This window comes from Sciurus carolinensis, chromosome X (assembly GCF_902686445.1).
Source record: "Sciurus carolinensis chromosome X, mSciCar1.2, whole genome shotgun sequence".
In the NCBI taxonomy this organism is placed as follows: domain Eukaryota; kingdom Metazoa; phylum Chordata; class Mammalia; order Rodentia; family Sciuridae; genus Sciurus; species Sciurus carolinensis.
In genome coordinates this window covers 117,854,148-117,980,803 of record NC_062232.1, presented here as the reverse complement: position 1 = coordinate 117,980,803, position 126,656 = coordinate 117,854,148, and the positions used below count along the sequence as shown (strand labels likewise).

At 36.2% G+C, this 126,656-nt stretch overlaps 1 protein-coding gene and 2 non-coding genes across 3 annotated transcripts; 2 read left to right on the top strand and 1 right to left on the bottom strand.

The window, feature by feature from the left end:
- Positions 1–20,155: 20,155 nt before the first annotated feature.
- On the bottom strand, positions 20,156–94,492 carry Mcf2 (MCF.2 cell line derived transforming sequence). Its single transcript, XM_047535728.1, is given in 29 exon segments — positions 20,156–20,993; positions 23,120–23,232; positions 24,767–24,876; positions 26,337–26,403; positions 26,944–27,022; positions 28,923–29,015; positions 33,021–33,242; positions 33,923–34,048; positions 34,874–34,966; positions 39,169–39,261; positions 41,509–41,578; positions 41,673–41,712; positions 41,715–41,787; positions 42,481–42,547; positions 44,793–44,881; positions 47,609–47,646; positions 50,364–50,411; positions 51,854–52,025; positions 53,175–53,366; positions 54,468–54,659; positions 60,722–60,841; positions 64,076–64,190; positions 64,517–64,650; positions 66,719–66,868; positions 68,548–68,664; positions 69,448–69,567; positions 86,487–86,577; positions 87,673–87,787; positions 94,392–94,492. Coding segments are annotated over 29 exon segments (2,997 nt in total). The 5' UTR covers positions 94,417–94,492; the 3' UTR covers positions 20,156–20,960.
- On the top strand, positions 56,638–56,711 carry Trnag-ccc (transfer RNA glycine (anticodon CCC)). The gene has a single exon. It is a non-coding gene; the product is annotated as a tRNA-Gly (tRNA).
- A 30,280-nt stretch (positions 94,493–124,772) lies between the features above and the next one.
- Positions 124,773–124,846, top strand: Trnal-caa (transfer RNA leucine (anticodon CAA)). The gene has a single exon. It is a non-coding gene; the product is annotated as a tRNA-Leu (tRNA).
- The last annotated feature ends 1,810 nt before the right edge of the window (positions 124,847–126,656 follow it).

The following is a 126,656-nucleotide window of genomic DNA, read 5'->3' as shown; positions in this document are numbered from 1 at the left end:
GGAACCCACTCATTTTAACCAATCCAGGTCCACATATCACTCTCCTCCTTTTCTCCTATAGCAGTTTTAAGGCAAACCTTTTTCATTCTCTCCTTGGGGATGAAATTCCCAAGTAAATCTCAACTTCTAATAAGGATAAAAGTATCAATAGGGAAGAACAGCAGGCACACCTTTTCTTATACATGTAAAGAGGCAAGTGTTTCTGGAACAGGACCAAGACATTTTCTCCACACCCTCACAAAATATGATAGAACTATTTCAAACTCCTGGCCAGATCATTTCATTCTAGTAGGAGAGCTACCTGATTGGGTAAGAGAAGGCTAGAGATAGAAACAGAGATATTCCTGATTCCAAAGACTTCATTCAAAAAGTTGCTTTACTGCATGATAAATATGAGAACCTAATCTCTAAAAACATACCAACATAGTGAACCTCCCTGTTGCTGTCACTCTTAATTTTTAGAATGGTTATAGTATTCAATTCTCTAGCTCAGTAACTATGACAAGGCTTATGTGCTGAATTCATAAAGTTAAATGGGTCCCATGATGTACATATTATCTGCTTTAGTAAAGACCTATATATAAAAGCCTATTTTCCTCTTGGATTATATTACACAAATAAGCATACATTTTCATGAGATTAAAACTCAGTTCTAAAAGAAACCAAATTAGGAATGCAAAAACTCTCTGAGAAATTCAGTACATGCTACTAGAAGGAAAAGTAGGCCCAAATCTTCATCATGTCGGTTTAGGAAACAACTTCCTTAATGAGACTCCTAAAGCACTAGAAGTAGAATTAAAAATCAATAAATGAGATGGATTCAAACTAAAACGCTTCTCAGCAAAGGAAACAATCAATAATTTGAAGAGAGAGCCTAGAGAGTGGGAAAAAATCTTTACCACACACAGCTCAGATACAGTACTAATCTCCAAAGAACTCAAAAAACTTAACACAAGAAAAACAAATAACCCAATCAGTAAAGGGGCTAAGGAACTGAACAGACACTTCACAGAAGAAGAAATACAATCGATCAACAAACATATGAAAAAGATGTCCATCATCTCTTGCAATTAGAGAAATGTAAATCAAAACTGCTTTAAGATTTCATCTCACTTCAGTCAAGAAAACAAGCAATAATAAGTGTTGGCGAGGATGTGGGGAGAAAGGTACACTCATACATTGCTGATGGGACTGCAAATTAGTGCAACCAATTTGGAAAGCAATATGGAGACTCCTAAGAAAACTTGGAATGGAACCACCGTTTGACTCAGCTATCCCACTCCTCAGTTTATACTCAAAGGACTTAAAATCAGCATACTACAGTGATGAAGCCACATCAATGTTCATAGCAGCTCAATTCACAATAACTAAACTATGGAACCAACCTAGATGCCCTTCAACAGATGAATGGATAAAGAAAATGTGATACTTGTATAATGGAATATTACTCAGCCTTAAAGAAGAATGAAATGATTGCATTTGCAGGTAAATGAATAGTACTGGAGAATATCATGCTAAGTGAAACAAGCCAACAACGAAAAACCAAAGGCCAAATGTTTTCTCTGATAAGTGAATGCTGATCCATAATGGGGGGGAGGGCAGATAGGGAAGAATGAAGGAACTTTGAAATGCACAGAAGGGAGTGAAAGGAGGGGTTGGGCGAGTGGGGATGGGAAGGGCGGTAGATTGAGACAGACATTATTACCCTATATACATGTATGAAAAGAAATTAAAAGAAAAAGAAATTCAGTGCCTGTTTGTCAGATGAAGAAACGAATATATGAATGAAATGGAAGGAGAAAAAAGCTATTAGTAACCACAATACTGCACAAAACTCCCAGTCATCTATAACAGGAATATTTGTCTTGAACATGTAAGGGATAAACCACAGAAAGGAAGGCAAATACAAAAAGGTTTCCTACATTCACTTTCTTCCCAGGATGTAAGGAATTATCACAAATTTGTACAAATACAAATGAGCCTAGAAGACTATGGTCCCATCCCTGTCCTTTGCATCTGCTGTGATTACAGGTTGCTCTTGTGCTTGTGATCTTCAGAAGCTGTATTTGCCTCTCTGGTCTGTACTTTCTGTCTTAATTAGATAGTTAATTTGTTGTTGTATCTTATTTTTATGAATTTGGTTCTTGGCATTTTTTTAGATTTCTTTCTCCTTAAGAGTTATAACCCAACAAATGACCTTGCAATGAAGTTTAAATTCAAACAGTTGTTCTTGGTCACAAGGATTTAATTTCTCCCAATATGCCTCCCCTACTTTTCCTTGTCCCTGCTCTCTTCCATACACTGTTTTTAGTCCTAGATGATCCTGCTTAAGATTAGAATCTCTGTTTCCTTTACAAAATGTAAATTGGGAATTTTACTGAACACTTACTACGGGCCTACTGCATGCATTTCATCACATAAAACCAATGGCATGCTAGAACTGACATGTACTAACTCACAAAAGTCAACGTCGACAGAAAAACCTTAAACAAAATAAATTTAATGGTCTACTTGAGCAGAGTGATTCATGAATCAGGCAGTCCCCAGAAACAAAAGGTTTCGAGAATTTCACTGCAGTACCAGGAAGACACAAAGAAGATGAAAAAAGTATATATTTCACTCGTTTGAGTGAAAGACACTAGTTAGATGTTAGTGGTTGGCTCTGATCATAGTGTCCAGTTTCATTTTACTGTTTATGTTGGGCTTTAGTTTCCTTATGAGGGAACTTAAAGCATTAGAGCAGGCTGCTGAGATAGCTCAGTTGGTAGAGTGTTCACCTTGCAAGCACAAGGCCCTGGGTTCAATCCCCAGCACCACAAAAAAAAAAAAAAAAAAAAAAAAGAGGTAGAGCAACCTAGTCCAGTGCCCCCCAATTTCATTTTAACACCAATTGTGCACATTCAGCAACTTCATGTTAATACCTTGAAATCCGTCATGGTAGGGGTATTTACGTTACAAAAATCAGAATGCTGCTAACAAGGCTTTCTGGTGTTTTTTTAGGAGTCTCCATTGTTTAAATATTTATCAACACACCATTGGACACTATGTAATTATTTGACTAAAAACTCACCATTTTGCAGTTCAGCTACTCAACTATTGCTAAGAAGCAGCACTAAATGAATACTCTAAATTAAAACAGGGTCAAGAAGCAGAATGTTCATGAAATAGAAATATTGAGATATCACAGCTTTAAAGATGTTCTCAGATGGCAACAGGTAGAAATTTTGACATAAAAAGCATAATATTTCTTAAGTGCAAATATTTCTTCTACACAACACATTCATCCATTGTAAGATTTATTTTATGGAGGTGTTCAGCTGTGCCAGTATTTTAGTTCATAGCAATTTGTAGATATTTATAAATACTGTGGAGAAGAATTCTTGACTGTTATTTTCAGTGAGCACGGAAGATACCTTAAAACAAAAAAATCCCACAGGGATGTATGGAAGGTAAATTTGATGCAGTTTTGCTACATTTCAATCACTAGGAGACAAGACAATTTATTCCACTTTTCCAGTACTGAATTAAAGTGAGCAGAATGTTTTGCAATGTGAACTATTACAAACATAAAAATGTATAGAGAATATCATGAATTCCCATGTGCTGACATACATCCACATCTCCGCAGCCTACCTCCAGCTGCCTCTCCATTTTCAGAGGAGTTGCCATTCTTAATTTAGTGCTCATCATTATCCAGAAGGTCCATATTCTTTTGCTCTAATTTTCCATTGAAATATTCATTGTCCTACATATTTTATAATTTTGCAAAAATGCTACCATATTGTTTCTGTCCTGCCATTTTTGTCTTGTGAGATTTGTTGATGACATTGTGTTTGACTCTAGGTCATTCATTTTCTTTTCTATATAGATTATTTTATGGCATGACATTCCATAATCAAATTATCTAATCTTCTGCTCATGATCATGATGTTTCCAAATATTTCACTCTCCCAAACAATGCTGCTATAACTATTCTGGTACCTGTGTGTTTGTCTGGGTCACACACTTAGGAGTAGAATTGCTAAGCCATAGAATATTTGCTTCAACTTTACTTGGTATTAGCAAACAGCTCACCAAAGGGTTTTACCAATTTATGCTCCCAGTAGTGGTGTATGAGAGTTCTTCTTTCATGCTCTTCCCAAAACTTGGATTTTTTTTAAACTTTTTAAAAATAAATCTATGGTTTTTAATTTATTTTATTTATTTTTATGTGGTGTAGAGGATGGAACCCAGTGCCTCACACATGCTAGGCAAGTGCTCTACCACTGAGCCACAACCCCAGCTCAATATATACAGACTTTTAAGATACTAATGATCACATGTAGAATGCCTATTTTTCATTGAGTTCAGGTGTTTTGGAACTAACTATTGTTGTTAAAATATAGGTATAATCCCATGTCCTTTCTGAGGTCAGAAAGAAATTATCTTGGCATCTAATATCAGAATTCAAAATGTCATTATTAGTTTTTTCCCTTTTTGTCATATTTATTATGGTTGCAAAGTTACAGCTCACTTAGTCTCTGAACATTTCGTTATCTGGTTTCCTGTAACTTGCCCTGTAAAAGGGTACATTCATGATCAAACTGTGCTACAGACTATTAACCAGGATAATAGTCTGCTGTGTTCCTCTCATGCTTCAAATCTGACTTTCTCTTCTGCTCCTCTATGAGGTTCCATTTTTTTTTTCCAGACTGGTTCTATTTGTTTATTTTGGTAGTAATCAGGTTAGTCAGTTGATCTAGCAAATACTTAGATGAAACTTATCTTTCAAATGGTTTACATTCTTCTTTGATGTGGGTTTCAGGAAAGTTTCATTTAGCTTAAGAAACTTATCTTCATAAAGCCCATCTTCATTGACTGCTCTAAGTACACATTATTGATCTTATTCAATGGACATACACTGGAATTTCCTCCTCAGAATTTAATGTATTTCTTCATACATGTAAAAATCAGGTCACCAATGAAGAATGGTGGGTTAGTCCCTCATCAAATGCAAGGAAAAATTCAAGACTTGAATATGCCATGAACTTTAAAAAAGAAAATGCATTTTTGAGTTAGATATCAATTAAGTAGGTTGCTTTTTCTCTTCCAGGTTTTTTTGGGGGGTGGGGGCCATTTGTGATGAAACCCAGAATTTTATACTAGTTAAGTACACATTCTACCACTGAGGTACATCCCCAGCCCTAAAAAAGGAATTAACATTTTAAATGAAAACAAAAACTACTTAACTGCTACTTTTCTTAATTTTCTTTTCAGAAACATAAAGTTTTTATCTTTAACACTGGGTTTCTTCCTAAGCATTTTGTCCCATAACTGACCATTCCAAATTAATGTGGAGATGTGTACCAAAATGTAATAAAAATGATGTGTTTTGCTACTTAATTGCTGAGACTTGGCTTATTAAGCACTGTAGTCTGCTTCCCCTTGTTAGAAGAAGGTTCCTTGTTAGAAATAGGTATCACAGTACCTATTTTGTAATAAGCATTTTTCTCAGAGAAAGTCTGTGATGCTAATTTCTGACTAAACCCAAAACAAAACAGACCTATTTTTTTCTTCAAGTGGAGTATTTCTTCTCTCACAAACTTTACAAAACATAATTGAAATTTTCTCTCATCTTAAGAAAATATTGTAGCACAGACAATGGGGTGCTTTTATAACAACTGTGTATTCTATATTGCAAGATTTACACATAATTTTGGAAATATCACAATAACATTTGCTACTCAGTCAATAGAGTAATAAAAACTTGAACACATGTTTTAATTTTCAGGGAGTTCTCTAGAGATGGATTGGCTTACTAATTTAGTAGTTTACTGATGGTGTTCCTCAAAAGAGCTCAAAATTGATGGGATGCTCATTAAGACATCAAAACAGTATCAGAATAGTTAAATTGAGAACTGAAATCAACGAAATTGAAACAAAAGAAACAATACAAAAAATTGACAAAATAAATAGTTGGTTCTTCGAAAAAATAAACAAAATTGATAAACCTTTAGCCACACTAACAAAGAGAAGACGAGAGAAAACCCAAATTACTAAAATTCGGAATGAACAAGGAAATATCACAACAGACACGACTGAAATACAAAACATAATTAGAAGCTATTTTGAAAATCTATACTCCAACAAAATAGAAAATTTCGAAGACATCAACAGGTTTCTAGAGACATATGAATTGCCTAAACTGAACGAGGAGGACATACACAATTTAAATAGACCAATTTCAAGTAATGAAATAGAAGAAGTCATCAAAAGCCTACCAACAAAGAAAAGTCCAGGACCAGATGGGTTCTCAGCCGAGTTCTACAAAACCTTTAAAGAAGAGCTCATTCCAATACTTCTCAAAGTATTCCATGAAATACAAGAGGAGGGAACCCTCCCAAACTCATTCTAGGAAGCCAATATTACCCTGATACCTAAACCAGACAGAGACACATCGAGGAAAGAAAATTTCAGACCAATATCCTTAATGAACATCGACGCAAAAATTCTAAACAAAATTTTAGCAAATCGCATACAAAAACATATTAAAAAGATAGTGCACCATGATCAAGTGGGTTTCATCCCAGGGATGCAAGGTTGGTTCAACATGAGGAAATAAAAAATGTAATTCACCATATCAATAGACTTAAAGTCAAGAATCACATGATTATTTCGATAGATGCAGAAAAAGCATTTGATAAAATACAGCATCCCTTCATGCTCAAAACACTAGAAAAAATAGGGATAGTGGGAACATTCCTTAACATTGTAAAGGCCATCTATGCTAAGCCCATGGCCAATATCATTCTAAATGGTGAAAAACTGAAAGCATTCCCCCTAAAAACTGGAACAAGGCAGGGATGCCCTGAACACTCCTATTCAATATCATCCTTGAAACTCTAGCCAGAGTAATTAGACAGACCAAAGAAATTAAAGGGATACGAATAGGAAAAGAAGAACTCAAACTATCCCTATTTGCTGATTATATGATTGTATACTTAGAGGAACCAGGAAATTCCACCAGAAAACTTTTAGAACTCATAAGTGAATTCAGTAAAGTAGCAGGTTACAAGATCAATGCTCATAAATCTAAGGCATTTTTATACATAAGCAATGAATCTTCAGAAAGAGAAATTAGGAAAACTACCCCATTCACAATAGCCTTGAAAAAAATAAAATACTTGGGAATCAATCTCACAAAAGAGGTGAAAGACCTCTACAATGAGAACTACAGAACACTAAAGAAAGAAATTCAAGAAAACCTTAGAAGATGGAAAGATCTCCCATGTTCTTGGATAGGAAGAATTAATATTGTCAAAATGGCCATACTACCTAAAGTGCTATACAGATTCAATGCAATTCCAATTAAAATCCCAATGATGTACCTTACAGAAATAGAGCAAGAAATTATGAAATTCATCTGGAAGAATAAAAAACCCAAAATAGCTAAAGCAATCCTTGGCAGAAAGAGTGAAGCAGGGGGTATCACAATACCAGATCTTCAACTCTACTACAAAGCAATAGTAACAAAAACGGCATGGTATTGGTACCAAAATAGAAAGGTGGATCAATGGTACAGAATAGAGGACACGGACACAAACCCAAATAAATACAATTTTCTCATACTAGACAAAGGGGCCAAAAATATGCAATGGAGAAAAGATAGCCTCTTCAACAAATGGTGCTGGGAGAATTGGAAATCCATATGCAACAGAATGAAACTAAACCCATATCTCTCACCATGCACGAAACTAAACTCAAAATGGATTAAGGACCTCGGAATCAGACCAGAGACCTTGCATCTTATAGAAGAAAAAGTAGGTCCAGAGCTTCATCATGTCGGCTTAGGACCACACTTCCTCAACAGGACTCCCATAGCACAAGAAATAAAAGCAAGAATTAATAACTGGGATAGATTCAAACTAAAAAGTTTTCTCTCAGCAAAGGAAACTATCAGCAATGCGAAGAAAGAGCCTACAGAGTGGGAGAATATCTTTGCCAATCATACTTCAGATAGAGCACTAATCTCCAGAATCTATAAAGAACTCAAAAAACTCTACACCAAGAATGCAAATAATACAATCGACAAATGGGCTAAGGAAATGAATAGACACTTCACAGAAGAAGATCTACAAGCAATCAACAAACATATGGAAAAATGTTCAACATCTCTAGTAATTAGAGAAATGCAAATCAAAACCACCCTAAGATTCCATCTCACCCCAATTAGAATGGCGATTATCAAGAATACAAACAACAACAGGTGTTGGCGAGGATGTGGGGAGAAAGGTACACTCATACATTGCTGGTGGGGCTGCAAATTAGTGCAGCCACTCTGGAAAGCAGTATGGAGACTCCTTAGAAAACTTGGAATGGAACCACCATTTGACCCAGCTATCCCACTCCTTGGCCTATACCCAAAGGACTTAAAATCAGCATATTACAGAGATACAGCCACATCAATGTTCATAGCTGCTCAATTCACAATAGCCAGATTGTGGAACCAACCTAGATGTCCTTCAGTTGATGAATGGATAAAGAAACTGTGGTATATATATACAATGGAATATTACTCAGCCATAAAGAATGATAAAATTATGGCATTTGCAGGCAAATGGATGAAACTGGAGAATATCATGCTGAGATAAGCCAATCTCAAAAAACCAAAGGAAGAATGATATTGCTAATAAGTGGATGATGACACATAATGGGGGGTGGGAGGGGTTAGTGTTGGGGTTGGATTTGGGTTTAGGGAGGGGGGCAGGAATGGAGGAAGGAAGGACTGTATAGAGGGAGGGGAGGGGTGGGAGGGGTGGGGGAGAAGGAAAAAAATGGCAGAATGAATCAAACAACATTACCCTATGTAAATTTATGATTACACAAATGGTATGCCTTTACGCTATGTACAAACAGAGAAACAACATGTATCCCATTTGTTTACAATAAAAAAAAAGCCAGTGCAAGGCTCCAAAGGCAGTCACTAAAAAATTCAAAAATAAGAAAATAAAGATCATGAAACATTAAAAAAAAAACAGTATCAGATGTTAAAAAATGGAAGATTCAGTCAAACCACGATTCTTCAAACCAATGTTTGCATCTCACCCCCCCAATATTAAGGCCTATGTTCTAGCTGCCAAATGGGCTATGAAGGAGACTATTAGGTCTGGTACTGTCAATCAAAGGACCCTTTGCAAAAGAAAGTGATAATTTAGAAAACAACTGCAAATATCTAGGTGCCTTCCAGGGTTCCTTGGACTCTATTATATGGAAGTCGACTTTTGCACTGTGTGGAAATATCTACTCATAGACATGGCTACTTAATTTCTGAAACTGCTTTTATTACTATCTTATAGATTTAAGTAAAGAAACTTTTGAGCAAATCATTTTACTCTGGCTCTGGCCAGATATCTCTCTGTCCTTCCCCCTCTCCCCTCTCTTTCTGTCTCTCTCGCACACACACAGTCACACAGACACACACACAAATGCACACACACACACACACACAATCATGAAGCAAGGCTGAAGGTAAACATTTAACTGAAAATAGTTAAATACTTATGGTCCCTTTAGGAGTTTATCACTAATAAATGAGAGGAAAGGGATTTTCAACTAAAAATGAAAAAAATACATGAAGAATTTAAGGCTGGATAGTTTTAATGTGGAAGTAATGCAACTACATTTTCATTGTAAGTACATTTATGATATAATTAAATTTTGAAGACTTAAAGGGAAATTGCTGCTATGTTTTATAGTAATACACATTTATAGCCTAATAAAATTAACAAAGTACGGTTACATTTGTAAATACATACAAATATGGCATTCATTGTACAGTGTTTAAAACATTCAAGACTATAACTATATACTTGGATCTACAGAACACAGTATCATTTTAAAATGATTAAAATCTCTAGTTTAATACTATGAAATTAAAACATTTTGTGCAGAGGGGCTCCATTGTTCAAATATTGTATCTCCTACTTTGGTTTCCTAATCACAGGATCAGTACATAAAAGAAATGTATTTTGACTTCATTTTATTGTTGCAAAAGTGTTAAGTGAATTATGAAACATATAAACATCTCCATGAGTAACTTCTAAATCCACCATCAAGAATTCCAGCAATGAGCATGAGAAGATTTATAATTTGTAGGCATCTTTAAATAAAATACAATTGATTTGTAATACAGATTGTTACAACAAATGATACTACTGGCATCATCTGTGACCTTGATATAATACATAAACCCATTTGAAAGATAAATGATATATTACATATACTTACAGTGTTTATTGTTCATCACAAAACAAATCACAGGAAAACATGCACCTATAATATGCCAATTTGATAGTCCAACAACAAAACATGATTCAAAAGACAGAAATCTCAAACTGTTGTCAGTGGTCTAGAACATAAATATTCAAAGCATACATTGAACAGTAACTGCAACAACTGGCCATGTGCTTCATAACAGTGATCGCAGCATTTACATATTTCAAAGAAAGCTGCCAATTCATGTATTACTTTTTAAAACCCCAAAAAGACATACGGTATAATTTAAGAAAACCTGTACTAGCATAGTTTTTCTAGAAAATTCAAGACACTGAAAAGTAGTGCCGGGGTCCAGCCCTAGCAGGGTCGTGGTGGTCACAGGTGATGGAGTAGGCATTGGCGAGGTGGAGAACAAAGCAACACAAACTCAAGGAATGGATGCTAAGTTCTAAATTTTATTTTTCCCAGCCAGCTTTTTATACATTGAAAGGTAGGCAGTCACACATGTTTTTTCAGAACAGGAAAAGGTCACAAGGAGGAAAATGAAAATATTTTGTATGATCATTACTAGACTAGACAAGGAAGTATTCTAATTATTCTAGTAATTATTTACTCGTGATAACCTATAACTAAACAATAAGACATATTAATATTGCTTAACTAATCATACAGGTTAAAGCAAGTTCAGCAGGGTTGAGTAAATGTCAGTTGTGTGGCTACTGCTGTGGTTAATAAGTGCTAGACAGTTTAAGCTAACAATAATATGACATCATCTTCTACTGTGTGAACTTAACACTGAGGAACTTTTTCTCCGGGGGATAGGTGGCCAATAATATTTGCAGCATTTAGTAAATCCTAATCTTTAAGAAATGGAATACCTTGCACTCTTGTATGTATACTTTGAAACCAGATTATAACATGTCCTGATTTTACATCTAAATATCCCATGGGAGATAAAGGAGGGTCTAAATCCAGGGGCTTAAGAGGCATCCTCTGTAAGGATGTCATGGCTTTCCATTAATTAAATAAGCATTGTCTTAAGGTGTTTTAACTGTAGGAACTCTATTTTCTTTATTTCTTCTGTTCCTGTTAATCCCTCCTGATGGGGTTGGAGTTATTTGCCTACATACTTCAGGTCATCTGAGAGTAGTCAATAGGGGATCGGCAGCTAGAATCTATTTTTGTATTTTCTCATAACATTCTTGGTTACTCAAAGTTTCATTACAAATGACTAAATCTGAAATCACTGTTCCATTAGAAGTCTGGTTCTTTATGTTTTAACCCTGGTTCTGTTAAGACCCCTGTTTTCAGGGAAAACACATAAAATATTAATAGTAAACCTACACATATTAAGCAAGTAAGGAAGGAAAGTCCGCAACCAAATTTCCAATACGATGAGACTTTGCAAACACCTTCATTAATCAGCGGAATCCTTGTCAAGCACTGAGGGGAATTGCAGGTGGCGTAACAAAGTAGACCTTTGTTACAAGAACATATCTATTGCAACTATGAATATTTAACTTAGTTGGTAGGCTTTTGACAGCATCTTCAATTTCATTACTTGAAATTGATCTGTTTAAATTTTCTATGTCTGGCTGGTTCAATTTGGGTAGATTATGTGTCTCTAGAAATCTGTCAATGTCTTCAAAATTTTCTTTTATTGGAGTATAAGTTTTCAAACTAGTTTCTGATTATCTTCTATCTTTCAGTGGTGTCTGTGGTGATATTTTCTTTTATAATACAAATTTTAGAAATTTGAGTTTTTTCCCTCTGTCTTTTGGTTAGTTTGGCTAAGGGTCTCTCAGATTTTTTAAATTTTTTTTCAAAGAACCAACTTTTTGTAAAAAACTTTACACCCAAAATACAAAAAACCCAATCAATAAATGGGGTAAGGAACTGGGCAGACACTTCACAGAAGATATACAGGCGATCAACATATATGAAAAAGTGCTCATCATCTCTGATAATTAGAGAAATGCAAATTAAAACCACCCTAAGATTTCATCTAACTGCAATTACAATGGTTATTATCAAGAACACAAGCAATAATAAGTGTTGGCGTGGATGTGGGGAAAAAGGCACACTCATACATTGCTGGTGGAGTTGCAAATTGGTACAGCCACTCTAGAAAGCAATATGGAGATTCCTCAAAAAACTTGGAATGGACCCACCATTTGACCCAGTTATCTCACTCCTTGGTCTATACCCAAAGGACTTAAAGTCAGCATACTACAGTGACGCAGCCACATCAATGTTTATAGCAGCTCAATTCACAATAGCTAGATTGTGTAACCAATCTGATATCCTTCAATAGATGAATGAATAAAGAACTGTGGTGTATATGTATATAATGGAATATTACTCAGCCATAAAGAAGAATAAAATTATGGCATTTACAGGCAAATGGATGAAATTGGAGAATATCATACTAAGTGAGATAAACCAATCTCAAAAAACCAAAGGACGTATGATCTCACTGATAAGTGGATGATGACACATAATGGGGGTGAGAAAGGGGCAAGAATGGAGGAAGAAGGAACTGTATAGAGGGGAAAGAGGGGTTGGGGTGGGGGGAAGGAAAAAATAACAGAATGAATCAAACACCATTACCCTATGTAAATGTATGATTACACAAATGGTATGCCTCTACTCCATGTACAAACAGAGAAACATCATATATCCCATTTGTTTACAATAAAAATAAACTTTAAAAAAGAAGAATAAAATTATGGCATTTGCTGGTAAATAGATGGAGTTGGAGAATATCATGTTAAGCAAAATAAGCCAACTCCCAAAAATCAAATGTTGAATGTTCTGATATGTGAATGCTAACACACAACAAGGGGATAGGGAAAAAGTAATAGTTCAGTAGATTAGACAAAGGAGAATGAAGGGAAGGGAAGAGGACAGAAAATAGAAAAGACTGTGGAATGAATCTGACTTAACTTTCTTATGTATGTATATAAATGCACCACAATGAATCTCCACATTATGTGCAACCACAAGACTGGGATACTAATTAGAATAAGAATGTACTCCATGTTTGTATAGATATGTCAAAATATACTCTGCTGTCATGTATAACTAAAAAGAACAAATTTTTAAAATAAAAATATTTCTTAAAAATTAAAAAAATATATTTAACTTAATGCTGTGACATGTATCTAAATTTCATGAATAAAATGTAAACTTCTAACACACCAAAACTACAGGAATTTTTAGCTTTGGATCTTTTTAGAATCTTATGACAGCTCTAAAGACCCCAAGTATCAATGCACAGGATTTCCTTCAGAATGTATCTTTTGGGTACATTATAGTCATAGTTAATAGAATTAATAAAAATAACTATTAAAAAGAGTTTAAAATCTCTGATTATGTTTCCTCTCCCAAGTTTTATTGATTTGTACTGAAAAGTTACCAAAAGAATACAGGTTAAACATTTCATTTGTAAATGCTCTAAAGATTTGAATTCAGATTTTCAGATGGAATCTCACTAGAGGACATGAAAAACTTTAATTGGAAACAAAATAGCACTGCTCTTTCACCTGGGGGAACTGAAAGGCGTGAAGATGGCTTCTTGGCAAGAAAGATACAGCTATGAAGGATAAAGTCTTACTCTCAAAAAGTTCTGGGAATATCATGGGTAGTGAAGGATAGACCTGACCATGGTGCTGTTTCTCTCTAATACATTTAGGAAATATAATCTAGCTCACACCTCCTATAGGAAATCTTAGTTTCAAAAAGTCTATTCCCTCTTTGATTCAAGGCAAACTCAGTTGCCTTGTGTTAGAGCAGCATCTACAAAATAAAATATTAATATTCAAGTAACTTTTAGGGCCAAAAATGTTGTCTATGCTATAACTTCTAAGACTCAATGTGAGAATTCAAAAGGTCCATCACAAATTCCAGGCAGTATCTTCTGGTTGATTATTTAATGTGAAAGTCATTATTTAGTTTGATAATTATTTATCAAGGCATCTTATTTTATAAAAAAGCTTCTCTGGCAGCAAAATAATTCAGAATTCACATCTATGATCACATTCCATAAGTATTATATGAATTATGTTTTGTGCATAAAGATAGTATGAATGAAATATGTTAACTGCATACGTAGCGGAGAGACATTTACATTTGATTTGAATGAAATCAAATGAAATACTCTATTTTTTAACTAAATGCTATTGACAGTTGCATGTGTCATCCAATGTTATTGTCTAATCTACTGATTGACAAACACTACAATGTTTTTTTATGCACTACAATATACTATTTTGCTCTATACAATGTAATATCAAGGCCTGGGATATTAGAGGATTCAACCAAACTGTCACAGAGTATTTATTTATCATGTCAACATTAATTATAAAAACATTATTTTAAAGTATTGTTGTTGTGGGGTGCTTTTGTTGTTATTGTTGTTGTTTGTACTAAGGGTTGAACCCAGGGACACTCTACCACGAGCCACATTCACCACCCTTTTGAGGCAGGGTCTTGCTACATTGCTTACAGCCTCGCTAAATTGCTGATACTCTACTAGAACTTGCCATCCGCCTTACTCCACCTCCCAACCCACCGGGATTACAGGCATATGCCACCACACCTGGGTTAAAATATTGTGTATTTTAATAATATCTTTACTCAGAAGCTTCTGAGAATAGGGACCAATAGAGACTTTGTCCTTTTATGTAGCAGCACGTCATACTGAGAAGAGAGAAATAAATGCTTTTAAGTGCTGCTATCAATACTTTTCAGATTACATTTCAACTCCCCCAACAGCAATGCAAAAAAAATGGATATCGAAAATGTGCACTCATAGAAAATAAAACTAGAAAATGTGATTTCCCCCCCACCAAAGTGTATGTATGTTAACAAATGTATAGATTAGCCCTACATCACCTGAAAAATATGCACAGGCCCAAAATAGATCAAAGTTATTGTTTTGCCATGTACTTTTCAAAGGATGCTAATATGCCCTAAGCCTACTGGGGTTACAGTAATGGAGTCACTTCCAATTAAAACTAATCAAATATGTAATTTTATGTGTCCTTCATTAGTTAGCTAAAAATTCATGTAATTAACTTTGTCCTGAATTAAGTATGAGGACATCTGGCTCTACATTTAAAATGATGACACATTATGGGGAAAACTATACTAGGTCTTTTTTCTTTAATATTTTTCAGTTGTCAATGGACCTTATTTAATTAATTTATTTATTTTTATGTGGTGCCAAAGATGGAAGCCAGTGCCTCACACATGCTAGGCAAGCACTCTACCACGAGCTGCAACCCCAGCCCCTATACTAGGTCTTAATGTTGAATACATATGTCAATACTATATGGAAGCTAGTGTTTTCACTTTTGATTCTCGGAGACATGAGCATCTTGGAGACACAAAAAAGGTCATTATTTCCTAGTAAATACATTATAGTGTTATTTCATGACTTCATTGGTTTTTAAAATTGGTTTTTAAAGACTGACATATAAATGTTAGAAAGTTCCTTGAGCACAAATTTCAATTGAGTTGTGTTTTTCTGTCTCTCTCATTAACTATTTCAAGTAAGCACAAAGTACTTAGAATGCCGGTCATATTTATTTTCGAACTTAACTCCTCAATGTGTTAACATGGAACAAGATAAACTGGGGGAAAGTTGAGTCATTAAAATCGATTGGCTTTTGAAAGTGTTCAAAATGGTACTGTTGTATAATTTATTCTATTCTAATAGGCACAGATTTTTAAAGTTGTAAAGTGCTCAATGCAACACATGTAATGTTTCTTTGCATTTGTCTGATACTCTTCTTTTATGGCTGGTGCTTTTTGTCTCATATAAGACATTATTAACTACCCAAAATTTATAAACATATTGTCCTGTCTCCCTTAGGATACTTTATGATTCTGGTCTTTATGTTTACATCTATTAAACTCAAATTAAATTTGTGTATGGAGTGAGGTATAGGAAACGGGTGCATTTCATCTTCCCTATGAAGACCCAGTTGTTCAGGACCATTTGTAAAAGCACCCTTCTTTCCCCATCAGTTGACTTGGAACTTGATTACAAATTAATTTTTTAGGTTCCACATATGCATGAGATCACGTGGAATTTAACTTCTGTGCCTGGTTACCAGAAGCTGGAGCAGCTGTGGGACTGGGCTGGTGTTGGTCAAAGAATATAAAATTTCATTTAGATAGGAGGAATGCATTCAAGGGAGCTTTTGTACAACATGATGACTCTAGTTAATAGCAATACATTGTATGCTTGAGAACAATGAGAGTGGATGTTAAGCATTCTCACCATAAAAATAAAATAGTTGAGGTAATGTTTATGTAAATTAGCCAGATTCAGTCATTCTACAAACTTCAAATCATGTTGTAAACAATATCAAATTTAATCTTTCCATATAAAATAACATTTTAAAATTACATATACACATGTCCATTTCTGAAATCTCTATTTTGTAAATATATTAATGCCAAATTGTATTGATTATTGTAGTATATATTAAGTTTCAAAATCAGGTATGTAAGTCCTCCAATTTTTCACAATTATTCTGTATTTGGTCATTTGCCTGTTCATATACAGTTTAAAATAAACAGCATCTTAAATTTTTTCAAAAGAGCTTACTGAGATTTTGATTTTTTTATTTATTCTAATTAGTTATACATGGATCTTGATTTTGATTTGCATTGAGTCTACAAAGTCAATTTGTGAAAGACAGGTTGCTTAACATTGAAATTTCTAATCTACAGACTTGGTATTTGTCTCCATTTTTCTTAAGGTCATCTTAAATATATCTTAGCAAATGTCTGTAGTTGTCTGTAGAGAAGCCTTGCACACCTGTTGTTAGATGCATTCCTATTTGTTTTACACCTCTAACATTAATGCTTTTTGAAATTGCATTTGTTCAATTCTTTGTTGCTAGGATACAGAATTACAATTTATTTTTGAGTAATAATTTTACATACTATTCCTTGTAAATTCACTTATTAGTTCTAGTCAGGATTTCTTACATGGAGATTACTTACAGTTTTATAATACACATAATCTGCTAATCATGGTAGTTTTGCCTCTTCTTTTCATTTACTTATGGCATTGGCTAGGAATCCCAGTATAATGTGAATGTCAGAATAAATATCTTTGTCTCATTTCCAATTATGGGGGAAACTTCCAGTATTTTCCTATTAAGATGTTAGGTATGAGTTCTTTTTTTTTTCTCTAAGTGTACCCTATCAAATTGATGAATTTCCCCTTATTTCTAGTTTGCTGTGAATTTTCATAATGAAAGAGTATGGGGTTTGTCAATTGCTTTTCTGCATCTATTGAGCTGATTATATGTAATTTCCCTATCATTATGTTAATGTGGTGAATTACTCTGATTTTTAAGTGTCTAATGCAGGTATTTAAAGTTACGAATTCCCTTCCATTTCCCTCCTCTTTAGCTGCAGCCACAACTTTGGTATGTTACGTTTTCTTTTTCATTCAATTTGGAATGATTCTAGTTTCCCTTGTGCTTTCTTCTCTATCCTGTGTGTTGTTTAGATGCCTATTGTTTAATATTCAAATACTTGGAGGTATTGATTTCTAATATAATACCTTGAGACTTTATGTGATTCCCATATCTTTAAACTTATAGGAATTTTTAATGAAACAATATATTATGATCTATCTTGGTGAATACTCCTTGCAGTCTTAAAAGTAATGGTGTATTTTGTGGTTGTTGGATATAGACTTTAAATATCTATCAATCAGTTCTGATTTTTAACATCACAGACTCTTCAGGTTACTAATTATCTAATTAATTAATTCAACAGTTATCTAAATAACCCAACAATTAGTGCCAGGAACCTTTCAGAGGTGACCCATATTAGAGTACTTAGGGTTTCCATGTGACCCAATATTTACATTGAGCCTTATCATCCTTAAATTGGGTTTCATGTCATTAATGAAATTTGAGACCATATAAATTACCCCTAGTCTATTAGAGTCATTTGAAATGGTGTACCATTACCTATAATTCAAACACAAAGCCAAAACTAACATTTCAGAATTATGTATATATAAAACAATAATCTTGGGGCTGGGGAGATAGCTCAGTTGGTAAAGTGCTTGCCTTGCAAGCACAAGGCCCTGGGTTCGATCCCCAGCACCCAAAAAAAAAAAAAAATAATCTCGTTTTCTTTTTTGTTCTGTTTTTTATGGATAGGTAAGTCTCACTTACAATACAATCTGTAAGAACACTGGTCTCTAAGGGTACCAGGAGAAGGGAGGAATAAAAAAAGAAATACTGATTTGTGTATCAAATTTTTTTGTCCTGTAGTTTGGGTTAATAGAAACAAACACCAGTTCGCTTCTCATTACTTCCTACTACCTTCACACATTAAGTCTTGGTTGCAGGCACAGGTATACTGTGTATGTATGTGTTCACATTCATGTAGCAAAAATGTACCACAGAGAAACAACATGCTCCCAGGTCAAAGTAAAAGTATACACTGGTAAAGCTTAACCTCAGCAGTTAATTCTGAAGGATCTCTTAAGACACCACAGTATCTGAAATCTCTCACAGGCCTATCAATGTTGTAGAGAAAAATTTAATGTTTTTAAAAAACTATTCACAAATATAAATCTATTGAAGGAAAAACTTAAATCCTAGTTAAAACAATAAATTGGCAGCTATATTTCTAAGTGCAGAGAGGTTCTTACTCTATGCCAGTGTCATATTTGGCAAGGATTTAGAAATTTTAGCTTCAAACAAACATTGTACTGTGTGTTCGTGTTATACTTGTAATTTTGGCATTCTAAAACCTGTATTCGTACATTAAAATCTGTGAACTGTCCCCTGGAATCGGTCTCCTTGATTTCTGCTTAGCTTTTTCACCAACCTAAATAATAAATGGAACAGTTGCCAACAATGGTGAGGAGATAAAAACAACCAGATTGCATTGCAGCTCCAATTTTCTCAAAGCTATTACATGTGTTCAAAAAGACTACCATGACACTATGCTTGAGTTCTTTGAGTAATTTAGAAAGGAATTAGGTTACTAGAGAAAAATGTTTATTACTTTAATTATCCATCATTAATTTCCACCCTTTTGCATATACTCCTCCACCTTTAGGGTTAGGGAACACAGTCCAGTGCAGCATTTCAGTTCAAGTTATTGACACCATGGAGACAGAATTGTTTTATTTCTTCCTGCTTTGGATTCTCTCACAATTAAACAGTATATTTGGCAGAACCATCTTTATAGTGGATACTATACAAAGTCAAATGCATAAGGATAGTATGACAAAGTTCAAAAATCAATATTTGAACCAAAAAACGAATTGTGGCTACATTGTAAAGCAGGAAAGCATGGTCCCTGACACTTCATGGATATTTATTAGATATATGATTTTGAATGACTTAACCAAATGCAATGTGATCTGTAGCCATTACAATGGCCAGATATATCAGCTAAATCATCTGAGTCAAAAGTAAACCACAAAAGAGCACGCAGACTCATTTGATTCTTTCAAAGCATCTTTACTCACCAAAGGTTAACATTCCTTTCAGTAAGCTATATAGGCATGGCTGAAGCAATGAAAGTCTGGTATCTCTGCTGTTGTGGACCATATAACAAAAATACAGACAAAGCAGACCTTTTGATTAGCTGCCCATGTGCACCAACCAGAAGTCATCACACGCAACATAGACACACCGACCACTGACCCTCAGCATTCTAATGGAGAAGCTGAATGACATCTCCATTCTCCATTCTGAACCTCTCTTCCTGCAGTCTGCTCGGGCTTTATATTTGCCTGCAGACTGTAAAGGTGTTTTGAAAAATTATATTACAAACTCGATTGCAAAACTTCTTGAAGAACTGCCTGCTCTCTATGACATAAAGAATTTACTCTTTACTTCAATGGTAAATGTGGTAGATGCAGCAGCTTTGTAGGAACAAAGTGGAGCAGTTTATGATAGGGAAAAAAACAGAACATGAGTTTATATAACCTGAAGAATTCATTTTTATTTGGAAAAAGAATTACAGCATGAAATGTACAGAAAATAATAGAGCACAACTGATTTGTTACATGAATTAGAAGCATAAACCCAGAAAAGAAAACAAAGCATGAAAATATTAAATTTTAAATACAATTATTTGTAAACTACTCTCATGAAAATTTTATCTTGGCACATACAAAAGGCAACAGCCCTGAACAGAATTAACTAATACCCCCCCCCCAAAGGATTTATGAACTCTTATCATTTTGCACAGGTTAAAGTAAGAGGCACAAAAGCTCTAGGTCCAATAAAAGCATGTTAAATCATAATGTTGTGCTTCACTTGACCGTAATCATTTTGCAGCCATAATTTTAACTTAGTTCATAATAAGCTAAATAATCCAAGGCACACTGATTGCATTTGGTTACAAAGTAGATAAAGAAGAAATTATTTTAAAGTCCAAAAGTATTCTGAGATGAGAAATTCTGCAGCACAATATCTTACATATTGAAATGCATGATTTTAAAAATAAAGAGTACCCTAATTAAAATGTTATAAATGAAGGAAAGGAAATAATTATGTGCTGTTAATTATTTGCATGTCCAAAGGAATCAACTTGAAAACAACATCCACATCATTTGGGCTGAATGTCTTTTGAGCAGTACTTTTTCCAAATAGGCTGAGGAGAGGGCAGGAAAGAACTACTTGCCATTGGACATAGCAGCTTCATCAAAATAGGAGAGCCATCTCTGACACGGGTCTCTACAAAGGAAGTGGAACCCATTATTTCTCAGTTATTTGACTTGATAAAGTGAAGCCAGAAGAACAGCTCATCCCCACTTCTCTGGGGAGATGTATAGAATGCACTATATTGCTCTTTCCCATGTTTTCCTTAGCATAACTCAGAATATTATTGGAAGAAGAGAGGAAAACCAATAGGTTTGTCTGTATTCTCATCCACTGGGATTAAAGCATTAATCGTTTTTGCATATTTACTTTATTTTTTGACACTATAACTGGAAAAATGGCTAATTATGACAGTTCTTGACAATCCCTTCATAGATCTATAGCAAAATTAAACACAGACTGGCTTCCTCTAAAGGAAGATGCCTCTCACATCTGAACAACTACCTTGATCCATTTCATTCTTAGACAGTTTAATTATGTAAATTAGTCTTCTTTGTATAATTATTCTAAACCAGTGGTTCTCAAAGTTAGGAGGCAGACCACTGTGGGGTTCCTGAGACCCTTTTTCAGGGTCTGAAAGGTCAAGCATGCATTAAGAGAGGATTTGCCTTTTTCACTCTCAGTCTCTCACAGTGGTGTTTTCTAAAAGCTACCTAGTACAACAGGTTAAATGCAAGAACAGATAAAAGAATCCAGCTCTTTCACTAGGCCAGATGTTACAGTGATTTACAAAAGTAAAATGACACTTTTCTCGCTAATGGTTTTGTTGCCAAAAATGTGACTCTTAAATAAAAATGTTGTTTATACAAATTTAAAATTGGTTTGTTAATTTAAAATAAATCTTATTTCTCAGCTTTAATTTGTCGTAAGGTAAATATCAATAGATATAACCTCCATAAGTAAGAGTTCTTTGGAGTGGTCTGTTTCTAAAATGTAAATGATTCCTTCATTCATGATTTGAGAACTGCTGGCCTAGACAATTAACTAGCAAATCTTTTTCTAGCTCTGAGCCTCAGTTCCCTCCTCTGTAAATTAGAGGTAATAAAACTTTATCTTTCTCACACTGATACTGGTAGAAGTAACTAAGAAGTCATTTAGTAAATGTAAACTACCAAATATGTATTACAGTCATCAAATTATTAGAAGAAAAACATCTATTACTTTTTTAAAAGAAAGCATTTCAGAGTCAATGCTATGCAGCTTTATGATTACCAATGCCATTAATATCCGACAACAATCAGCCTTCCAAAAATGAATTGATTCCTCTGAAGGGCACCAAGGAGCAGTCCACTGCAAAGCATCATTTCTACCCTGCAAGCTAGTGACTTCAGAGAAGCAGGAATTCACCGTAAGCAGTCAGTTCTAATGCCCCTCTACTTACTTGGTAGAATCCTAACAACTTGGAAACCATTTATTCTATGAAACACTTCTACCTCAAAGCAATACCCTTTAACTTTATGGGATACACTCTTGCTCTAGCATGCTGAGGTCTGGTATCTTTTGCACCTTTTTTGAGAACCCACTAAAATATATTCCCCAGATGTTATTAGTTTTTAACATGTAATTTTTATTTCCTACATTTTCTGATTTGGATTATAAACTGATTTCTAAAGTTTCCCCGAAGTTCCTTTATTCTCTAATTCTATCTCACATGCATAAATGGAAAACCCAGTGGTGGATAAAAATTATACACAACTATATATACACACATAAAAAAGTGCATGGAAAATGGTGATATCTAAACAAAGCCTGTGGATAGTACCAATGTCCATTTCCAGATGACATTACAGTATAGTTATGTAAGATATTATCATTGGGAAGCCCAGGTAAAGAATAAACAGGACTTCAATACTATTTTTGTTAACTTCCTATGAATTAATAATTATTTCAAAATAAAAACTTAAAGAGAATTCTATACACAAAGGGGAGAAAAATAATGAAAATACCTTTTTAAAAAAAGATAAAATTGGTAAATTTTTAGAGATCTGGAAAGATTAACTATTCAACTTCAGTAGGAGCTCAAACAAATTCTACATAAAGAGAGAACTTACTAAATGTTCATAAGATTTGCTTCAAATTCTCTGTCTATGGAAAGTACCTAATGACTTTAAGGATGCTGACAAAAGATTGTCCCTATGTGCTCCATCTATTTCATCAGTGAAACTACCTCAAGAATTTTAATTGAATATGCCATTACTAACCATTAGGGGCCTATCTTCTTCTTCATGGTCATCATAAGTAGAGTAGAAATAGTTGCTTGACCATTCCTCAGGCTCTTCAGAGATTGCTGCAGATTGTGACATCTCAGTCCAAACTATAAGAAAAATGTTGAGTGTAGTAGTTACTTATAGGTGCTGGTTCACTGCAAGGTGAGAAGTAAGCTAGCTGAGATATTTAAGGTTTTAACCTTCAATGGACCAAGATTAGTATCTTGCTCTGTGTTAGAATTGTAGATTAGACCACACTATTTTACAATTTTTGACCTTTCAGAAAGGGGCCAGTCATATACTTCTTTAATTTTTAGAAGTAATTTTTAATGGTTGTAAGGTGAGGTTGGTTGAGGGGCTGTTAAAAGTAATAAGTTAAATAGCATTTTAGGGAATAGTTACCCTTTCTTAGAAAATCAAACTGTTCTAAAAATTCTTTATATACCATTTTTTTTATTGGTTCCACTCAAATAGTACCTATTAGGTTCTTCCTGGTATTATTATTTTGGGTTGGCTTGTCTCTCGACAGAGACCGTGTGTTACACATTGCATGTCTCATAGGAGCCTGGATGTAGGAGGTGCTTAACTTAAGAAAACTGAATTAATTTAGATTAAGTAATCTAATTCTTAAATTAACAGAATCTAATCTTGGCTGTATTTAACTATGGTATTCATGTGATATTGGAAGTCATGTCAACCTTCCCTGACTTGGTTTTCTCACCTATCGATACTAGGCTCTCTTTTTACTGCTCCAGGGCCATGACATAACCTGAGGGAAGTGACTTTTAAATAAAAACTAAACAAGGTTATGATTACTTGTTCCTTCTCAACTAGTGTAAAGCCCTTCCAGACTAAGGACCATCATATTGAAGTACTGAGTCAGGCACCCTACTTGGCATCTCTGTACTGGTGTCCAAGTTGTTTAGGTAATACTGCTATGTGCCTCTATAGCACCTTGTAGCTCCTACTGTAACACTTGCCCCATATTCTAATCGTTTTTAAGTATCTTTCTACCCTCCCAGCTTTGTAGGAATGGCAGCTGAGTGCATTTTAATTACACTTTAGGCCCAAACTTTTAAACAATTCCTGGCACACAGGTCATATGACATTTGTTGAACTAAATAAACTGTTTAAAATCACTTTCATATAACAAAGGACAATAAATATTCCAACTGTAAATGATCCTTCCCTATTCATCAAACCATAGTAAGTGAAGGATGCACTGAAGCCAGCAGATGCATTTCATTCATCACTGCATCCTCTAATGGAGGGGTTCCCAAACTTGAGTATGGATCCAAATCATACAGAGAGCTGCTCAAAATTTCAGTGGCTAAGCCTCACACCTGGAGTTTCTGACACACAATGTCTGAGGCCGAGAGAGCCAAAGAAATGTGCCTTCCGTATAATAAGTTCCCAGGTGATGCTAGTGCTCCTGGTCCAGGGACCACACTTTGACAACCACTGCTCTGTAGTGCCCACCAGAGTGTTTTGCATATGCAAGACAGGAGAGCCTGATGAAAATGAGTTGGCTTTATTTTCTTCAGACAAAAATGACAGATTTTCCAAATTAACGATGGGAGATTAAAAAAAAAAAAACTTGCACAGCCATGAATCTCATCTAGGGATGACCATGACACATACCTGCACTTGCTTCTGCCTGAGCAGACACGACTGCCTCACTGGCCTCCACCATAGCACGGGGGTGTTCCGATTCAGTTTCCTGGACACTTAGAAAAGCTCCCTGTTGCTTTCTGAAATAATAATGTATAAAAATAAGTGAGTTTTCACAGAGCCTAAGAAATAATAAAAAATTAAAAATGGTATTTCTTCCACCAATACCAAGTATATACCAAGCTTCTAGAATTCATTCAAAGAGCAGATACTCTCCCCTTTTGAGGTCTGTGTGATAATAGTTCACAATATGCAAAAGCCCAAATCATAGGATCCAATCCAACAGGTTCTCTGTTATGAAAAGCAAAAACCAATCCTGTCTAGATCCAAGGCAGGTACATTGTGTATAATCCCTGTTGCTCTGTGAGCTTCTAACCTCAGTGAATCAGGTAAGGTGTGTGTAAATAAAGATGAAAACTTAAATTGATTTGTATTGTTGTATGTATACCAGTTACTATTAAGCCAACTACTGCATGAAACCTAAAGTCTTTACTTCTCTAATACATGATGAAAAGACTGAGTATTGTAAACCCCGGAAGATAAAGACTTTCATATATTGTCCTAAAGCCTCAGATGAAACATCACGTTGCCTCTGATTTTAGCTACTTCTAAAAGATGATGTTCAACAAAGGAAAAAGAATTTCTAATAAGTCATTCACAATGATCCCAACATCATGTAGATACTGCATGGTGAATCTCTATGCCAGGATTTTAGAATCAGTGTGGGAATTCTTACAATGCATATGCAAATGTTCTGTGGACAGTCTACCTTTTGGAATTCCTAGAAGCAGAACACACAGACCATATCTCTAAATCAGTAGCAGTGTGCTGTCATATAAGACTGCCACTTTTCTTAAAGACTTCCTGGCTGCATCTAGGTTTGGTTCCTTGCCAGGATCCATACCTTTGAACTGTATACAAAGAAAGGACAAATCAGCAACAAGTGACCTCCATTCCAGAGATTACAAAGCCATCTGGATGCAGGGGCAATCCAGCAGCTCAGGAGACTGAGACAGGATGATAGCAAGTTCAAAGTCAACCTCAACAATTTTGCAAGGCCCTAAGCAAATTAGCGAGACCCTGTCTCAAAATACAAAAAACAAAAAGGGGGGGTTGGGGAATGTGGCCCAGTGGTTAAGCACCCCTGGGTTCCATTCCTGGTACCAAAAAAAGAAGAGAGAGGGAGGGGGGGGGAGGGAGGGAGGGAGGGAGGGAGGGAGAAACGAAGGAGAACACAAAGCTATGAGTCAGTCCTTCATTGGCTCCCATATTCTTACAACTCTTTCTCCAATTATCATGATATACTGAGAATAGAGCACTTTAATTGTGTTCCAAAACTAGCCTGAGAAATAACTGTTAGGAACTGTCAGACTCCAACACAAGGCAGGTACTGAGAAAATGACATGTTTGTGGAATTTGATAAGTTATTGCTAAAATGATGGGTTGGTTCTTCTCTGAGACACTTTAATTGCATTGCTTCACATTACCTGTGGAAATTCAAGATTGCAAGAGTGGTAGTTCTTAAAGAATTATCACTTACTCATCATTCTGCTGAGGAGAAAGTGGATCCTGTTCTGTTACTTGATCCTGTTGCTTCCGCTTCTTAACTATAAAGAAAACAAAGCCTATGTAAGTATCATTCAGAAGTCACACTTCCTACTTGAAGGCCAACAACTTTTATAAACACACACACACACACACACACACACACACGCACAAATCTTTCAAGTACTGGAAATAACCAGAGTAAAGGCCAGTTTGAAGTTAGAATTTGGAAAGATACAAACCATGTAACATTTTATTCAAGGAGTTCACATTTCTAACAAGAACCTGCTCCCTATCCCAACTTTACCAGGCACTGATTACTTGAGGTGCTAAAAAGAATCATCTCCTGGGAAAGACTAGGAATTAACACAGTCAGATCTCTGTGCTGCTTTTAAACTGCATCTCAAGCAGAAGTTCATTTTTTTGTTTAACAAACCATTTCATTTTAAACAGAATAAAGTAAATATCAGTTCCATTCTCTGCAAAAAGTTTCACAAAATCTGAGTCAATTAGCTGTTACTATGATTGTTCTAAAGAATATATGTTTGCAAAAAACTTCAAATACAAAGAGAATGGAAAAAAAGAACATATTTTGAATTTACCTGTCATAAGCTCCTGTTGCTTCAACAAAATATTTCTTATTTCTTTTAGCCATGACATCTTCACATCTACATTCGGAGCCTAAAGATTAAAAAGGGTGGAGAGTATAGTTCCTTTTAAAAAAAAATGCTTTTGTAATAAAACAAATGCAATTAAGTATATCAAACATGATATACTCCTTAAAATACCATATTCAAATTGTAGCATCTTGATTCTTAAAACTTCTAAGGAAGGAGTAAAGCATTAGCCATCAGATAGATGAAATAATGCAGTTAAAACCATTATAAAATTGCCCTTAGATAATAACAGAATAATAACAATTGGATAGAATGCAAAGTGTAATTTCACTTATTTTCTTTTTGTAGGGAGGTTCTTTTTGTTGGGGGGGGCATACCAGGGATTGAACCCCAGGGTACTTAATCAATGAGCCACATCCCCAGCTCTTTTTAGACTTTATTTAGAGACAGGATCTCACCGAGTTCCTTAGGGCCTTACTAAGTTATGGAAACTGACTTTGAATTCACCATCCTCCTGCCTCAGCCTCCAGAGCCACTGGGATTATAGGCATGTGGAACCATACCCAACAGGGAGGGAAGTTCTTTTAGAAAGATTATTTATGTTTAGTTTTGGCAAAATAAAGCTCTAATACTTTCAAAATTAAAACTATTTGGAGAATGATCTTAGTGACTGATAATATGAAAGCTTTCATACATATCCCCCATTACTTACAAGATACGTTCATTAACTGATGCCATATATATATAAATTATATATATATATATATATATATATATATATATATATATATAATATATATATATATGTACTAGGGATTAAACCCAGGGGTGCTTAACCTCTGGGCCACATTGCCAGCCCTTTTTATTTAATTTTGAGACAGGGTCTCAATTTCTGAGGCTGGCCTCAACCTTGTCATTCTCCTGTATTAACTTCCCAAGTCACTGGGATTACAGATATGTGCCACTGTGCCTGGCCAAGTACTATATCTTTAAGCATTTTTATGAACTGTATTTTTATGAACCGCAAACAGTACAGAATTAAAACAAAAATCAGTGAGCATTTGCAACAGATAACAGCATAGGGACCAGTCACAATTCAGGATACAAAGATTTATTGAATATTTGATAACAAAATCTTTAAAGGATATGCTTTCTATCCCCTTCCATGAAGCAAGATGGACCTTATATCACATCTGGCCAGGGTTTTAACCATATTCTTTAGAAGCAGGAAGCAAATCTGAACTCTTGCATCTTGTAATCATGTACACTCAAATCCTGACAAGAGGAACCTAGAACTATTGCAATCTGTAACTAGAAACTTGATGGGGCAGGGAAGCACATGCCAAACTGCCAGCTACAGCTGATAAGTCTCGTTATGTAGTGGTGAAAACTTAAAGCCACAGGTTTACCTCATAAATTAAAGAAAATATGTGGGCTGGGGTTGTGGCTCAGTGGTAGAGCACTTGCCTAGCATGTGTGAGGCACTGGGTTGGATTCTCAGCACCGCATATAAATAAATGAATAAAATAAAGGTCCATCAACAACTAAAAACATATATATATATATATATATGTATAAATTAAAGAAAACATGTACTACTGCAAAAAAATGTTTAAATATACTACAAAGAATACTCAATAATAACAGTTAAGTGAAGAGTGGGATCTTTTGAAATGTGACCAAAATTATTTGCTGTACCACTCAGACTCCTTTCTTCCTTTCATTCTTCCTTCCTTTCTTTCTCACTTTCCCTCCCCCGCTCTCTCTCTCCCTCCTTCTCTCTCTCTCTCTCTCTCTCTCTCTCTCTCTCTCACAGGGTCTCACTATGTTGCCAAGGCTGACCTTGAATTTGTGATTCTCCTGCTTCAGCCTCCTATATTGCTTGGATTACAGGCCTGTGCCACCACTCAGATTTTATATCTTAATGCAGGTTAGTTTTCTAGAATAATTTTAAAATGACCAACCTGTATAATATAAACTTCTTCCTTTCCACCATACCAGATTTCAAACTTGCGGTTGTCACCTTTGACATATTCTGTGATTCCAACTTCATCCATCTAGAAAAAATAAGTCAAAAATTTCACGAGCATTTATTTTGAATATGAAATTACATTAAACATACCCCATCATATTCTAAATCAAACTGAACGTTTTATTTGGGCAAAATAAAAACAGTCATAGGCACGAGTATTTGTTTTCATGGAACTTTTGTCATGCTCCATTCCAGTGACTGGCACAAATGTTATAAATCTGAACATTCACACAGCCCCTCTAAGATTCCATTCTGTTATAAATTATTTGTGTGCTATTCAAGCAAATTATCATCAGCAAAGAATAATTAAACATTAGAAAAGTCACCTGAAATTAAGGAAATTTATTTAGTTTTTGGAATTATTATGTCAGATTAGTTAATGTTATTAATTTATTACTTATCTCTATCGAATCCCTACAAGTTATAAACATCCAATTTATAATTCTGGAAAGAACCAGTTAGGCATACAAAGATCCCTCTATTTCCACCAATCCTTCAGATCTATAGAAACCAAAATCTCTTATCATCAGACAGTGATATCTTCTTATAGCCAGTAAAACTTGTGTACACAGTATCTCTTCCTTACCACAGCTTTTCTTCTCCTCTGAATGTCTGCACTTTGCACAACTTTCTTTCTTCATTTGCTGCTAATACCTTGGTTAATTACATTTGAGGCAATTTCACTCCCTTGTATGCACATTCTCTTTCAGGTCTTTTCTCCCTTTCCTCTTTTCTTTCAGTTCCTACCTAATTACCTGAAAGACTATCTCGCAGTGTTCCACTTATGAACCCCCCAAATGGCCCTAATTAAAACTGATAAGCATTAAAGGTAGTGCTAGTGAGACTCCATATCAAGGAAAAGGAAAGCAATTATGCTTAGAAATGAAATGCATCCTTAATGAAAGAGCCCCTAACCTCCACCCTGAATGTAGGTGGAAGTTACTTTTAAAATGTTCCGAAACATATTTATGTTCTTACTGTACCACTGTAATCTACTTTTGCTCAATTATTAAGATGTAAGATGAATAATAATCTCACTCTACTGTACAACTCCAGATCATGTACAACCACAATAATGGGATCCCAATTGGAACAAATTATACTTATTCTATGCATGTATAATGGGTCAAAATACACCCTACTGTCATGTATATCTAGAAAGAATAAAAAATAATAATAATCTCACAATCAATCTTTTTTAAAATTAATTTTGTTTCATCACATGCTTTTGTCTTAATAATATGATAAGAAAGCAAACAGGTTTTGAAGTCAGAGAGGGCTGGGTTGGAACTCTATCTCTACCACTTGCTAGTTTCCTGGTGCCAGTTGCTGAATTTTTCTGAAATTCCACTTCCTTAACTATGAAATGGGAAGAACACCTACTTCAAAGAGCTCATTTAAGGATTATAATGTACATTAAATGTTAATTACAAAACAGACTATTTAAAATACGAATTCTTATGTTATAGGCACATATTAATTCCACTATTAAATTATAATGCACCAATAAAAATATGAATTTATTCCCTCTCCTTCCCTTATTTGAATTGCAATAGTTCTCTTATTTGTCATTGCTAACATAGAGTACATCTTTAGAGATTAAATGAATTTTGGAGTTGTCCAACACATAAGTACTATGTACATGTTTTTTAAATTAAAAGAATTGGTGATAATAGTAAACATGTGAACTGAGGAATCTGAAGAACTCAAATCTCTCCCTCTGATTAAGTGTGACCTTGCATAGAGTTTGTCTTTGTATCTAAGTGGCTGGCTTAAAATATAGCACAGGTTCATTAGAAAGACATGAACAGGTCACAAGACTTCAGCTTGGTATGATGCAGTCAAGACAAGAGTTCATTTAAAGTGAGAGGGAAGGTGCTCAGCAGTAGAGTATCTGCACTGGACAAGCCAACCAAGGGTAAGATTTTGAACTCAATGATCCTGATGGTTTACTAACACACTGTCTAATAATATTAGCAATTGCTTAATGGTGGAATCTCATAGTATGTGAGCAAGAGAAAGTAAGCACAAGACCTAAAAAGTTCCCTAATTTCTCAGTCTACAGTATCACCTATTTCCCAGGAATCCTGGTTTAAAACCTTGCAGCATCAACGACTCTCTTTTTTAAAATTAAGGATATGAGAAATTGTTGGGGAACCAAAGAAATATCCAACAGATTTTCTTCCTTCAAATGTCAAGTATTATTTATTTCTTGTATCTAGTAAATCACCCAGTTCATATGTCTACTTTCCTTTGAAATGTTTCCTGCATCTATCCAATGCTGTTTCCATGGTAACTATTGTATTTTCAATTCTCCTGACGTCATTAGCTCATATCAGTCCCTGCTTACTTTAATGTACTTGAGAAACATTCTGGTGGCATGCCCATCATTGTGTCAAACTAAAAGTAAAAAGCCAGGCATCGTAGCACATGCCTGTAATCCCAGGAACTTGGGAGACTGAAAAAGGAGGATCACAAGTTTGAGGTCAGCCTCAGCAACTTAGTGAGACCCTTTCTCAGAATAAAAAGTAAAAAGGGCAAGGTGGATGTGGCAAGGTGGTTAAGTACCCTAGGTTCAATCCCCAGTACCAAAAAAAAAAAAAACTAAATGTAAAATAGAAAATCAATACAAATCAGAAATGCTACATTAGGTAGTAACTAGGTCACCTCACCAATAAAGTGAATCAAAAGGATTTGGGTAAAACATGTCTAGGTAGGAAAGCAAAGTAACTTCCCAAGGAATAGGTACATACACAACAAAAGATCTAAACCCTGTCAGAAATAGATTCTGATTCCTTGGTTCTCAATGTTTATTAGAGTCATAAAAGACCCTTAGAGATTTGGGATTTTAGACCTAGACTGTGAGTATCACAGTAGCAACTGGGCATTTGTGATAATAACAACTGGAATTCTAAAGAAGCTGTGAAGCTGCTGTGGGTTCAGAAATAAAGAAGGGAAAATAGTGGGAAGGGCTCAGCAACCTGACCCTGGACAGGATCTTGTTTGGAACATCGAGAGGCAGCTGATCCTATGGGGAGAATCAAAAGCAGGGTCTGCTTATCTGGTAGTCCCCTTACATCACTTCTAAAGGCCTACCACAGGACACTGCCTGTCCTCTTTAAAAATGCTGGAAATCCCACTGGTTCTCAAATAAACTGGTAATGACAACTATGATAAAACATGCTCATAAAAATGACTAAATGATAGTGACTGGAAAATCAAGAGTAATAGTTTTTTGTATTTTGCAACTTTTCTGTAACAGATGTCATGTTGCTTTTAGAATTTAGAACTTGAAAGATAAAATATTAGGCATAAAGAAATCAAAACCAATTACAGCCTGATGTGAATTGTAGGTTCCTCTGGTTCTGATGGCAAAAGCAGCTGGAAGTATTACTGGGTTGTCAGTGACTTCCTCAAGTAATTTATTGTTTCCATTTTAATACCACATTAATATTTCGACAGAATGGCAGTTTGGTTCATAGGAAAGAATAATTTCAATGAATAGGACAGGACAAGAATGGAATGGATTCAGCCATAGGTAGCTTTGGACACACAGAAAGCATGTTGCTAGGGAATACAGGAAGGATACAGAAAGCAAGGTATACTGAGTATGAAAGTCCTCCATTTTTAAACTGCACCGAGGAAAAGGGAGAAATCCTTTCCTCCTCGTCTCTCCTGCAACATAAAGGCCCCTTGCTAACAAGATCAAGAGAGTGCTCATGGTGGAACATGGATCTCTCCCTGTCATTTCAACTTGTGCTCTGCAGATTGCTAGGGAGCCCCTTGGAGAATACCTGGATTGCAGCTGAGGGGGAGAAAAGAAGTAATCGAAGTTTTGTACTCCCTCACTCTCATTTTGAGCAAAGAAGTTCTGCTTTACCTGACTTCAGTAACACTTCTACTGAAGATTCCTTTTACACAAAGAAACATGTGACTAAAGTATAAAACCCACCCACCTGAACCGAAAAAGTGTACAAAATGGAGCATATATATAGAATGCTATTACATTACACAATTCAAATTGTCTTACTTTCAAACAGTGCTTAAAACTATATGATGGGTATCTGTCAGAGCCGTCTCCGGATTCAATGCGCCTTTTGCAGAAAACAACAGCTTTTTCATACAAGAAAAGGTGTCGCTGCATTGGTTTGAACCTAGCAAAATCCTTCATTTTTGTAGCACCTTTCTTGTGTCCTATCCAAACACTGAATCCACCTTGCATTATCATCTTGCCAAGCTCATTTAGGTTTCCCTAGAATAGAAAATCAAATCCCATTAGTAGAAGGCAAAGCTACATTCAAATCTCTGACATCAGCATTTTAGTGTTTAGCTTGACCTACTAAAACCCCAAAGCATAATTTGTATGTATGTTTTTTAAACTGCATTCATAATAACTTTTTAAATTAAAATGTGCCATGTAGCACATCTGTATAAAATTACTGTGGGGTGGAGGCCAAAAGAAATTTCCTTTTCCCTGGCTTCATATCAACTGCATGTGAGATGATAGGGTAACTCCCGCAGATTCCTAAATCCCGATAGATATATGACATATACCAGTACAAGTTTCCCCACTGGGTGGAGCTAATCTATTAAAAGGTTGCAAGATTCAAAGATGTCCTCCTTTTATTCCCTATCTGTCCCAGGCTAGTGCAGGCAGCAGTTCTGGGACAATACGTCTCTTTTGCTGACCCAAACATTTCTTTAATCGAGATCTCCCTAGGTCTGGACTTGGGAACAAGCTGTTGAAGGGAAGAATGCTGCAAATTCATTTGTCTGCTGATCTGTAATGAAGAATAATCAGTAATGATGCTAATATTTTGATCTCTATTTATCTACCTCTTCTATGTTCTTTTTCAGGTGATTTCAGAAGGGTAAGAAAGTGAGGGTGACAAGCTTACTCCCTTAAAATTCCAAGTATTAAAGTTGACTTACAATATAGCCATTTATTGCAATCTGATGCATGGAGTCATTAACTGACTTTAGTAAATCCAGCATTGTGTCAAGTGCCTCCTTTAATTGAGTAGATCCTTCACAGTCTTTGCTATATTTTAATAGCTCCTATAATTAGAAATCAGGAATTAAACTTAATATTAGGCACCTATTAACATAGCTGCAGAAAATGAATATATTTTTGGCTAACATGCACTCAAGCAGGAATCAAAAATAGTGTCATTTTTTGAATTATTTCTTTCATATGCTCTTTGTCACATTTATATATTTAATAACAATGTTAAAATTGGGAAAGAAGTAGAATAGTGACTGAATTGTATACAACAAAGGGCATTCAATGCTTTTGGAGCTGAAGAACAATAGCTATTTAGTCACATTAGAGATTATTTTTTAAAGCAATTATATATGTGGAGTTTTAAATTCTCTACAAACAATAACTTGTTTTATCCATGAAGCATTCATGGTGCACACAGAACAAAACATTATGAAAACACACTTTAAAGCAAACTCTGTTGTGTTCTTCCTTAACACAATATTTAAGTAAATCTTTTCACATTACACTAGGGGAGCAACCTTTGCACTGTTCATTGAGAAACCCGATATGAAATACAGTCTCAAAGAAATATTTATTTAGATCTGCTTAACAATATTAAAAGTTCTTTACTAAAACATTGTACATAAGTCAATGTACCTTGTATGGAGATTTAAATAGCTAATCCTCCAGATATTCTCAGCCTGTTGTCTATGCCTTTCCTTTGCACTGCCATCATGAAGGAGCACACTAAACTAACTCTACTGCCAACTCCTGCTTACCACTCAGTGAGCCTACCTATTTCTAGCACTTCCTAGTCAGCAACTTCCTTTTTAATGGCTTTGTCACATCTGACCCAAAAAATGTGAGTAAAAAAAGAAAGAAACGTTTCATGTAATTACCTTTAACAGTAACTGATATTTAGTGATTCGCTGTACTGGCTTGAGCAAATAGGAATCCAGACCAAGTCTGTGTTTTAATTTTCTCTGACATTCCTGCCATTAAAAGATAATTATTAATAAATTTAAATTAACACATTTACATGTAAAAATGCCAAGTGTTCTTTGATGAGACCCAATGGATGAATGTTGCTTACATCTCAAAGAACATTTATCAGAAAAATTACTGTTACATGTGGTACAGAAATTTTAAGATACTATAACTGAAAAACTTCAGTAAACAGTATTTCAAGGACTTGGGAGGTAGAAAATTCTAACATTTCAAAGACTAAAAAGGTTTCATATGTGAATTCACATTGATGTGTAATGTTTAAAAAGGTGAAAAAGCAAGGAATGACAATAGAGAAGCATGATTAAAAAGTTCTTCAACATATCCAAGAAAATTAAAAAAAGATTCAACTCCACAGGTCAAGGCCCAGAAAATAAATAGGTTGTGCTAAATATAAATCAGGCTGGGTATGAGAACAGATATTTCTTAAGATCACAAGAAAAATACAGCCCTCATCAACCGGTGCTATATTTCATTCAGTAATTGGCTCACTGCCACTATAAATATAAGGGTCATGACATTGGGTCCTGGGAATAGTGGAGGGCCCATAATTAGGGCAAGATGGGGATGGTGAGGAAGAAATAAGCATACAGGAAATTCAAAACACAAAAGGAACTAAATAAGACCCAAGACCCTCCACTGAATATGGATAAAATATAACATTCAATCTAATTCAAAGAATAATTATTAATTTACGGTTAAAGATGATGGGCTGGTACATGAATTTGGATTTTATCATCATGAAACCCACTAAAATGATGGAAAAGATATTTTTCACAAGGCAAAAGCCCAAACATGAGAAAATAGAAAGTACTGGCAAATTTGGGGCAATGAAAACCACAAGTGGTAAACAACTGAGCATGCTTGAGAAAAATGAATCTCAAGTTAGCAGAGGAAAAAGCTGAGGAACAGATCAATTTGTTACAGACGATTCCCCACCCCCCCAACACACACACCCTTTACAAAAACTCAGGATTACAGACATGAAGTAATTCTGAAAACAGAAGATAATCTGGGGTTGAAAAAAGAATGGTTGTTCAAAGTCCATATAAGGAATAATTAGAAACAAAAAGATTGTTTGTAAGGATGTGGAGCAATCAATACCCTCAATACATTGTTGGTGGGATTGTGAAACAGTGCAGCCAGTTTGGAAAACAGTCCAGTATGTCCTCAAAAAGGTCGACATAGAGTCATTATGTATTACCCAGCAATTTTACTCCCAGGTATAGAGTCAAGAGAAATGAAAACACATATTTACACAAAAACTAGTATAAAAATTTTCCTAGCAGCATCATTCATACTAATCAAAATGTAAACACACCCCAAATGTCCAGCAACTGATGACTGGGTAAATATAATGTAATACAATTATTCAATAAAATTTATTCTGCCATAAAATGGAACGAAGAACTGAAAAATGGTACAACATGGATGACGCTTGCTAACATGCTAAGTGAAAGAAGCCAAACACAAAAGATCATATATTACAGGATTCCATTTATATGAAATGCCTAGAACATGCAAATCTGTAAGAGACAGAAAGTAGATTAGGGGTTGCCTAGGGCTGTAGGGATTGGGAGGAATAGGAGGTCACTTGCTAAAAGGTACAAGGTGTTTTCTTTCTAACAGTAAAAATGTTCTTATATTGACTATAATCATGGTTGTACAACCTTGTAAATATAGCAAAACCACTGAACTATATACTTAACGGGTGAATTTTATGGTATTTTAATTATATTTCAATAAAACTTTCCAAGAAATTTAAATGGGCATGAAAAGTTAAAATAAATGTGAAAATCAAAATCTCTTAGATTAATATACTACTATGAACAACTGGGTAGCTGCCCTTCTCTTCCCCTAGAAGAATAATAGATAATAGATTAGAAAGGGTAAAGCAGAGGGCCTCTGGACTAAGGGATACAAGGTCAATTTGAGGGCAGAATACCATATTGAAGGCAAGGAGAGTGCCTGAATATCTATTTGCCAAGTTAGAGACTCATAGTGTTTGCCCCCAACATGGCATTCACAACATTGGCAGACAGATCCATACACATTAGGTAGCAGTTTGGGAACTCTAAACAACTGACAAGAAAAGGACCTAAAGATAAAGGTACTGAGGAATCCCCCCTAAGGAAACAACTTGAGACAAATCACACAACAATGCAGATCATGGCCAATAAATCCACGAATGCACAGGAACATTCCAATGAGCTTTTTAATGCTCACTCCTAAAGTAAGCAAACAGACAACTATCATCAGACATTTGAGGAAAACCTCTAAGATGAGTGGCAGGAACTAAATGAAGAAAAAGAAAAAAATAGAAGCAATTTGAAGATAACAGGATCTATGCAGACAGAAGAAACTATTCTTTGAAGTAAAATCTTGTGGCAGAAACCAGTAATCCTAGTGATTCAGGAGGCTGAGGCAGAAGAATCACAAGTTTGAGTTCAAGTGGCCCGGGCAACTTAGTGAGACCCTGTCTCAAGTTAAAAAATAAAAAGGCTGGGGATGTAGCTCAGTGGTAGAGTACCCCCGTGTTCAATCTCCAGTTAAAAAAAAAAAGGTAAGATTTATTATCTTCATATCAATAAGGAAAATACTGAATTTATGAAACTAAAACAGGATTGTATTATAAGGAACCAAGAAAGCAAAAAGTTGTTCTTTTCAAAACTAAAACATAATGGCAGAAATAAAACCCTCAATAGTAAGAGAGAAAGATATATTCCAGAAAGTCAGAAAGTACAGCAAGAAGACAGAGAGCTAGAAAACAAAGAAAAGAAAGCAGAAGACCAGTCCAAGATATCTATATCGAACATCTGTACAACAAAAATTCCAGAAACAGGGGCTGGGGATGTGGCTCAGTGGTAGTAGCATGTGTGAAGCACTGGGTTTGATTCTCAGCACCACATAAAAAAATGAATAAATAAAATAAAGGTATTGTGTCCATCTACAACTAAAACAATTTTTAAAAAAGAAAAAGAAAAGAAATTCCAGAAACAAAGAATGAAGAAAATAGGGTGGAGGAAATCATAGGAAAAAAAAAGTGAATTTGGACTGGCAGCTTAAAATTTAATATCATCAGCACAAGACTAGCATAATGAATGAAAATAGCACCAATAATAAGTTTTCCAAAATAAGTTTTCATAAACTCCCAGAGGACAAAAATTGGGTCTCCTGCAATAGAACAAAAAATCTGATGTTAATTTTAGCAATTTATTTAAATTTCTGTGGATAATTATTTCTTACCTAGAACTTTATACCCAACCACACTACCAATAAAAGTGTTATGGTAGAAAAAAGGCATTTGGAGACAAAAAAATTCTTAAAAATATTTATGTACATTGCACACTTTCTCAACAAATTACTGGAACATATGTTCCATCAAACAAGGAAATAGAAGAATGACAAGGACATGGCACCTAGGAAGCAAGAGAGCCTACTCAAGAGACAAGTGAGAGGTGTCTGAAAAATTATATTCACCAAGATTCCTGAGATGAAAGTTATGCATCAGGCCTAATGAGTCAAGGTGAGCTGGCCAGAAAACCCTAGGAGACACTTCTTCAAGAAAATAAAATTTAAAGAAAATCAATGTATATAAATATTGCAAGAGTACATTTTTATAACTCCTAAAACTGAAAGAAGTGTCAGTAGAATCAGGACAAGTATCTAGAAAATTAAGTGAGACAACTGTAAGAAAAACAAAAGGGGAGGAAAAGCAACCATATTATATCAAATGGACCATTTAAGCAGAGAAATAACAGTCTCAACAATTACATGCAGTATATAAATCTAACCCAAATTACAATATAACTATATTGGAAATTTTTGGGGAAAAGAAATATATATATATATATATATATATATATATATATATATATATATATATTCATGTGGCAGTAAAAGAGAGCTAAATCCTCTTCTTATATGGTAGGAAGGAGAAAGATGAGCAAGCTATTTGGAGATAAAGAGGTAAATATCAAAAGAAGTAGTTAAAAGCAATGGAAGTGGATGCTTCTAGGGAACAGAAAATATGTGTGTATGCATGCGTGTGTTTTGGAGAGGGAGAATTGCTCTTTAACTTACATGTATACATAATTTACTCAAAGTAGAAAATGAGTTTATAAAGAAGAAATATCTCAGTATTTCCCAGGAAAAAAAAACATATTCAATGCTTAAACAATTATCATACCTGGAAAAAGGCACATTCTGAGTACTTTTTCCAAATTGTCTCTGATCTGGGTTTATTCTGACAGTATTTTGCATATATCTGAAAATCATCCTTCTGTGACAGAGAACAAATTCAAACATATTAACAATTTGCAAATATGAACTTTTCTTATCAAGAAAGACTGAGCAAAAGTGAGTTAGCAAGGCATTACAGGGACTCTGACCTAAAGGAGCCCCCTTCGTATTCCAAAAACAGCATATCCATTAGACCTGGTGGTGGGACACATGATTATCTAAGTAATTTCTGAACTTCCACTTGCCAAGCTTGAGAATTAGGGGAAAAAAGCCTTCACTGTCTGAACTAATAAAAAATATCTTTTCATAACCAAGTAAATGTGCTCTTTCTATGCTATTTGTCTCTCGGTTCTCTAGTGAGTGAACTTGGAGCTCACCTTCAAGTCAGCCTGCCGTCCTTGCTTCATCACTGAGGCATCACCACTGCAGCACAACCCGTCTAGGCCTGTGCAATTTTCTCTCCCTAATCCTCATCTACCAGACTCATGAGTCATCTCTTCTACAAAGCCATTTGTCTGTACTCCAAGGCTACTACATAAGATGTCTGTTATGGTTTGGAAGATCTGGAATGACCCACAACGCTCATGTTGAAGGCTTATTCTCCAGTGCAGCAAAGTTCAGAGGTGGGGCTTTTGGGAAGTGAATGGATCATGGGGGATCTGAACTCGTCACTGGATTAATCCATTGATGGATTAATAATTTGGTATTAGTGGGAAATGGTGGAAACATTAGGGGGTGGAATATAGTTGAAGGAATTACATCACTGGGTGCATGCCCTGGAAATGTATTCTTGTCATGTCCTCTGAAACCCCACCACCACACCTTTCTGCCATGATATTCTACTTGCCTCAGCCCCAAAGTAATGGAGCCAGCTGACCATGAACTGAAACCTCTAAAATCATGACCAAAATCAATCTTTCCCTCTTTAAGTTGTTCTTCTCAGGTATTTTGTCCCAGCAATGAAAAGCTGACTAATATAATGTCCCTCTTTAGACTCTCATAGGACCCTTTGTGCATCTCTAATATAGGACAACTCATGCTGTATGCAATTTTAATGGTTTCCCTGTTTTTGTACCTGAATAATCTTTGGCTTGGTGTCCACATTTCCTAGCACAGCACTTGGTACAAAGTAGATGTTCAGTAGATAGTTGTTTAATGAATAAACACTACCATCAATAAGCATTTATTAAACCATTACTAGCTGTCAAGAACCCTACTAACCTCATGAGAGATACATACATAGGATATGAACCCTGTCTCAAAGATTTTCTCATCAAATTGGTGAGAGATTATGTATATGCTTGCGTAAAGATACACAGTAAATGTAAAATTTCCAGTGATTAGCAGTCTCTATGTAGTATAGTCCAAAGGGAAGACACACTGTTCTTGCTGGAGGAAGTTGGGAAAGAATCTGTCCACAGTTGAAATGTGTTTTAAGTTACATATTGAGAAACATGTTGTATAGAAAGTATAGTATAGTATAGAAAGACAGTGACATATAATATAGAAAGACAGTGATATGCAGTCCTTTCTTAGCCTTATTCTCTTCTCATTTTATAAACACTTTCTGGGACAAAATACTCATTTTGAGTTTCAACAATTATATCTATCAAAATGACTCCCAAACCAAAGCGGAACTGATCTTTCAGGAAGAGGAGGAATTAGAAAAGCAGAACAGGGTAAACAAAAAAACTATTTCTGAGAGAAAACTCTAATGGAAGAGAGCACAATCACTACCTAGGAAGTCAATTTTACTAAGCATACTCTTGGGACATGGAATAATGAGTCTCCCTGAATGACTTTGTTAAATTAAAAGAAAAGACAGCTTTCTGTTTTGTGAAGTTCCTGCGATAAATGCCTTTGTGGCTGAATGCCAGACTAGACTCATTTATAAGATTTTACACGAATTGTAGGGAAATACCAAGGCATCTTTTAGGTTAAAAATAACCAAGCCTAGAGTGGGTTTGCCAAGATAATCCCAACTCTCACATTTTCACAGCCAGAATGATCCCTGGATCTCTAAGATCACCATTCCTAGGAGCTGAGCCATTGAAGCCAAATATACAACACATGCTCTGGATACTCTATTACATCAGTTTCTACCGCATTACATCAGTTTCTACAACAAAACTTGGTTTTGCATTAAGTATTTACTAGAATTGATGTCACTTCTCCAAAAACATAAAGATATATTAAAAACCTATCTAATCTCTGAATATATTCTTGTAAATGAATTATTATTTTGGTGGCCTGTATTTGTATAATTAAAAAAAATAATTAGACTAACCCTTTCCAGGAAGCAAGGTCCCACTCTTTCTGGAGCATCAGAGCAATTTTCCAGGCTACTCATGAAAATGCTGTGAAATTTTCAGAGAAAAATGTGAAATATAATAAACTGGTCAATAGCCCTTTTAAAAATCATAAAAAATATTCAATTCAGCAATTACATACTTGTTATGGAATTCATATATTTCTGCCATATTTCCAAAAGAACATCCTTTTTATTTCTCAGGACAGGTGGCATAAGATCAAACATCTCTGGATTATCCATCTCCGCTCTATAGCCCTACACAAAATAAATATATTTAGGCATCTTTACAATATTTACATTAACATCTGACTGGGTCATCAAAGGTCTAAGTATAGTAGAATATATAGGGGATTTGTGGGTAAAAACTGTTTGAAAGTTAACATTCATCTATCCTAGTTCCCAAAGTTATCCATAACATTTTTCTTTAGAAGGCAAGATAGGAAAGTCAAGGTTTTCCAATGGATGGGCAGAATAAAATGCTCTTTGGCCTTCCAAGGTAGCTTGTAGTGTTGAAAACAAAATAGAAATCAAGTATAAAAAAGTATAGCACAGGTAATCAAGTTCTTAAATTGGCAATAAGTGTTTAGGTTTTTTTCTGACCAAATAAATATTGTGACGTTTATGTTAAATGAGTATTTTTAGCCTGTTCTCAGTTCTTTTTACCACGATTTCTAAACAGCACCTTGGGATTAATTATAACAATCCACTGCATCCCTAAGAGAAAAGCATTTCCGTTCTGCAATAAATTCTGAATCAACCATTCCCACTACTGAGAGAACATAAATATACACATTTAATCATGCAGCCTCAAACAACGGGTGGTGTACCCATTGCTGCCATGTGACAATTGAGGAAGGAGACAGAAATATAAAATTGCCTCAAACACTTTGCAATGAATGTATCAAGGGACCATTCAGGAAAATGGGAAAAATACTTTGAGTCACTTACCAACAAAACAGTGAAGAGCTCTCGAACATAAACCCTTTCAGTCTGTATCAGCTCATTTAGGACGTGGCTAAAATGAAAAGACCATATTTACCAGTTACTCTGTTATTTAGAATTGTATAACACTGTTTCAGTTATTATAAGTCACTGAAAGGAAAAATAGTTAAGTCATTGAAACTACCAAAGGTTCTGGTTTTAGCATCAAAATATAAAACTAATTTTGGTTGTAAGAGTAAGTACTACCCACAGGGCTGTTTAAAATATATTCAAAAGAAACAGGAGTGCTCAAGGGTTATTATTGACTCAAAAAATTATTTCCAATTCACTAGGATTAAGAATCAATTTACTAAAAATTCACAAAATCTATTCCTAAATGTCTGATGTTTATTTATTTATTCATTTTTGGACAGCATACTTTTCTGAGTTACGAGTATCCTCTCTCACACAAAAAAAAGATAATAGCATTTTCAGCATTGTTTTTCCCTGTTGCAGGTAATATTCTGAATTTTTCTAAGACTTGCAATAGATTCACTATACTAGTCTTCCCAAGTGTAGATGATACTAAAATTTCTGTAATAATTTGTCTACTGTCTCTGTAAAATAAAATACATTTTTATGTTAATGTGATTTCCAATTAACACATTTAAAATTAAATTTTCCTTTCACCAATATAAGTAATCTATTTAATTTAACTACCCTTTGGTCTTTTTTTACTTTCTTTTTGTCTTTTAACATCCTAATACATGTAACATTTAAAAGTTCACATATAACTTGCTGCAAATACTGGCTACTTATAATTCTGTGACATGAAATTTAAAAGGTAAATACTCAAGTCTAGAATATTAATACAATATTGAAAAAGTTAGCCAAACAATGTATTGTTAACATCTTTCAAACCACATCTATACAATCTTTTGTCATTTCATTCATTTTTACTTCTTTTGAAAAAGAAGAAATGATGTTGACCAAAGGGTTTAAACTTTAACTCATAAGTTGAATCAGTTCTGGGGATCAAACATGCTGACTCTAGTGTGTAATACTGCTATCATATACTGGAAATTTGCTTAGAAAGTAGATCTTAGCTGTTACACAGCCGATATAGTGAACACTATTGAACTTCACGCCCAAAATGGTTTTTAAAAACTTAACCAAAGCATATGTTTTAAGAATGTTCAGTTTATAATGTCAGTTAACCTCAATAAAGATATGGATATATGTGACTTTAAGAAGTGAGAAAGAGGCTGGGCACAGTGGCGCATGTCTGTCATCCCAGTGATACCAGCAACTTGGAAGGTTGAGATAGAAGAATGATAAATTTGAGGCTATCCTCAAATTTAACTTAGTGAGACTCTGTCTCAAAATAAAAAATAAAAAGAACTCAGTGGCAAAGCATCCCTGAGTTCAATCCCAGGTACCAAAAAAATGATAAAGAATATGAACTCCTAAATCAGACTTCCTGGCCTCAAACCATAGGTCTGCCATTTACTAGTGGTGTGACTAGGGGCATTTTATCTAACTGTTCCTCAACTTTCTCTACCTGGCTTTTTATAAGTACCACCTGGTTGGGGTAATATTCATAAAGCAAGGTCATTGTGCTAAATAATTGTAATGATGTATCAAAAAAAAAGAAAGTAGACCTTAGATACTTAGTGATCTCACCAACAAAAAAGCAAATTTGTCAGGTGATAGATGTGTTAACGAATTCAATTATGATAATCACCTCATAAAATATACTTGTTCAAAGTATCACATTATATTCCTGAAATATATACGATGATCGTTGTCAATTATACCTCACTAAAGCTGAAAAAACAAACTAAAAAGAAAAAAACCTTTCATTTTTCTTTCCCATCTGGAGAAAAAAAGGAGAAAAGAAAATTCAGAAAAATTCAAAATAATTTTCCTCAAGTAACATAAACAGACTATAAGTTGGTCAAGCCTAAATTCAAGACTCTGACACCTCAACAAGCACTCTTTTTATGACACCCAAGAACTCCTTTCTGTGAACTCAAAAAAAAATTTTTTTTGGTAGCAGGGATTGAACCCAGGGGTGCTTAACCACTGAGCCACATCCCCAACCTTTTTTATTTTGAGATAGGATTTTTCTCAGCTTCTCAGGGTCTCGCTAAATTACTGAAGTTGACCTTGCACTTGCCATCCTCCTGCCTCAGCTTCCTGAGTCTCTGGGATCATAGCAGGCACGATGTGCTATGAATGTGCTCAAAATTCTAAGCACATTGGCCTTTCAAAAACACTAAACCAGAGATCCTACGGGGAAATGTATATGTGAGTTTATGTTAATAAATAAAGGATACTTCTTTAAAACATCCAAGCTCTTGTCATTGTTCAAACTGGAGGGTTGACCAGAACTTCTTTTCTCCTGACAATCATGTACCACTTCAATCTGAAATTATGAAAATTAGAGTTATATCAGTATCTATGTACAGTTCTTCAAGGATACATAGCTCAAATTAGGCTTATTCCAGGTCCTAACTATAGATAAATCAAAAAATAACTGATTTTTTAAAAAAAATAGTTTTGATATATACTAGTAAAATGAAAGATTTGAGTTACTTGGAAAGATAAGATTTAAGGTACTAATTTATTTTATATATTTTCACTTATTTGGCACTTTTGGGAAATAAAATTAATTCATAAAAGTTTATTTTCCAGATAATTAAAGTTCATTTGTTGAAAAACAGCTTGTTAGCCTTGGTTTTTTAATGAAAATCCTTCTAGAAAATATTATATGCCTCCTTGAGTTTTAAATTAATCAAGGACATACAACATAAATGATCCTTTTATTAATGACTCAGTGGTATCATCAAAAACTTAAATGTAATAAAATATAAGGATGCACCCAGGGCTATTGAGACACAGAACTATCTATTCTTTCTAAAAATGTCTGTAACTTGTACATTTTTGTCTCTCCCCTCTGTCACATGTTAGTCATTGCTACAAATGGCTTCCCTGATCCTAAATTGTTGCCTTCTTTTGCAGACTCTAAAGAACTTGGACTAGTCTACTGAGTCAACTACATGAAATTTGTGATGGTTACTACTCTTCAGAAACATTTGAAATACATTCCTGGGATCCCAGCTATACTGGACAGTTGAGCTTGCCAAAAACCTGACCTCTAAGTAAAAGTAACATTACTTTGTGACATTTAGAACCTAAAACGAAGTACTATATTTATCAACTAAATAATATTTCAAAATAATGTGGCTTACACATGGCAAATACTCGTGGACAAGAACAAACATAACAACTTTATATTATGTAGGTACAATCCTAAGCGCTTGATATACATCATTATCAATTCTCACAGCAATTTAGAATGTTAAGACATTCTTTTTTCCATTTTAAAGATGGGAAAAATGAGGCTCAGAGAGGTTTAGTACTGTGATCAAAGTCACATACTTAAAGTGATGAAACAGTCAAGCCCAACTGTCAAAGTCTATGGGTTATCACTTTTATCATACTCCATCCTGCAGAATGTGCTTTGATTTGTTACATCTGGCAAATGTACCCACCATTATCATCATTTTAATATTATACTTAACAATAAAAATACTGCATACTATACTTATCAGGTAGGTATGCATAACAGATTTCTGAATACAGGTGTGGAAATATTTGAAATATGAATTTATATTTTTAAAAACATAAGGATTGTTAAAAATTACTTCAATCAAAAGAATGCAATTTGGAACTGTGTTCAGCTGGATGCCCCACCAAGAAAATGCACAGAGCTACTGCCTCATGATTTTCCCCTGGGGATATGGAACTGAATAAAGCTATGAAGAGGAATTTAAGGTGTCATGGGTTGACACTAGAATGGAAAACATGGAAGACTATGGAATTTAGCATTCACTTCATGTCCTTTTAGAAACTAGAGGTTGTAGCTATACAACATGCTGACCAGGCATTGTATCCATCAGTATAGGCCATTCATTAGCCTGCTAATATTATAATAATTACTTAGAATATTATCATATGTCATACATTGTTCAAGTGCTTCACAAATATTATTTTATCTTTACACTAATTTCATGTCATGTATTACTATCCCCATTTTATAAATAAGGTGACTCTGAAATCCAGAGAATTTACCTAAAGTTATACCACCAGTAAGTGACGAAAGTGGGGATAAAAGCCAGGCAGTCTAGTTCTACAATTTGTACCTCTGTGCTATACAGTACAGCCTCTTAGTGATATGTTCTTATCTTTATTTACCATCAAGAACACACAAATAAAATGTAGGGTCTTGTAGCGATCATGAAGCTACTTTATGCAGATACCAGCCTATCATAGAGAACTGAGAAGGGAGGAATATTCTACAGTAGTCCTCCCTACTTATCCATAGAGGGTACGTTCCAGAACCCCCAGTGGATGCCTGAAGTGCATAATATTGAACCCTATGGTTTTTTTTTTTCCTATACATATGTGCCTAGGATAAAATTTAATTTATAAATTAGGCACAGTTAAAAGATTAACAATAACCTAATAAAACGGAACATTTTTATATATTGTTTTAAGAGTTATACAGATGTGCACCACCCCCATCCTGAATCTCCCTTTTTCTCTCTTTCCCCCACTCTTAGACTTTCCATTTAATATTTTTGGAGCAGAGTTAAACATGGGTAACTGAAACTATAGAAAGTAAAACTGAGGATAAGAGGTGAAGAAATACTGTATTTATCAAGAAATGAATGAATTTCTTTTTCTGAGTCCACAATTAGCCTCTACATGGTCCATTAGAACCTGACCCCTGTCCTCCATTCATACTGGAGGGACTGGAATCCTTCATGAAAGGAAGTTCCCTCTGTAGAAAGGTATGATGTTGTTTAGGTTTATGGAGGTAGCAGGGGTAGAGAGAAGCTAGAATTTAATATAGTACTCTACAGAAGTGATTCTGCACTTGAGCCAGGACTTACAAAACTATTCATACATCTGCAGCTATGCCAGTATTGCAATTAGACACAATGCAACTGTAGCTTTTTTCTTTCAGATGAATTAGGCTTTCAAATGCACAACACTGATTCAGTGAATGAAAAATATGACTTAAGCCCCATACCAACTCCATAACTACAGCAATAAAGTCAGTTTTGAATTAATTAATGATATTTACTTTTAAGTTGCTCTGATTTTGTCTCCAAGTCTTCTTCCCTGGTACAAAAATGTGAAAGAAGAATTTCAAACCAGGATTATAGTCAATTTTTTTAATGCAAGCAAATATAAATTTATTAAATAATTAGAGATTTCATAGTCCAACATGTTTATATTAGTATTTTTAATCACACTATAGAAGACAGTTATTGGTTATACATAACATACAATTTCAATTTCTTATTGAGCATGATTTTGCTAAGTACTCACCCATTTCCTCGCTCATCAAACATTCTCTTACTTGCTGAGCACAAAGTTAGGTATTAGTGCTCGTAACTATTTGTAGATTTGTAAATATTTGCAGGTTTCATGTTCATTCTGACATATAAACATTTAATCAGATTGTAGCTCATTGATTAGGTGGATCAAAATCTCTTAAAAATTCTAGTTATCCTAGTAATTAGAGCATCTAACACTTATTTGATACTTAGTATATATACCAGGTACTGATGTAAGCCCTATGGATGCATCCTATCCCCATTTTATAGATAAGGAACTAAAGTCAGTATGTTATTCAAGAAACAGAGGTGGTGTTTAAATCCATACAGTCTACCATCAGAGTACATGTTTCTAACCACTATCTAATTAACATTTCCAAAACATGTTAAAAAGCTCCAAATAAAGAAAATTTTCATCAAGATCCAAAACTTTAATTTTATTTTTAAATAATTTCATTTTATAAAGGGTGAGCCCCTGTATTATTAAGCAAGGAGTCAGATGTTCCTAAAAAGCCAAGGGCACTTCCAAAGAGTGGACTAAATTATCAGGGCTGCCAAAAGGCTATGTGGGTCCCCTTCTCTGCATGGAAGAAATACTTTTCATCCTTTGCTTCTCAGTGGGAACCAGTATCAGGCACACTCAGGAAAAGGATGTAATGTAATCTCTAGATTGTACACTTTACTTTCATTTATTAAAATATATATCCATATGTGCATATGATTTTTTATGTATTATGATCATTATATATCATATATGGATATATAGTAAAATCAGTGGAAATTACCATGTAAAATCAGTTTCTCAATAAATACCAATGTGCCCCACTTTAAAGAAACCTGATATACAGAGATCTGAACTAATTCTTTGTAAGTACATTAAGAGAGGCAAAAGGAATATATACACAACTAACTTATAAGAAACATCTTTAGTGAAAAGCAAGGTAGATATAGTCATTCTTTCAACAAGATAAATATATACAAAATGATTGAGTGCCTATATGATATGCTAAGCTCTGTGTTTTGGGGATACACAAAGATGAAATGCACACAGTCCATGCCCTTAAAAAGCTTACAGTCTAGCAAGTAAGTCAGAAAATAGGCAATTATAATAAAGCTGAAGAAACTGGGAAGCCTGTTATCACAGCATGAACACAGGGGAGGAAGGAGATGGGGAGGAAAAGCTTACCTGAAGGAAGTGGCCTAGAGATAGGAAATTTGAGGGAGAAGTAGGAGCTAGCAAGGGAAAGGGAGCCAAGAGTGTTCCCAAGAGAACAGTATGTGTGAGTAAGAAAAGGAAGGAAAAGCACGCATAGGGAATGGGGAGACAGGGAGACTGTCAAGCCACAGATGATGTTAGCTTCAACTAGGAAAGTGGCAGTAAGGAAAGCAATGGGGATGGAAAAGACGTAGATGGATAGGAGCGGTACTTAGGCAGTAAAAATCCACAAAATGTAGGATTTTTTAGTCAATTAGAGGTGAGGCAGGAGTAAGAAGAAGAACTGAGGTCCCAAGCTTGGACAACTTGAGGAATACAGTGCCATTTGCTGAGGAAGAAAAGGTCTGCAGGAGAGAGGCGTTCATTTGGGGTATTACTGAATCTGAGTTTCCTATGGGAAATTCAAGGAAGCAAATTGTAAGCACAAATCTAAAGCTTACAACAAAGATCTAGGCTACAGATACTGACTTAAGAGCTAAAACCACATTTAACGCTTTTATCCCTCAGTGAAAATGTCCTTCATGACTCCTCTCTGTCCTCAATGATAATTCAACAAATATTTATTATGTCCTGCTAGTTGCCACGTACTGTGCTAGGTACACAGTTCAATACAGAGAAAAAAAATGAACAAAAACAAAGAAAAAAACAGTTTGACTCATTTTTATGAAAAATAAACACATTTTGATTTGATTGAATCTTATACAATTGGCTTATCAAGTAAAAGTCTTAAAGAACTGCCTGGAATAGATGGTTATAATCCTCATTACTCACAGAGCAATGGGGTAAAAAGAATAAGGTTTGCAGCATAAATAATGCTTTGATTTCATTTACAAACCATGGTCAATAAGGGGTAAAATCATTTATCTGTCCATGCCATTTATTCATTAAGCTGCCTTCTTTCTCAAAAATACATTAGGCAGTCTTAAACTAAAGCAAACCCAACCTACTCCCAACAAATAGTTGTGGATGGCAGGAGAGTTTTTCAAAAGAATGGAAGCCTGATTCACTTTAACATTGCTATATTTTTTCTCTTTTGAGTGGTCATTTTATTAAAGAGACTGAGTTTAGGAGCATAAGTTACTTTTTACATAGTCATTTTCAAAGGTAAGTTCAATACTGAGAATAATGGGTAGTCATTGTGGAAAAAAATGGAAAGAAAAAAGTTCCTTGTGGGCAGAACTCAAGAATGAACTGCTGCTGAATTTTGATGCCAAACTGGTTTTTCACATGTACACAAACTCAGAAAATGTACCGATGATAAGTAATATAATAAAGATGGGTACCTTTTGAAAAAAGTTTACATGCTTGAAAGAAAGAGTATCCAATTCCCACTGCAGAAAGAAAGTATAACGCCATTAAATAAGAATATGAGAAAGAAAAATGAGACAACACAAAACAAAATTTTCTTTGAATGATTAATGACTTCAGTGGGTCCTGGACAGTCTATTCACAACTGTGTTCTTCAACCTAAGATGCACCACTTCAGAGGACAATTAAGCAAGGAGTCTTAACTAGAGGGAAGGGATATAGTCCCATTAACTGAGTACTTCTTATAGTCTGCAATGTTTTTCACTTTGTCTTCACAATAACCCTTTGAATTCAGGAGGTTATTATGGTCCTTATTTTACAGACCAAGAAACTGAAGCTAAAAAGTATTAAGTAAACTTCCCAAGGTCACACAGCCAATGGAGTCAGAAATCCCTAACAATATGTACTCTGCTCAGGAATATCAACCTATTCTCATAGGTAGTCTCACAGTTGTTGGATTTTATATCCCCCCCTGTTTTTGCTGATTTTTTAACTTTTTTCCCCAGTATGTTTGAGATTTCAAGCACATCTAATGTAGTCAACATGATTCACTTAAGGCATTGCTTATAGCTTTATTTTGTTTTTTTTTTATTTTGTTAAATATATTTATATATTTCATAACTATATCTATTTAACTTTCATTGTCTTCACTAGTTTACCTGCTTTCATCACCTCTTTTTAATCTGATCCACTGCTGGGGATGACCTATATTTTTACACACATTATCCCTGCCTCAAGTCTTCTCTGAATTTCAAAGCAATTTCCCTACACTAGTGAAGTCTCTGATTCTACTTACATCAGAGAGACTGATTTTAGTCCCATGTTCACCCATTTCACTAATTTAAGGTCTACAAAGACTAAATAACTCTCTTGTAAGAGACCCTACAGGCATCTCAAGGAAGTCCTTGGGGCAATTGGTCCATCTTATTTTCACACTAGTTCAAAACCATTATAAGGATAAATTTTTCTCCCACAGAATTCAGAAAGGAAGTAGACGTTATATAGTTAAAATAGGCTACAAAGATTAAAACTTGAAAATGGATTCTATAACAGGAAATCACCAACAAAATTAATCTGTTTACCAGCACCTATTTAGAAAAGAAAATCCATTCTATTATCTAAGCCACTCACATATCAGAAGCATATAAGAACCAAATAATAGTTTTACATAGTAATGTGTGAGCTTAATGCCAGTACCTTTTCATACTCATTTCTAAAGGTAGAAATAATCAGTCCTGAGATGTCCATCATTATTTGTTCTGCATTATTTGGTTACTACATTTTATGATTGTACTATAGTCTCAATCTGACTCCTGCCCTTTGCAGGATCATTTAAATTTGGTCAAAGATTCTAAAATAAAATTTCAGTATATCAGGACTGAAGAAAGAATTTAGCATCAAGAGTAACAAAGTAAATAATAACAAGACAAGCAGAAATAGATAAGGCGAATGTAAGAAATTTTACCATGTTTAGTTGGAAAAAATGGTGCTCTAGATCTGATCAAATTTTCAGAGGCAGGTACCACAAATTGAATTGGCCTCACATGCTTATCTCCCAGGTTCCTGAAACCAGCCTGCTGATTCTCAAATATAGTTCTAATATTTTCAAGCTTGAGTTGTACAGTCTGCATTTGTACCTGTAGGTTGCATAAGAATTCTATGAAATATATTATGAAATGGGATCATAAAAAAACCTATTACATTTCTCAGACTCAACCACAGAGTTTAAAATACAACTAGAAGAAATTTAGGAAAAGAACAGAAAGCAGATTGATGTTATTTTCTTCACATGGTTATAAAACCAAGATCTCAAAACAACACAAGGAAGAATCTATCAAGCAGTCATGAAAATGGTCACTGCACAGAGAGTGATTTGTTCTCATTGGCTAGAATTTATAATGGCTAGAAAAGAAAGCATATTACTCTATCTTATTTATCATGAGAAAGACACTAAGTTATAAAAACAAACAAACAACATTGTCATAGTGCTTCGTTACATCTTAGTCTGTTCTTTATAGTTCTCCATGTGTTCCTGGCTCCTCAGAGCCACCAACAGAAAACATATCCTTCTGCCCCTCCTTGATGCTTTGAAGCAGCTAGAGTTAAGCTTGGTTGCTTCCAGAGCATCTCTTGGTTATTGCCACAGCATGTGTCTGATCTTCTAGGGCAATCCCAAGGATCTGCAGCTAGGCATGGATTTAGATATTGCTCCAGCAATAGCAAATAGTATATCACAAATGCTCTTGTCTACAACATGGGTATGTTCATCATGCCATCTCCAAGGGAACAGTACCAAACTAACCTATAGCTCTCCCCTTTGCTCTACCAACTTCTATTTGCTTCCCCTTCTCCAAGAACACCCAGATCCTTTCTTTATCCCTTCATTTTCAAACAGAGGAGGAAAGCCAGATCTGTATCCATAGAGAACCTGTGGGTGGCCATTACGGCACAAAGGAAAGATGTTTGAGGTAGAGTACTCATGACGTGGACCCAATATTCTAGATCTGCTTGGGCCCTATCTATGAGAGTTCCCATTATATTTTAAAAGTTTAAGAATAATGGAGTTGGAACTCACAAAAGAAATAAGTCTTCATTATATAGCAAGCAAATGCCTTTGGATTCTTTGATGCTTGATAATGGCACTACTATCACCCATATCCTTTAAGAGGACTGCATACATGCAACTTGACAATGTTATTTGTAAGGTAGTAAAACTCTTATGGTATTATAATTATGGTTTTCTCATTTGTTTCTTTCAAAAAATAAAAAAGAAAACCACCTCCTACCTTGAGTTCAGGAGATAACATTACATCAAATTCATATTGCAGGGTTTCAGGATCATAATTTATGAAAGGTATAGCCATTTCAAGAAAATTTTCAATGTCTTGAAGGGCTTTCTGGGCATCTTCTTTAGACTGGAACTTATCTATTTCCTGATTAGCTAGAAGACATTCCCCTTCATCACAGCACTGACGAGCCTGGTGAGAAAATCAAGAAAGCATATATGAATGAATAAAGAGCAAACAGGTTTGCCATTTAGAGTGATCATCAGCCCTCACTGTTGTGAATCAGAATTGCCTTCAGAACTGTTCAAAAATAAAGATATCTGGGTTCTGCCCCCAGAAATTCTAATTCAGTGGCTCTGGGGTATAAGGCATACATTTATACTTTTACAGAGCTCCAGGTACTTCTGATGCACAACCAAGCTTGGGAAGCATTGCATTTATTTCATAACAAGTAATTTATTCTGCAGCAGGGGGTCTGGTCATTTTCTCAACACTAACACTTTAGTTGCACACTATTTTCCCAAAGTCAGTAAACTGAAATATGAAACTTTTAGCAAAATATAAAGTGTAATATAAATGCTTATTGATTGTGAAGGACAAGAATAAAGGTTTCCGTACCAGAAAAGGAGATGCACAGATCAAGATGTGATGTCTGTAAGTGATATTCCTATTTTACATTCAATTGCCAAGACCAGATTTGTATGGTGAATTTTGATTCATTACCTAATCATAAAAGGGCTCAGACCCACAAGTAATGGAGGAAAATTTTCTAGTCACTCTTTAATTGTTTTAGTGCTGTACTATGAAATTTGGAAGGAATTTCAAGCTTCAGCGAAATAATCCCCAGGCTTTTAAAAGTGTTATGAGGGGCTGGGGAGATAGCTCAGTTGGTAGAGTGCTTGCCTTGCAAGCACAAGGCCCTGAGTTCAATCCCTAGCACTGCAAAAAAAAAAAAAGTGTTCTGAGCATAAACTGTCACCAGTAGTCTTCAGAGGTATACTCAAAACAGAAAGGAAGGCATCACCACCACAATCTTGATATTCAGAACAAAGGGCAAACTTTATACTGTACCAAATCTGCTATGAATATTGTATAGGTAGAAAAACCATAATCAAATTCAGTCCTTAAGATCCTTTGCAAATTGGAATTCAAAGCTATACCAGACTCAAACTCTATAACCTCTGAGAAGATAAAAAGTATGCCGTAAGGGCATAAGGGCAAAGTATGTCAGGCCAGGACACAAGAATAAATTTACACTCTTTTTCAGAAATGAATCATTTCCCATCATACTACCTGCTGTAGGAGTTTATGCATTTTGAAGGTCCTGCTGAGCTGAATCCGTTTTGCCTTGATCTCATTAACCAAAATATCAGAAAGGTAACGTAGCTCATTACATCTCTGGCAGATTAAATCAAGTGCATAATGGTGATTTGCTGCAAGCCTGTGTCCATGTAATATCACAAATCGGGCCTTTGTTAACAGATCCTGATTTTAAGAAAGAAAGAAAATAATGACTGCATGAACTCTGTTCATATAGAGGGAAAAAATAATTTAGAAGCAAATTGAGCAGGGAGCTCCATGGCCGAAAAGATGATTTGACGCCATAATTCTGCAGGTTGAAAAAAAAAACTCAGTTATAATAATTAGTTAGAGCAGAAGCTTATGCATTTCTGGTTACAGACACTGAAAATTAACCACCCCATCCCACTGAGAATGTAGACGAGATTTACTTCTCCTTATATGTACAGATATAGAACACAAACACTTACAGCAACTGAAATACAAAATGCTTGGTTCCCACACCTTCCCTTCTAAGACAGAACTTGGTGGTCCAGTTGTTCCCCCATCCTTGGAGGCGTTCTGGGGATCTACAGGGGCATGGACATTTGCCTCACCTCAGGGCATACAACATAAAAGCCTCCAGAGCAAATATATACCTGTACAGCACCACACTCACCAAAACCCAATAAGGTAAGAAGGGCTCAGTGCTGTGCCCACATTCACCACATCCAGGGCACAGTCTAAAAGCCTCCAGAGAGAATCTACCTCAGGTGTGGTAAACATTCCCTTAACTTGTTCAGTGGGAAAGGTAGAGCACAGCCTGCTTTTCTGCCCAACCTTCTGGGGAGACCTGAAAGGAATTATAACAGCTGCAACTGCGACCCACTAACCCGCCCCCCCAACATAGCTGGTGGATTCTGTTAGAAGACCTGGAGGGAGACAAGTATTTCCAAGTGTCTTGCATTACAGAAGATATTCAACAGGGGGCAAGGGATGTGGCTCAGTGGTATAGTGCTTGCCTAGCAGGCATGAAGCCCTGGGTTCAATCCCTAGCACCACAAAAAAAACCCCAAAACAAAAAACTTTCTACACCTAAAAGAGGAAGAACAATAAACGCAATCAGGACAGCATGGGTCTTGAGATAAGGGAAAAAATAAATCTTCAGATAAGCCAATGAGAATTAGGAAAGAATCAAACATTATTAATAGATAATCATGAAACTCTAGATGAATAAGAGAGAACATAGAATATTTAAAACAAACAGAAGAAAAACATAATTGTAACAACTACACGCCACACCACACCTTTCAGTAATAATCCTGAAAGCAAATATCTTAATTCTCCAATGAAAATACACATGGATGCATGATTGTATTAAAAACAAGACCCAACAGTCCACTGCCTGCAAAGATATGCACCTCACTGGCAAAGATATGCACACACTGAAGATGAAAGGATGGAAAGTGATATTCCTTGTAAAGGGAATCAAAAAGCAAGTAGGAATAGTGACTCATATTTGATAAAACAATCTAGAAGCCAAAATCAATTAGAAAAGACAAAGGTCACTACACATTAACAAAGGGAACAATTCATCAATAAGATATGATGATTATAAATATATATGAACCAAACATTGGAGCTGCCAATTTATAAAGCAAACTCTACCGATCATAAAGGGAGAAATAGGTCCCAATACGAAAAGAGCAGGTGACTTCAATACCTACTTCTCACCAACAGATAGATTATCCAGATAAATAACAAGGAAATATTAGTTATATTATATTATAAATCAAATGAACTTAACAGAAATCTACAAAATATTTTATTCAACAGTTTCAGAGTATACATTCTTTTCATCAGGATATTTTTCCAAAACTAGTTCACACATTAGACCATAAAACAAGTCTTCGCAAATTCAAAAAGCTGAACTAATTTCTTGCATCTTATTGGATCATAATGGGATGACACTAGAAATCAACAGCAAGGGAAACTAGAAATTTCACAAATACATGGAAAATTAACAATATACTCTGAAGGAAGAGTGGGTGAAGAACTCAGGGGTGAAATTTAAAAATTCCCAAAGTCAAATGAAAAATGGAAATATAATATACCATCAAAGGCAGTTCTAAGAGGGAAGTTATAACTATGAGTGCCTATATTTAAAAAAACAAATCATAGGGGCTGGGGATGTAGCTCAGTTGGTAGAGTGCTTGCCTCCCAAGCATAAGGCCCTGGGTTCAATCCCCAGCACCACAAAAAAATTTAATAAAAGATAAAAAAACAAATCACAAATAAATAATTTAATGATACATCATCTCAAGATCTTAGGAAACAAAGAACAAATTACTGTATTTCACCACATAATCATCACCACTGCATTCACATATATTCATGAGTATTCTATGCATCCTAATCTTGCACCAAAGACATTTAGTGATAAATGATAATACCATCACATTTTTTTTTAAAAAAAAGCTTTATATAATGGTTTCATCCTACTTTTTTGTAAAAAAAAAAAAAATAGAGCATAAAATCTGCAATGATCATGTAGTAAAATATGATGAAACCAAAATAAGCAGAAAAAAAAGAAAAATAAAGATCAGGATAAAAATAAATGAAATAGAGACTAAAAGAACAATATAAAAGGATCAATAAAACAAAGAGCTGGTTCTCTGAAAAGATAAATAAGACTGAGAACCCCTTAGCCAAATTAACCAAGAGAGAAGACCCAAATAAATAAAAATTAGAGACAAAAAGGGGGATGTTACAATAGACACCATTGAAATTCACAAAGTCATTAGGGAATATTTTGAAAAATCATATTCCAATAAACTGAAAAGTCTAGAAGAAATGGACAGAGTTCTAAATACATATGACCTATCAAAAATGAACCAAGAGGATATAAAAAGCTTTAAGAATGAGTAAGAATCATTGAGAATGAAGCAATAATAAGAAGTCTCCAAAGAAAGCCCAAGACCAGATGGATTCCCTGCCAAATTTTGCCAGACTTTTATTAAAGAACTATTACCAATGCTCCTCAAACTATTCCATAAAATAAAAAGGAAAGGAACACATCCAAACTCATTCTATGAAACCAGTATTACCCTGCTACCAAAATCTGATAAGAACATAACAAAAAACAAAAGTATAGACCAATATCCTTAAGGTATATGATGCAAAAATCCTCAATAAAATACTTGCAAATTGAATTCAACAACACATTTAAAAAATCATACACTATAATCAGGTTGGTTCTATTCCAGTGTAGTAAGAATGGTTCAATACATGAAAATTAATAAACTTAAAGCACATAAATAGACAAAAAAACCCACAATCACCTCAACAGGTGCAGAAAGTCTGATAAAATTCAACAACTCTTCATTATAAAAATAACTTAGGTATAGAAGGACCATACCTCAACATAATAAAGGCCATATACGAGCCCATAGCCAACATCATACTGAATGAGAAAAACTAACATATTTCCTCTAAGATCAAGAACAAGTCAAACGTGTCTACTCACTGCTCTCATTCATACAGTACTTGAAATGTTAGCCAAAGCAATCATGCAAGAGAAAGAAATAAAAGGAACATAAACAGAAACGGAAAAAGTCAAGTTAATTCTATTTGTAGATGATATAATTCCTATACTTAGAAAACCCTAAAGATTCCACCAAAAGACTCTTTTAGAACTGATGAACAAATTACACAAAGCAGCAGGATACAAAATTAACAGACAAAAAACAGCAGATTTTTGTATTCCCCAGAAAGGAATGTGCTGACAATCAGGAAAGCAATTCTATTCATGATAGCTTAAAAAAAAAAAAAAAAAGAAAGAAACCAAATAAAGGATGTAAAAGACATTTACAATGAAAAACATAAAACACAAGAATAAAACTGAAGAAAACACTAGAAGATGGAATGATCTCCCAAGTTCATGGATTGGGAGAATTAATATTGTTAAAATGCCCATAGTACAAAAAGCAGTCTACAGATTCAATGCAATCTCCATTAAAATACCAAAGATATTTTTCACAGAACTAGAAAAAATAATCCTAATATTCAAATGGAAGTACTAAAGACCTGAATAGCCAAACCAATCCCAAGCAAAAAGAACAATGCTGAAGTCATCTAATTCCTGATTTCAAAACATACTATACAGCTATAGTAACAAAAGCAGCATGGCCCTGTCATAAAAACAGACACACACACAAATGGAATAGAATAGAGGACCCACAAAAAAAATGCATCTACAACCAACTAATTCTCAACAAAGGTGCAAAAAACTTAGAGAAAAGGCAGCTTCTTCGAAAAATGGTAGTGAAAAAACTGTTTATCTATGAGTAGAAAATTGAAATTAGACCTTTATTTCTCACCATCTACAAAAATCAACTCAAATTAGATGAAAGACCTTAATGTAACACCTAAAACTTTAAAACTACCAGTACAAGAAAACATAGGGGAAACACTCCAAAATTTCCTGACTAGGAATCTAATAGCTCAGGAAACCAAAGCAAAAACTGACAAATGGGATAACATCAAATTTAAAAGTTTCTTTGCACTTTGCACCAAAGGAAATGATCAAAAGCATAAAAAGACAACATACAGAGTGGGAGAAAATCTTCGCCACTTATTCATCTGATGGAGGATTCATATGCAGAGTATAAAAGGAACTCAAGAAACTTAACAAAATAATAAATAGTCTAATCAAAAAATGGACAAATGAGTGGGCTGTGGCTGCAGCTTGGTGGCAGAGCACTTGCCTAGCATATGTAATGTGCTGAGTTCGATCCTCAACACCACATAAAAAAATAAACAAACAAAATAAAGTTATTAAAAAAATGGACAAATGATCTGAACAGACACTTCTCAAAAGAAGAATTATAGATGGTCAAAAAATATATTCAAAAATGCTCACCATCTTTAGCCATCAGAGAACTGCAAATCAAAACTACACTGAGATTCCATACCCAAAGAAAAACACCTGTTATAAAAAAATAACAAATGTTTGTGAGAATGTGGGAATAAGGGACATTTACACACTGTTGATGGGAATGTAAATTTGTACTATGGAAAACAGCATGGAGGTTCTTCAAAAATAGAACTAGTATATGAACCAGGTATACCACTCCTGGGTATTTATTTGAAGGAAATGAAGTCAATGTACTAAAGAGACACCTGCATGCCTGTTTATTGATGCACTATTCATAATAACCAAACTATAGAATCAGCCTAGGTGCTCAACAAGAGAGAAATGGATAAAAATATGGTATATATACACAATGGAGTATTATTAAGTCATTAAGAAGAATGAAATCTTATCATTTGCAGGAAAATGGATGGAACTTGAGAACATCATGGTAAGCAAAATAAGCCAAACACAGTAAGATGAGTATATCAAGTTTTCTCTCATATGTGAAACAAATAAAATAAATGACCTGAAAGCAGAAGAGGGCTAACTAGAAGGGAATGGAAGGGAAAGGGAAGGGAAGGGAAGGGAAAGGAAAAGGGACAGGAAAGGAAAGGGGAAGGGAAAGGGGAAGGGAAGGAAGGGGAAAGGGAAAGAGGAAGGGGAGGAGAAGGGAAGGAAGGGGAAAGGGAAAAGGAAGGGAAAAGGGAAGGGGAGGGGAAGAGGGAAGAGAAAGAAAAGGAAAGGGAAAGGGAAGGATGTTAAGATTTAGAAACCACTTTACTCAAGGTCACACAGCTAGTAAGACTCAGTAGACCAGTTGTATGAGTCTCCATTTGGTTCAACTGCATATATCATATAGTGGGCATTTAAGGAATTATGTTTTTGTATGTTTCCATCATCTCCAGGAACCCAATACCATCCTTGATGACATTTTTCTAGTGTTTCCAAAATGATTTATGCTCTTGTTCCAACTACTGGGCTTGAAACAGTTCAAGTCATTATCTCAGAGGCCTCCCTTTACAACTATATGTCATTTCAATGTGTCTAGAGTCACAGCAAACAAAACAGAATTTAGATCAATATCATTGTGCTAATTAATACAGAATGCTGTTTAGAAGAGTGTAAGCATAATAGGGTTTATATTACTTAGTTCCACCAAAACAAAAAAGCTATTATAGTCCATAAACATAGTGAATATTTAAAAAGTAATCTAACAGAATGAATCAAACAACATTACCCTATGTAAATTTATGATTACACAAATGGTATGCCTTTACGCCATGTACAAACAGAGAAACAACATGTATCCCATTTGTTTACAATAAAAAAAAAGAAAAAAAAAAAGTAATCTTACCTGAGACTTTTCATCTAAGTTTTCCAATTTCTTAATTTTTTGTTTTACTTGAACTATATTCCCTGTTACATCATCCAGTTCAGCTTGCTGATTTAACAGAAGTTCAACTTCCGTGACAAGCTAAACATAGGAAATAAAGAGATTTTTAAAAAACATATAAATAATTAATCATTCTGAATTTATTTATATTTATTTACTGGAGGGTACTAGGGATTGAATCCAGGATGTTCTACCACTGAACTACATTCCACAGCTCTTTATCTTTTTTCTTTTGAGACAGGGTCTCAAAAAGGAAGGGAAAGCCTCAAACTTGTGATCCTCCTGCCTCAGCCTCTCAAGTCACTGTGATTATGGGTCTGCATCACTGCACCCAGCTGACATTCTGTCTCTATGATCAAGTTTTGTAGTAAATACTATTAAATAAGAATGTCAATATGGAAAAATTACACATATGGAAATATGCTCAGCTATTTTATACACACAAATAGATGTGATCTGTTAAAATTTAACTTTCTAGGTATCCATGTATACCCATGATTTATGTAAGATCACTATGTATACATTCATACATATAGATATAGGTATATAGATCTGAATTTGCATTTATGCAAACATGTATATATGCAAATATGCATATACATGCAAATTTTCCAGCTTTATGGTGAATAATCCTGCAAACAAAGCCCCTCCCATATCAATGAGCACACCTGGCAACTACATCTTAATCTTTAATAACATTTCTCAAAAAAAGAAAGTTTCTAAGAAAATGGTTACTTCCAGGGCTTAGGCAAAATAGGTGCAAGATAAACTTAAAATATCTCTTCATTCCAGAAAGTAAGAAATGATTTTCTAAAAAATATTGGAGAACATCACAAGGATAGAGTAGCCAGTTTCAATAACAAAGTAGAAAAACAGTAAAGGAAGCAAGGCACAGTGATGTATGCCTGTAAACCCAGTCACTTAGGAGGCTGAGGCAGGAAGATTGTAATTAGAGCCAGCCTCAGCAACTTACAGACTCAGACTCAAAATTTTTTACAAAAATGAAAAATTTTTTACAAAATTTTTGTAAAATTTTTTACAAAAAAAATAAAAGAAACAAAAGTATAGGTATTGGCCACATGTAATGGACTGTCCAGATGGGTCAAACTGGAATATACTTTCAGTCTTTTAAATAATATGTAACTAAATATGATTTAATTTCATCTGTCAGGCTTTCCATAGAAATAAAAGTCCTGGATCAGAAAAAAAAAAAACTGTTAAATCAAAAGGACTTAGCTCTTAGTAAAGCATTTGAATAGCATATGTGATACCCTCGGTTTAATTCACAAAAAAAGAATAAAAGAAGAAAGAATAGTAATAAATTATAAATCATGAAAAATATAGGAATCTAACAAATGAATAAACGAAATAAAGGAAAAGCTCTTGCTTCAGCACAGTTCCTACTGTAGATAGAAAAGTGTTGGAAAAATCATCACTTTGAAATCACCATAGTAAAGAGTAGTTCAGGAAAGAAATATCCACTGAAGCTAAATATATGGGAAATTTTGGTGAGGAGTAAGATAATTGTATTGCCTTAAATTTCCTCTCCACATATTTTCTAATAGTTATGGGACAGGATGTAACTATAGAGTGGAGAAATTCAATAACATCTTCTGGTTAATCAAAATGAACATCAACAATGAGAGGCAGGTGTGACACCCTGAATAGAGCACATCACTTAGGTAGTCATCTAGTTGGTCATACATAGACTGAAGCTACTCATGAGAAGATGTCAAACTCAAAATGATGAAACCTTCAGTTTTAAAATGGACTATATTCTTCAAAATACTAATATCATAAAAGACAAGAAAGGCAATGGAAATGTTCTAGATTTAAGGAGACTAAAGAGATATGACAACTCAATACTGGATCCTAGATTAGACCTTGTATGGAAAGAAAAAGAAATGCTATAAAGGCCATTATTGGGTCAACAGACAGAATTGGAATATTGATGGTAGATAATATAAAAGTACTGCATTGTTGTTAAATGTACTGAATTTCATAACTGTACTGTGGATATATAAGAATAATTATTAGAAAACAAATGAAATATTTAGGGTGGAAAGTCCACAATGTATGAAAATTATTCTCAATGGTCAGAAAAAAATTATCTGTATATACATATGAGCAAGGGAGAAGAAATAAAAAAGTAAGTTTGGCAAAATATTATGAATAAGTTAATCTGGGAAGAAGATGAATGTGTATTTCTACTTTTCTTATGTTTGCCACTTTTCTATAAGTTGAAATTTCCAAATGATTTTTTCTCTATTTTTTATTTTGTTTGTTTGTTACTGGGGATTAAACCCAGGGGCATTTAAATACTGAGCCACATCCCCAGTCCCAAATAAGTTTTTTTTTAAAGTAACCTTCTAAACATAAAAAAAACATTTCTGCATGTAACCATGAGATACAGTCAGCAAGAGCACAATGTAAAAAAGAATACTGAATAGAGACAGCAATGACTTGAAGAAACAGAAGAGAACCACAGGACAAGAATTTAGATTGGATGCACAACACGTATGAGTAGATGCATAGTTGGAAAGTACTATTTTGTTGGTACTGGCTTGGAAGGAACTGAGCCCTAAGTTCAGAATGCTGTGCTCTTCCAAAACAATTCTTAGAGAACAAATGAATACCAGGTAAGTAAGCCATTCACAGGCAGAAAACAAGATGGAGACACGAAGGAGAGAGAAGAAATAGTTTTCCTTGATAAGCCTGGTCAAGTACTTTGCCTGTGAGAAGCTTTGACAGGGCTGCCACAAAAATAAAAGAAACAAAAGCATAGGTATTGACCACATTGTAATGGACTGTCCAGGTGGGTCAAACTGGAATATACTTTCAGTCTTTTAAATAATATGTAACTAAATATGATTTAATTTCATCTGTCAGGCTTTTCATAGAAATAAAGTCCTGGATCAGAAAAAAAAAAACTTTGTTAAATCATAAGCTCAGCACAGGAATATGGTATAAAAACACCAAGAAGGAAGTGGGTATTATTTCCTTGGAATGCTATCCCACAGCCTACAAACACTTTATATCTAAAATAACTTTGAATAACAAACCTGAAGGAAAAGAGAAACTTTGTCCCTGTCATACACCTTGGCACTTAAGTACCTTCCCATAGGAAATGGGTAAGTGGAAGAAGAGAAGACTGAGAAGTTTAGTAGAGATTTCTGCATTCTAAGTCCAGGTTCACTTGTACGTGCCTCTTAGTCCCTCTATAGTTATATATGGGCATCTTACAAGACTGGATTCTGATGTTCAAGAACCCCTGGCATAATGAAAAGAAATGTATAAAGAAATGTTTTAACTGACCTCTTGAAAATCTTGCTCAAACTTCCACAACTGCAGATACTGTTCCATTTTTAATTGGTGTTTTTCCCAAAATCCATCAAAAGCTGTTTCCATATCATGAACTTGAGCCAGCAATCTTAACAAAGAAAAGTAAAAGAATTCCTTAAAAGAAAAAAAAAAAAACAAACAACCACCTGTACTGCAGCTACATCAATAAACCTGGTCTGGACATTAAGAATTATAGGCAAAGTCACAGTCTGTGGCACTTGGTTCAGACACAGAAAATGTTCACAGAACTTAGTTCTGCAAGCAAGCTAAGCTCTATGGGATAACCATGGCAAGAAGTTCTCAGATTTTCAGAGCTCCAGAAATACTTTCACACCTAATGGAGTGCAGCAAAATGCATAATTCCTTCTTGAAAATGTAAAATGAGTTAACTCTGAAGCAAAAAATGATACTCACTTATTAATAGTTTGCCAGTCACCATTTATTTGCTGATGACGTTCAATACTCGAACTGACAGCTTCTCCAGTGTTAGGGACTTCCAGATTTGTTAGCAGAATCTTTCCTTCTTTGGTTACAGCTGTAATATCATTCTGTACAAAGGCACAATGGGATTTATCGGCTGATTAGTGATCCAACCTGACTGACCTCAACAGAAGGCAATATACATTCATGGCATGCAGAATGGAAACAACAGCTCTAGAATGATTTTTCTATCTGAAAAATCAAGCAGTATTTCAATACCACAAAATCCAAAATCTTTGAAGGTCCAAGAAGCCCTTGCCTTAGAGATGGATGTTGCAATCACTATTCTATAAAACCGTTACAGGGAGAAGTACCATGTGTTCTCTTTGTGCAAGTTCTAATCTATTCCATTCCACTCTGGTAATATTTTAATATGTTCAAATAAAGCAGTATTATATAAAGACTATCAAACTAGAAAGCATACAGTTACAGATATTTAATGCATATTCAGAAAGAATCACTGTACCTTTCTTACTAATCCTTTTTGCTGGGGGGAGGGTTTACCAGGGATTGAACCCAGGGGCACTTGACCACTGAACCACATCCCCAGCCCTATTTTGTATTTTATTTAGACAGAGTCTCACTGAGTTGCTTAGGGCCTTGCTAATTTGCTGAGGCTGGCTTTGAACTGTGATCCTCATGCTGTAGCCTACCGAGCTGCTGGGATTACAGGCATACTCCACTGCACCTGGCACTAATCCTTAATTGTTAGCAATCACTCCCCACCATAAGTCTTATTTCACTTCACATTTGGGGTTAAATAATGCCACGTAGTCTAAATCTCTGTTTAGAAGGTGTTATGACTGGAGACTGATCTAAGTACACAGACTCTTTTCAGACTTCAAAGAGTAATCTAAGACTTTCTTCATGAGGTTCAAGGACCCCTTAAACTGTAAGTAAAAACTGGAGCCTAAGGGGCTGAGGGTATGGCTCAGTGGTAGAGCACTTATCCAGTATGTGTGAGGCCCTGGGTTCCATCCCCAACATTACAAAGAAACAAAAATGCTAATACTTATGAAGCATGAGCTGTGTGCCAAGCACTGCTGTATGTACATCACATACTTTACCTCATTTCACCTTCACACAACTATACAAAAGATAAGCATGATCATCATCAACGTCATTACACATATAGAGAAACTGAAACTCAGGAGGTTAAGCAAACTGCCCAACATCACACAGTTTATTAAATACAATTTTCTTTCCTTGGACAAAGTTTTGCTTTTAGATTATGGTTCAGTTTCTCTCTTTTTAACTGAAACATGTAACCTGTACACAAAGTTCAAATCTGACAGTGCATCCAGCATGCCTATTAATATATGAAAGAGACAAGTGATATCTGAATGCTTGGTATTTGTTGAGAATGTTCTTGAACTTTTTGAGGAAAGTGACCATCAAAGTACTTGCTCATTGTCAAAACCATGCCTCAGAATCTTTCACAATCCAACACTCTAATCAGAACTGAGTAGGAAAACAAAATCCATTTGCCATTCCTGGTTTACCAAAGAAAACATTAAGCACTAGCACTCCGTGGAGAAGAGAGCTTTTAATCTACTGAGCAACGTTGGCCTTGGTTACAACACTAGATCATGGCAGAGATGGGACAAGAAATCAGGTTTTCTGGCTCCTCATCAAGTGCGCCTTCTCCCATTTCACACTGTACCTGTGGTGGAGGTTAAAACAGAACACCTGTCAACTGTTGATTCTCACACTTGCTTTCCAAATGAGAGGGCCTTTCGGTAATATAAAGAATATGAGGTTTGGGGCTATAGCTCAGTGGTAGAGCTCTAGGCTCAAATAAGTGAGGCACTGGGTTTGAACCTCAGCACCACACAAATAAATAAAATAAAGGTATTAAAGAATATGAGGTTAACAAATAACTGTAGATTTCTTATTGTGGCACATACATAATATATTCTATTTTCAAATAAACAATTTCCCAAGACACTGTATCATTTGCAAAAGAGACACTTAAAATTCAACCTATCCAGTACATTCTTCTCTTGTAGAGTAATATTTTTATACCTTTAAATATTATATGCAAATATGTAACAACCAGTGTGAAGTTGATGTGTCAAACACCTTTCTGGAAAAAGACCATGTAAAACTTTTGTTTGTCCACTCTATCAGACATACCTTCAATAAATGATACCTTTCAGCACGAATTGCCAAGATTTCTTCTATTGAAGGAATATCATCTGGTAGTTCTGTCTCAGCAAGTTCAGTTCCAAAGGATTGTAACATCTGAGCCATTTCTTTCACTGTGAGGGCAAAATTTTCTATAGCCTGCAAAGAGCCAGTGATACTTTTATGGAAACTGTCAGCATAGCAAAACCTGGACCAGTAATTGCATTTATGTTTATTTGGGCATAACATCAAACATACATGTTATGAACTCTGGCATTACCCTTGGCAATCAACTCTAACTTTGCATCTAAGGCTCTAAGAAACTAAAAGCAAAGTTAGGTTTCTTCTGGAATGTCTTTTTTCTAAATTTATAGACTTTTCTCTTAGATATTGATGAAAATTATTTCTTGGGAGCTAAGGACATAGCTCAGTGGTACAGCACTTGTCTAGCATGCATGAAGCCCTGGGCTCAATTCCCAGCACCACCCCCAAATATTATTTCTTAAAGATGCCATGTACTGAATAACGTGCTTTATGTCCTTGAAAAATCACAGTGCTTTCCTTATTCTACAAACTGCAAAGGGTAAAAGTGCCATAAGTTTACTTCTGAAGAGATAAGAACAGCAAAGTCACTTTATATTTGTTTATTACCATTTATGAATAGCATTAGCATTCCAAACAAGGTAATGGTCTTAGGATTGTCTTTTTTTTTTTTGGTGGTGGTGCTGGGGATTGAACCCAGGGCCTTGTGCATACAAGGCAAGCACTCTACCAACTGAGCTATATTCCCAGCCCCAGTAATGGTCTTAGGAAAGGGGGAACAAGATGTCACAACAATGCATTGCAAGTACTGTTGAAGATCTGAAATTGCCATACCAAAGGCTCGATTGCCCTAAAACGGCAAGTAAGTTTGTGTTGTTAATTTTTTTTTTTTTTTTACAAAATCCATTACTTACAGAGAGATGGACAAAATGTACAGGTTACATGAATCATCTATTTACCATGCAGCTCAAGGTATCTGCTCCTTTAGTTTGGTTTTGTAGGTTACTAAAGGCTAGATATTGTTATTTTGACAATACACCTTCATATGAATGAATGAATTGTTGAATGAATTATTAAATGAACTGTTGGATAAAGAAGAAAGATGAGGAAAATGAAGCCCTGATTTAATGAACCATCATTATTTTCTTCAGAAAATTTTCCATATCTCTGGAATTTGAAGTGAAGATAATTCAACCTGGATTCCCACCTGGGAAGCATAGGGTCCTTACTTATTTGTAAATTTCTAAAACAGAAGGACTCTTCTAACAACTATAATTGCCTCAGGAGCATCACTAGGATTATGAGATTAATAATCTTACTTGAGTTGTTGAGGGTTTGTCATATGCTATGCACTGAGCTAATCATTTTGCATTAGGTTATGTCATTTAATCTTCACCAGACTCCTATGAGGTAAGGTATTACTATTCCCATTTTATAGCAAGGAAAAAGAAGATTCAGACATGTTGTGTATACTGCCCAAGTTCATACAGCTAAAAATCAGCAGTGACAAGATCTGAACCCAAACCCTTTGCTTCTTCCAGTTACTACGTGGCCACAGGAAGGGTTGGGCAGAATAAGATTTCCTTATTCTCTAGACTTCTTCAAATGCCATCCCTAGTGACTCTTCATTTCTAGATATTGCCTACGGAAGAAAAATCAAGATGTTGAATTTTAAATGTATTTGAAAAGTAGGAGCCCCGAAAAATCTGTTTTTCCCAAATAGGAAAAATTTCTAGAACTAGATTTAAAGACTAATATGAACTATATGTTCTACGGTAAGGGCAAAAGCAACATACATTTCTGAAGATGATCCATTCACTGTGGCAGTACTGCAAGGTGCCGCCTAACTCAGGGGTTAACTGCTTGTCATCAATGTATGCCAGCAAATCACTAACTGAGCTCAGCATAACAACCTATATAAATAAGCAAAAAAGATACTGTTAACTGTCCTTCATGGCATCCCTCCATTAAACTGTAAAATGAACTTTAGCATACATTTAGCAGAAAGTCATCTTGTATAAATGGTTCTAACAGTTCTGTCTTGTACATGTACCCCACACGTTTGCATTACCTCATTAGGTAATAAGTTTTTATTTATAAAACGTTTCTCTACAGCACAATTAACCTCCATAACAACCCAAACACCTAATTCTCTTTCATCTAAGTTTTCATTGTTAATGGCTCAGCTTGTGAAAGAATGCTATGCTCACAACAAAGTAAAAGAACTATATATTGTAAGCTACAATTTATCAGGAGGGACTGATCTTTCCAAAAGTATCAAAATTTATGAGCACTGTATTCCTAATAAAACATATAAAAACATCTTTCAAAACAAAGAACATGATTCTCTGAACTAGCTCAGGATGTGAGTTCATGGGAGTTCAAATACATAAAACATACTCGTTTTTACTAAAAATAAGAGTTCCTGATTATGCACACACGTACACAGATACACATACACACACACACACAAAACATATAACATTTATTTTTCAAAAGAAATTGTTTTTGTTATAAATTGCTTAATCTATTTCTTAACAGTAGAAGTGGAAGGCCTTGGGACATTTCAAATTTGTATTTTTGGAAGACATTTTTTTATTTTAAATGCTATATAAAGCACGTGTAACAACAAATAGCATTGGACAAAGTCTTCATGAGAATTAAAGGGACAAAACATTTAAAAAATATACTCTTACTGGTAATTTGAGCATGAAATCCTCCTGACTAAATCGAAATCCAATGTCCGTGAAAGTTCGCTGAAGAAAACTGGTAGGACGTAAAACCAAAACTAAATGCAAGTTCCCAGGAAAAGAAGCCTGTGGAAAAAAGGAACAAAATGAGAGAAAATTGGGAAAACAAGCATTTGACTGAGCACATGTCAGAAAACATGTAATTGAACGAAATAAAGTTTAAAGTCAAAGTCAGTAAAAGGCCAATTCTTTAAAAAAAATGGATGCTGATAAAATCCAAAAACATGAAAATAGAAATAAAAATAATGTAAGGTTATTAGGTCAGATCCTTAATGTTCCTGGTGTGGAATTTTCTCACACTAGATAAATAGGTCCCAAGTTACAAAGTATTATACTCTAACACTTCACTTCAAGTTTTGTTTTTATTGTTTACTTTTTGCTTTTTAACTGACAGAAAATTCACACTCATTTATGGATTACAGTATATAATTTGATACATATATAACATGTGTAATTAGTAATTAGTAGTTCTATCTCCTCAAATATTATCATTTCTGTATGTTAGGAACTGTCAAACTACTTCCCCTTCTTCAGCTGTTCTATGGTACTAATTATCCCACCTCCCTCTATCCCCCCATTTCCCCTCCTCTTCCTATCCTCCAATGACTTCTGTTCTACTCTCCTTCTGTATGATCAACTTTTTTCATTTCCAGAATTGTCTTCATTCAACACTGTATGAGAACATATAGTATTGATCTTTCTGTCCTTGGTTTAATTCACTTAATATAATGTCCTCCAGTTCTATCCACATTGCCAACAAATGGAGAGGATTTCGTCCTTTTTATGACTGAATAATATTCCACTGTGTATATATGCCACATTTTCTTTTTCATTCATCCACTGATGGATACCTTAATTGATTCCACATTTTGGTCAATTTTGATAGTGCCACAATAAACATTGGCATGTAGATTATCTCTTTGATATAATCTTTTCAATTCATTTGGCTATACACCCAGAAGTGGGATTGCTGGGTCACATGATAGTTTCGTTTTCAGTGTTTTGAGGTACTTTCATACTGTTTTCTACAATGGCTGTTCTAATTTATTCCACACCAACAGTGTATAAGAGTTCCCCTTTCTCATGCCCTCTTTCACCACTTCTATTAAACATCATCCTTGAAACTCTAGTCAGAGCAATTAGACAAACCAAAGAAATTAAAGGAATACAAATTGGAAAAGAACAACTCCAACTATCCCTGTTCGCTGATGACATGATTATATATTTAGAGGAACCTGGAAATTCCACCAGAAAACTTTTAGAACTCATAAGTGAATTCAGTAAAGTAGCAGGTTACAAGACCAATGCTCATAAATCCAATGCATTTTTATACATAAGTGATGAATCTTCAGAAAGAGAAATTAGGAAAACTACCCCATTCACAATAGCATCAAAAAAAATAAAATACTTGGGAATCAATCTCACAAAAGAGGTGAAAGACCTCTACAATGAGAACTACAGGACACCAAAGAAAGAAATTTAAGAAAACCTCAGAAGATGGAAAAATCTCCCATGTTCTTGGATAGGAAGAATTAATATTGTCAAAATGGCCATAGTACCAAAAGTGCTATACAGATTCAATGCAATTTCAATTAAAATCCCAATGATGTACCTTACAGAAATAGAGCAAGCAATTATGAAATTCATCTGGAAGAATAAGAAACCCAGAATAGCTAAAGCAATCCTCAGTAGAAAGAGTGAAGTAGGGGGTATCGCAATACCAGATCTTCAACTCTACTACAAAGCAATAGTAACAAAAACAGCATGGTATTGGCACCAAAATAGACAGGTAGATCAATGGTACAGAATAGAGGACATGGACACAAACCCAAACAAATATAATTTCCTCATACTAGACAAAGGTGCCAAAAATATGCAATGGAGAAAAGATAGCCTCTTCAACAAATGGTGCTGGCAGAATTGGAAATCCATATGCAACAGAATGAAATTAAACCCCTATCTCTCACCCTGCACAAAACTCAACTCAAAATGGATCAAGGACCTTGGAATCAGACCAGAGATCCTACATCTTATAGAAGAAAAAGTAGGTCCAAATCTTCAACATGTAGGCTTAGGATCAGACTTCCTCAACAGGACTCCCATAGCACAAGAAATAAAAGCAAGAATCAACAAGTGGGATACATTCAAACTAAAAAGCTTTCTCTCAGCAAAGGAAACTATCAGTAATGTGAAGAGAGAGCCTACAGAGTGGGAGAATATCTTTGCCACTCATACTTCAGATAGAGCACTAATTTCCAGAATCTATAAAGAACTCAAAAAACTCTACACCAAGAATACAAATAATCCAATCAACAAATGGGCTAAGGAAATGAACAGACACTTCACAGAAGATCTACAAGCAATCAACAAACATATGGAAAAATGTTCAACATCTCTAGTAATAAGAGAAATGCAAATCAAAATTACCCTAAGATTCCATCTGACCCCAATTAGAATGGCGATTATCAAGAATACAAGCAACAACAGGTGTTGGAGAGGATGTGGGGAAAAAGGTACACTCATACATTGCTGGTGGGGTTGCAAATTAGTGCAGCCACTCTGGAAAGCAGTACGGAGATTCCTCAGAAAGCTTGGAATGGAACCACCGTTTGACCCAGCTATCCCACTCCTTGGCCTATACCCAAAGGACTTAAAATCAGCATACTACAGAGATACAGTCACATCAATGTTCATCGCTGCTCAATTCACCATAGCCAGACTGTGGAACCAACCTAGATGTCCATCAATTGATGAATGGATAAAGAAACTGTGGTATATATATACAATGGAATATTACTCCACCATAATGAATGATAAAATTATGGCATTTGCTGGCAAATGGATGAAATTGGAGAATATCATGCCAAGTGAGATAAGCCAATCTCAAAAAACTAATGAACGAATGATCTCGCTGATAAGCGGATGATGACATATAATGGGGGGTGGGAGGGGTTAGCGTTAGGGTTAGGATTAGGTTTAGGGTTAGGGTTAGGGTTAAGGAGGGTAGCAAGAATGGAGGAAGGAAGGACTGTATAGAGGGAAAAGAGGGGTGGGAGGGAAGAAAAAAATAACAGAATGAATCAAACATTACCCTATGTAAATTTATGATTACACAAATGGTATGCCTTGACTCCATGTACAAACAGAGAAACAACATGTATCCCATTTGTTTATAAAAAAAAAAAGAGTTCCACTTTCTCCGCATCTTTGTCACCATTTGTTATTATGGTCTTTTAGATAATAGTCATTCTCGCTAGAGTAAAACAATGTCTTATTATGGTTTTGAATGCATTTCCCTGATGATTAGTTTTGTTGAATTTTTTTTCACATATCTGTTGGCCATTTTTTAATCTTCTTTTAAGAAATGTCTAATCAGTGGCAGCAATCAAGAATACAAACAATAATAAATTCCAGAGAGGATGTGGATTCACACTGTCAGGGAGAGTGTAAACTAGCAGAACCACTATGGAAAACAGTATGGAGATTTCTCAAAAGATTAGGCATGGAACCACCAATATGACCCAGCTGTTCCATTCCTTGGTGCTTATCAAAACGAATTACAATCATCATTCTATAGCAATACATGTATACCCATGTTTATAGCAGCACAATTCCTAATACCCAAACTATGTAAACAGCATAGTTCATTCAACAGATGAATGGATAAAGAAAATATGCTATATATACACAATGAAGCTTTATTCAGCCATAAAGAATGAAAGCATGTCATTTTCAGGAAAATGAATGGAACATGAGTATGTTGTTATGAGAAATAAGCTAAACTCAGAAGATCCAGGATGGTATGTTTTCTCTCATACATGGAAGCTAGAGAGGAAAAAGGAAAAGAAAGGGATATTGTTTTACTCTAGCTAGAATGACTATTATCTAAAAGACAATAATAAAAAATGTAAATCTGTGATTACACAAATGGTATGCCTTTACTCCATGTACAAATAGAGAAACAACATGTATCCCATTTGTTTACAATAAAAAAATAAATAAAAATTTTAAAAAATTTTAAAAAATGGTGGCAAAGATGTGGAGAAAAGGGAACTCTTATGCACTGTTGGTGGCAATTACATTAGAACAGCTATTATGGAAACAGTATGAAATGATGAAAATCAAAGGGAGATCAATAGTCAGGAAAAGGGACCAGGGAGAGGGAGGAGAGAAGGGGGAAATACTAGGGAATGACATTTTCCAAATTATAATGTTATAATATGTGCGCCAATGAATATGTAACAACAAATCCCATCATTAAGTATAGCTATAATGTACCAATTAAAATATGGAAAAATTAGGGAGGAATGAAAATAGTATGATCCAATATTAATAATAAATTACTTGGTAGTAAATGCCTATTTTATGGCAAGTAATTTATCAACATTACCATAATTCATCTTCACAATAATCCTATAATGGAGTCAAGTCTCCTTCCCCTTTTACAAAAAATATGACTCAGAGAATTTAAATATAAATTGCCACAGCTGGTGAAATCTTAAATTGCACCTAAGTTTGTGCTCTTAATAGCTAAACTTCCCAACTCTTGAAGAGATCACAGTCAAAAAAGCTAGAGGAAAGTGATGCTGAGAGACACAAGGCAATAGTGTTGAAAAGACAGCCAAGAACCACATAAAGAAGGATCTTGAAGTCTTTCCTAGAGGTAAAGGAAGTCTCTAAGAGGTTTTGAGCAATAGAACAACATAATCAGATTTGCAAATTTTTAAAGTTTATCATGGTACTGGGGATGGAACCCAGGGCCCTAGGCAAGTGCTCTACCAGTGAGCTACATCCACAATCCCTCAGGTTTGCATTTTACAAAGATTACTTTGGAGCCAGGAGTGGTGGCACATGCTTGTAATCCCAGCGGTTTGGGAGGCTGAGGCAGGAGGATCTCAAGTTCAGAGTCAGCCTCAGCAACTTAGTGAGGTCCTAAGCAACTCAGTGAGACCCTGTCTCTAAATAAAATACGAAATAGGGCTGGGGATGTGGCTCAGTGGTCGAGTGCCCCTGAGTTCAATCCCTGGTACCCCCCTCTAAAAAAAATTACTTTGGTTTTGGAAAAGAACTGGTTTTAGAAAGGACCAGACATAGATAGATGTACTAGGAGGGTTGGTAAAATAAAATCTAAGCCAGGGATTCTGAACCAGAGCAAAAATGGTTAAAAAAAAAAAAAGAGGGTAGAATGTAGAAGGTACAATTAGTAAGACATAACTATTGAATGTGTTTGATGAGAAAGGAGGGACTCGATCAAATCAATCTCAAAATCTGGGGCTTCAGTAATAGTGTGAATGATACAATCTTCCCTGAGATGGGGAACAGAAGAGAAGCAGGCTTGAAGGAGGGAAGCAAAATTCTGGTTCCCCTTTGTAGGCGTGTTGGGCTAGAAGGGTTGCAGAACATCCAGATGGTGACCATCGGACAGCTGTTACACACAAGTAAGCGGGGAGAAACGTCTAAGCTGGGAGTGTAGATTCAGAAGTCATTAGCCTCATGAGGGAAGATAAAAGCATAATAAAGCAAACTCTATCAAAAATATTTCAAATGCACTCATATTTCAGGCATGCTATAATAATAGCAATTGAACAAAGCCATAAAACAAAAACTAATAAGATATTGGGGGACAAGAAGTCTATGAGAACTCTCTGTACTTCCTGCTCCATTTTGTTGGGAACCTAAAAACTACTCTCAAAAATCGTCTATTAGAAAAGAAAAGAATAATTTTCACTAAAGCATAAGACCTAAACTCTTTGAGAAATGTTGTCCACAACTGGGAATTTTAAAAACTCAATTTCTAATGGTGATAAAAACTATAAACATGTGATCTGGGTTGTGGCTCAGTGGTAGAGCACTTGCCTAGCATGTGTGAAGCACTGGGTTTGATCCCAACACCACATAAAAATGAACAAAATAAGGGTATAAAAAAAACAATAAACAATTAAGTGGCAATGAGAACTAAAATGAGGGTAAGAGAACTGAATAGTTATAAGCACATGAAAATACCAATAATTTAAACAATAGTATAAATTAACACAAATTGGGATGGTAGTTCAACCCACAATTCCCCCAGGCAGTCAAGCTTCTCACTTTGAGAAACCACTCCTCTTATTATTCTTACACTGGCTCCAAACAAGACTGTTATCTTCCTACATGACCCCACCCTTTCATCACACAATGATTTGTAGTACGTTAGTATGAAAATCTGATGTAAGCAGGAGCATACTGCCCAGGATTTTTAAAAATAGCACTGAGGTAAGGAAACTTAGAAGATATCATTCCAGAGCTACTGGTAGCCAGGACCCCTGCTGCTGGAAGGATCTTATTTCAAATCAATATATTCAGTAACAGTGATATGAGAGCACTAATGATAGTGAATATCCTACCCTCAATTATGTATATATTTTATGTTATTGCAGGAATTACAATAATGATTTTACAAAGATACTTCACAAACTCTAAAACATTAATAAGATTTTTTTTTAATTTACCTTGGATTCATGGACCTAAGGTCAAGCAAGCTCAGGCAGAAGACTTTATATATATGAATAAAAGCTTGTTTAGTAGAAGAACCTGACAGGGACTTCTGAGAACTCAAGTGATCATTTAATTTCTAGCCCATTTGTTTTGGGTAAGTTAAGTTGGTAAGTAAATTACTGGTATACTTACAATTATATCTACCTTGAACCAGCTTAATTTTTTTTTCACTTTTAAACACAATTGAAAGTGTCCTACTTTTGCCAATATGTAAAGCAAAAATATTTTTATTTGCTTTCAGGGATTCTAGGTTGATCTGGTTTCATTGTGTTTTTCTCGCTGACTTGCCTTAATTACATATTCTCTGGTATTGTGGTTTAGGAATTCTCTGGAAGCAAGGTCCTAGAATTGATGCTTACCCACATCCAAAATTGTATGCGGGGCAGGAGGGAGTAAGAGGATACTATGGGAAGAAAGAAGTCCATGCAGCAATTCTCTGCCTGAGGTAAGGCCCTGGTCTCTACCTTGCCATTCCTAGGAAAGCAAGACTGACCCAGCACTCAGATCCAGGTACAACTGGTCCCACAGTGAGGAACAAGGCATAAAGAAAACAAAGCAAAATCACTGGCCATAGGATCAGGTAAGAAGTGAGTTTAGCAAGGGATAGGGAGTTTTAAGCTGCTCATAAGTCAGGGATTTTGTGGTGGATGTTTATTAAATTAGTTAGTGCTGTGTTTGATAAAGTGGTTCATCCCCAACATTGACAGCTATATAAATTGCTTCTAAAGATAATTCTACATTCTAATTAGACCATTCTTCAGTAAAACCTTATTATTTTATCATCCATTCTCTTTGCTTAAGTCCTTCAAAATGTTTAGTGATTCACTTATCACAAAAAAAATCACAAAATTAGCATTTTTAAAGAAAACACACTGTCAAAGGATGAAAACCTCATTTATTGCCTGTATAATTAAACTGACAATGCTTTATTTTAGGATTATTTAAGAATTCTCTTCCTAGATATTCGGCTAACTGGATAGCTACTCTAAAGTTTATTAGCTTTTTGGGGATAATAGCTATACAGCTACTGAATAATTGAGTGGTGTATAATTCATTTGATACACCAGTTGTTTTAGAAAACTAAATCATACAATCATACAATTTAGACCAGTTATACTGTTTCTAGCCTTCCTTCCCATACATGAATCAGATAAACTTGATTTTTCAATCTCAGTCCCATTAATTAAGTCCGATTAATTATCAATCTCAGACTTCTACAGGTATTTGCCAAACTGTCATGATAAAAGTAAATCTACAACAGTACATGTTTGGCTACTTTTCACAGCTTCTCTCTCTCTCTCACACACACACACACACATATACACCCACATCCTAAACAAATACACTCAAAATCTCTCTCTCACACACACACATATCACCCCCAACTCTTCATTCAGGACTTTCAAAGCCTTAAAGTAGGGAAAGGAGATTGGATAGCAGCACAAGGGTGGCAGTGTCGCTATTTATCAAATGCTTATTCCAAGAATTGTGCTCATAAGGAACATTATTAAAATACTGTACCAAGTATTATTGTATACGGTAGGTTCATGGGAAGATTAACCTGATTTATGAAAGTGGGACCATTGTAATCAAAAGGACCTTTACTAGCAAAAGAGGGAGGGGCTGGGGATGTAGTTCAGTGATAGAGCACCAGCCTAGCATGCTCAAGTCCCTAGGTTTCATTCCCAACACCACAGAAAAAAGAAAAATAAAGTGAAGGAGGCAGGAGTGTCAGAGAAGAAGATGTGATGACAGAAGCAGAGGTCAGAATGATTGCAGGGCCACAACCCAAGGAACGTGGAGAGTCTCTAGAAGCTGAAAAAGTCATGGAAATGGACTCTACTCTAGAACCACTAGAAGGAACATTGCCCAGTTGACTTCCTGGTTTTAGCCCACTGAGACAAACCTTGGATTTCTGACCTCCACAACCATAACAAATTTGTTAAGCCACCAAGTCTGTAGCAATCGGTTACAGTAACAACAGGAAATCAATACGCTGAGGTTTTGTGGGGTTAAGAAATTTTTCCAGGTTGGGCATGGGGATGCACACCTGTAATTCCAGCAGTTCAGGAGGCTGAGATGGGAGGACCAAGAGCTCAAAGTCAGCCTCAGCAACTTAGTGAGACCCTAAGTGAGACCCTGTCTCAAAATAAAAGCAAGTCAAAAAAGGGGCTGAGGGTATGGCTCAGTGGTTGAACACCCCTGAGTTCAATCTCCTGTACCAAAAATATTTACATAAAGAAAAAGAAATTTTTTAAGACCCTCTAGCTTATAAGAGGCAGCATTAAACTCAGGTTTACCTGACTATAGAACCAGACTCTTGATCAACAGGAATTTGGAGAACCATAGGGGGATAATACAACAATCAGATTCAAAGCTGAGACTCTAAACCTGAAACTAAAACAAAGACAAACCCAAATGCCTACCATGTGTTATTGAGATAATGTAAATGTGATGTAGACAGGATTTAATTAAAGCACGACCTAAATGAGATGGTAAATAGCAACTGGCACTCTTCCTATATGGTGAGAAACAACAGGAAATGTTCAGGACTATGATGTACTTGAGAACATCCATAAGTCGGGAGGCTCACTAGTCAGCTCCAGCTAAATGTCATGTGGGAAAGCATGTCCAGCATGGCCCAATCTTTGCTTTCTCAAGAAAATCCAGAAATCCCTATCGCTATGTTAAACCTCTATTTTTAAAGATGGGAAAACAAGTCGAAAGTTTGCTTAAAACTTAGCAAGGCCCTGAGTAACTTAGCAAGTCCTTGTCTCAAAATTAAAATATATAGAAAAAAGTTGTATAGTATGTGCTGCACATTTGCAACCCCTCAACAAAAAACACTTCACACATCTGAACACTGGCAAATATATGAATAATACACTCATGTCCCTCTATGAGATTTGGATGGGATAGAGCATTTTTGAGAAATTTAAACCTGACAGGATACATGGATTTAGAATTAATTTGCCTACTCAGAAGGTTGAAGGAAAAGGATCATATGTTTTAGGCCAGCCTGGAGAAGTCAGCAAGACCCTGTACCAAAAAATTTAAAAAAGAGGCTGGGGATATAGTTCAATGGTAGAAAACCTCTGGGTTCAATCTCCAGTAACATAAAAAACAAAAGATTATTTCCTGTATGCCTAAAGCATTTTCTTTATATACAGATATTCATATAACTAAAAATTTCAAGATAATTCATTTTAAAGCTAGTATTTAAATAAACAATCAAACAGCATATGGTATCAGATGCACCTTATCACAGCAAATGGAGATCAAGACAAATGAGCTTTCCCATTTCCTAAATGTTTTGGTATGCTGCTTTAAGAATTTCTAATCTGTATGGTTATATAAACATGAAAAGGCACACTTTCTATTTTCTCCAAAATCAAACTCCAGATTCTAAAACCATAAATCATTTTTTGAGAACTTGTCAAAAAAGCAGAGGGATGTCGTCAAGGGTCAGCTTTGTTTTATTTTGTTGCCTTTTATTAAAAAAAAAAAAACTGCATGAGAGAGGAAACGGCATTGGTTTTAGCTTCTTGTATGCATTTTTCAGAGTTCCAACATGTGACTGAAGGCACATCACTAAAGAGGAAAATGTTGCTCATCGTCATAAGGCTCAGAGCCATGTGTCCAATCATTGTGCAAGGCCCCACCCCAGGCCTCTGCAGCAGCTCTCACTGGTTCTTCAAGGTAACAGGCACAAAACAAGCTTCCTACCACCTTTCCCTCCTAGAGAACAGATTTCTCTCCTTTTACTTACACCTACCCTGACTGCCCAGCTACATGGTCTTTCAGCAATAATAACAGCAATAACAAGCACAACAGGCATAAACTCTATACATCATTTCACTATTAAAGTCCAGAAACTAACCTTGTTTAATATTCTTTTGTGTGATATCCAAGTGAGGCAATTCACCCACCCTACACAGTTTTCAATTATTCTAGTTATTTCTTTTAAAATATTTAAAATGCCCCATACAACATAAAATTTTGTTTACTTACAATGCAGTTTATATTCCCATATCTTGGTTTTTTAACCTTCATGGCAAAGACAGGCAGTAATACTAAGAGGTACCTTGACTGAAAACCATTACATACCTACAGGGCTTGTTATACACACTATTCTATTTAGCCTTCATAACACTACAGTGAAGTAGGTATTATACCCCTTTTACAGATAAGCAAACTAAAGCACAGTTGGTAAGCAGTGGCACTAAGGCCTATATGGATCTGAAGCTCTTCCCAGTCACTCAACACTTCATACACTGCACACTCAGACTGAACGTTTTTCATTTAGGAATCACTTGAGCTTGACTCTACAAAATAGGACCAATAATAACATTCAAAACAAGATATGGGCAACAATTTAGCATCATGGAACCCACTGAATGAAAACTATTATAATCTAATATCATGACAGAATAGATTGCTGAGCTGCTGACATGTGATTGACCTTGATAAGGTCTAAACCATCTCTGCAGAACATGCTGGGGCACATCTCATGACCTCAAACTGTAGAGAATAGTTTTCAATGGCTTGAGCCACTTCTACACTATTCTCCCACACCCTCACCATCAGAGACTACAGAAATAATGAGTTACCCTCATGCTGCCAAGCAATCTGCCAAGTGATCTCGGGAGCAGGCCAGCCCCAAGCAATATTCCTTCCTTGTGGTTTGTTCTTGTCGTCACATATCTATATCTTTTTATCCCCTCCCTCTCACTCAGCCACTGTAACTGCAATTTCAACCAAGCAACCAGTTCAATCCTTCCTTTGGATTTTTAACTTCACTGCACCATCCTTCTAGGCCTATCATGGTACCCTGGATCAGCCCAACTCCAAAGATCCTTCAAGGTCAAACCATTCTGTCCCAAATTGGGGTTCAAATTTTTCACCCTGGTCAAGTTCTGTTCATGTAGGTAAAACAAATTTGCCTGCCACTAGAGTTCCAAACTTTGGAATTATTCAATCAGTTTCATTTCAGGATACCTGTTCCTAGGGGCCACTCAATTCATTTTTGAGGAAAAAACATAGATAAGAATCAAGGAAAGGTAACAGAAACATATGCTTTTACTTAAGGTCCAAACAAATATCACCTCTTACTTAAGGTCTTCCCCACTAACCAGAAGTTCTTCTGAAATAACTATTTATAAACATATCCCTCCCCCCATTCTCTATTAGACTGGGAGTTCCTTCAGCCCAGTAGCCATTCCATATTAACCATTGAAACCCATGGTAGGTATGGCCCAGTGCTAGACATATCTATTCCATGAGTACCTGTGTGCTGTATTTATATGTGTGTATATTAACATGTTTGTGTATATTTGAAACTAAGTTTGGCACTGAGTACATAAGCATCTATGTACATAAAGGAATTAGGAACTTTCTGAAAGCTTAAGTCAGTTACCTTTGATAGCAAAAGTACTAATATCAATTCCATACAATACTGGAAACACATACACATACACAAGGCATTTCTTATGCACTGCAAATTGTTTGTTAAATGTCTAACACTATTATTCTCCTAAGACAAAATCGTGTGTAGAGCTGAATACATAATTTTATCAAAATGAATAGTCATATCCTAATTTTAAAAACAGCATTCCATACTAAGAACTGTATGAGAAAAATCATTTACTCACCTATTGATGTTCACTATCATATAACAACAATAAAATTCTTGCTGTCCCTATCTTACTTTTGATTCAAAATGTCACTTTTTTTCCTGGGGCCAGTTTTTATCTTCTTACCTTTTTGTGTGTGCTGTCTTGATTTTTTTCAGTAATCAAGTTTATATTTTAAACCATAACATCAATCACATTATCTCAAGTTTTGAAAGAAAAAGAGTGGCATTTAAAGCCTTGTTGATGAACAGTTTGCTATTAAATTGATTAGTGTTATTGCAACATTTCTCCAAAATATATATCTCAAGATCATGTTAGAAATTTTCTAGGTAATTTAGTATATGAATGAATTAGTGAGGGAAAAAATTAGGTAGAAGAGTATTTGAAATGTTGTCTGAGAGATTTCCAAATTTTAGCCTATCCTGAAAAAAGAGTCACTTTTTTTTTCCTTAAAAGAAAAGTTGTCAATAGGTTAGAATTTTGCATCTTTAAAGGTTAAGTATGGAGAAGAATTATTTCAAATAATTATAGAATTTTACATTTTTTCACTTGTACAATAACACCCAAGGTCTGCCTTTTTAAGTGCTGATGAAATCACCTCCAACCCTATCTATGATATCATACTCTACTTGACGATGGGCAAAGACAGGAGGAATCCTTTTGTTAGCTATTATTTTAACCCGTGATTTAAAGCTATGCTGCCAAATGAATCAACATTGCTAATACACTCAAACAAATAACATGACTAACATGCTCCCTTATAAACTTGATGACATTTTGGAATCGTATTCTACCTCCTCCGCTTCCTTAAATTACCCTATGCCAGTATCACAGTGATCACATCAATGCAATCCATGCAAATACAAGACACCATTCTCTCTCCATCTGTCCTTAAAAGCCCCACTCAGCAGTTTGTGCTATAGCACCATGCTGCAGCATCCCTGCACTTGAACTTGGGAATAGGCTTTCCAGGACTGCAGGCAGAGTCCTTACCGCATTCCTTCTGAACCTCATCTTGCCTCTCGGGGGATTTGCTTCTGCCATCTCGCCTATACACAATTACACTCTTCTTTTCCAATTGTCAATGCAACACTGATGAAATATGAGCTGCTTCTTGGGTAGTATTTAAAAACGGCAGCCAAAAATCTCTATCAAACAAAGCTACCGTAGCTGCTTCCATTACCACCGTGGCAGCGCTGCAAAAAAATCCACTATCCCTGATTAGTCAGCTGACAGATTCTTCCCTGCTGCTCATTGTAATTCAGAGTTGACACATTCCCCCAATTACTTAGCCTGATTGAACCTTGTGGATTAGCTTGTGCTGGACTGCTCAAGAAGATCAGGCATGTCCTAAGAGTGGAGGAAGAAAAAAATCTGTCTCTCCTCCTAGGAGCAGTCTGATGGGACTGGCTTTCTCCTCTACGCAGTTGGATTTTTAAGGTGGAATGCTAAGAATCTTTGTGAAGGTAGTATTAACTGATAGCTTTTACTCTTGTCCTACACTGGTCTATGATTTAAATAAGAATGCTGCATTGTTTTACTTTTTATTAAATTCTATCCTGGGATTCAATACTGGGAAAGGTTACAGTTTGTGAAATTCTTGCCTGATGATTATCTAAAAAGAACAGAACATGTAAACTTTCTAAGATGGATAGGATTCTCTCCCATATTAACCTTTCACCCAAATAGTTAGAAGACAATATTTTCAATTTCTCACCACAAAGAAATCATATTTAAGGTGCTAGATATGCTAGTTACCCTGATTTGATCATTATATAAATTAAAACATCACACTGTGCCCCATTAATAAGTACAATTATTATGTTGATCAACAATAATGTTTAAAAATCTCTTCTCATTAATTACAAAGTATAACCTACCTTTTAATTTATTTTGGAATCTGTAAATTTAGGTCTTCAAATTGAATTGTATTATTTCAAAGACACTCAGTTAAAGTAACACGCCATAGTTACACCTGCCTACGTGATGGTAACTTTCACCAAAAATCCTTCACAAAGGCCAACTTACACTCTTGAAATGAGTTCATAATCAATACTTACCTTTATTTCAAACACTGCCTAACAGTACTGATGGTTGAGGTATAATTAATGTGCTCTTGAGTATGAGAAACATTTAAAATGATTGAAGACAATACAAAACAACCTATATTCAGTTACATGTCACAAGCACCTGTACCCCTACGTTACCCCTATGCCATCAATTTGGCAATTATGAGAACAAAAGGACCCTGAGCACTGAGTTCTTTACTGAGAATGGTTCATCATTCTCCACTGAGAGAGCAGCCCTTAGAAAACAAAAAGGAGAGTATCACTCTCTAAGAATAAGTGGTACCCCTCTATTGGCCTCAAATGGATAGAATCGACATAATCTTGTTTCTTTTATGCAAAATGAAACATCTGTTCCAACCAACCTATTATAATATAAGTAAAACTTTACCAAAAGGCTGATGTCATGGGCCAAACAGACAATAAAAATTTAAATCAAACAATTATAGTGTTCCAAAAGAAAAAAAATAGGCAGTAAAAAAATATTTTATTGCAACAAGTGCTATACTTAGGATAAAAGAACTGATCACTGGCATAAACTAAAGACTGTTCCACAAGCTCAAGGACCAATCCTAAAAGGACACAGCAAGTAAAATGACTTTCACTTCATTTACCCCCATTGATAGGGCTCAATAATATATGGAGGACATATTTACTTTCTCCATCGGAGAAAAAGTCACTGAATTTAGTTGTGTATCCATAAGCCATTTGGAAAATGCTACAAAGCAGCAGATAGAAACAGAATCAACTGAAATTCATGAAATTTCATTTCTTGCTCTAGTTGTTTTGGTTACTTAGCTATCTGACCTTGGATTCAACCATTCCAAAATGCATATAGCAATTTAATTTTATCATCTATGAGATAATTATGGTGATACCTGCCTATAATACTTAGCCAGGAAAAAAAGAAGAATCAACATTACTTAAAGTGTGAATGCTTTTAAAAAGCAAAAATATACACATGAAGGTTCTGCTATTTTATTTTAGTAACTTATTTGAATCTAGTATTCTCCCCATTGCTTATGATCAAACACTTCTTTAAAAAAAACTTTGTGAATTAGCCCAAGATGAGGAATAATTCATGCTGGATATGAAAACAATAATGATCTCATTCATTTTGCTATATAAATGGTAGTATTTTATTTTCCCTTTGAGAGTAGGTCTCACTATGTTGTCCAAGCTGGTCTGGAAATCCAGGGCTCAAGCAAGATCCTGTCTCAGCCTCCCAAGTGGCTAGGATTATAGGTGCATGCCACTATATCTTGCATTGAGTGCCAATATATTTTTATACTAATTGATAAAATAGTACAGCAAAAAAGAACATTCACTCAGAACTCTAACAACCTATACTTTGATCTTGTCTTTGCAACTAAATCAACTTCCTCTAGTGGAAATGGCCCCCTAAGTCATCAAGGAGACAAAATTAGAATTTCAGATGATAGAACTAAGAAGTTTTTGCTTTCTATGGCATAGTAGAGTAACTATAGATAATGATAATATATATTTCAAAAAACTAGAAGAAAGGATTTTTAATGTTTTCACCACAAAGAAGTGATATATATTTAAGGAGATAGTCTACTACAAAGTGCTTATTTTTACATTATATAATACATACATGTATCAGAACATCATAGGATACCCTATAAATATGTACAATTTTTTACAGCAGTGGGGATTGAATCCAGGGGTATTCTACCAGTAAGCTACATCCCATCCTTTTTTATTTTGAGACAGGGTCTCACTAAATTGCTTAGGGTTTCTCTTAGTTGCTGGGGCTGGCCTGGAATTTGTGATCCTTCTGCCTCAGCAGTCCCTGTTCCATGCCCCACCTCCCCCCAGTCACTGCTGGGATTACAGGCATGCAGCACCACACTGTAACAATTTTTATATTTTTATATATCAGCAAAAAATAAATTTAACTCCCCACTTTATCATATATTGCTGAGGGTCGTTTTTGTAAAAAAACAGTAATGGAAACTCAAAACCTATTAAAGAATTTCAGATGGCTGGTCATAACCGATTCCCTGCAACTGTGGTCTGATAGAAGTGGACCACATGAAACTTCCAAAAACAGCCCCAATCTTGTCAGCTCAGAAGGAGTCTGTGAGTTCCTCATCCTCCTCCTCTTATATGAAAGAACAGTGTCACACAATGTCACTATATCCTAGTGAGTCTAATAATGTAAAAGATCATTCTGACTATGGGCAGGATTGTATTCCTCATATTGTTTCTTTTAGGAAAACTGTCCATTCTCTGGGTCTTAGAGAACTGGGGACTAGATTCCAGTATGGGAGATTTGTCATGTTGTAGGTGACTCACCTCCTTCCTTATCAAAGGAAAAAGCAAGTCTAGAAAGATGCATACCGAAATGTTATAAAGGGCTTATTTCTGGGTGGCTAGATTATTGACTACTGTTTTAAACTTTCTTCATTATACTTTTCTACATACAATGAGTATATATCACAGCTATTGAAGTTCCATAAAAACTTGCCTTGCTCTGAAAGGCATATAGAACCATGTGTCTTTGCTCACTCATAACCTGAATGACTAACTACTCATTCTTTCCCATTAGGTTTTACATTGGAGGGAGCTAGTTGTTTACCTTAGTCTCCTCTACAAATCTTCTTCCTACTTTTCCTCATTATCTCATCCGTTTATTGTTTCCATCAACAGCAAAATAATCTATACCCCCAAAACAGACAGTATAATGTAAAACAAAAAAGAAATTACTATTGAATGCATAGGTACTTACAGAGATTTTTTGGAGAGATATCTTAAGAGAGGACCATGTATCCAATCTTCGATCCAAAATAATGGTAAACCGGGAATCGGACCCATTTTGCCTACAAGGTAAGGAGAAATTATAATTTTGTCTTAGTAATAATGCAAATTTTCTCTATATACCTTTATTTCTGATGATTTCATTTACATTTGATGTTTGACTAAAGACAGATTTAGATTGTGAAATCTATTACAAAGTGCTATCTTAGAAAGCAGTTTAATTCTATGTTCTATGTTCCCCTACTCATGATTTAAAATTTCTTTTTCAACACTATGCCAACCTTTTAAATCGGAAAGTGACAGTGTAATGAAGATAGGTCACTAAAATGGATTTGGAATACAGAAATCTTGGGGAGGGAAAACCCAAAGACAGCTGTTCTTCATCACTTTTACACTTAACTTTTCATGGCAGCCCATCAAGAACGAATGATCCATTCATTCAGAAAAATAGTATTAAATATATGTTGCCACTGCTAGCCTTTTACTTGAGAAAAGGCAGTTTAGTGGATAATATAACATTTATTTGCCCTAAAAAGACCGCTTTTAAGCTTCAACAGTTAAACTACAAATTTGATCTTCTAGGATTTGATTTCTGTTCATAAGACTCTTCAAATGTTACCTTCTAGATTTATGCTGTCTTATTCTTCAGGATTAGTACCTGGAATATGTCTCCTTTAAAAAGCTATCTTCAACATTTAAAAAAGATCTCTGAGGAGACTTTTAAACTTTTCATTGTAAAGCATTCTAGTTCCAAGTGATTCTATTGTCAATTCATTTCTCCTAGTATCTCCCAATGCCACTACTGAGTCTATTTGAGATGCAGTCTTGTGATTCTTGGAAGAAATGAAGAATGGCTGACCTTACTTTTGAAGTAAATTAAAGTCTTTATGTAAGATCATCATTCTTAGCCCAGTCTATGTTCTTCGTGAGGACAATACTTCTAGACTCCTAGTTTTGTTTTCATAGACCCTCAGTATAATTTTTATAGCAATTAGGTAGCTGTCAGTTTTCCCTTTGGTGATATTTCTTTTCTACTCGGAGGGTAAGTCTGCTTATTATTCACAATAATAATAATAGTTATATTAATGGGCCATTTCCTGTTATAAAATTCAAATTTGATATAAAACAAATTGAAAAAATATAATAAAATGCTCCACCTTGCAATAGATGTCAGGTAAGTGAGGACTTTCGCTATTACTTCCTCTGGTATACATCTAAAATTACAGTTTTCTGGAAATGTAATGATCCAAGCATTGTCCTTTCCCCGGCCACCTAAAATAATAAAACAAAACCAACCAAATTAGCAATTTATGTGACAATAGTGCGAAGAAGAAGATTCTAGATTTAAAGGAAGGAAGGGATTAAAAGACTGTTTGAGATCAGTACAATTTGTTAAGGATGCTGATATCCACATAAATGAAAATGGCACCAAGCTCCTCATACTTTCAAGTTGAAAAAGTGGCAATGTCTTCTAAATGAAAACTCAAATATAAAAAAAGAGGAATGAATATAGCCAAAAGAAAACTTCATGAAGTATGTGTAATAAATATGGTTGAAGAAATTGCTGATACCCCAAGTTGGACAATCAAGGGAGCTTGTGAAATAACTATTTCCATACCACTGTTCAGAGCCTGAAATCCAAATGAGGGATTGACAGCAACTGGAGTACTTGATAAAACTGACTACATAGAGTCACAGTAAGCATAAAAAGATACAGGGGAAAAAAACTAGAGGAAGTAATGTATTTGTGAAAACAACAACAAAAGAAATAATAGCAGCAGTGGTATAGAGATTTTATTAACACAAAGAAAAAACACAAATTCTGTTAAAATTCAATGTGGAGGGCTGGGGTTGTAGCTCAGTGGAAGAGCACTTTCCTAGCATGCGCAAGGCACTGGGTTCCATCCTCGGCAGCACCTAAAAATAAACACATAAAACAAAGGCATTGTGTCCATCTACAACTAAAAATTTTTAGAACTTCAAGGCGTAGCCTGCATGGAGAATCAAGGTTCAAGCAGGGAAAGGGGTTAAGGTAATCCCCAGAGGCTCCACCTCCCAGGCCCTCCACTACACTGAGCCTGGAGCATTTCTATCCAGCAGTACCTCCTCCAGCAGTACCATGACTAGGTGAGTGGCCCTGGCCCTGGGGAAGCATACGGCCCAGGAGTTGTAGGTGGGGCTACCCTGGGTTTATTTCCACAGGAACCTGGAGCAGGGATAACTGTCATTGAGATTCCTTGTGGAGAATAACTGACTGGCAGTGGGCTTTCATTTTGAGGTAAACTGCCATCTCTCCATCTGTCCCTCTGCCCAGCCCTGTAAACCACTGCTCAGCCTGGATGATGAAGTACACTGAGTATGAATGTCATGTAGTACAAAGATGAGCTTTACACACGTTTAAGGTACCAAACTACAGTTGGCCTAAACACCTGCACAGAGAGTAAGTGATCAATAAATATTAAGTGCTAAATGGAATTCGAACAATTATTTTAAGAAGAAAGTTGCAGGGTGATCTTGTAATTTAGCTTGCTAATAGAAAAAAAATTATAGATATGATTGTAATTTTTATTTGGTTGAATCTAAGTGAATATGTAAAAGTATTTTTAAAAATTCAATGTGTAGGGCTGGGGTGGTGGCTCATTGGTAGAGCACATGCCTAGCATGTGTGAAGCACTGGGTTCGATTCTCAGCACCACATATAAATAAATAAATAAATAAAATTTAAAATTAAAAAAAATTCAATGTGTAATAAAATATGATAATGGCAAAGGAGATAAAATGGAGTGATAAAAATAATCCAAAAAAAGGAAGAAATGGAGGAAAAAGACAGAATTAGTGGGAGAAAAAGAAAACAAATAGTAATATGGTAGATTTAAACCCAACCATAAGAATAATCACATTATATGCAAATGATCCAGACATTAAATTAAAAGAGAAAGATCATCAAACTGGATAAAAAAGTAAGATCCAATCATATGCTGCCTATAAGAAATAAATTTTAAATATAAAAGAATGAATGTACTAAAAGCAAAAAAATAGAAAAATATGTACCCTGCTAATACTAGTCAAAAGGAGTCTGTTTAATATTAGACAAAGTAGATTTCAGAGTCAAGAATATTACTAGATAATAAGAACTTCATTTGGTAATTATAAAGTGACCAATTCACTAAGGGAACATAATCTAAAATACTTATACTCCTAATAACAGAACTTCAAAATATATGAAGCAAAAACTGATAGAGTAGCAAGAAGAAATAGACAAATCCACAATTTTAGTTGGAAATTTCAGTTGGGCACAGTGGCACATGCCTCTAATCCCAGTGGGTCAGGAGGCTAAAACAGGAGAATTGTAAGTTCAAAGCCAACGTCAGCAACTTAGCAAGACCATGTCTCAAAATAAAAAATAGAAAAAAGGGCTGAAGTTGGGCATGGTGACAAATACCTGTGATCCCAATGCCTTGGGAGGTTGAGGCAGGAGGATCACGAGTTCAAAGCCAGCCTCAGCAATTTAGCGAGGCCCTAAGCAACTCGGTGAAACTGTTTCTAAATAAAATATAAAAAAGGGCTGGGGGGCTGGGGTTGTGGCTCAGTGGTGGAGCACTTGCCTAGCATGTGTGAGGCACTGGGTTTGATTCTCAGCACCACATATAAATAAATAAATAAAGGTCCATCAACCATATATATATATATGGTTTTATATATATATATATATATATTTTTTTTTTTTTTTTAAGGACCAGGGATGTGGCTCACTGATTAAGTATAACTGGGTTCAATCCCCCATAACCCCGAAAAAATAAATAAATAAGGGCTGGGGATGTTGCTTGGTGGTTAACCATCCATCTCTCAATAACTAATAGAACATGCAGCAAAACATTTGCAAAGATGCTGTATACTTGAACAAACTCTCAACCAACATGACCTAAATGAAGTCTATAGAACCCTCTACTCAATGAAAACAAGATACGCATTTTTCTCTAGTGCACATGGGGAAAAAATCAAATTATTTCTATTAATCTTTACTAAGGGAAACTTGAGGGATAGTTCTCAAATTATCTTTTGAATTGAACAAATCAAAATTATTAAATCATGGGACTGGAGTTGTGGTTCAGTGGCAGAGCGCTTGCCTAGCATGTGTGAAGCACTGGGTTCAATTCTCAGCACCACATATAAATAAATAAAATAAAGGTCCATTGACAACTAAAAATAAATTTAAAAATTAAATCATTAAATATTAATCTTTACTATATGGTATTCTAGAATTTAAGAGGAGAGTTAAAATAATCATTGAAAATAATGGCATCCACGCAAGAGTTTTCAAGGAACTCAAAGGAGAAAGTGTACAACTCTAAACCAAGAGATTTAGCAAATAATTAACAAAGGGCCTCTACAGGTAAGGTATAATATAGAAAAAATTATATAAATAATATATAATTGAATATATATCCTATATATATAAAATACAACTATAAACTTGCCTGATGATCACTCTAGCTTAGGACAGAACCATTTAATACTTACTCAAACTACACCCATCAAAGGAAAGAATATATGGCTCCTATATGGGTAAAATATCACTGATTACTCTATAAATTATTACTACCACTGAGCACCTAACAGTACTGTACTACATGGTAAATTTGTGAGAAAAGAACAAAAGATACTTATACTCTAAATTGGAAGTTTGATTATTTTTCTCCATGGGAACATTTTCCTCAAAAGAAACCATAAACATTTTTTTAATTGTAAACAAATGGGGTACAACTTGTTTCTCTGTTTGTACATGAAGTAGAGGCAAACCATAAACATTTTTAAAACAAGTACAAAAAGCAGATAAGGAAGGAAAAGTGTGGAGAGGGGTAAGGGGCAGCAACCCCTGAGGATGACTGTAATTCAGGATAGTTTAGAAAACCCTGCGGGGGAGTTGTAGTTCTGGGTTCCATCCCCAGCTCCAAAAAGAAAAAATAAATAAATAAATAAAAAAACACTGATGATCTTTTGTTTATTTTTTTGCAGTGCTGGGGGTCAAATCCAAGGCCTCACATGCTAGCTGATTATTCTAACACTGAGTTACAACCCCAGGCTGGGAAACAGTAACAATCTTAAGTAAAAATCTCTAAATCTTAAAAGTAAACCTAACATATCACTAAATTTACTAAGAACAGTTATCCGTCTTTATCCATGAGGAAAGCATTCTCAGACCCAGGGGGTCTAAAACTACAGAAAGTACCAAACCTACTAAAAATGTTTTTTCATACATGCCCTGCAGGGTTGCTCACAGTACCCAAGTTAACCTGTTCGCCCATGTTTTATGCCCTAGAATCACCTTTAGCATCATCATTATTTTTTTGTTTTGGGGGTGGTTTGCAGTGCTGGGGATGGAACCTAAGGCCTCCACATGCCAGTCAAGAACTCTATCACTGAACTACAACCCAGCCCCAGTATCAGTATTCTTGTGCTTTGGGACCATTCTTAAGAAAAATAGGGGTTACTTGAACATGAGCCCTATAAAACCACGACGGCTGATCTTCTAACAAAGATGGTTACCAACTGATTAACAAGCTAGTCACTTATACAATGTGGAAATACTGGACAAAGGGATGATTCACATCCCCAGGTGGGACAGAGTGGGACAAGTACAAGATTTCAGAATGGTGTACCATTTAAAACTTAGGAATTGCTTATTTCTAGAAATGTTCATTTAATACTTTTAGACCATAGTTGAGCACAGGTAACTGAAACTATAAAAAGTGAAAATGCAGATAAGGATACACTGTTATTAATCACCCATTTATGTCCTTTGTAAAATAAAGTATAAAACCAGATTAATTATATCACCCCAAATTCACAATTGCAACTAATTATCATCATTAAAAAGCAGAAGCCAGACTGAAGTGTCCTATTAGTATCACCTACAAAATAAATGCTTGTTTAGTAAAATGAGCATGTAGGTATCATTTTAGGAGAAATAAATAAGATAGCTTCTTATACTATCAACACCTAGGAAGTACCATTTACATAAAAGCAATGCATATGCTGGTAACTTTTTATCCATTTAATATAATAAATATAATGTAGCCAGGTGTGGTGGGGCACACCTATAATCCCAGTGACTTGGGAGGGAGGGTGAGGAAGGAAATTGCAAGTTCAAGGCTAGCCTCCACAAGTTCAAGATTAGACTTGGCAACTTGGTGCAACTCTGTCTCAAAAGAAAAAGAAAAATGGGCAGGGGATGTGGCTCAGAGGTAGAGCGTCCCTGGGTTCAATCCCTAATAGCTAAATAAATTAATTAAATGTATAATGGTATCATTCAAATTACTATAATATATAAAAATAATTTGCTTATTTTTAAGCAAAATTTTCCCTAGAATATGACCAGAAGCAAAAGGGGCAGGGTGGTTAACCATAATTATATCTCTAAAAATACAGAATGCTACTTAGAAGCATTAGAAACAGCTGAAGGCAAAAGCAACCCAAGAATCCATCAATGGATGAATGAATAAACAAAATATGGCACATACATTCAATGGAATGTAATTCAGCCTTTAAAAGGAAAGAAATTCTGCCAGGAATGGTGGCACATGCCTGAAATCCCAATGACTTGGGAGACTGCAGTGGAGAATCACAAGTTCAAGGCCAGTCTTGGCAACTTACCAAAACCTTAAGCAACTTAATGAGACCCTGTCTCAAAACAAAAAGTAAAAAAAGACTGGGGATGTGGCTCAGTAGTTAAGCATCCCAGTACCAAAAAAAAAAACAACAACAACAACAAAAAAAAAAAACACAAAGGAAAGAATTTCTGATAAACGGTACAATATGGATGAGACTTAAAGACATTATGCTAAGTGAAAAAAGCCTGTCACAAAATGATAAATACAGCATGGTTCCACTTATCAAGGTATCTAGAATAGGCAAATTCACAGAAAGACAAAGGAAAATGGTGGTTGCAAGAGGTAAGGGGAGGAAGGACGGGAATGGGGAGTTATCATAGGTACAGAGCTTGAATTTTGCAAGATGAAGAGTCTTGAGATATGGATGGTGGTGATGGCTGCACAAAAACATGAATATATTTAATGTCATTAAATTATACTCTTAAAAATGATTAAGATGAGCTGGGTACAGTGGAACACACCCATAATCCCAGCAGCTCAGAAGGCTGAGACAGGAGGATCGTGAGTTCAAAGCCAGCCTCAGCAACTTAGAGAGGCCCTAAGCAACTTAGCAAGACCCTGTCTCTAAATAAAATATAAAAAGGGCTGGGGATATGGCTCAGTGGTCAAGTGCCCCTGAGTTCAATCCCTCGTACCAAAAAAAAAAAAAAAAACAAAAAAAAAGGTAAGGTGGCAAATTTTATGAAATTTTATGTTACATGTACTTTACCACAATTTTTAAAAATTATAGAAAATGCATATAGATATTTGAGAAAAGTAAATTTTCATCATATGTAAATGAAAGCTTAAAAATAAGTTTAGTGCGTGCTGCTTAATTAGGGTGACCTGCCAACATATATAATAAACCTTTGAGTAACTGGAGGAACACCTCAAAGAAGCTACCTCAACCTCCACCCTCTCACCCAGCCTGTGCCCACCTACAAGATATATTCCCCCTCATGGGTGTCTGAAGACTTGTCTGAAAGTCAAATGTACAAGAGTAGTTAAGGTTGGTGCTAATCACACATTTAAACATCTTTAAAACCTCTAATTAGTCTCTAAATGTCCATTTGGTTAGTAACCTGGTGCACAATATATTAATATTTGTTAAAATAATGCGTTACAAACAGAGAGAGAGAGAGAAAGAAGAGAATTATAAGTGCTAAACTAACTCTGCTGATCAATTCATACATTTGTCTGCACTAAATACATGAAAGTTTGCTTACCAGACAGGAAGGCGATGTCTTGCATTAAGAAATGACTGATGTCCTTTACACGGAGGAGCAGTTCGGTTTCTAGGACAAATAAGAAATGAGAGGAAATGACATCCATGTTAAAGTACAGCTAGAAACATATACATGATCTCTCACTGTGGTCAAAACAACCCTGGGGCTCCAGCAGATCTCCATCCACGGACACACTGCTGATCTTCTCCTCTTTCCTCCTCTCAGCTACAAGGTGAGGAAATTATGCTCTTGAAAATATCACGGGGCGCGTAGGATGAGTGACCTATATCTCAATCTACGTCCGGGACATAAACTGCTCTCATTCACCAGAAAGCCAAGGGCAAAAATGCAAACTCCAGGACATCCGGATTTATTTCAAGGATTGATAATCATGTTGAGACACTGTAGCACATTGTCTTCTACTTCTGATAATGCCTTTCATTTCACAAAGCTTGATTAGCAACAACAAAGCACTTTTAGGATCCTCACAATAACCCTGTGTAGATATTGTTACGCATCTTATAAGTCAGGAAAGAGTTTGAGAGAGTACAGTGAGGCAGTTTACCTTGTGGGCTTCTGAGTCAGAGAGGCCTCGATTCAAATTCAGCTTGTTGCATTTACTGGCTGTACAACCTTGGGCAAGTTAAAGCCTCTCAAAGTCTCAATTTCCTCATCCATAAACCAGGAATAATAATACCTACCTCACAAGGTACTATGCCAACAACATGTGAAATAGCATGCATAAGAGCAGGTGTTTAGGCTGGGTGCAGTGGCGCACGCCTGTAATCCCAGGGGTTCAAGAGGCTGAGGCAGAAGGATCTCAAGTTCAAAGCTGGCCTCAGCAAAAGCAAGGCACTAAGCAACTCAGTGAGACCCTGTCTTTAAATAAAATACAAAATGGGCTGGGGCTGTGGCTCAGTGGTTGAGTAACCCTGAGTTGAATACCCAGAACCAAAAAAAAAAAGAGAGAGAGATAGAGAGATAGAGAGAGAGAGAGAGAGAGAGAGAGAGAGCAGGTGTTGAATATACAATAACAGGTTAATTCATTTTTTATCATTATAAATGAAACAATGCCCATGCATTATCCAGTGTTAGTTTAGTGTACCGGATCTTATGTGCTAACCCATATGTTCAAATCTACTGAACTCCACAGGGGCCAAAAATCAAAGTCCATTATCTGCTTCTGGTTCATGAATAAGGATAACGTTTTAAAAGAAAACAGGTCATGGAACTAGGCTATTTTGGATTTCTGAGTTTAATGCCTGTGGTTCCACATTTCATACTGAAGCCAAATTTTCCACCTGCTTTCTGATAAAAAAGTGTCTTCAAAGTCCTAGACTCTGGTGGTGTCATACTGATGACACGTTACCCTTCCCAGTACTCCTCAAATCATACCATTTGGATGTGGTTTATCAAGGTCAATCCTTCCCAAGGGAAACAAGCTCTCAATGAGTCACATGAGGCAGTGGAATAGGGTCTCTGTTACAGAGGGACTACCCCCCAATTTGAAACATAAAGTAATTAATTGACAAGAAGCTATAAGTCATTACAAACGTGTAATTGGTCAGAGCATATAATCCATTCTTAAAAATGTCTTGTAATATTTAGATTTTTGTCACATCACAGGCCAAAGCATACACTTTGACATTTGCAATTATTCTATCAATGCTATATGCTTCCTCAGATAAAAGAATATGTTTTTAACAGCCACAAATATGTCACACATTGATGTTTATAGGCATGAAGGCATGGAGGAAGGATAATGGAAAAAGGGCTCGAATTCTCCCTGCCCTCACAAGCCTATAAAAGTGGCAACAGTCTATGGTTTAAATGAAAGATCATTAGATATAAAAATATGCCTACATTATAAGAGATCCAAATTTCTCCCCTGATTTATCAGTAGAAATACCTATAAAGAGCAACTGATGCCAGGCACAGTGGCACATGCCTGTAATTGCAGCAACTTGGGAGACTGAAGCAGGAGGATCACAAGATCGAGATGAGCCTCAGCAACTGAGGCCCTGCCTCGAAATTTTAAAAAAATAAATAAAGGGCTGGGGATATAGTTCAGTGTTAAAGTGCCCCTAGGTTCAATTCCTAGAACCAAAAACAAATTTATGAATTTTATGTCAGATGGCAGATGTGGAAGTACTAATATGTGCAAGTCAATTCCTCCCATACCATTAGACTCTTGCACAGCTATGGAAAATAAATCCATTTACTCTACAATTCAGATATTCATGTAATAAGAGAGGCCTCAGGGCATAAAATAAAAGGCTGTGGGTTGGGAGTAGGAGGACCAGGATCTTGTGTTAGTTTAGCAACTTTGTTGCTCTGTAATCTTGAGTAAGTTACTCCCTGTCACTCCCCTTATTATCCTCATTTCAGAAGCAAGGACAATAGAACAAATGCTTTCTAAGGTCCCTTACGTTGTATGAGGTCCAACGACATGTAAAATTCACAGATACATAAAAACATAATGGTGTTTTCTATCCTTAAATGTCTCCCAGAATTGTGCCAACAAAATAACATTTCCAGCACGGCGTGATGGTGCATGCCTATAATCCCAGCTGCTCAGGAGGCAGAGACAGGAGGATAGTGAGTTCAAAGCCAGCCTCAGCAACTTAGTGAAGCCCTAGGCAACTCAGCGAAACCCTGTCACTAAATAAAATATTTTTTAAGAAGGGCTAAGGATGTGGCTCAGTGGTTAAGTGCCTCTGGGTTCAATCCCTGGTACCAAAAATAAATAAATACATAAAACACATTTCCTTACTAATGAAAAAGGATGAAATCATGATTAAAAGAGATGTTACTGGGCTGAGGTTGTGGCTCAGTGGTAGAGCATTCAGCTAGCACGTGTAAGGCACTGGGTTCTATTCTCAGCACCACATATAAATAAATAAAATAAAGGTCCATCAATAAATAAAGGAAAATAAATATATATAGGAAGAATAAATATACACACACACATATATATATATATATGAAAAACTGAAGGGAGACAAAATAACATAGGACACATGGGATCATCACTGAGCAGCCACAGAAGTCAAGGTGATAGTGTTGTGAGAATAAAGAGAAGCAAAGAGTACTGGATTCTGAGAAAGTTGTGACCCTGAATTCTACCCTGTTTTGTATTTGGTCCTCTTGTATTTCCATGTGAATTTCCTCCTGAAATACAAAACTGAGAACAAATATGATTTATAACGTTTCTCTTGCTGACCCTTTAAACTCTTTTACTCCAGAGCATGAGAAATAAAAGGTCTAGATCACCAAAGCTGGATCAGGACGCTTTACAGCATGTTCCTTGCTGACCAGATGCACGTTTCATAAGAAGTTTGTCAAGCAGCCCCGGTGGAAAGTTCAATTATAAAAAAAAGGCATGTATTCTCCTTAATTTGCACTAGTTTCTAACCTGAAATATTTCTGATTGAGAAGCCAAATAAAACTCAATAAATAATCTTGTAATTAAAACACCTTAGTGGAGCAGATCATCATTTAAGAGCCCTGCAGAATAAGGAATCAGACCTAGAGGGAGCTCCTTAAGTCAGTAAGGAAGCTTCCCACCAAAGGGATTAAGGTAATTCTTGTGGGACTCCTGAAGCTCTGGCTTCCTGTTTGGCAATATGATCTCTTCCTCCCACAGCCACACTCCCGTTGTGATAGCAGCTATCATCAGGTCATCATCCAGAGCGAAGGCATAACCTTGAATCTCTAGAACTATGAGCTTAATAAAACTCTTTATGTTATAAAGTTTTTTAAAAAAAGATCTACAGAAGAACCTTGTGCTTGTACAATAAAACACAATCAGGCACAAACTGAGAACAAAAGATAAGAAAAGCACTTGCCGATTCATTTGTTCTATATATATGATAAGAAAGCAAGAGTCAGGCTCATATTGTGTTCACCATAAATCGCTACATGTTTCTTTTGTAATACAAAAGGTAGTTGTGCAAATGAGGATATAAAAGCTCAGAACTCAAGAATTTTTAAGTCATACAAGGTATGGAAATTAATATATTTGGGATGGTTCACAGAGAAAAAGAAGGTATACCCATCCAATCAGTTGCACCATTTTGATTGTGTCACTTGCAGATATGCAGAATATGTGTCACAATAATACAGTATACTGCAAAATGCATAATTTATTTTGTATTCATTCACTTTTTAAAAATATTTTTAGTTGTAGGTGGACGATGCCTTTATTTTATTTATTTATTTATATGTGGTGCTGAGGATCAAATCCACTGCTTCACACATGCAAGGCAAGCGCTCTTATCACTGAGCCACAGCCCCAGCCCTCATTCACTTTTTTTTTAAACAAGTATTTACTGAGCATCTAATATGTACCAAATATTGTTCTAAGCTATTCCTGGATTGATGTTCTGGGAAAAAGTAAAGATTTACAATCAAATAAGTTTTTGAAATATTTGAAGATTAAACATACTTCAATATGACACATTATGACTTTGGGTACAGGTTCTGTAATGCAGTGTTTTCCAAACCTATCTGACCAAGTATTCCTTTGGTTGATTGGTTAGTTGACTGGCTTGCTGGCTGACTGGTTGACTGGTTGGTTTATCCCCTCAAAGAAAGACAACAGAAAGCAATAGAGAAAGCTATAAAGACCCTGTATGAAGAAGAGCTTTGTTCTAAATGTCAGAACTGTGCAGATGAAATGACTGTCATGGTAGAGAAGCCTGTCCCCATCACTAGCAGTGTTCAAGCAAAGACCAAGCGGCTCTGTGGTTAAGTTGCTACAGAGGACAATTAAGAATCCAGTTGGGTTGGAATCGATCTTTCTGGTCTAATTTCTACAAGAGTCTATGCCTGTGTGATGGGAGTACAGATTGCCACTTCGGGGAATTTAAATTCTACTGAGCTTATTAATGACTCCTGTGGAGAAAATTATCATTTAAAAAATTAAGTAAATTGGTATCTACAAGCCTTCCCATTTTATAGAAAGCATTTTTTACTTCAGATCCCAATGTATAATAGCAATAATTCAGCCATTCAACTTTTCTTTCACAGTGACTCTCTCATGTCCATTTATCCCCTCTCTGGGGTTCCTGTTCATATATGATAAAAGAATCCAAGTTGTGAACCATGCTGCACATGCATGCCACTTTGTCCAAGAACTACAGAGCCAGGGCAAATGAACTGCTTAAACAAGCAAATGCCTCTATTCTTACATAATTTCCTAAAAATAAATGAGAGGCAAAAATGGAGGATAAAAAAATAAAATAGAAAGGAAAATGAAGGAAATGTCAACCAGAAAGATCATGGCAATCAACCCATTGCCACCACCAATAAGAGAACTGGGGGTGGGGGGATGTAGTAAATGATTAATGACAGATATCACTTGCAGAGCCCCTAGCATTTGCCAGGAACTTCACAGGCACTTTAAATGCAGTTTCCCTGGTCTTAGAATCTATCCTCCAAGGTGGATATTAAAACCCCCATCTACAGAGCAGGGAACAGGCTCAGAGAGGCTGTCAATCATGCACTTATTAATTTAAGAGACTCATACTGAACAACTGCCAGGTGCCAGGCACAGTTTGGACATAAAGTAAAAAATAGTAGGAATTTTAGAAAAGCTTTTATGATATCATCTGTATGGTTCCCTACTCTTCAGACAGGCCATCTAAAATCTGTACTCAAATGAATATACTCAATTAGGTTTAATGCAAATTATCAACTAAATATGACCTTATAACTAATCTCCCATTTTCTTCCAAGGATGGGTTTCACCCCAAACCATATCAACAATAATTATAAATAATATTTTATGAGAAACATCATTATTTTTACAGCCTGAAATTCTTTACAGTAATACTTTTAGCAATCATCTCTTTGAAAGTTTCCTATTGCTGACGTGTAAGATAAAATTAGGTTTGCTTGTGAGTACTACATCCTGCTGCAAGGCAGATGGGATTCTAAGAGAGTAATTTCTCCCTTTGATTCTGAACAACAGATACTCTACACCATCTGTAAACAGTAATGACTTAGCACATGCAACAATTTGAAGTGCTGTCTTGACAAATGTTATGCTTTAAAAGGTGGAACAAATAAAAGTGTAATTCTGAAACCATCACAAACTGAATTCCCATTAGACTACAGTAGAACAAACTATGTGGTACTTTGTTCTGCAATAAAGATACATTATGAAAGACTAGCATAATTCTGTACAAGCAATATAAAAGCAGGAGTCATGCTAAATTCTCTTGCTAACACCTACTGGAGTCTCTTTCTAATCCACTATAATTCAATTCAGGAAACATCTACTGAGTTCCTATTTGGCTCCTCTCTGCTAGGTGCTACGGCCCATGAAAATATGAACAGAGTTCCTCATCTCACAAAGCTTAAATATTAACTGAAGAGATGACAAATAGACTACTGACCACAATTTAAAGTATATGCTATAACAGAAATGTACAATACAGAGCATGGGAGAAGTGAGATTATTACATCTAAATGGAGAGAGGGAGAAAAAAAAAAAGGTTTCACAGATGATGTGACTGTGACTCCAAAGCAGGAAAACAGGCTTCTGGATGACCTCTGATCCAGAAGCAACTGACTTGGCACAAAGGTGTCATCCAGGTATGCAACCCTGCCACCAAAATGGCAAGGATGTAGAAACTGATGGATTCACACTCAGTTAGCTACTGATTTGTGGTATAAACTTGGGCAATTCACTGAAGTCTCCCTATAATTCAAGTAGTACAGAAGCATGCATAAAACAACATGGGTAGGAATGGGAAGAGGAAAGCTCTTTTAGGAGTTATAAAACTCTAAATAAAACTTGGCATAAGTACTATTCTTAGGTGTCCATTTTGTTCAAATATCAACATTTCTGAAATCTGAATGTATTTTAGATCTGGATGTCATCATATTTGATTAAGTTTTTCCTTTTTTTCCATTCAAACTCTGTATTAAGTGCCATAGAACCAAATACAATAATAAAAAGGAAAAATAGGAAATTACGAAAATAAATTCCAACCGCTTTGTAATTGACCTGATACATACATACACACACACACACACACACACACACACACACACACACCCTTATAAGAATGAATTAACAAGTTCAGCCAGGATACTGAAAAGATCAATGTAAAAAAACTCAATTGTGTTTTCATTGTGCAAATACAAATACAAATGTAAAACTTATACTCAAAACTACAAAACAGGGGCTGGGTCTGTGGCTCAGTGGTAGAGCACTTGCCTAGCATGTGTGAGGCACTGGGCTCAATCTTCAGCACCGCATACAAATAAATGAATAAAATAAAGGCCTATCAACTTCTAAAAAACAAATATTAACGAATATTAAAAAAATATTTAAAAAACTACAAAACATTATGAAAAGAAAATATCTAAAAAAATATTCCACGTTCATAGATTAGAAAACATCACTAAGGTTCAAAATCAAAGTCAGCTCTTTCTCTTGCCGAAATTGACAGTGGATCCTAAAACTCATATGGAAATGAAGTGGCCAAATTAGCCAAAATCATGTTAAAACAAAACTTAGTATAAGAAAATCTTGATTTCAGAACAGTGCAAAGCTACAATTAGCAAGACGGTGTGGTACTAACGTAAGAGTAGACATAAAGATCAAAAAAACAGAGTTGAAGAGTCCAAAAATTAGCCTGTACCTTAAGGGTCAATTGATTTTTGACAAGGACAAGTTAATTAAGTGGATAGCCACAACTATCACAGATTGAAAAAAATAACTAAACTACAAATGAATTGAAGAACTGGGCAGGATGGCACACACCTATAATCCCAGTGGTTCGCAAGGTTGAGGCAGAAGGATTACAAATTCAAGTCAGCCTCAGCAACTTATCAAGGCCCTAAGCAACTTAGTGAAACCCTGTCTTAAAATAAAAATAAAGCCAGACACTGTGGTACACACCTATAATCCCAAGAACTTGAGAAACAGGAAGACTGTAAGTTCTAGGCCAGCCTCAGCAAATTAGTGAGAACCTGAGCAACTTAGCAAGACCCTGTCCAAAATTAAAAATAAAAAGGGCTGGGGATAAAGGGCTCAGTGATGAAGCACCCCAGGGTTCAATTCCCAGTTCAAAAAAGGAAAAAGGAATAGAAGATTTAGGTTCAATGTTTTAGAAATATACACTAAGGGAAAAATGGCAAAGGTGGTACATTAAAAAAAAAAAAAAAACAACCACAACATCACAGTACCAATACGTTAACACAGTGCCTATATTTGCATGTTGTTCTCTTGGGTGATATATACACATTAAATTCTGGTTTTTCTGAACAAGTAACTAAAATAACATAGTGCTCATGAGTGCGTACTTCAAAAACAGACTGCCTGAATTCGAATTCCAGCTCTACCTCTTGCTAGTTATGTGACCTTGGGCACATAGTTTAAACTATTTATTTAATTTGGAAAATGATAGTACCTAATTCACAGGGCTATTATGAGTAATCTTTGTAATATATAAAATTTAGTACCAGTGCCTAGTTAACGGTTAAGTGCTCAATAAATGTTAGCCATTGTTATAGAATAAAGAAAAAGAGTATTATAATGTAAAAGGTTTAGTGCAACATGAGGATTCATGCAGTAACTGACAGTGATGATCACAGCTTTATAACTGGGCAAAGATTTTAATTCTGCATCACCTTCCCCAATCACAAACTGCTCCAGACTCGGAACACCACTCCCATCTTTTCCCCTTAGGTCACCTGCAAATACGGTAATGAATCAGGTTTTCTTATCCATATCTTAAGTCTGTATATAAGGAAAAACTCTAACATTAGTTATCATATTTAAGTATTTAAAAAACTGAACTTCAAAGTATGAAAATTAGGGGACTAAAAATCCTGGGAAACCTTCCTGCTAGAAAACATAAAAATAAGGTGAGAAAAATAAAATTAGATCACTTTTAATGCATAGCTGAGCTGGCAGGAAACACAAGGAAATCCTCAGAGGCCAAAACTGTTACTTGGGCTAATATCATGAGGGAGACGCCAACTAAGAATAGCAGAATGACAGTTGCCTCTAGGGTATCTGTCAATTCCAGGTGACTGAGCTTATTTTTCTTTCTTTGTTTACAGTGTTGGAGATGGTAAGCAAGGCCTCCTGCATGCTAAGTAAGTGCCACTGAGTTACACACCTTCACTCCCCAGTCTCGATTTTAATGGTCATGCACTGGTAAGGATTCAGATCCTATAGCTTTGGGAGCCAGATCAGGTATTATCTGTATAAACTGCAAGTAGGATACAATTTTTTTTAAACAGGATATAAAAAGCACAAAGCATAAGAGAAATTTCTTTCACCAGAAGACATGATTTAAAAAAGTGATAAGGAGTTGGAGGTACAGCTCAGTGACAGAGCACAGGACTCTATTCAATCTCTAGCACTGAAAAAAAAGGAGATGAAACAAGCCATGAAGATATCTATAACACATGTAACTGATAAAAAATAGTAACTAAAATCAAGGATTTATTAAGTATTATAAGTAAACAAGAAACAGACAAATGACCTGATAGATAAGTGAAAAAAAATAACAAAAACAGTCATTTCATAGAAGAAAAAATAGGAATGGCTAAGAAACATTTGAAAAGATGCTCCACTACATTTGTAATCTATAGAATGCACATTTCAAAGGCAGTTTAATAATCTCCTACCTCCAGGACTTAAGCAGCATTTTTTTTAAAATCTGACATTAGTAAGTGCCTATATGTATAATAATATAATCATTACAGGTGAGTTTTTGGATTTGGATTTGGTACTTCCCACAGGTTTACTTTTCATTTTTCAGGAACCATCCATTTTGAAAGACATCTTAAAAATTATTTAAGTAATATAAAAAACATAATATAATATATCATAATATTTGATATAAAAACATATCAAATAGAGTTTTACATTGACAAGAGCTGAAGATTAAACATGGGTGACAACACAGTCTAAAATGAAAAGGAAAATGTTAGAGGTGGCAACTATGATCAAAGGAGCTCTGGGATAGCATTTGAGACACAGGTAATGTCAAAACGTGTTCAGAAGTGTTGCCTAGGACCTAATGTGCATTCAACCTCATTTTACCATTTGCTTACACAACATATGATGATAGGTTCAAAATCAGGGTAGAACATCCAAAGAGCTGACTGTCCTCAGATGCTCAGCCTTTTGATTGTGATTTGAAGGAAGGAACTAAGGGATGATTTTACCCCCAGTAGCATGAAGCATAACTGTAGAGAAGATGAGAAATGGAAGGAAAGTCCAGAAATACATAAAGGAATCCACATTTCAACACAACTTTAAGTATTTCTTTCATGTATCTATCAGCCACTCTAATCATTCACGTATTTGTTCTTTCAGCAAATCTCTGTTAGGCTCCTATTTTATGCCAGGCCTTGTGCAGTGCTAGGGTACGGAAACGAGTTAGAACACTTGAACAGAACTCACTGGACTCTTCACCTAGAAGCTGGAGGCAGTTTCAGGCCAGAGGGATAAATGTTGCAATAGTATTGAGTCCAGGATGCTGTGAGCACATAGTGAAAAGACATGTAGCACTAAACTGATAAAACAGATCACATAGAAAAAATGAAAAACAAGGACAGTTTTATAGCTTAACCTATCATATCTCCTCTGGACATACTCTTGGCACATGATTTTCTTTATGATTCCATAGTATTCAAAGGTTTTCTGACCTGCTCCCAAGGAAGAGAGTAGTAGCACAGCAAGCTTCCTCACCTTTATGTGGATCAGACATGTTTGCTTGTGTTGCAAGTGAAGGAATAGCCTTTGTAAACACTGGTATCTATATGTATGTAAGTGCATACATAGACCAAAGACATGGAAATATGAAGTACTGTAAAATAGAAGATTCTGAAAGCTCATTCTCCACCTTTAAAATCACTTGTAAAGTCAGTATGCAACGTGAAAAAGCTCACAGATATGAAAATAAAAAAACCTACACTGTAGTCTTTTGTTACTCTTCTCCGGTGCTAAAGCTCTTTTGTGACTTGATCATTTTTTGTAAATATATACTTCATTTTAAAAAATGACAAAATCTTTGCTAAATGCCAGATCTGTGGAAAAGGGACTTATTAAACAACATATTGGCATCATATTCAAAACTATACATAGACATGAAAGGGACTGTCAATGAGAATTAATCTCCTTGGGTAATTCTGAAAGCACAATTTTAAAAAGAAAAAAACTTCATCACACAATTTTGAATGTTCCAGATTATTTCTTAACAACAGATGGAGAAAAAGGCAGCTGAGGGGGGCATTATTTATGCAAATCATCATTCAGAACCCATAGTGCAAATGAATAGGTACATGGCTGAGCATGAGCTTAAAGATATAATGATGGTCCCCAACCACTATAGCCACAACCACCAACTAAATAATTCTTAATATACTATTTAGTAATAGACATTTACATCAGTCTCTTTTGAATTTTTTATTATAACATCAGACCTGTGGAGAGCAACTATTTAAAGCACAAGCTATAAAAGTAGACAAGATGACCCACTAATGTCAGAATTCACAATATCCATGTAGACATATGACTAAATGCCAGAACTCTCACTCTGTGGCTATTCATCTCTTCTGGGGATCAGAAAATCTAGTTTTTAAATATACAGCATCTGCAATGGTAAATCCAATTAAAATGACTTACTTTAGCTTATAATGAATGCAGAAGACCACGCAACTCCTATTAATGGTCCTTCCAACATGTTAACAAAGGAAGCAAACTAACCCTCTTTTGTAAACTGACAAATGCAAAATGACAAATAAAAAACAGGGCTGCTGCTCTTTGCTGTGACTAATCCCATGATGGGACTTGCAACTGCAAACTCAAAACAGTTCCCAAATATTCCTAAGTGTCATCAAAAGTTGGGGTACAGATACCTAATCATACAATTTCACCTTTTTGGGGTACTGGGGAGCTCTACCACTGAGCCACATCCCCAGACCTCTGTATTTTTTATTTTGAGACAGGATTCACTGACTGTGCTGACACTAGCCTCCAACTTGCCATCCTCCTGGCTACAATTTCACTTTTAATAGAGGAAATATTATTTAAAACAACTCTGTAAGGTTTTCTTTGTCAGATGACTGGGTATTCAGTAGCTAATGCTTCCACCTAACTAAGCAGCATAAGTGCACAAATGAAGAATTCATGACCAACAGGGCATGGTGGCACATACCTATAATTCCAGTGACTCCAGAGGCTGAGGCAGGAGGATCACAAGTTCAAAGCCAGCCTCAGCAATTTAGTGAGGCCCTAAGCAACTCAGCAAGACTGTCTCTAAATAAAACAAAAAAAAAGGACTGATGACCAGAGAACTCTCCATATCCTTGAATGTAAACAACAGTCCTGGCTGATAGCAGCAGCTGACACTGATCCAGCCAGGTTATATTTGAAAGTACAATTCAACCTTTCAACTATAAACTTTTTCAAAATTTCTGTTCTAGACAGGTGAAGTGGCACATGACTATAATTCCAGCAACTCAGGAAGCTGAGGCAGAAGGATCCCAAATTCAAGGCCAGTCTCAGCAACTTAGCAACACCCTGTTCCAAAATAAACATTTTTAAGAAGGTCTGAGGATGTAGCTCACTGATAGAGCACCCCTGGATTAAATCCCCAGTATCACCAGAAAAAACAATCCTAGTAGCATCTATAAGTTTTCTCTTTCTCATAGGACCTTTACAAAACACCATCAGTGATTTAAAAATGAACCATTACAATATTGCTGATACATATATCCTGAAGAGCCTATACACTGTATACATTCCAGTTATATACTAAACTAGGTGCAGAGTTGCATACCTGTAACCCCAGTGACTCAGGAGGCTGAGGCAGGAAGATCGAAAGTTCAAGGCCAGCCTCGGAACTTAGTGAGACACTGTTTCAAAATAAAAAATAAAAGGAACTGGGGATGTACTCAGTGAAAAAGTATCCCTGGGTTCAGTTCCCGGTACAAATAAAAAAAAATGAAGTTAGTTACATATGATATATTTTATAGGCACATCAAATATGTAGATTGTGTGTGTGTGTGTCTGTGTGTGTGTGTGTGTGTGTGTATAAACTTGATTTTAAACCTCAATTTTCAGGACTGAAAATGTAGTTCAGTGGTTAAGCACATGTCAGCATGTATGAAGCCCTCGGTTGTGGGTTCAATCCCCAGCACCCCAAAAACAACAAAAAACTCTATTTCCATTGAAGAAAATTATAGACATAATCTTCTTCTTGTTTTGTGTAATTGGGAGGTGGGAAGTAGATATCTAGATTTTTTTTTGAAACTTCTAGTTCTTACTAAAATTAAGTAAAAGATCATTTGAACATTAAGGAATTAAAGTAATAACGGTAACACTGGCATTATTTTAAAGCTATTGGTTCCTTATGACCATAAATATTTTTAAATTTTTTTTTAGTTGTAGGTGGACACAATATCTTTTTTTTCTTTTTAATGTGGTGCTGAGGATGGAACCCAGGGCCTCACGCATGCTAGGCAAGCACTCTACCACTGAGCCATAACCCCAGGCCCATAAATAAATTTTACACAAGCACTGACTCATTTATTAAATAATATACTTGTGAGAATTTCATTTTACCTAATTTCATGATGGCCGGAAATAGTCTAAATAGGAAATTCATGCTATAGCAAAGACAGACAAAAAGTAGTGTTTAAATTTCATCTGCTGATTCAGACAGGAGCAGTGTGGACAACTGCTTATAGAACACATCATTTTCAAAATGCCCCAGGTTCTCTGTAAGTTTATTGAAACTATAAGCCCACTAAGACAAAATTGGGTGAATACTTTCTCTGTGCTAAAAGATTCCTTTTTATGATCTATGAAAGAAACACTTAAAAATATCAAGGGGGCTGGGGTTGTAGCTCAGTGGTAGAGTACTTGCCTAAAACATGTGAGGCATTGAGTTTAATTCTCAGCACCACATAAAAATAAATAACGGCACTATATCCATATACAACTTAAAAAAATATTGAAAAAGATAATAATAAGGGATTTTATACTACATATGTCATTTTCCTATAATCTTTTTTTTTTTTTTTTTTTTGGGTGCTGGGGATCGAACCCAGGGCCTTATGCTTACAAGGCAAGCACTCTACTGACTGAGCTATCTCCCCAGCCCCTCCTATAATCTTTTACATGTACCAAAAATTTCACAATGAAATGGGTTTTTTGATTTTCTTTTTAATTTTTTGTTGTTGCTGTAGATGAACAGAATGCCTTTATTTTGTTTGTTCATTTTCATGTGGTGCTGAGGATCAAACCCAGTGCCTCACACTTGCTAGGCAAGCGCTCTGCCACTAAGCTACAGCTCCAGCCCTGAAATGGGTTTTTTAATACCTCTATTTACTTATTTTTTTTGTGGTGCTGGGAATTAAACCCAGGGCCTTATGCATGCCAGACCAGCACTCTACCACTGAGTCACATTCCCAACCCTATTTATTTTATGTGGTGTTGAGGACTGAACCCAGTGCCTCACATGTGCTATGCAAGTATTCCACCACTGAGCTACAACTCCAGCCCTAAAATGTTTTTTTTAAACAGTCTTAAATGCAAGTCTTAGATAAACATTTAGGATATGATCCTACTATAGAAAGTATCTGGATATATGTATATTCTTTATTATAATTCTCACCAATTAGAAAAAGTTCCCTGAAGGCAGAGATTTTATTTGTTCACTAAAATATTCCAATTGCCAGGCATGGTGGCTCAAGTCTGTAATCCCAGCTACTTGGGAGGCTTAAGCAGGAGAATCACAAATTCAAGGCCAGCCTGAGCAATGTAGGGAGACCCCATCTCAAAAATAATTAAATAAATAAATAAGTAGCTATAAAGAGTGAGAGACAAAGGAAAGGGGGGGGATGCATGGGCTAGGGATACAGCTTAGTTGGTAGAGTGCTTTCCTTGCATGCACAAGGCCCTGGGTTCAATTGCCAGCACCACAAAAATAAATGCACAAGAAAAAATGAGGTGCAACTAGGGGCAAGTCAGAAAACCTTCGCCCATAGGCTTGGTAGTCCAGGTTGCTATCCTTTGACCCTATCTCTTGCAGGTGTTTAATTAAGAACATGCAGAGCCAACCCCCCAACCCTGCCAGATTCAAAAGCACCAGTGAGATAAGAAGTTTTCCCCCTGGAGCAGGAGGAGCTGCTGCTGTCTTGGGAATCTGCCTAACAATCACAGTCTAATGAATTCACTACTCAAACCCAAAACATGTAATGCAAATTCTGAGAGGGACTGAATCATTCTATAAAGAACTACATATGGGAAAATTTACTATATGTTAAAACATAGGGATAAGTAAATGGTTTTCCTGCTTGAAGTATCAGCAAATCCATGGCAGAGCACATCCAAGACCATCTGTTTAGCCACTGTAACCTATTTTCCTAAAAGAGGTTTCCTGCCACAGGGAGGGGGATTACACATTTGATTGACAAATGGTCTTGTCCAGCCTGGAAAAGTCTTTGCAGATTCCTGATCAATGTGATATCAAAACGTGCACCTCCGATTTTCTCTGTTAACTTACCCCCATATTACAGACTCGCCTGCCAAATGTTGAATCATAAACACAATGACAATTAAATCAGTGATCACATTTCACTGTTTTTGTTTTCGTTTGTGTTTTTTGTTTTCCCTTAGAAGAGCTCTGGTTGATACCTTCTTGCCTCTAAGCCCTAAGCAGGGTCTCTAGAATAATTCTCACAATAGGAGTGAATTAACATATTGTAATCCTTCTAAATTCATGACAAAGGAAAGATAAATAAGTATCCAATATAAGCACGGATGGACAGAATGCAAATATCCACTAAAGCACTCCAAACACCTTATATTTAATGCCCCAAAGTTGAGGAACCCTAATTTGTATGACTATAAAACATGTTCAAATATTTCCTAAACTGATAATACAGATCAGTGCAATTCCTAGCAAAATCCTAGCTGGATTTTCACACAGAAATCCACAAGCTAATCCTAAAATTCATAAGGATATACAAGGGACCTGGAATAGCTAAAGCAATCTTTCCCCCACCCTGGGTTCTCAATTTAGTTACCTATTTCTTTTTTTATTAATTTTGTATTTGTTCTCTTTAGTTATACATGACAGTAGAGTGCATTTTGACATATTATACATACATGCAGTGTAACTTCCCATTTTTGTGGTTGTGCATGATGTGGTCGTGTATTCATGTATCAACACAGGAAAGTGATGTCCCATTCATTCTACTGACTTTCCTATTCCCATTTCCTAGTTAAAGCAATCTTGATAAAAACCAAACTCGAAAAACTCATACTTTTTGAGTACAAAATTTTGTATAAAGCCATAGTAATCAAGATAGGTATAATGACTAACTTAATGGCAGATGAATGGAGTAGAATTTAGAGTCAAGAAATAAACCTTTATATCTAGGGGCAACTGATTTTCAGTCAGGATGCCAAGATATTTTAATGGGGAAAGAATATTCTCTTCAACAAATGATACCGGGACCCCTGGATATGCCCATGCAGAAGAATGAAGTTGGAACCCTAACTCACACCATACATAATAGTAAACTCAAAATGGAATAAAGACTTAAATGTAAGAACTAAAACTATAAAACTCTTAGAGAAACACACAATTATAATTTTTCGTGACCTTGGATTAGGTCATGTTTTCTTATATTTGACACCAGAAACACAAAGTAAAAAAAGAAAAAAAACAGTTAAATTTTATTTCATCGAATTTAAAAATATTTGTACTTTAAAGGGACTATCAAGTAAGTGAAAATATAACCCAGAAAATAGAAGCAAATGTTTTTCAAAGCAAATATTTTATAAGGATCTCTCTCAAATCAAGAAAAAAATAAGGAACTTACAACACAACAGTAAAAGGAGGAATAGCCCAAATTTAAATTTGGGGAGGAATCTGCATAGACATTTATCCAAATAAGATATACAAATGCTCAATAAGCACATGAAAAGATGCTCACTGTCAGTAGTCATTCGGGAAATGCAAGTCAAAACCACAAAGAGAAAACATTTCACACCCATTAGGATTCCTGGGTTGGAATCAAAAAGACAGAGATTAACAAGCACAGGGAAGGATGCAGAAAAAGTGGAACCCTCATACATTGAGAATGGGAATGTAAACTGATGCAGCTGCTTTGGAGAAGGGTGTAGGATAGGAGTTCCTCAAAAAATAAATATGACCCAGCAATTATCACTCCTAGATATATACCAAAGAGAAATGAAAACATGACCATACAAGAATTTGTATAAGGGGCTGGGGTTGTAGCTCAGAGGTAGAGCACTTGCCTAGCATGTGTGAGGCACTGGGTTCAATCCTTAGCACCACATAAAAATAAACAAATAAAATAAAGGCATTCTGTCCATCTACAACCACAAAAAAAAAAGAACTTCTATAAGAACATTTGCAACAACGTTATTCATGATAGTCAGAAGGTAGAAACCATCCAAATTTCCATTAATTTATGAATGAATAAATAAAATGTGATATATGTATATAATGCAATAATATTCAGTTATATAAAAGAATGCACTAATACCTGCTACTACATAGTTGAACCTTGAAACTGCTATGCTCAGTGAAAGAAGTCAGAGATCACAGACTGCATGATTCTGTTTATATGAAATGTCCAGAATAGGCACTTCTATAGATACAGATGTTATTTCAATGGCTTCCAGGAGTGGGGGGAAGGGGTTGTGGGAAAAACAAGGGGAGTGATTACTAATGGGTATGAGGTTTCTTTTTGGGGTGATGAGCATATTCGAAACTTAGATTGTGGTGATGATTGCACAAGTCTATGATAATACTAAAAACCATTGAATTCTAACTTTAAAGAGGTTAATTGTATTGGTATATGAATTATCTCAATAAAAACATTTTTACAAAATAGGCTCATGGACTGGGGATGTAACTCAGTGGTAGAGCAATTGCTGAGCATGCGAGAAGACTTGCATTCGATTCTAAGCACCAAAAAAAAAAAAATAGGGCTCTGGTACAACTAGATTGGGATTCCATTTCTCCCATTTGCCCCCTTGCTAACAAAACTCTTTTCTGCTCTCCCTTAGTAGGAATAGCTCTCATTTGCTTTTCCGATAGATACCAAAAAATTATCTGTAAACCAAGCATGCATCCCTCAACAGGGTTGCTGACTCGTAATTTTCCAGAGAGAGAATGAATATATATAAATTTCAATTGTTGCTAAAAATGCTCCTTTCACAGCATCTATCTGGTTAACAGGTTACTATTATGTTAACTGTTATGTATGTGGTGGTGGGGATCATCCCAGGGCGTCATACAAGCTAAGCACATGCTCTACCACTTACACCCCCAGCACTACAGCTAACTTCTTCATGGCAGAGGTTACAATATCATTAATTAATATTTGAAAGAATATCAAAGACGATAATCTGCCTCTAAAAGTAAATTTCACAGGCTTGGGATATAGCTCAGTTGGTAGAGTGCTTGCCACACATGCACAAGGCCCTAAGTAAATTTCACTATATTAAAATGTTACTATATTTGCTATCTGGGGTAACTTAGAAGGCTAAAATTTAACTATTTTACATGCTCCAAACTTCACTGTGAGTGTAAAATGCTCCTTTCCAATTTGCCTTCAGCCTTTGTTTGTTTTTTCATTAAAATGTGGGGTCCTTTTAGAAAATTGTATCACATATTGAAAATTACAGATCTGACTAAATAAAGGTGTCAATTGGGAAGCAGTAGAGGTGGCTTAATATTTCTACTGAGGAAAGTATTAGATGGAAAGGGATTCATCTGCAGCATGAACTTAAACCACAAGTGACTAAAGTACAGATTTTTCATTTCTATAGGAAGGATTAGCTAACATTGAAGTTGCAGAGCTTCCCTGTTTGGAGAGTTTTAAACATAGACCCTATCTTCATCCCCAGGCATAGATTAAGTTGGTTCCAGAAAAAAATGATTTGTTTTGGTGCACTACCTTCTACTTTGTGCTCTCGTCCCTCCAGGGGAAAAAAATGTTGCCCTGGGGAAGAGTCATTGGTCAACCACAAGTCTTTACTGCTAGGGCCCAAACAACTATGTCTTCTGACTGATCGCTTCTCTGTCTATACTGTATTCATCGATACAGGTTCCAAATGAATCTATAAGGCTGATGACTCCCAAGCTCATTTCTCCAGCTCAAAGCTCTTCCTTGAATGCTAGACTCCTATATGGAATTGCCTACTTGCCATCTCCCCATGAATATCTATCTAATAGAGACCACAAGTTAAAAGGTCCTAAACCACACTTCAGGTCCTCATGATTTTCCTTATGAACATGCTCCTCCTGCAGGCATCCCCAACTCCACTAATGAATTTCTGCCATCAGTTTGCTCCATCCAAAAACTTTAGCATTGTTTTTGGTTCCTTTCTCTCTCTCTCTCCTACCAAACCATTAGCAAATCCTTGTGGCTCTATCTTCAAAATATATGCAGCATCTAATCACTTTGCACAACCTCCATACCACCTCTCTGGCTCCAGCTGCCATCATGGATCCTAAGAGCCTCCTCATTGTCTCTCTGCTTCCATCTTTATATCACCATTAGCCTATTTTCTACACAGCATTCAGGGGATCCTTTGAAACAGAAGTCACTCCTTTGCTCAAAACTTTCCCGTGGCTCCTTTATCCAACCCAGGATAAAAGTCTAAATTCTTACCAAGCTCTATGTTATCCAGACCCTGTTGTAATGGCTTTATTGCATGCTCGTGCATAAACACACTCACACAAATGCAAACATTCTGCTCCTGTCACACTGATTCACTTCTTGTTCCTTACACTTGTCAGCACTCTCATCTCAGTTTTTTGGGCTTTTATTTTTGGGGGGTTACCAACCAGTTATTGACCTCAGGGGCACTCAACCACTGAGTCACACCCCAGTCCTATTTTGTATTTTATTTCAAGACAGGGTCTCACCGAATTGCTTAGGGCCTTGCTAAGTTGCTGCAGCTGGCTTTGAACTCGTGATCCTCCTGTCTCAGCCTCCTGAGCTGCTGGGTCTGAGCCATTGTGCCTGGCTACTCACAAATCATTTACTCAAAATTTTCAGGCAGTTTCAACAAGTTTGGTTCTCTTGTTCCCTAGCTTCTAACATATCAAAAGGAGCAATGGAGAAGGGAGCATGGAGCATGAGGCAATAACAGCTGGCTGGTATGAACAGATAAAATGAAAGTAGCAAGAAATGAGAAGGGATAAGTGGAAAAATTAGGGAAAAGGCAGAACAATCTGTCCATTTACTATAGGGACAAAGAGCCCTCCCCTGAAGTCTGTGGGGTAGTACTGTATAGTGTGCATTAAAACAACTAATACTATTGTAAGGACAATCTGAGTCATCAAAAAAGGACACAGTTAGTAAAAGGTCTGGGAGTCAGGAAGGTAAAGAGTGTTTTTGGAAAGCTTTCTGTCCAAAACAGAGATTTTGAGGAGAAAGAAAACCAGGCATTAAAAGTACTGAACTTCAATTACCCAGAAAAATCAGTTACATAGAACATTCAGTATAATGTGGCCTGATAAATGACCCATCATCACTGGAATACATTTTTATACCACACTGGATATGCGCCAAATAGTTAAATACTATTGTGATTTAGAGATCTGAACATGTCTAAATGAGCTAAAATCTGATGAAACAAATTTGTAGCAACCAGGTTTTCACAATGACTTCTGAGTTGTCTGAGGTTAAGTTAGATAAATACACTACATAATCACGCATAAGTAGGTTTATGGAAAGAACTCCAGTGCTACAAGTTACTTAACAGACCCCATAGACAACAGTAAGAAATAAGATTCACTTCTTACACCTTCCCAGCTCCACACTAGTGAATGTTCCACAGGAAATCACATACTCAAAATTGGACCCCAGGGCTGGGGTGCAGCTTAATGGCAAAGTGCGTGCTTAGCACATGCAAAGCCCTGGGTTCTACCTTTAGCACCACAAAAAAATAAAATAAAAAAAAGAATAAAATAAATTGAATCCCAAACTTGCTTTTCCCCCTTCTATTCCTTGTTGTAATGGTATCTCCCCACCTAGTCATCCAGACCAGAAGCCTGGAATTAGCCTAGTCTCCTCCCTGTCTCTCAAAACCATAATAGTCACCAAGTCAAATCAATTCCATTCTCAGGCCTCTCTCCATCTCCCCATCCCTAGAACTGACAGTCCATGCCTTTGTCAGCTCATACCAGGCTGACTTCGATGCTTTCCAACTAGTCACCCTACCTCTGGTCATCTTCTCTACTGCAGCCTCCACACAACTGCCAAAGGAATTTTTGTAAAAGCATGAAGTCCCATCATGCACAGTCCACTGCTGACCACTGTGCACACTGTACAGCCCCACCCTGGGCATCATCCATGGCTGTGAATAAATGAAGCCTCTAAAAATGTAAGTCGAAACTACATTGAGGGGCTGGGGTTGCGGTTCAGTGTAGAGCATCTGCCTAGCACATATGAAGCACTGGGTTCGATCCTCAGCACCACATATTAATTAATTAATTAATAAAACAAAGATATTGTGTCCATATACAACTAAAAAAATAAATTTTTTTAAAAAAACTACACCAAGCCAGGCAGTGGTGCATGCCTGTAATCCCAGCAGCTTTGGAAGGTGAGGTAGGAGGATCATGAGTTCAAAGCCAGCCTCAGCAAAAGTCAGGTGCTAAGCAACTCAGTGAGATCCTGTCTCTAAATAAAATACAAAATAGGGCTGGGGATGTGACTCAGTGGTCAAGTGCCCCTGAGTTCAATCCCTAGTACCCCCCCCAAAAAAATAACTACACCAAAATTTTGTCTCATTCCAGTTAGAATGACAGTCAAGAATGCAAATATAAATATATACACAGAATACATTTATTTTGACAACAAAAATACAAATAATAAATGTATATGAAGAGTTAAGTATAATAATAAATGCTGGAGAAGATATGGGAAGAAACACTTTTACACTGTTGGTGGAATTGTCAATTAGTACAACTACTATGGAAATCAGCATGGAGATTCCTCAAAGGACTAGGAATGGAACCACCATATGACCCACCTATCCCACTCCTTGGTATTTGTTCTAAGAATAAAATTCCTGTTATAGTGACACATGCATATCCATGTTTCTAACAGTGCAATTCACAGCGGACAAATTATGGAACCAGCCTAGGTGTTCTTCAGTGGATGAATGAATAAAGAAAATGTGGTATATATACACAATAGAGTTTTATTCAGCCATAAAGAATTATGTCATTTGCAGGAAAAGAGATGGAACCTTGGAGCATTATGCTAAGCGAAGTAAGTCAAATTCAGTAAGTCAAAGGTCACATGTTTTCTCTCATCTGTGGAAGCTAGAAAGAAAAAAGGAAAAAAAGGTGTGTGGGTGGGGTTCTCATGAAAAGAAAAGGAAAACCAGTGGAATAGAGGAAGGGAACAAGGGGGATGGAGAAGAGGAGGGAAAGGGGCAATACTGGAGAATGTAAATGACCAAATTATACTATTACATTATATGCATGTATAAATATCTAATAAACCCACTATTATGTATAATTATAATGCACTTATTTAAAAATGCTTACCAAAAATAAATAAATATATGGAGCCCCAAAGAATTCTGCAGCACATAACCCACAGAACCATCCATAGCAGCCGTGCTCTATCCTCCTGCTTACAGACTCCTGGCTCCCCCTGCCCAGGAAATACAGGAAAACTCTTTAACATGTCTTACAAGCCCTGCATGATGTGGCTCCTGCTACCTCTCCAAATTTATTTCTCTCCTCTACCTTCCATACTTCACACTTCAATCATTTTATACAGTTTTATTGTTTTGTTTTGTGGTGCTGGAGATTTTACCCAGGGGTGCTCACCACTGGCCAACATCCCCAGTTCTTTATTATTTCGAGATAGTGTCTTGTTAAGTTGCTCAGGCTGGTTTCAAACTTGCCATCCTCCTGCCTCAGCCTTCCAGAGTCACTGGGATTACAGGCATGCACCACCACATTCGGCTATTTATTTATTTATTTATTTATTTATTTATTTTCTTTGAGATACGGTCTTGCTGTTGCCCAGGCTGGTCTCAAACTCATGGGCTCAAATGATACTTCTGCCACAAACTTCCAAATAGTTGGGACTACAGGTGAGTGGCACAATGCCTGGTTTCAACCATTTTAAAAGCACCTACAGGTCAGGGGGTGGGGGATGAAGAAAAATAAATAAAAGTACCTACAATTCCCCAAACCTATTTATACTCTTCCCTTTCTGTTTGTCTTTGCACATCTTATATCCTTTGCCTGGAATATCCTTCTCCCCATCTATCCCTACTGCACTCCATCCCCATCCCTTGCCCACCTGAAAATTTGTATGCATCCCTCAAGACTAGACTCAGGCTAGGCATCCCTCTCTCCATGAAGTCTTCCCCTCTCCCTTACCAAAGTCAACCATACCCTTATAACTGAAGTGATCTTTCAGAACATTCTTTACTACAATAAAAAGCTTTGTAAACATATTTTATATATAAATATTTTTAAATTTAAGGTTATAGCAATATTATAGTTTTTCATTTAAAGCTATAGTACAAGCCAAGCACGTGGCACATGCCTGTACTCCCAGCTACTCAGGAGGTTGAGGGAGGATCATTTAAGCCTAGGAATTCAACACCAGCCTGGACAACATAAGGAGATGACACCTCAAAAATAAACAAAAGTAATGTTATGTACTAAAGTACTAGCCATGTGGGTACAATACCTTTGCCAGGGCACACTTTTGGGAGGTAGAGGTGACAGCTGAAAATACTGAAAGATGAAAGTATTGCCAGCCCATGAAGAAGCACAACACAGCAACTAGTGTCATTTAGGTGCCGTGATACACTGAAATGACAGTGACAGGAAGGAGCCTTCCAACATGCAGTAACCATCAAAGGTTCATGAAGAGGAAACATCACACAACTCTAGAAATGGAGAAATCAGCAAATCAATGGCAGTAGAAATGTCAATTTGAGGCAGGTGCAGTGGCACATGCCTGTAATCCCAGCAAGTCAGGAAACTGAGGCAGGGAGAGTGCAAATCGGAGGTAAGCCTCAGTAACTGAGTGAGACCTTGTCTCAAATAAATAAATAAAAAGGACTGGGGATGTAGCTCAGTGGTAAAGTGCCTTTGGGATCAATCCCCAGTACTCTTAAAAAAAAAAAAAAAAAAAGGAAATGCCAACTTATTTTTCATTTTTTTGTGATTAAACATACATTTCTCCCATGAAGATCATTTTTAGCTTTTGGAATGATGCAGGCAATAAATGAGAAGATATAAAGTACCTTCCACTGCACAGCACAGAAAGTGTTAGTGAAGTTCTTTTGTAGCCTGCAAAATGCATTTAAATTGCTCTGAAGGAGTTTGTGCCGGTCACCAAGTTCCCATTAATGATTTATTATTACATATAGAAAATGGCATTAATTACCTGAAAACAAAACAGGTAAGATAATGCGTGGACAAAGCCTTGAATTGTTTCCATGGTTTAACTAAAAAGATTTGCACGGACAGCCTCAAATAAGGAGGAACACTTGGGACATAAGTTGTGGCTACCTGATTTGGGAAAACTGCCACCAAGTCTAATTTTGGAATACCAAAAGTTGCACTGCAAGTCGTTGCACATGGTAAGCCAAGACTACCAAGGGAGCGCAGGAAGTCATGCCCATCAATTGCAGCACCTTGCAAATGTCCCCGCGCATCAATCAGAATGGTTTCATACGAACTTCTCACAGCCCCAGCCCTTCCCTGCCACACCAATCTCAAAGCTGGGCAATTCTAGTTTGGTCAACGGCATGAGCAACAAGTTCATTCTTACACCACTCATGTCCCTTAACCAAACCGCAGCATTGGCAGTAAAGGTTTTGTGAGTCGTACAAGAGCTTCTGCTTTGGTAGTGAGGACCCGGGAGGCTCCCGGAACAAGCTGGAAAGACGCACTTGTCGAGATGAAACGCCCAAATCCTTGGCAGCAGTTGTTTCCCTACAACTCCTCAGCCAACTACAGTACCACTGGTTTCTGAATCTGGACCCCTTTTTAACTTGATTTCCCATCCACGTGTTATTTTTTTTTTTTTTAATCGCTTTTCCAGATGCAGGGACTATTACAAGGCAAGGGCACTCTCGGGGTGCTGAGTTCTGGAGTGCGGGATGCGGAGGTGGAAGACGCGGTCTATTCCTACCTCTGCCACGCCAGTGCGAAGTGGACACCGAGACCTGAACCAACCGCAAAGACAGTTCCACATCGCCTCCGGCCTTTCTCACGGTTCGCCAGCGGTGTCCCAGCCCCGACCAGACCTGCACGCCTGCAGCGCGGCAGCTGGCCAGAGGGACAGAGAACGATGGCCCAGCGAGCTTGCAGATGGGAGAAGCACTGCAGTGGGGACTTGTGCGCGTGCCGGGCGTGGAGGGAAGACAAAGTGCGTGCTCCGCGGGCAGAATGGGGAGGGGGAGAGCGAGGAGCCCGAGGCCGCCGCCGGGCGGAGAGTGCGAGGAAGCACAAGGCTTACCTGCGACGAAGACCGCTTGCAGGAGGCAGAGATAGCTCTTGCCATACTTCTCCTCAATCCTCACGCGCTGTAGGGCCATGGCCATGTCCACCTGCAGTGGGACGGTCTGCGCTATCTGCATGAAAGTGTAGCCGTCCGGGTTCCGCCGGAGGCCTGGAGTCCATAGCGCCGAAGCGGCAGCTTGGGGCAAGTGCCTGACCGCCTGAGCTGGCAAAATCAGGTGGGGCCGGGACCCTGCAGCCGCCATCCTCACGCTGGAGTCCCCGGCGGGCGCCGCCGTCCCGGCCCGCAGTTGCCCAGCTCCGCCTGGAGCGCCGCTTCTGCGCCCCCGGGCCGCTCAGCCGCCAGCGGCCTGCCGGAGCCCCCTGGTAGGGGCAGAGGGGCCAGAGGCCTGAGAGTGCTGCGCGCCGGGAGCCCGGGAACTTCCTCGGAGTTTGGGGCTCCCGCGCAGCGCTTGGGCCGCAGCCGCCGTGAGGGCAACTGTTTGTGGGAGCGCACCCACGCCCCCGCTTAGCTTCGCGGAGGACGAGCTGAGGCGGGAGGTGCGGAGGAGGGACGCGAGGAGCCGAAAGGGAGAACCCCCGCGGAGACGCCCATTGTCAGGGGAGGGAAGGCCGGGCTAAGCTAGCGCACGTGGTGGGAGGAGACGGCCCGGCCTCGCACTCCCATGGCAACTCGTGCAAGTCTTGGCGGTTCCTCAGCATCCCAGCCGGCGCTGGCCAAGGCAGAGCTTCGCTGCGCCGGGGGTTCGCACAGTATGGGCGCAGGCAGGTGGCCCTGTCAGGGCTGCTGTCTTTGCTGGCGCCAAGAGGAGAGGAGCCCGGGACAGCCTGAAAGGGCCGGAGCCAAAGCCGGAATGTGCCCTCCCTAACCCCGCCCCCACCAGCGCGCGCGCGCACTCGGCTCTCGGGCTGGGGGTTACGGAGCCCCGCGCCCTCCACATCCCTGATTCTCTCTAGCGCTGGGGTCCTAGGAAGCGCCGTGTAACACGCACCTGGACTGCCAATCCTTGTGGGCTTGGAACTCTTGACGCGCTTTAGAGAGGGCACAGAAAGCGGAAAGAGGAGACAACCCCTTAAAGAAGCCAAGTGGGAAAAGATAGGCGCCAGAGCCCTCTCATCGCCCTGAACCTAGAATTCCTTGGTGCCTGCTAGGGAGGGACGGCGGAGGACCTAGGGAAACCCAAGATGCAGTAGCTGACCGAGAGGCGGGGGTGTCACCATAAAAACTAAGGCAGCAATATGGTGAAGCCCTAGGATTCACCCCAATTTTATCCTAATGCTAGAAGCCTTTGTGGGAATTACAAATGCAACTCTCCTCTTTAATCCTCATTCTTCCCACAATTTTCTGCCAGGAGAGTGGACTGATATTATATAGGCTAATCATTCCTAGTGGATCTTTTAAACAGTCTACGGGGAAACACTGATTTTTATACCTGAGGCAACTGAGTGCAGACAAATAAAAAAGGTACCTTGAGTGGAGGAGAAAACACACACACACACCTCTTCCTCTAGCCAGTTTAAATTGTCTAAATGTGTTAAGTCAACAGGCAGAATGTTTGCAGGTCCCTCTCTTGAATGTGGGGAGGGTAGAGAAAGCACTTACAATTTTCCCACTACTGTGGATAGAATGATGTTAATTTCTTTTTACTAATGCTACTGCTCTAAAATAAGTTAAAAATAAATAAGATACAAATGAGTACAGGAGAATATTTTTGTAATCTTGGGATAGGAAAGCCTTTTCTTAGTGTAATAAAAAAAAACTATGAGATTGATCTACATGTGGAAAGATGCCCTGTTATATTGCCAAGTAAAAGAAAGTAGGTTCTAAACAATATTTATAATTTCAATCCCACTTTTTATCTTCTATTCATGTGTATTGCATAGAAAATGTCTGGGAAAGACACACGCTTCTAACAGTGTGTATCTTTGCAGTGAGCGATTTTTGTTTTGTACCTTTTTTTAAGAAGAATAAAACAAGTGGAAAAATTTAAATGTAGAAAATTAACAATATAAAATAATTTTTCAAAATATAAAAATAATATAAAATTCAAAAAGGAAAAGATCAATTAAATTGACATAAAATTTAAAACTTCTAGGTTGGTGTCTTCACCAATTTTGAAGGCTGGAAGAGGGACACCTCCCTGCCCCATGATACAATTGATAACATAAAAGGAATTAATGAATGACATAGATTGGTAAAACACCAGTTTAGTTGACGAAGAAATAAAGGCCTACTATGTGGTTCAATATACATCTCCTCTACACTCATCAGAATGTTGTAAAGCATCACTATTTTTACATGAGAAAAACATTAAGAAAAATTACTCAAAAGTTGGGAAAAGGTGACCTGAGGTTGTAGCTCACTGGCAGAGTGCTTGCCTAGCACGGGTAAGGCACTGGGGTTGAACCTCAGCACCACATTTTTAAAAATAAAATAAAAATAAATAAATAAATAAAAGTTAAATTCTGTTTTAAAAAGTTGGAAAAAGACAAAGAATATTACACATCCTCTGGTGTCATATTGGAGCATTGTCCAACAAATATTTCCAAGGATTACCTAATTTTCTAGAAAAATGAAACTTTGTTTAGGTAACTAATATTTGTTATTAATTAGGACCCAAATAGTGCAAACTCGTACCTTCACTTGAGAAGGATTGATAAGCTGGAAATAATTGTGTTCAACAGAAATGGAAATCATTTTTCTCCAGTAGAAAAGATAGTACTATTACAGTTGTTGCCCTGTATGATATTCACCCACTTTTATATCACTTAGCAGTTTAATTGCAACATTCATTTCCCAGCAGACTAAATATCTGTTTCTAAAAGTCTTCAATAAATATGTTTTTGAATACTCTGAACTAGCTTTACCATCCTTCCCTACTGAGTTATGTAAGTCTTTTGGGTACAAATGTGCAATGTATGCTTGTATGTGATTCACATTTACTAAAATTACATTTTTATAAGAACTGGAAGAAGTAAAACTTCTGTATAAGAAAAAAAATTATAAAGTCAAATTACAAATAGAAATTTTGTTTGCAAAGATAGTTGGTGATCAAAAGGATAATATCATTCCAAGAATCCAGAATAATCAAAACAATTTTGGAAAAGAACAAAGTCACAGGAATCACTTCCCAATTTCAAGCTTACTACAAAGTTGCAATAATCAAATCAGTGTGGTACTGACATAAGAAGATACAGATCAATGGGATCAAATTGAGAGCCCAGAAACAAACCCTTCCATCTAAGATAAATTATTTCTGACCACAGTGACAAGACAATTAAATGGAAAAAGGATAATCTTTTCAAAAAACAATGCTGGCACAAATGGATATCTACATGTAGAAGAAAACATGGACATGAATCTTCATGGCGTTGGAATAGGCAGTGGTTTCTTAGATATCACACCAAAAGTACAGGGGAAAAAATAGATAAACTGATAGCATCATGTTTTAAAAATATACTTCAAAGGACACTATCAGGAAAATGAAAATATAACCCACTGAAAGGGAGAAAATATTTAGAAATCATATAACTGATAAGAATCTTATATCCAGAATAAATATATAAAAAACTCTAAAATATGCCACCATGGCACACAAGTATAATCCCAGTGACTCGGGAGGCTGAGGCAGGAGGATCACAACTTCAAGATCCTATCCCAAAATAAAATGTAAAATAACAGGACTGAAGATGTTGCTCAGTGGTTAAGCACCTCTGTACCCTCTCCCAAAAATACCTCTAGGTTTTTTAAATTTTTAAATGGATAAAAGATCTGGATAGGCAACAAGACATGCAAATTGCCAATGAGTACATGAAAAGATACCCAGTATCATTAGTACCATCATGAGATACACTTCATACACACTAGATGGCTGCTATCGAAACATGGATAATAAAGCCGGGCACAGTGGTACATGCCTGTAATCCCAGTGACTCAGTAGGCTGAGGCAGGATGGCAAGTTCAAAGCCAGCTCAGGAACTTAGTGAGATCCTGTCTTAAAATAACTTAAAAAGGACTAGGGGTGTTGCTCAGTGGTTAAGTGTCCCCAAGTTCAATCCCCAGTACCAAAAAATTTTTAAAAAAGACAATAACAACACACAAGCCTGTAATCCTATCTATTCAGGAGGCTGAGACATGAGGATCACAAGTTTGAGGCCAGCCTCAGCAATTTATGAAGACACTGTCTCAGTAGAATGAATCAGACATAACTTTCCTATGTTCATATATGAATATATGACTGGTTTAACTCAACATCATGTTCAACCGCAAGAATGGGATCCTAATAAGAATAATTTATACACCATGTATGTATAATATGTCAAAATACAGTCTACTGTAATGTATATCTAAAAAAGAACAAGTGAAAAAAAAAAGACCCTGTCTCAAAATTTTAAAGAAGGGGCTGGGGTGTAGCTTAGTGGTAAAGCACCCCTAGGTTCAATCCCTAGTACTGAAAAAATGCATGTGAACAATAAAAAGCATTGGTAAGAATGTGAAGAAAGTGAAACCCTAATTCAGAGTTGATGTGAGTTCTAAAGATGGAAACACTGTGGAAAAATAGCCCGGCATTTTCTCAAAAAGTTACCAAGTGGTCCAATAATTCTACTTCTAGCTACCTACCCAAGAGGAATGAAAACATGTCTCCACATAGACTTGTACAAAAGTCTTCATAGAAATATGATTTAGGGCTGGGGTTGTGGCTCAGTGACAGAGCACTCACCTAGCACATGTGAGGCCCAGGGTTCAATCCTCAGCACCACATTAAAAACAAGTAATATTGTGTCCACCTACAACTAAAAAAAATTTTTTAAAGATAAGAAAAAAAAAGAAATATGATTGGGCTGGGGATATAGCTCAGTTGGTAGAGTGCTTGCCTCAAAAGCACAAGGCCCTGGGTTCAATCCCCAGCACCACAAAAAAAAAAAAAAAAGAAATATGATTAATAATAGCCAAAAGGTAGGAACAACCCAAATATCCTTCAACAAATGAATGGATAAACAAAAGGTGGTATGTTGGTACAATGAACTACTATTCAGCCTTGTAAAGGAACAAAATTCTTATGCATGCTACAATATGGTTGAATCTTGAAAATAATATGCTAAATTAAACAGATACAAAAGACCACATATTATGTAATTCCATTTATATGAAATTTCCAGGAGGGGCAAATTCAGAGACATAGAAATCAAAGTAGTGGTTATCAGGGAATGGAGAGGCAGAGGGATTGAGGAGAACAGTACATGGAGAAGAATTCCTTTCTAAGGTAATGAAATGTTCTGAATTTGATTGTGCTGATGGATGCTAAACTCTGTAAACATACAAAAAGCTATTTAACTGTATAGTTTAAATGGGTGAGATGTATTATATTCTAATTTTATCTCAATAAAGCTGTTTAAAAATGGTCTGGACAATAGCTTAGTGGTAGAAATCATACATAGCATCTACAAGGCTTTGGGTTCAATTCCCAGCATGAAAAAAAAGTGTTAAAATATTAAGATCCTTAATATGTAAAGAGTATAAATGAGTAAGAAAGTGCAATGGAAATGGTCAAAATATCAGAACAGATAACTCTCAGGAGAAAACATGCAAAAATCTAATTTTATATATAACTGTTTACCTTTGATAATTATAAATATTTAAAAATCCCAGTCAAGCATGGTGACACACACCTGTATTTCCAGAAACTAAGGAGGTTGAGGCAAGAGAATCACAAGTTCAAAGTCAGTCTCAGCAACTTAGCCAGACCCTGTCGCAAAATAAAAAATAAAAAGGGCTGGGATGTAGCTCAGTGGTAGAGTGCCCCTAGGTTCAATCCCCAGTACTAAAAAAAATGTGCTGAGGTGCTGGGAATGTAGCTCAGCAGTAGAGCACTTGCCTGGCATGTGTGAGGCCCTAGATTCAATTCCCTGTGCTGCAAAACAATAAAAACAAAAAATAAAATGAAAGAGTAAGAGCAAGTTTCACATTATACTAGCTTCCCTGCCATGTGTGTAGGGGGCATCTGTCACTTTTATCCACCTAGATAACATCTGTGCCACTCTAAATCCATGTGACACAGGACACACTGCCAGCAAACCCCTGCTACAGGGTGGGAGGGTGGCCCAGGCCTAGTAAATCAGGATATTCTGTCTCCTTGGCTATTGTGATAGGCTTAAATCAATGAGATATAATCCCATGGCTTTCTGAAACCAAGAAAAGGTAAAAATTCTCTTCAATGGATTGTTAGTGGTAAGACAGTGTTAAGCCTGGGGCTGCAAAGATGGCCTCATTCTTAAAACCAATATGATGAAAGAAGAGTTGACATAGAAAGAGAAAGATTCCTAACGACATTATTTGTACATCTGGATCCAGCCATGCCTGAAGAAATATCCACCACCTAGATTTTTCAGTTACATAGATCAATACATTTTCTTTTGTGCTTGGGGGTGTCTATCATTTGCAACCAAAAGAATCCCAACTAATGCATTATGAATAACAAAGCATATAATCTCATTTAATTCCAGCTTGGCATCATGGAAACTTCCAGATATATGTATGAATCCTGAAAATCATACTTGGCCATGTTGACATGCCAGGCTAAGTATACCCAGAGAGATTGATAAACTAACTGGTCATATCAATCCCTGATATTCCCTTCTCAGGAAATTCCTCAGAAACCTTATTCTCCTTTGTTTACATTTTGAAACATTTTCTATTTGTTGCTATTTTAAAGGCCAAAATTTGCTT